This window comes from Thermobia domestica, chromosome 6 (genome assembly GCF_964235325.1).
Source record: "Thermobia domestica chromosome 6, izTheDome1.hap1.1, whole genome shotgun sequence".
Taxonomy (NCBI): Eukaryota; Metazoa; Arthropoda; class Insecta; order Zygentoma; family Lepismatidae; genus Thermobia; species Thermobia domestica.
Genome location: NC_137459.1, coordinates 298,637,396 through 298,781,574, shown reverse-complemented (window position 1 = coordinate 298,781,574; position 144,179 = coordinate 298,637,396). Strand labels below are relative to the sequence as shown.

General features: G+C 35.8%; 1 protein-coding gene across 2 annotated transcripts; it reads left to right on the top strand.

Moving 5' to 3' along the window:
* The first annotated feature begins 35,068 nt into the window (after positions 1–35,068).
* Positions 35,069–134,568, top strand: Rad17 (Rad17 checkpoint clamp loader component). 2 transcript variants are annotated; one of them, XM_081762900.1, is made up of 14 exons: positions 35,069–35,247; positions 48,099–48,186; positions 49,514–49,735; positions 72,028–72,178; positions 76,323–76,503; positions 79,849–79,974; positions 81,959–82,143; positions 83,996–84,244; positions 95,233–95,444; positions 103,036–103,172; positions 104,875–104,981; positions 114,451–114,550; positions 122,272–122,498; positions 134,030–134,568. In XM_081762900.1, the coding sequence occupies exons 2-13, from the start codon at positions 48,184–48,186 to the stop codon at positions 122,489–122,491; spliced, it is 1,893 nt and encodes a 630-aa protein (XP_081619026.1). In that variant the 5' UTR covers positions 35,069–35,247; positions 48,099–48,183; the 3' UTR covers positions 122,492–122,498; positions 134,030–134,568. The 2 variants fall into 2 exon arrangements, with proteins under 2 accessions (XP_081619026.1, XP_081619027.1); XM_081762901.1 differs by having other exon boundaries at positions 35,071–35,247; positions 104,875–104,921.
* Positions 134,569–144,179: the final 9,611 nt, after the last annotated feature.

Here is a 144,179-nt window from a genome sequence, read left to right as displayed (position 1 = left end):
ACCCATCTCGTCCCTATCTACAACTGATCCTCATTGCCCAAAATCTCGAATTTTTATTGATTTCCCGGGTTAAAATACGATTTTCGGGAAAATGACATAACAATTATTGATCTACTTGTTAATTCGAATCGAATGATACAGATCTCGTTCCTGTCGAGAACTGGTCCCCATTGCCCAAAATCCAGATTTTTTATTAATTGCCGGGTTAAAATTGGATTTTCGGGAAAATAGTATCTCAATTATTCATCTACTCGTTAATACGAACCGAATGATACCCATCTCGTTCCTGTCGACAATTGGTCGCCATTGCCCAAAAACCCGATTTTTTATTAATTTCTCGGGTTAAAAATTGATTTTCGGGAAAATGGAATACCAATTATAGATCTACTTTCTAATACTATTCGAATGATACCCATCTCGTCCCTGTCGAGAACTGGTCCCCATTGCTCAAAATCCCGAATTTTTATTAATTTCCCGGGTTAAAATTGGATTTTCCGGAAAATGGCATATCAATTATAGATCTACTTGTTAATTCGAATCGAATGATACAGATCTCGTTCCTGTCGACAACAGGTCACCATTGCTCAAAATCTCGATTTTTTTAATTTTCTGGGTTGAAATTTGATTTTCGGGAAAATGGGATATCAATTATTGATCTGCTTGCTAATACGAATCGGATGATACCCATCTTGTTCCTGTCGTCGACTGGTCCCCATTGCCCATAAACCCGATTTTTTATCAATTTACCGGGTTAAAATTGTGTTTTCGGGAAACTGGCATATCAATTTTTGATCTACTCGTTAATACGAATCGACTGTCTACAACTGGTCCGCATTGCCAAAAAACCCGAATTTTTATTAATTGTCCGGATTGAAATTGGAATTTCGGGAAAACGGCATATCAGTTATTGATCTACTCGTTAATACGAATCGAATGATACCCATTTCGTCGCTGTCGACAACTGTTCCCCATGCCCAGAATCCTGAATTTTTATAAATTTCGTGGGTTAAAAATGGATTTTCGGGAAAATGGAATACCAATTTTTGATCTACTTCCTAATACTACTCGGATTGTACCCACCTCTTTTCATTCGACAACAGGTCCCCATTGCTCAAAATCTCGTTTTTTTTAATTTCCTGGGTTGAAATTTGATTTTCGGGAAAATGGGATATCAATTATTGATCTGCTTGCTAATACGAATCGGGTGATACCCATCTTGTTCCTGTCGTCAACTGGTCCACATTGCCCATAAACCCGATTTTTTATTAATTTACCGGGTTAAAATTGTGTTTTCGGGAAAGTGGCATATCAATTATTGATCTACTCGTTAATACGAATCGACTGTCTACAACTGGTACGCATTGCCAAAAATCCCGAATTTTTATTAATTTTCCGGATTAAAATTGGATTTTCGGGAAAATGGCGTATAAATTTTATATCTACTCGGTAATAAGAATCGAATGATACCCATCTCCTCCCTTTCGACAACTGGTCCCCGTTCCCAAAATTCCGATTTTTTTTTAATTTGCCTGGTTAAAATTGAATTTTCTGGAAAATGACACATCAATTATTAATCTACTCGTTAATTCGAATCGAATGATACCCATCTCGTTCCTGTCGACAACAGGTCCCCATTGTTCAGAATCTCTATTTCTTTTTAATTTACCGGGTTAAAATTTGATTTTCATGAAAATGGCATATCAAATATTGATCTACTCGTTGATACGAATCGAATGATATCGATCTCGTCCCTGTCGACAACTGGTCTCCATTTCCCAAAATCCAAGATTTTTATTAATTTCCGGGTTAAAATTGGATTTTCGTGAAAATGGCAAATCAATTATTGACCTACTCGTTAATACGAATCGAATGATAACTATTTAGTTTCTTTCGACAACAGGTAACCATTGCTCAAAATCCTGAATTTTTATTAATTCCCAGGGTTAAAATTAGATTTTGGGGAAAATGTAATATCAATTATTGATCTAATTCTTAATACTATTCGAATGATACCCATCTCGTCTCTGTCGAGAACTGGTCCCCATTGCTCAAAATCCCGAATTTTTATTAATTCCCGGTTAAAATTGGATTTTCGAAAAAATGGCATACGAATTATTGATCTACCTTTTAATACGAAACGAATGATACCCATCTCGTCTTTTTCGAAAACTGGTCCCCATTGCCAAAATCCAAATTTTTATAAATTTACCGGATTAAGATTGGATTTTCAGGAAAATGGAATACCAATTGTTGATCTACTCGTTAATACGAATCGAATGGTACCCATCTAGCTCCTGTGGACAAGAGGTCCCCAATTCCAAAAATCACGAATTTTTATTAATTTCCCGTGTTAAAATTGGATTTCCGTTAAATGGCATATCAATTATTGATCTACTCGTTAATACGAATCGAATGATACCCATCTCGTCCCTTTCGACAACTGGTCAACATTGCCCAAAATCCCGAATTTTTATTAATTCACGTGTTAAAAATGGATTTTCGAAGATATGGCATATCAATTATTGATCTACTCGTTAATACGAATCGTATGATAATTATTTCGTTCCTTTCGACAACTGGTCCCCATTGCCCAAAATCCTGAATTTTTATTAATTCCCCAGGTTAAAATTGGATTTTGGGGAAAATGTAATATCAATTATTGTTCTAATTCTTAATACTATTAGAATGATACCCATCTCGTCTCTGTCAAGAACTGGTCCCCATTGCTCAAAATCCTGAATTTTTATTAATTCCCGGTTAAAATTGGATTTTCGAAAAAATGGCATACGAATTATTGATCTACCTTTTAATACGAATCGAATGGTTCCCATCCGCTTCTGTGGACAACAGGTCCCCATTGCCCAAAATCACGAATTTTTATTAATTTCCCGTGTTAAAATTGGTTTTCCGGTAAAATGGCATATCAATTATTGATCTACTTGTTAATACGAATCGAATGATACCCATCTCGTTCCTGTCGACAACAGATCCCCATTACTAAAAATCTCATTTTTTTAATTTCCCGGGTTAAAAATTGTCTTTCGGGAAAATGGCATATTAACTACTGATCTGCTCGTTAATACAAATCGAATGATACCGATCTCGTTCCTGTCGAGAACTGGTCCCCATTGCTCAAATTTCCGAATTTTTATTAATTCCCGGTTAAAATTGGATTTTCGAGAAAATGGCATACCAATTATTGATCTACTTGTTAATACGAATCGAATGATACCCATCTTGTCCCTTTCGACAACAGGTCCCCATTGCTCAAAATCTCGATTTTTTTAATTTCCTGGGTTGAAATTTGATTTTCGGGAAAATGGCATATCAATTATTTATCTAATCTTTAATACGAATCGAATGATACCCCTCTTTTTCCTGTGGACAACTGGTCCCCATTGCGCAAAATCCTGAATTTTTATTAATTTACCGGGTGAAAATTGGATTTTCGGAAAATGGCATATCAATTATTGATCTACTCGTTAATACGAATCCAATGATTCCGGTCTCGTCCCTGTCGACAACTGGTCCCCATTTTCCAAAATCCCGAATTTTTATTAATTTCCCGGGTTAAAATACGATTTTCGGGAAAATGGCATATCAATAATTAATATACTTGTTAATACGAACCGAGCGAAACCCATCTCGTCCCTGTCGACAACTGGTCCCCATTGATCAAAATCCCGAATTTTTATTAATTTCCCGAATTAAAATTGGATTTTCCGGAAAATGGCATATCAATTATTGATCTGCTCGTTAATACGAATCGAACGATACCCATCTCGTTCCTGTCGACAACTGCTCCCCATTGCCCAAAATCCCGATTTTTTATTAATTTGCCGGTTTAAAATTGTGTTTTCGGGAAACTGGCATATCAATTATTGATCTACTCGTTAATACGAATGGAATGATACCCATCTCGTCCCTATCTACAACTGATCCTCATTGCCCAAAATCTCGAATTTTTATTGATTTCCCGGGTTAAAATACGATTTTCGGGAAAATGACATAACAATTATTGATCTACTTGTTAATTCGAATCGAATGATACAGATCTCGTTCCTTTCGAGAACTGGTCCCCATTGCCCAAAATCCAGATTTTTTATTAATTGCCGGGTTAAAATTGGATTTTCGGGAAAATAGTATCTCAATTATTCATCTACTCGTTAATACGAACCGAATGATACCCATCTCGTTCCTGTCGACAATTGGTCGCCATTGCCCAAAAACCCGATTTTTTATTAATTTCTCGGGTTAAAAATTGATTTTCGGGAAAATGGAATACCAATTATAGATCTACTTTCTAATACAATTCGAATGATACCCATCTCGTCCCTGTCGAGAACTGGTCCCCATTGCTCAAAATCCCGAATTTTTATTAATTTCCCGGGTTAAAATTGGATTTTCCGGAAAATGGCATATCAATTATAGATCTACTTGTTAATTCGAATCGAATGATACAGATCTCGTTCCTGTCGACAACAGGTCACCATTGCTCAAAATCTCGATTTTTTTAATTTTCTGGGTTGAAATTTGATTTTCGGGAAAATGGGATATCAATTATTGATCTGCTTGCTAATACGAATCGGATGATACCCATCTTGTTCCTGTCGTCGACTGGTCCCCATTGCCCATAAACCCGATTTTTTATCAATTTACCGGGTTAAAATTGTGTTTTCGGGAAACTGGCATATCAATTTTTGATCTACTCGTTAATACGAATCGACTGTCTACAACTGGTCCGCATTGCCAAAAAACCCGAATTTTTATTAATTGTCCGGATTGAAATTGGAATTTCGGGAAAACGGCATATCAGTTATTGATCTACTCGTTAATACGAATCGAATGATACCCATTTCGTCGCTGTCGACAACTGTTCCCCATGCCCAGAATCCTGAATTTTTATAAATTTCGTGGGTTAAAAATGGATTTTCGGGAAAATGGAATACCAATTTTTGATCTACTTCCTAATACTACTCGGATTGTACCCACCTCTTTTCATTCGACAACAGGTCCCCATTGCTCAAAATCTCGTTTTTTTTAATTTCCTGGGTTGAAATTTGATTTTCGGGAAAATGGGATATCAATTATTGATCTGCTTGCTAATACGAATCGGGTGATACCCATCTTGTTCCTGTCGTCAACTGGTCCACATTGCCCATAAACCCGATTTTTTATTAATTTACCGGGTTAAAATTGTGTTTTCGGGAAAGTGGCATATCAATTATTGATCTACTCGTTAATACGAATCGACTGTCTACAACTGGTACGCATTGCCAAAAATCCCGAATTTTTATTAATTTTCCGGATTAAAATTGGATTTTCGGGAAAATGGCGTATAAATTTTATATCTACTCGGTAATAAGAATCGAATGATACCCATCTCCTCCCTTTCGACAACTGGTCCCCGTTCCCAAAATTCCGATTTTTTTTTAATTTGCCTGGTTAAAATTGAATTTTCTGGAAAATGACACATCAATTATTAATCTACTCGTTAATTCGAATCGAATGATACCCATCTCGTTCCTGTCGACAACAGGTCCCCATTGTTCAGAATCTCTATTTCTTTTTAATTTACCGGGTTAAAATTTGATTTTCATGAAAATGGCATATCAAATATTGATCTACTCGTTGATACGAATCGAATGATATCGATCTCGTCCCTGTCGACAACTGGTCTCCATTTCCCAAAATCCAAGATTTTTATTAATTTCCGGGTTAAAATTGGATTTTCGTGAAAATGGCAAATCAATTATTGACCTACTCGTTAATACGAATCGAATGATAACTATTTAGTTTCTTTCGACAACAGGTAACCATTGCTCAAAATCCTGAATTTTTATTAATTCCCAGGGTTAAAATTAGATTTTGGGGAAAATGTAATATCAATTATTGATCTAATTCTTAATACTATTCGAATGATACCCATCTCGTCTCTGTCGAGAACTGGTCCCCATTGCTCAAAATCCCGAATTTTTATTAATTCCCGGTTAAAATTGGATTTTCGAAAAAATGGCATACGAATTATTGATCTACCTTTTAATACGAAACGAATGATACCCATCTCGTCTTTTTCGAAAACTGGTCCCCATTGCCAAAATCCAAATTTTTATAAATTTACCGGATTAAGATTGGATTTTCAGGAAAATGGAATACCAATTGTTGATCTACTCGTTAATACGAATCGAATGGTACCCATCTAGCTCCTGTGGACAAGAGGTCCCCAATTCCAAAAATCACGAATTTTTATTAATTTCCCGTGTTAAAATTGGATTTCCGTTAAATGGCATATCAATTATTGATCTACTCGTTAATACGAATCGAATGATACCCATCTCGTTCCTGTCGACAACAGATCCCCATTGCTAAAAATCTCAATTTATTTTAGTTTCCCGGGTTAAAATATAACTTTCGGGATAATGGCATATCAATTACTGATCTGCTCGTTAATACAAATCGAATGATACCGATCTCGTTCCTGTCGAGAACTGGTCCCCATTGCCCAAAATCCCGATTATTTATTAATTTCCGGGTTAAAATTGGATTTTCGGGAAAATGGTATCTCAATTGTTGATCTACTCGTTAATACGAATCGAATGATACCCATCACGTTTCTGTCGACAATTGGTCGCCATTGCCCAAAAACCCGATTTTTTATTAATTTTTCGGGTTAAAAATTGATTTTCGGGAAAATGGAATACCAATTATAGATCTACTTTCTAATACTATTCGAAAGATACCCATCTCGTCCCTGTCGAGAACTGGTCCCCATTGCTCAAAATCCCGAATTTTTATTAATTTACCCGGTTAGAATTGGATTTTCGGGAAAATGGCATATCAATTATTGATCTAATCGTTAATACGAATCGAATGATACCCCTCTTTTTCCTGTGGACAACTGGTCCCCATTGCGCAAAATCCTGAATTTTTATTAATTTACCAGGTGAAAATTGGATTTTCTGGAAAATGCCATATCAATTATTGATCTACTCGTTAATACGAATCGAATGATTCCTGTCTCGCCCTGTCGAAAACTGGTCCCCATTTTCCAAAATCCCGAATTTTTATTAAGTTCCCAGGCTAAAATACGTTTTTGGGGAAAATGGCATATCAATTATTATTCTACTTGTTAATACGAATCGACCGATACCGATCTCGTCCCTGTCGACAACTGGTCCCCATTGATCAAAATCCCGAATTTTTATTAATATCCCGGGTTAAAATTGGATTTTCCGGAAAATGGCATATCAATTATTGATCTACTTGTTAATACGAATCGAATGATACACATCTCGTTCCTGTCGACAACAGGTCCCCATTGCTCAAAATCTCGATTTTTTTAATTTCCTGGGTTGAAATTTGATTTTCGGGAAAATGGGATATCAATTATTGATCTGCTTGCTAATACGAATCGGATGATACCCATCTTGTTCCTGTTGTCGACTGGTCCCCATTGCCCATAAACCCGATTTTTTATTAATTTACCGGGTGAAAATTGTGTTTTCGGGAAAGTGGCATATCAATTATTGATCTACTCGTTAATACGAATCGACTGTGTACAACTGGTCCGCATTGCCAAAAATTCCGAATTTTTATTAATTTTCCGGATTAAAATTGGATTTTCGGGAAAATGTTATCTCAATTATTGATCTACTCGTTAATAGGAATCGAATGATACCCATTTCGTCGCTGTCGACAACTGTTCCTCATGCCCAGAATCCTGAAATTTTATAAATTTCGCGGGTTAAAAATGGATTTTCGGGAATATGGAATACCAATTTTATCTACTTTCTAATACTATTCGAATGATACCGATCTCGTCCCTTTCGACAACAGGTCCCCATTGTTCAAAATCCCGAATATTTATTAATTGCCGGTTAAAATTGGATTTTCGAGAAAATGCTATATCAATTATTGATCTACTCGTTAATACGAATGGAATGATACCCATCTCGTCCCTATCTACAACTGATCCTCATTGCCCAAAATCTAGAATTTTTTCATTATTTCCCGGGTTAAAATTGGATTTTCGGGAAAATGGTATCAATTATTAATCTACTAGTTAATACGAATCGAATGATACCCATCTCGTTCCTGTCGACAACTGGACCCCATTGCCCAAAATCCAGATTTTTTATAAATTTTCCGGTTTAAAATTCGATTTTCGGGAAAATAACATACCAATTATTGATCTACTCGTTAATACGAATCGAATGATACCCATCTCGTTCCTGTCGATAACTGGTCCTCATTGCCCAAAATCCCGATTTTTTATTAATTTCTCGGGTTAAAACCGGACTTTTCGGGAAAATGGAATACCAATTATAGATCTACTTTCTAATACTATTCGAATGATACCCATCTCGTCCCTGTCGAGAACTGGTCCCCATTGCTCAAAATCCCGAATTTTTATTAATTCCCGGTTAAAATTGGATTTTCGAAAAAATGGCATACGAATTATTGATCTACCTTTTAATACGAATCGAATTGTTCCCATCTCGCTCCTGTGGACAACAGGTCCCCATTGCCCAAAATCACGAATTTATATTAATTTCCCGTGTTAAAATTGGATTTTCGGGAAAATGGAATATCAATTATTGATCTACTCGATAATACGAATCGAATGATACCCATCTCGTTCCTGTCGACAACAGATCCCCATTGCTAAAAATCTCATTTTTCTTAATTTCCCGGGTTAAAAATTGTCTTTCGGGAAAATGGCATTTTAATTACTGATCTGATCGTTAATACAAATCGAATGATACCGATCTCGTTCCTGTCGAGAACTGGTCCCCATTGCCAAAAATCCAGATTTTTTATTAATTTCCGGGTTAAAATTGGATTTTCGGGAAAATGGTATCTCAATTATTGATCTACTCGTTAATACGAATCGAATGATACCCATCTCGTTCCTGTCGACAATTGGTCGCCATTGCCCAAAAACCCGATTTTCTATTAATTTCTCGGGTTAAAAATTGATTTTCGGGAAAATGAAATACCAATTATAGATCTACTTTCTAATACTATTAGAATGAAACACATCTCGTCCCTGTCGAGAACTGGTCCCCATTGCTCAAAATCCCGAATTTTTATTAATTCCCGGTTAAAATTGGATTTTCGAGAAAATGTCATATCAATTATTGATCGAATCGTTAATACGAATCGAATGATACCCCTCTTTTTCCTGTGGACAACTGGTCCCCATTGCGCAAAATCCTGAATTTTTATTAATTTACCGGGTGAAAATTGGATTTTCGGGAAAATGGCATATCAATTATTGATCTACTCGTTAATACGAATCCAATGATTCCGGTCTCGTCCCTGTCGACAACTGGTCCCCATTTTCCAAAATGCCGAATTTTTATTAATTTCCCGGGTTAAAATACGATTTTCGGGAAAATGGCATATCAATTATTAATCTACTTGTTAATACGAATCGAACGAAACCCATCTCGTCCCTGTCGACAACTGGTCCCCATTGATCAAAATCCCGAATTTTTATTAATTTCCCGGGTTAAAATTGGATTTTCCGGAAAATGGCATATCAATTATTGATCTGCTCGTTAATACGAATCGAACGATACCCATCTCGTTCCTGTCGACAACTGCTCCCCATTGCCCAAAATCCCGATTTTTTATTAATTTGCCGGTTTAAAATTAGATTGTCGGGAAAATGCTATATCAATTATTGATCTACTCGTTAATACGAATGGAATGATACCCATCTCGTCCCTATCTACAACTGATCCTCATTGCCCAAGATCTCGAATTTTTATTAATTTCCCGGGTTAAAATTGGATTTTCGGGAAAATAGTATCAATTATTAATCTACTAGTTAATACGAATCGAATGATAATTATCTCGTTCCTGTCGACAAGTGGACCCCATTGCCCAAAATCTCGAATTTTTATAAATTTTCCGGGTTAAAATTCGATTTTCGGGAAAATATCATACCAATTATTGATCTACTCGTTAATACGATTCGAATGATACCCATCTCGTTCCTGTCGACAACTGGTCCTCATTGCCCTAAATCCCGATTTTTTATTAATTTCTCGGGTTAAAACCAGAGTTTTGGGGAATATGGAATACCATTTTTATCTACTTTCTAGTACTATTCGAATGATAACGATCTCGTCCCTTTCGACAACTGGTCCCCATTGTTCAAAATTTCGAATATTTATTAATTGCCGGTTAAAATTGGATCTTCGAGAAAATGGCATACCAATTATTGATCTACTTGTTAATACGAATCAAATGATACCCATCTCGTCCCTTTCGACAACAGGTCCCCATTGACCAAAATACCTAATTTTTATTAATTTACCGGCTTAAAATTGGATTTTCGGGAATATGGCATATCAATTATTGATCTAATCGTTAATACGAATCGAATGATACCCATTTCGTCCCTTTCGACAACTGGTCAACATTGCCCAAAATCCCGAATTTTTATTAATTCACGGGTTAAAAATGGATTTTCGAAGATATGGCATATCAATTATTGATCTACTCGTTAATACGAATCGAATGATAATTATTTCGTTCCTTTCGACAACTTGTCCCCATTGCCCAAAATCCTGAATTTTTATTAATTCCCCAGGTAAAAATTGGATTTTGGGGAAAATGTAATAACAATTATTGATCTAATTCTTAATACTATTAGAATGATACCCATCTCGACTCTGTCGAGAACTGGTCCCCATTGTTCAAAATCCCGAAATTTTATTAATTCCCGGTTAAAATTGGATTTTCGAAAAAATGGCATACGAATTATTGATCTACCTTTTAATACGAATCGAATGGTTCCCATCTCGCTCCTGTGGACAACAGGTCCCCATTGCCCAAAATCCCGAAATTTTTTTAGTTTCCCGGGTTAAAATACGATTTTCGGGAAAATGGCATATCAATTATTAATCTACTTGTTAATACGAATAGAATGGTACCCATCTCGCTCCTGTGGACAACTGGTCCCTATTGCCCAAAATTACGAATTTTTATTAATTTCTCGTGTTAAAATTGGATTTCCGGTAAAATTGCATATCAATTATTGATCTACTCGTTAATACGAATCGAATGATACCCATCTCGTTCCTGTTGACAACAGATCCCCATTGCTAAAAATGTTAATTTATTTTAATTTCCCCTGTTAAAATTTGTCTTTCGGGAAAATGGCATATCAATTACTGATCTGGTCGTTAATACAAATCGAATGATACCCATCTCGTTCCTGTCGACAACTGGTCCCCATTGCCCAAAATCCCGGTTTTTTATTAATTTACAGGGTTAAAATTAGATTGTGGGAAAATCCTATATCAATTATTGATCTACTCGTTAATACGAATCGAATGATACCCATCTAGTCCCTATCGACAACTTGTCCCCATTGCCAAAATTCCGAATTTTTATTCATTTTCCGGATTAAAATTGGATTTCCGGTAAAATGGCATATCAATTATTGATCTACTCGTTATCACGAATCGAATGATACCCATCTCGTTCCTGTCGACAACAGATCCCCATTGCTAAAAATGTTAATTTATTTTAATTTCCCGGGTTAAAATCTGTCTTTCGGGAATATGGCATATCAATTATTGATCTAATCGTTAATACGAATCGAATGATACCCATCTCGTCCCTTTCGACAACTGGTCAACATTTCCCAAAATCCCGAATTTTTATTAATTCACGGGTTAAAAATGGATTTTCGAAGATATGGCATATCAATTATTGATCTACTCGTTAATACGAATCGAATGATAATTATTTCGTTATTTTCGACAACTGGTCCCCATTGCCCAAAATCCTGAATTTATATTAATTCCCCAGGTTAAAATTGGATTTTGGGGAAAATGTAATATCAATTATTGATCTAATTCTTAATACTATTAGAATGATACCCATCTCGTCTCTGTCGAGAACTGGTCCCCATTGCTCAAAATCCCGAATTTTTATTAATTCCCGGTTAAAATTGGATTTTCGAAAAAATGACATACGAATTATTGATCTACCTTTTAATACGAATCGAATGGTTCCCATCTCGCTCCTGTGGACAACAGGTCCCCATTGCCCAAAATCACGAATTTTTATTAATTTCCCGTGTTAAAATTGGATTTCCGGTAAAATGGTATATCAATTATTGATCTACTCGTTAATACGAATCGAATGATACCCATCTCGTTCCTGTCGACAACAGATAACCATTGCTAAAAATCTAATTTTTTTAAATTTCCCTGGTTAAAAATTGTTTTTCGGGAAAATGGCATATTAATTACTGATCTGATCGTTAATACAAATCGAATGATACCGATCTCGTTCCTGTCGAGAACTGGTCCCCATTGCTCAAAATCCAGATTTTTTAAAATTTCCGGGTTAAAATTGGATTTTCGGGAAAATGGTATCTCAATTATTGATCTACTCGTTAATACGAATCGAATGATACCCATCTCGTTCCTGTCGACAATTGGTCGCCATTGCCCAAAAACCCGATTTTTTATTAATTTCTCGAGTTAAAAATTGATTTTCGGGAAAATGGAATTCCAATTATAGATCTACTTTCTAATACTATAAGAATGAAACCCATCTCGTCCCTGTCGAGAACTGGTCCCCATTGCTCAAAATCCCGAATTTTTATTAATTCCCGGTTAAAATTGGATTTTCGAGAAAATGGCATACCAATTATTGATCTACTTGTTAATACGAATCGAATGATACCCATCTTGTCCCTTTCGACAACAGGTCCCCATTGCTCAAAATCTCGATTTTTTTATTTCCTGGGTTGAAATTTGATTTTCGGGAAAATGGCATATCAATTATTGATCTAATCGTTAATACGAATCGAATGATACCACTCTTTTTCCTGTGGACAACTGGTCCCCATTGCGCAAAATCCTGAATTTTTATTAATTTACCGGGTGAAAATTGGATTTTCGGGAAAATGGCATATCAATTATTGATCTACTCGTTAATACGAATCCAATGATTCCGGTCTCGTCCCTGTCGACAACTGGTCCCCATTTTCCTAAATCCCGAATTTTTATTAATTTCCCGGGTTAAAATACGATTTTCGGGAAAATGGCATATCAATTATTAATCTACTAGTTAATACGAATCGAATGATAATTATCTCGTTCCTATCGACAACTGGACCCCATTGCCCAAAATCCCGAATTTTTATAAATTTACCGGGTTAAAATTCGATTTTCGGGAAAATATCATACCAATTATTGATCTACTCGTTAATACGAAACGAATGATACCCATCTCGTTCCTGTCGACAACATTGCCCAAAATCCCGATTTTTTATTAATTTCTCGGGTTAAAACCTGAGTTTTGGGGAATATGGAATACCATTTTTATCTACTTTCTAATACTATTCGAATGATACCGATCTCGTCCCTTTCGACAACTGGTCCCCATTGTTCAAAATCACGAATATTTATTAATTGCCGGTTAAAATTGGATTTTCGAGAAAATGGCATACCAATTATTGATCTACTTGTTAATACGAATCAAATGATACCCATCTCGTCCCTTTCGACAACAGGTTTCCATTGACCAAAATCCCTAATTTTTATTAATTTACCGGCTTAAAATTGGATTTTCGGGAATATGGCATATCAATTATTGATCTAATCGTTAATACGAATCGAATGATACCCATCTCGTCCCTTTCGACAACTGGTCAACATTGCCCAAAATCCCGAATTTTTACTAATTCACGTGTTAAAAATGGATTTTCGAAGATATGGCATATCAATTATTGATCTACTCGTTAATACGAATCGAATGATAGTTATTTCGTTCCTTTCGACAACTGGTCACCATTGACCAAAATCCTGAATTTTTATTAATTCCCCAGGTTAAAATTGGATTTTGGGGAAAATGTAATATCAATTATTGATCTAATTCTTAATACTATTAGAATGATACCCATTTCGTCTCTGTCAAGAACTGGTCCCCATTGCTCAAAATTCCGAATTTTTATTAATTCCCGGTTAAAATTGGATTTTCGAAAAAATGGCATACGAATTATTGATCTACCTTTTAATACGAATCGAATGGTTCCCATCTCGCTCCTGTGGACAACAGGTCCCCATTGCCAAAAATCACGAATTTTTATTAATTTCCCGTGTTAAAATTGGATTTCCGGTAAAATGGCATATCAATTATTGATCTACTCGTTAATACGAATCGAATGATACCCATCTCGTTCCTGTCGACAACAGATCCCCATTGCTAAAAATCTCATTTTTTTTAATTTCCCGGGTTAAAAATTGTCCTTCGGGAAAATGGCATATCAATTACTGATCTGCTCGTTAATACAAATCGAATGATACCGATCTCGTTCCTGTCGAGAACTGGTCCCCGTTGTCCAAAATCCAGATTTTTTATTAATTGCCGGGTTAAAATTGGATTTTCGGGAAAATGGTATCTCAATTATTGATCTACTCGTTAATACGAATCGAATGATACCCATCTCGTTCCTGTCGACAATTGGTCGCCATTGCCCAAAAACCAGATTTTTTATTAATTTCTCGGGTTAAAAATTGATTTTCGGGAAAATTGAATATCAATTATAGATCTACTTTCTAATACTATTCGAATGATACCCATGTCGTCCCTGTCGAGAACTGGTCCCCATTGCTCAAAATCCCGAATTTTTATTAATTCCCGGTTAAAATTGGATTTTCGAGAAAATGGCATGCTAATTATTGATCTTCTTGTTAATACGAATCGAATGATACCCATCTTGTCCCTTTCGACAACTGGTCCCCATTGCCCAAAATCCCGAATTTTTATCAATTTCCCGGGTTAAAATACGATTTTCGGGAAAATAGCATAGCAATTATTAATCTACTTGTTAATACGAATCGAACGATACCGATCTCGTCCCTGTCGACAACTGGTCCCCATTGATCAAAATCCCGAATTTTTATTAATTTCCCGGGTTAAAATTGGATTTTCCAGAAAATGGCATATCAATTATTGATCTACTTGTTAATTCAAATCGAATGATACAGATCTCGTTCCTATCGACAACAGGTCCTCATTGCTCAAAATCTCGATTTTTTTAATTTTCTGGGTTGAAATTTGATTTTCGGGAAAATGGGATATCAATTATTGATCTGCTTGCTAATACGAATCGGATGATACCCATTTTGTTCCTGTCGTCGACTGGTCCCCATTGCCCATAAACTCGATTTTTTATCAATTTACTGGGTTAAAATTGTGTTTTCGGGAAACTGGCATATCAATTATTGATCTACTCGTTAGTACGAATCGACTGTCTACAACTGGTCCGCATTGCCAAAAAACCCGAATTTTTATTAATTGTCCGGATTAAAATTGGAATTTCGGGAAAACGGCATATCAGTTATTGATCTACTCGTTAATACGAATCGAATGATAATTATTTCGTTCCTTTTGACAACTGGTCCCCATTGCCCAAAATCCTGAATTTATATTAATTCCCCAGGTTAAAATTGGATTTTCGAAAAAATGACATACGAATTATTGATCTACCTTTTAATACGAATCGAATGGTTCCCATCTCGCTCCTGTGGACAACAGGTCCCCATTGCCCAAAATCACGAATTTTTATTAATTTCCCGTGTTAAAATTGGATTTCCGGTAAAATGGTATATCAATTATTGATCTACTCGTTAATACGAATCGAATGATACCCATCTCGTTCCTGTCGACAACAGATAACCATTGCTAAAAATCTAATTTTTTTTTAATTTCCCTGGTTAAAAATTGTTTTTCGGGAAAATGGCATATTAATTACTGATCTGATCGTTAATACAAATCGAATGATACCGATCTCGTTCCTGTCGAGAACTGGTCCCCATTGCTCAAAATCCAGATTTTTTAAAATTTCCGGGTTAAAATTGGATTTTCGGGAAAATGGTATCTCAATTATTGATCTACTCGTTAATACGAATCGAATGATACCCATCTCGTTCCTGTCGACAATTGGTCGCCATTGCCCAAAAACCCGATTTTTTATTAATTTCTCGGGTTAAAAATTGATTTTCGGGAAAATGGAATTCCAATTATAGATCTACTTTCTAATACTATTAGAATGAAACCCATCTCGTCCCTGTCGAGAACTGGTCCCCATTGCTCAAAATCCCGAATTTTTATTAATTCCCGGTTAAAATTGGATTTTCGAGAAAATGGCATACCAATTATTGATCTACTTGTTAATACGAATCGAATGATACCCATCTTGTCCCTTTCGACAACAGGTCCCCATTGCTCAAAATCTCGATTTTTTTATTTCCTGGGTTGAAATTTGATTTTCGGGAAAATGGCATATCAATTATTGATCTAATCGTTAATACGAATCGAATGATACCACTCTTTTTCCTGTGGACAACTGGTCCCCATTGCGCAAAATCCTGAATTTTTATTAATTTACCGGGTGAAAATTGGATTTTCGGGAAAATGGCATATCAATTATTGATCTACTCGTTAATACGAATCCAATGATTCCGGTCTCGTCCCTGTCGACAACTGGTCCCCATTTTCCTAAATCCCGAATTTTTATTAATTTCCCGGGTTAAAATACGATTTTCGGGAAAATGGCATATCAATTATTAATCTACTAGTTAATACGAATCGAATGATAATTATCTCGTTCCTATCGACAACTGGACCCCATTGCCCAAAATCCCGAATTTTTATAAATTTACCGGGTTAAAATTCGATTTTCGGGAAAATATCATACCAATTATTGATCTACTCGTTAATACGAAACGAATGATACCCATCTCGTTCCTGTCGACAACATTGCCCAAAATCCCGATTTTTTATTAATTTCTCGGGTTAAAACCTGAGTTTTGGGGAATATGGAATACCATTTTTATCTACTTTCTAATACTATTCGAATGATACCGATCTCGTCCCTTTCGACAACTGGTCCCCATTGTTCAAAATCACGAATATTTATTAATTGCCGGTTAAAATTGGATTTTCGAGAAAATGGCATACCAATTATTGATCTACTTGTTAATACGAATCAAATGATACCCATCTCGTCCCTTTCGACAACAGGTTTCCATTGACCAAAATCCCTAATTTTTATTAATTTACCGGCTTAAAATTGGATTTTCGGGAATATGGCATATCAATTATTGATCTAATCGTTAATACGAATCGAATGATACCCATCTCGTCCCTTTCGACAACTGGTCAACATTGCCCAAAATCCCGAATTTTTACTAATTCACGTGTTAAAAATGGATTTTCGAAGATATGGCATATCAATTATTGATCTACTCGTTAATACGAATCGAATGATAGTTATTTCGTTCCTTTCGACAACTGGTCACCATTGACCAAAATCCTGAATTTTTATTAATTCCCCAGGTTAAAATTGGATTTTGGGGAAAATGTAATATCAATTATTGATCTAATTCTTAATACTATTAGAATGATACCCATTTCGTCTCTGTCAAGAACTGGTCCCCATTGCTCAAAATTCCGAATTTTTATTAATTCCCGGTTAAAATTGGATTTTCGAAAAAATGGCATACGAATTATTGATCTACCTTTTAATACGAATCGAATGGTTCCCATCTCGCTCCTGTGGACAACAGGTCCCCATTGCCAAAAATCACGAATTTTTATTAATTTCCCGTGTTAAAATTGGATTTCCGGTAAAATGGCATATCAATTATTGATCTACTCGTTAATACGAATCGAATGATACCCATCTCGTTCCTGTCGACAACAGATCCCCATTGCTAAAAATCTCATTTTTTTTTAATTTCCCGGGTTAAAAATTGTCTTTCGGGAAAATGGCATATCAATTACTGATCTGCTCGTTAATACAAATCGAATGATACCGATCTCGTTCCTGTCGAGAACTGGTCCCCGTTGTCCAAAATCCAGATTTTTTATTAATTGCCGGGTTAAAATTGGATTTTCGGGAAAATGGTATCTCAATTATTGATCTACTCGTTAATACGAATCGAATGATACCCATCTCGTTCCTGTCGACAATTGGTCGCCATTGCCCAAAAACCAGATTTTTTATTAATTTCTCGGGTTAAAAATTGATTTTCGGGAAAATTGAATACCAATTATAGATCTACTTTCTAATACTATTCGAATGATACCCATGTCGTCCCTGTCGAGAACTGGTCCCCATTGCTCAAAATCCCGAATTTTTATTAATTCCCGGTTAAAATTGGATTTTCGAGAAAATGGCATACTAATTATTGATCTTCTTGTTAATACGAATCGAATGATACCCATCTTGTCCCTTTCGACAACTGGTCCCCATTGCCCAAAATCCCGAATTTTTATCAATTTCCCGGGTTAAAATACGATTTTCGGGAAAATAGCATAGCAATTATTAATCTACTTGTTAATACGAATCGAACGATACCGATCTCGTCCCTGTCGACAACTGGTCACCATTGATCAAAATCCCGAATTTTTATTAATTTCCCGGGTTAAAATTGGATTTTCCAGAAAATGGCATATCAATTATTGATCTACTTGTTAATTCAAATCGAATTATACAGATCTCGTTCCTATCGACAACAGGTCCTCATTGCTCAAAATCTCGATTTTTTTAATTTTCTGGGTTGAAATTTGATTTTCGGGAAAATGGGATATCAATTATTGATCTGCTTGCTAATACGAATCGGATGATACCCATTTTGTTCCTGTCGTCGACTGGTCCCCATTGCCCATAAACTCGATTTTTTATCAATTTACTGGGTTAAAATTGTGTTTTCGGGAAACTGGCATATCAATTATTGATCTACTCGTTAGTACGAATCGACTGTCTACAACTGGTCCGCATTGCCAAAAAACCCGAATTTTTATTAATTTTCCGGATTAAAATTGGATTTTCGGGAAAATGGCATATCAGTTATTGGTCTACTCGTTAATACGAATCGAATGATACCCATTTCGTCGCTGTCGACAACTGTTCCCCATGCCCAGAATCCTGAATTTTTATAAATTTCGTGGGTTAAAAATGGATTTTCGGGAAAATGAAATACCAATTTTTGATCTACTTCCTAATACTACTCGGATTGTACCCATCCTTTTTTTTTCGACAACAGGTCCCTATTGCTCAAAATCTCGATTTTTTAATTTCCTGGGTTGAAAGTTGATTTTCGGGAAAATGGGATATCAATTATTGATCTGCTTGCTAATACGAATCGGGTGATACCCATCTTGTTCCTGTCGTCGACTGGTCCCCATTGCCCATAAACCCGATTTTTTATTAATTTACCGGGTTAAAATTGTGTTTTCGGGAAAGTGGCATATCAATTAATGATCTACTCGTTAATACGAATCGACTGTCTACAACTGGTTCGCATTGCCAAAAATCCCGAATTTTTATTAATTTTCCGGATTAAAATTGGATTTTCGGGAAAATCACATATCAATTATTGATCTACTCGTTAATACGAATCGAATGATACCCATTTCGTCGCTGTCGACAACTTTTCCCCATGCCCAGAATCCTGAATTTTTATAAATTTCATGGGTTAAAAATGGATTTTCGGGAAAATGGAATACCAATTATTGATCTACTTCCTAATAATATTCGGATGATAAACATCTCTTTCCTTTCGACAACTGGTCCCCATTGCTCAAAATCCTGAATTTTTATTAATTTCCCGGGTTAAAATTGGATTTTCGAAGAAATGGCGTATAAATTTTATATTTACTCGGTAATAAGAATCGAATGATACCCATCTCCTCCCTTTCGACAACTGGTCCCCGTTCCCAAAATTCCGATTTTTTTTTAAATTTGGCTGGTTAAAATTGAATTTTCTGGAAAATGACATATCAATTATTAATCTACTCGTTAATTCGAATCGAATGATACCCATCTCGTTCCTGTCGACAACTGGTCTCCATTTCCCAAAATCCCAGATTTTTATTAATTTCCGGGTTAAAATTGGATTTTCGTGAAAATAGCAAATCAATTATTGATCTACTCGTTAATACGAATCAAATGATAACTATTTCGTTCCTTTCGACAACTGGTAACCATTGCCCAAAATCCTGAATTTTTATTAATTCCCCGGGTTAAAATTGGATTTTGGGGAAAATGTAATATCAATTATTGATCTAATTCTTAATAGTATTCGAATGATACCCATCTCGTCTCTGTCGAGAACTGGTCCCCATTGCTCAAAATCCCGAATTTTTATGAATTCCCAGTTAAAATTGGATTTTCGAAAAAATGGCACACGAATTATTGATCTACCTTTTAATACGAATCGAATGATACCCATCTCGTCCCTTTCGAAAACTGGTCCCCATTGCCAAAATCCGAATTTTTATAAATTTACCGGATTAAGATTGGATTTTCAGGAAAATGGAATACCAATTGTTGATCTACTCGTTAATACGAATCGAATGGTACCCATCTAGCTCCTGTGGACAAGAGGTCCCCATTGCCAAAAATCACGAATTTTTATTAATTTCCCGTGTTAAAATTGGATTTCCGGTAAAATGGCATATCAATTATTGATCTACTCGGTAATACGAATCGAATGATACCCATCTCGTTCCTGTCGACAACTGGACCCCATTGCCCAAAATCCCGAATTTTTATAAATTTACCGGGTTAAAATTCGATTTTCGGGAAAATATCATACCAATTATTGATCTACTCGTTAATACGAATCGAATGATACCCATCTCGTTCCTGTCGACAACTGGTCCTCATTGCCCAAAATCCCGATTTTTTATTAATTTCTCGGGTTAAAACCAGAGTTTTGGGGAATATGGAATACCATTTTTATCTACTTTCTAATACTGTTCGAATTATACCGATCTCGTTCATTTCGACAACTGGTCCGCATTGTTCAAAATCACGAATATTTATTAATTGCCGGTTAAAATTTGATTTTCGAGAAAATGGCATACCAATTATTGATCTACTTGTTAATACGAATCAAATGATACCCATCTCGTCCCTTTCGACAACAGGTCCCCATTGACCAAAATCCCTAATTTTTATTAATTTACCGGCTTAAAATTGGATTTTCGGGAATATGGCATATCAATTATTGATCTAATCGTTAATACGAATCGAATGATACCCATCTCGTCCCTTTCGACAACTGGTCAACATTGCCCAAAATCCCGAATTTTTATTAATTCACGTGTTAAAAATGGATTTTCGAAGATATGGCATATCAATTATTGATCTACTCGTTAATACGAATCGAATGATAATTATTTCGTTCCTTTCGACAACTGGTCACCATTGACCAAAATCCTGAATTTTTATTAATTCCCCAGGTTAAAATTGGATTTTGGGGAAAATGTAATATCAATTATTGATCTAATTCTTAATACTATTAGAATGATACCCATCTCGTCTCTGTCGAGAACTGGTCCCCATTGCTCAAAATTCCGAATTTTTATTAATTCCCGGTTAAAATTGGATTTTCGAAAAAATGGCATACGAATTATTGATCTACCTTTTAATACGAATCGAATGGTTTTCATCTCGCTCCTGTGGACAACAGGTCCCCATTGCCCAAAATCACGAATTTTTATTAATTTCCCGTGTTAAAATTGGATTTCCGGTAAAATGGCATATCAATTATTGATCTACTCGTTAATACGAATCGAATGATACCCATCTCGTTCCTGTCGACAACAGATCCCCATTGCTAAAAATCTCATTTTTTTAATTTCCCGGGTTAAAAATTGTCTTTCGGGAAAATGGCATATCAATTACTCATCTGCTCGTTAATACAAATCGAATGATACCGATCTCGTTCCTGTCGAGAACTGGTCCCCGTTGTCCAAAATCCAGATTTTTTATTCATTGCCGGGTTTAAATTGGATTTTCGAGAAAATGGTATCTCCATTATTGATCTACTCGTTAATACGAATCGAATGATACCCATCTCGTTCCTGTCGACAATTGGTCGAGATTGCCCAAAAACCCGATTTTTTATTAATTTCTCGGGTTAAAAATTGATTTTCGGGAAAATTGAATACCAATTATAGATCTACTTTCTAATACTATTCGAATGATACCCATGTCGTCCCTGTCGAGAACTGGTCCCCATTGCTCAAAATCCCGAATTTTTATTAATTCCCGGTTAAAATTGGATTATCGAGAAAATGGCATACTAATTATTGATCTTGTTAATACGAATCGAATGATACCCATCTTGTCCCTTTCGACAACTGGTCCCCATTGCCCAAAATCCCGAATTTTTATCAATTTCCCGGGTTAAAATACGATTTTCGGGAAAATGGCATATCAATTATTAATCTACTTGTTAATACGAATCGAACGATACCGATCTCGTCCCTGTCGACAACTGGTCACCATTGATCAAAATCCCGAATTTTTATTAATTTCCCGGGTTAAAATTGGATTTTCCGGAAAATGGCATATCAATTATTGATCTACTTGTTAATTCAAATCGAATGATACAGATCTCGTTCCTATCGACAACAGGTCCCCATTGCTCAAAATCTCGATTTTTTTAATTTTCTGGGTTGAAATTTGATTTTCGGGAAAATGGGATATCAATTATTGATCTGCTTGCTAATACGAATCGGGTGATACCCATCTTGTTCCTGTCGTCGACTGGTCCCCATTGCCCATAAACCCGATTTTTTATTAATTTACCGGGTTAAAATTGTGTTTTCGGGAAAGTGGCATATCAATTAATGATCTACTCGGTAATACGAATCGACTGTCTACAACTGGTCCGCATTGCCAAAAATCCCGAATTTTTATTAATTTTCCGGATTAAAATTGGATTTTCGGGAAATTCACATATCAATTATTGATCTACTCGTTAATACGAATCGAATGATACCCATTTCGTCGCTGTCGACAACTTTTCCCCATGCCCAGAATCCTGAATTTTTATAAATTTCATGGGTTAAAAATGGATTTTCGGGAAAATTTAATACCAATTATTGATCTACTTTCTAATAATATTCGGATGATACCCATCTCTTTCCTTTCGACAACTGGTCCCCATTGCCCAAAATCCTGAATTTTTATTAATTTCCCGGGTTAAAATTGGATTTTCGGGGAAATGGCGTATAAATTTCATATTTACTCGGTAATAAGAATCGAATGATACCCATCTCCTCCCTTTCGACAACTGGTCCCCGTTCCCAAAATTCCGATTTTTTTTAATTTGGCTGGTTATAATTGAATTTTCTGGAAAATGACATATCAATTATTAATCTACTCGTTAATTCGAATCGAATGATACCCATCTCGTTCCTGTCGACAACAGGTCCCCATTGTTCAGAATCTATATTTTTTTTAATTTACCGGGTTAAAATTTGATTTTCGGGAAAATGTAATATCAATTATTGATCTAATTCTTAATAGTATTCGAATGATACCCATCTCTTCTCTGTCGAGAACTGGTCCCCATTGCTCAAAATCCCGAATTTTTATGAATTCCCGATTAAAATTGGATTTTCGAAAAAATGGCACACGAATTATTGATCTACCTTTTAATACGAATCGAATGATACCCATCTCGTTCCTTTCGAAAACTGGTCCCCATTGCCAAAATCCGAATTTTTATAAATTTACCGGATTAAGATTGGATTTTCAGGAAAATGGAATACCAATTGTTGATCTACTCGTTAATACGAATCGAATGGTACCCATCTAGCTCCTGTGGACAAGAGGTCCCCATTGCCAAAAATCACGAATTTTTATTAATTTCCCGTGTTAAAATTGGATTTCCGGTAAAATGGCATATCAATTATTGATCTACTCGTTAATACGAATCGAATGATACCCATCTCGTTCCTGTCGACAACAAATCCCCATTGCTAAAAATCTCAATTTATTTTAGTTACCCGGGTTAAAATATATCTTTCGGGATAATGGCATATCAATTACTGATCTGCTCGTTAATACAAATCGAATGATACCGATCTCGTTCCTGTCGAGAACTGGTCCCCATTGCCCAAAATCCCGATTTTTTATTAATTTCCGGGTTAAAATTGGATTTTCGGGAAAATGGTATCTCAATTATTGATCTAATCGTTAATACGAATCGAATGATACCCATCTCGTTTCTATCGACAATTGGTCGCCTTTGCCCAAAAACCCGATTTTTTATTAATTTCTCGGGTTAAAAATTGATTTTCGGGAAAATGGAATACCAATTATAGATCTACTTTCTAATACTATTCGAAAGATACCCATCTCGTCCCTGTCGAGAACTGGTCCCCATTGCTCAAAATCCCGAATTTTTATTAATTCCCGGATAAAATTGGATTTTCGAAAAAATGGCATACTAATTATTGATCTACTTGTTAATACGAATCGAATGATTCCCATCTTGTCCCTTTCGACAACTGGTCCCCATTGCCCAAATTCCCGAATTTTTATTAATTTACCCGGTTAGAATTGGATTTTCGGGAAAATGGCATATCTATAATTGATCTAATCGTTAATACGAATCGAATGATACCCCTCTTTTTCCTGTGGACAACTGGTCCCCATTGCGCAAAATCCTGAATTTTTATTAATTTACCAGGTGAAAATTGGATTTTCGGGAAAATGGCATATCAATTATTGATCTACTCGTTAATACGAATCGAATGATTCCGGTCTCGTCCCTGTCGAAAACTGGTCCCCATTTCCCAAAATCCCGAATTTTTATTAATTTCCCAGGCTAAAATACGTTTTTGGGGAAAAAGGCATATCAATTATTATTCTACTTGTTAATACGAATCGACCGACACCGATCTCGTCCCTGTCGACAACTGGTCCCCATTGATCAAAATCCCGAATTTTTATTAATATCCCGGGTTAAAATTGGATTTTCCGGAAATTGGCATATCAATTATTGATCTACTTGTTAATACGAATCGAATGATACACATCTCGTTCCTGTCGACAACAGGTCCCCATTGCTCAAAATCTCGATTTTTTTAATTTCCTGGGTTGAAATTTGTTTTTCGGGAAAATGGGATATCAATTATTGATCTGCTTGCTAATACGAATCGGATCATACTTATCTTGTTCCTGTTGTCGACTGGTTCCCTTTGCCCATAAACCCGATTTTTTATTAATTTACCAGGTGAAAATTGTGTTTTCGGGAAAGTGGCATATCAATTATTGATCTACTCGTTAATACGAATCGACTGTCTTCAACTGGTCCGCATTGCCAAAAATCCCGAATTTTTATTAATTTTCCGTATTAAAATTGGATTTTCGGGAAAATGGTATCTCAATTATTGATCTACTCGTTAATAGGAATCGAATGATACCCATTTCGTCGCTGTCGACAACTGTTCCCCATGCCCAGAATCCTGAATTTTTATAAACTTCGCGGGTTAGAAATGGATTTTCGGGAAAATGTAATATCAATTATTGATCTAATTCTTAATACTATTCGAAAGATACCCATGTCGTCCCTTTCGACAACTGGTCGCCATTGTTCAAAATCCCGAATTTTTATTAATTTCCCGCGTTAAAATTGGATTTTCGGGGAAATGGCGTATAAATTTTATATCTACTCGGTAATAAGAATCGAATGATACCCATCTCCTCCCTTTCGACAACTGGTCCCCATTTCCAAAATTCCGAATTTTTTTTTTAATTTGCCTGGTTAAAATTGAATTTTCTGGCAAATGGCATATCAATTATTAATCTACTCGTTAATTCGAATCGAATGATACCCATCTCGTTCCTGTCGACAACAGGTCCTTATTGTTCAGAATCTCGAATTTTTTTAATTTACCGGGTTAAAATTTGATTTTCGGGAAAATGGCATATCAATTATTGATCTGCTCGTTAATACGAATCGAATGATATCCATCTCGTTCCTGTCGACAACTGCTCCCCATTGCACAAAATCCCGATTTTTTATTAATTTGCCGGTTTAATATTAGATTGTCGGGAAAATGCTATATCAATTATTGATCTACTCGTTAATACGAATGGAATGATACCCATCTCGTCCCTATCTACAACTGATCCTCATTGCCCAAAATCTCGAATTTTTATTAATTTCCCGGGTTAAAATTGGTTTTTGGGTAAAATGGTATCAATTATTAATCTACTAGTTAATACGAATCGAATGATACCCATCTCGTTCCTGTCGACAACTGGACCCCATTGCCCAAAAACCCGAATTTTTATAAATTTACCGGGTTAAAATTCGATTTTCGGGAAAATAACATACCAATTATTGATCTACTCGTTAATACGAATCGAATGATACCCATCTCGTTCCTGTCGACAACTGGTCCTCATTGCCCAAAATCCCGATTTTTTATTAATTTCTCGGGTTAAAACCGGAGTTTTGGGGAATATGGAATACCAATTTTATCTACTTTCTAATACTATTCGAATGATACCGATCTCGTCCCTTTCGACAACAGGTCCCCATTGTTCAAAATCCCGAATATTTATTAATTGCCGGTTAAAATTGGATTTTCGAGAAAATGGCATACCAATTATTGATCAACTTGTTAATACGAATCAAATGATACTCATCTCGTCCCTTTCGACAAATGGTCCCCATTGACCAAAATCCCTAATTTTTATTAATTTACCGGCTTAAAATTGGATTTTCGGGAAAATGGCATATCAATTATTGATCTAAGCCGTTAATACGAATCGAATGATACCCATCTCGTCCCTGTCGACAACTGGTCAACATTGCCCAAAATCCCGAATTTTTATTAATTCACGGGTTAAAAATGGATTTTCGAAGATATGGCATATCAATTATTGATCTACTCGTTAATACGAATCGAATGATACCCATCTCGTTCCTGTCGACAACTGGTTCCCATTGTCCAAAATCACGATTTTTTATTAAGTTCCCTGGTTAAAATTGGATTTTCTGGAAAATGGCATATCAATTACTGATCTACTCATTAATACGAATCGAATATTACCCATCTCGTCCCTGTTGACAACTGGTCCCCATTTCCCAAAATTCCAATTTTTTATTAATTTCCCGGGATAAAACTGGATTTTCTGCAAAATGGCATATCAATTATTAATCTACTCGTTAATACTAATCGAATGATTCCCATCTCGTTCCTGTCGACAACTGGTCCCCATTGCCCAAAATCACGATTTTTTATTAAGTTCCCTGGTTAAAATTGGATTTTCTGCAAAATGGCATATCAATTATTAATCTACTCGTTAATACGAATCGAAAGATACCCATCTCGTTCCTGTCGACAACTGGTCCCCATTGCTAAAAATCCCGAATTTTTATTAATTTTCCGGGTTAAATAGGATTTTCGGGAAAATGGCCTATCAATTATTGATCTATTCGCTAATACGAATCGAATGATACCCATCTTGTTCCTGTCGACAACAGGTTTCCATTGCTCAAAATGTCGAATATTTTAATTTCCCGGGTTAAAATTGGATTTTCGGGAAAATGGTTTGTCAATTATTAATCTACTCGTTAATACGAATCGAATGATACCGATCTCGTCCCTGTCGACAGCTGGTCCCCATTGCCCAAAATCCCGAATTTTATTATTTTTACCGGGTTAAAATTGGATTTTCGGGAAAATGACATACCAATTGTTGATCTACTCGTTAATACGAATAGAATGGTACCCATCTCGATTGTGGACAACTGGTCCTTATTGCCCAAAATTACGAATTTTTATTAATTTCTCGTGTTAAGATTGGATTTACGGTAAAATGGCATATCAATTATTGATCTACTCGTTAATACGAATCGAATGATACCCATCTCGTTCCTGTCGACAACCGATCCCCATTGCTAAAAATGTTAATTTATTTTAATTTCCCGGGTTAAAATTTGTCTTTCGGGAAAATGGCATATCAATTACTGATCTGGTCGTTAATACAAATCGAATGATACCCATCTCGTTCCTGTCGACAACTGGTCCCCATTGCCCAAAATCCCGGTTTTTTATTAATTTACCGGGTTAAAATTAGATTGTAGGAAAATCCTATATCAATTATTGATCTACTCGTTAATACGAATCGAATGATACCCATCTAGTCCCTATCGACAACTTGTCCCCATTGCCAAAAATCCCGAATTTTTATTCATTTTCCGGATTAAAATTGGATTTCCGGTAAAATGGCATATCAATTATTGATCTACTCGTTAATACGAATCGAATGATACCCATCTCGTTCCTGTCGACAACAGATCCCCATTGCTAAAAATCTCAATTTATTTTAGTTTCCCGGGTTAAAATATGTCTTTCGGGATAATGGCATATCAATTACTGATCTGCTCGTTAATACAAATCGAATGATACCGATCTCGTTCCTGTCGAGAACTGGTCCCCATTGCCCAAAATCCCGATTTTTTATTAATTTCCCGGTTAAAATTGGATTTTCGGGAAAATGGTATCTCAATTATTGATCTACTCGTTAATACGAATCGATTTATACCCATCTCGTTTCTGTCGACAATTGGTCGAGATTGCCCAAAAACCCGATTTTTTAATAATTTCTCGGGTTAAATATTGATTTTTGGGAAAATGGAATACCAATTATAAATCTACTTTCTAATACTATTCGAAAGATACCCATCTCGTCCCTGTCGAGAACTGGTCTCCATTGCTCAAAATCACGAATTTTTATTAATTCCCGGTTAAAATTGGATTTTCGAAAAAATGGCATACCAATTATTGATCTACTTGTTAATACGAATCGAATGATACCCATCTTGTCCCTTTCGACAACTGGTCCTCATTGCCCAAATTCCCGAATTTTTATTAATTTACCCGGCTAGAATTTGATTTTCGGGAAAATGGCATATCAATTATTGATCTAATCGTTAATACGAATCGAATGATACCCTTCTTTTTCCTGTGGACAACTGGTCCCCATTCCGCAAAATCCTGAATTTTTATTAATTTACAAGGTGAAAATTGGATTTTCGGGAAAATGGCATATCAATTATTGATCTACTCGTTAATACGAATCGAATGATTCCGGTCTCGTCCCTGTCGAAAACTGGTCCCCATTTTCCAAAATCCCGAATTTTTATTAATTTCCCGGGCTAAAATACGTTTTTGGGGAAAATGGCAAATCAATTATTATTCTACTTGTTAATACGAATCGACCGATACCGATCTCGTCCCTGTCGACAACTGGTCCCCATTGATCAAAATCCCGAATTTTTATTAATATCCCGGGTTAAAATTGGATTTTCCGGAAAATGGCATATCAATTATTGATCTACTTGTTAATACGAATCGAATGATACACATCTCGTTCCTGTCGACAACAGGTCCCCATTGCTCAAAATCTCGATTTTTTTAATTTCCTGGGTTGAAATTTGATTTTCGGGAAAATGGGATATCAATTATTGATCTGCTTGCTAATACGAATCGGATGATACTCATCTTGTTCCTGTTGTAGACTGGTCCCCATTGCCCATAAACCCGATTTTTTATTAATTTACCGGGTGAAAATTGTGTTTTCGGGAAAGTGGCATATCATTTATTGATCTACTCGTTAAAACGAATCGACTGTCTACAACTGGTCCGCATTGCCAAAAATCCCGAATTTTTATTAATTTTCCGTATTAAAATTGGATTTTCGGGAAAATGGTATCTCAATTATTGATCTACTCGTTAATAGGAATCGAATGATACCCATTTCGTCTCTTTCGACAACTGTTCCCCATGCCCAGAATCCTGAATTTTTATAAATTTCGCGGGTTAAAAATGGATTTTCGGGAAAATGGAATACCAATTATTGATCTACTTCTTAATACTATTTGGATGATACCCATCTCTTTCCTTTCGACAACTGGTCCCCATTGCCCAAAATCCTGAATTTTTATTAATTTCCCGGGTTAAAATTGGATTTTGAGGAAAATGTAATATTAATTATTGATCTAATTCTTAATACTATTCGAAAGATACCCATGTCGTCCCTGTCGACAACTGGTCGCCATTGCTCAAAATCCCGAATTTTTATTAATTTCCCGCGTTAAAATTGGATTTTCGAGGAAATGGCGTATAAATTTTATATCTACTCGGTAATAAGAATCGAATGATACCCATCTCCTCCCTTTCGACAACTGGTCCCCATTCCCAAAATTCCGATTTTTTTTTTAATTTGCCTGGTTAAAATTGAATTTTCTGGAAAATGGCATATCAATTATTAATATACTCGTTAATTCGAATCGAATGATACCCATCTCATTCCTGTCGACAAGAGGTCCCTATTGTTCAGAATCTCGAATTTTTTTAATTTACCGGGTTAAAATTTGATTTTCGGGAAAATGGCATATCAATTATTGATCTGCTCGTTAATACGAATCGAATGATACCCATCTCGTTCCTGTCGACAACTGCTCCCCATTGCCCAAAATCCCGATTTTTTATTAATTTGCCGGTTTAAAATTAGATGGTCGTGAAAATGCTACATCAATTATTGATCTACTCGTTAATACGAATGGAATGATACCCATCTCGTCCATATCTACAACTGATCCTCATTGCCCAAAATCTCGAATTTTTATTAATTTCCCGGGTTAAAATTGGATTTTCGGGAAAATGGTAACAATTATTAATTTACTAGTTAATACGAATCGAATGATACGCATCTCGTTCCTGTCGACAACTGGACCCCATTGCCCAAAATCCCGAATTTTTATAAATTTTCCGGGTTAAAATTCGATTTTCGGGAAAATAACATACCAATTATTGATCTAATCGTTAATACGAATCGAATGATACCCATCTCGTTTCTGTCGACAACTGGTCCTCATTGCCCAAAATCCCGATTTTTTATTAATTTCTCGGGTTAAAACCGGAGTTTTGGGGAATATGGAATACCAATTTTATCTACTTTCTAATACTATTCGAATGATACCGATCTCGTCCCTTTCGACAACAGGTCCCCATTGTTCAAAATCCCGAATATTTATTAATTGCCGGTTAAAATTGGATTTTCGAGAAAATGGCATACCAATTATTGATCTACTTGTTAATACGAATCAAATGATACCCATCTCGTCCCTTTCAACAAATGGTCCCCATTGACCAAAATCCCTAATTTTTATTAATTTACCGGCTTAAAATTGGATTTTCGGGAAAATGGCATATCAATTATTGATCTAATCGTTAATACGAATCGAATGATACCCATCTCGTCCCCTTCGACAACTGGTCAACATTGCCCAAAATCCCGAATTTTTATTAATTCACGGGTTAAAAATGGATTTTCGAAGATATGGCATATCAATTATTGATCTACTCGTTGATACGAATCGAATGATACCCATCTCGTTCCTGTCGACAACTGGTCCCCATTGTCCAAAAACACGATTTTTTATTAAGTTCCCTGGTTAAAATTGGATTTTCTGGAAAATGGCATATCAATTACTGATCTACTCGTTAATACGAATCGAATATTACCCATCTCGTCCCTGTTGACAACTGGTCCCCATTTCCCAAAATTCCAATTTTTTATTAATTTCCCGGGATAAAACTGGATTTTCTGCAAAATGGCATATCAATTATTAATCTACTCGTTAATACGAATCGAATGATACCCATCTCGTTCCTGTCGACAACTGGTCCCCATTGCCCAAAATCACGATTTTTTATTAAATTCCCTGGTTAAAATTGGATTTTCTGCAAAATGGCATATCAATTATTAATCTACTCGTTAATACGAATCGAATGATACCCATCTCGTTCCTGTCGACAACTGGTCCCCATTGCTAAAAATCCCGAATTTTTATTAATTTCCCGGGTTAAATAGGATTTTCGGGAAAATGGCCTATCAATTATTGATCTATTCGCTAATACGAATCGAATGATACCCTTCTCGTTCCTGTCGACAACAGGTTTCCATTGCTCAAAATGTCGATTTTTTTAATTTCCCGGGTTAAAATTGGATTTTCGGGAAAATGGTATGTCAATTATTAATCTACTGGTTAATACGAATCGAATGATACCGATCCTGTTTTTGTCGAGAACTGGCCCCCATTGCCGAAAATCCCGAATATTTATAAATTTACCGGGTTAAAATTAGATTTTCGGGAAAATGGCATACGAATTGTTGATTTACTCGTTAATGCGAATCGAATGATATCCATCTCGTCCCTGTCGACAACTGATCCCCATTGATCAAAATCCAGAACTTTATTAATTTCAAGGGTTAAAATTGGATTTTCGGGAAAATGGCATACTAATTATTAATCTACTCATTAATGCGAATCGAATGGTACCCATCTCGTCCCAGTGGACAACTGGTCCCCACTGCTGAAAATCCCGAATTTTTATTAATTTTTTGTTTAAAATTGGATTTTCGGGAAAATGCATTATCAATTATTGATCTACTCTTTAATACGAATAGAATGATACCCATCTCGTCCAATTCGACAACTGGTCCCCATTGCCCAATATCCCGAATTTTTATAATTTTCCCGGTTAAAAATTGGATTTTTGGGAAAATGGTGTGTCAATTATTAATCTACTCGTTAATACGAATCGAATGATACCGATCTCCTCCCTGTCGACAGCTAGTCCCCATTGACCAAAATCCCGAATTTTTATTAATTCCCGGTTAAAATTGGATTTTCGAGAAAATGGCATATCAATTATTGATCTAAGCCGTTAATACGAATCGAATGATACCCATCTCGTCCCTGTGGACAACTGGTCCTTATTACCCAAAATTACGAATTTTTATTAATTTCTCGTGTTAAAATTGGATTTCCGGTAAAATGGCATATCAATTATTGATCTACTCGTTAATACGAATCGAATTATACCCATCTCGTTCCTGTCGACAACAGATCCCCATTGCTAAAAATGTTAATTTGTTTTAATTTCCCGGGTTAAAATTTGTCTTTCGGGAAAATGGCATATCAATTACTGATCTGGTCGTTAATACAAATCGAATGATACCCATCTCGTCCCAGTGGACAACTGGTCCCCACTGCTGAAAATCCCGAATTTTTATTAATTTTTTGTTTAAAATTGGATTTTCGGGAAAATGCATTATCAATTATTGATCTACTCGTTAATACGAATCGAATGATACCCATCTCGTTCCTGTCGACAACTGGTCGCCATTGCCCAAAAACCCGATTTTTTATTAATTTCTCGGGTTAAAAATTGATTTTCGGAAAAATGGAATACCAATTATAGATCTACTTTCTAATACTATTCGAATGATACCCATCTCGTCCCTGTCGAGAACTGGTCCCCATTGCTCAAAATCCCGAATTTTTATTAATTCCCGGTTAAAATTGGATTTTCGAGAAAATGGCATATCAATTATTGATCTAATCGTTAATACGAATCGAATGATACCCCTCTTTCTCCTGTGGACAACTGGTCCCCATTGCGCAAAATCCCGAATTTTTATTAATTTACCCTGTTCAGATTGGATTTTCGGGAAAATGGCATACCAATTGTTGATCAACTCGTTAATAGGAATCGAATGATTTCCATCTCGTTCCTTTTGACAACTGGTCCCCATTGCCCAAAATCCCGAATTTTTTTTAAATTTACCGGGTTAAGGTTGTATTTTCGGGAAAATGGCATACCAATTTTTGATCTACTTGTTAATACGAATCGAATGATACCCATCTCGCCCTCTCGACAACTGGTCCCCATTGCCCAAAATCCCGAATTTTTATTAATTTACCGGGTTAAAATTGGATTTTCGGGAAAATGGCATATCAATTATTGTTCTAATCGTTAATACTAATCGAATGAAACCCTTTTTTTTTCCTGTGGACAACTGGTCCCCATTTTCCAAAATCCCGAATTTTTATTAATTTACCGGGTTAAAATACGATTTTCGGGAAAATGGCATATCAATTATTAATCTACTCGTTAATACGAATCGAACGATACCGATCTCGTCCCTGTCGACAACTGGTCCCCATTGTACAAAATCCCGAATTTTTATTAATTTCCCGTGTTAAAATTGGATTTTCGGGAAAATGGCATATCAATTATTTATCAACTTGTTAATACGAATCGAATGATACACATCTCGTTCCTGTCGACAACAGGTCCCCATTGCTCAAAATCTCGATTTTTTTTTATTTCCTGGGTTGAAATTTGATTTTCGGGAAATTGGAATATCAATTATTGATCTGCTTGCTAATACTAATCGGATGATACCCATCTCGTGCCTGTCGACAACTGGTGCCCATTGCTCAAAATCTCGAATTTTTATTAATTTACCGGGTTAAAATTGTGTTTTCGGGAAAGTGGCATATCAATTATTGATCTACTCGTTAATACGAATCGATTGTCTACAACTGGTCCGCATTGCCAAAAATCTCGAAATTTTTTTAATTTTCCGGATTAAAATTGGATTTTCGATAAATTGGCATATCAATTATTGATCTACTCGTTAATACGAATCGAATGATACCCATCTCGTCGCTGTCGACAACTGTTCCCCATGCCCAGAATCCTGAATTTTTATTAATTTCCCGTGTTAAAAATGGATTTTCGGGAAAATGGAATTCCAATTATTTATCTACTTCCTAATACTATTCGGATGAAACCCATCTCTTCCCTTTCGACAACTTTTCCCGATTGCTCAAAATCCCGAATTTTTATTAATTTCCTGTGTTAAAAATTGGATCTTCGGGATAATGGCATATCAATTATTGATCTACTCGTTAATATGAATCGAATGATACCCATCTCGTGCCTGTCGACAACTGGTCCCCATTGCTCAAAATCCCGAATTTTTATTAATTTCCCGGGTTAAAATTGGATTTTCGGGAAAATGGCATATCAATTATTCATCTACTCGTTAATACGAATCTAATGATACCCATCTTGTCCCTGTCGACAACTGGTCCCGATTGCCCAAGTCGTCCCGTAATTTTTTCATAATATAGGAAAAAATAAAATTATAAGTTAGAATTGGTATTAGTTTTGTTTTATTTATTGGTAAAGTATAGTTTTTACTATAGATTGTTTTTCTAAATATTGTGAATGATAAGATTATTAATTTATAATACATTGTAGGCGTTAACATGAATGCGATATTTGCAAATTGAGTATTTAGTTTTGATTTCTGGCGCCCAGCTTTTGTTGATGAGAATATACTATATTTTCGGCGAGATGCATTCGTTTTGTTTGGAGTGATAGCAGTTCTTGAAAGTGTACCAAATATTCTGGTTATAAGTTTCTTATTTTGAAGAGTGTTTTGGTCCGAACCCCTAACTTGTGTAATTTTGACCTGGCAACGTTGATCTTGACTGAGCGGTAGAAACGAAAGGTTGCGAGGTAATTTGTGTGATTTTATCTTAAAAATTCATGATGTAATATAATATTTAATTACTTGAGTGATTCTAGTTTGTAATTTTAATAATTTAGTTTCTGTGTGTTGCTAATTTTGTTAGAGAGTACACTAAATAGTACATATAATTAGTTTATATCAATATTAAAACGTGTATTTTGCTGTAATGCAGAACTGTAGTACAATTTATGGCATTACTCGGGTAGACTGTTCTACCAAATTTTGACACATTTCGTACATTTTCAGGTTAGGTTAGAGTTTTGTGTTTCTTTTAGCAAAGCATGCACTAAATGAACAGCTCCATTACTACGTGCAGATTGACTTTAGGAGGGCTCATTATAGATACAGTGTGGGAGTATGGCATAAAAACTACTGTGCATAGAACACGAACCAACTTGGTAAAATTCATAGATCAGTGAAGTTCACAGAAGAAATTTCTTATAATATTTTAATATAGTAGTATGTAAATAATGTAAATATTTACACTTACCTCTGAGATAGGTATTTACTTGGAAATATACAAATGAAAGACGGGAGTATGCATGTATTCTCCCATAAGGTAATTGCAGATGAATGTGCAGTTTGTGAAACGTCTATGATGAATTACGACTAATATTGTATTCGAGTACTTTTTAATCGGGATAATTTTGGAACTGCGAGGCCAAAATCACAATGTTTACAGGAAAAATGAGTAGATGTTACGTAAGTATAATTACTAAGTACTAACATAACATAAACTAAAGTAACCTAGCCATTAGTGCCGTATCGCCGGACCACCTTGAAAGTTGAAAAAAACACCAAAACGTATTGCATTCGGTTATATTTTGGTGGATTACATTAAGTTACGTTAGATGATGTTACTTTACGTTAGCGGCATAAAACTACGGCTTAAGTTTAGAGTTGCCCCTCCAGTCTGAAGGTGCCCTTGGACTTTGCAACATACAAACAACAGTGCTCAAAGTATTAAAAAATTTTACATTTCACTTGACTTCAGTACTCCGTGGGCTTCACAAAAATTTAAAAGGTTTTCTTCATTATTCTTGCGTATCCGTTACACCTGTTCGCCATATTCGCCATATTTTATAAGCACCATGGTGCTGAAACCTTCCGCGAATGCTTCCGAATCCGGCAAATAGTACTAACTTCCACATATCTTTTCTTGCATTAAACATAACTATCCTGCCAAACTTACATTCCTAAACATCAAATAAAAACTTCAAATTATCATTTCTTACCTCATTTCTCTTGTAAATTTTCCTGATTTTTATAAAAAGCGGAGGGGTAACTCTAAACTTAACCTAAAACTACTGTGCAAAAACACAATCCAACCTGTGCTAGATGGCCACTGAAAGCACTAATGCTATCTAACCGAGTCAGGGCAGGAGCGCAGCAGGGGTGCCCGAGCGGAGCAGGGGGGTGCGTCCGAAGGGAACAGGCGTGTCACCGACGGTGGGTATGCGCGTAAGCGAGGGTGGTGACAACATGTGGGTTTTGGCAATCATGAAGATTTCAATAGCACTTGCATTGGTGTTTAAGCTGATTGAAGGTGAATCAGAGTATACGAAAGTCAAGAGTTAAGGAGCGAAACCATTGAAATCTTGGTGTTGTAGTACGTATACACTGGAAGATTATTAATTGATCGCATTTCTGAAATTGTGAGTGATGACGGTGATGAGTGATTCAGTTGATAAGTATCAGTGAAAATTGAGGAAAAATTGGAACTTCGTATATTGGGAAAAAGAAACTTCTAAGGATAGGAAACAACCGAGCCCATCGGGGCTTCTAACCCCTTTCTGACCGTAGGATAGTGACCGCCTTGTTTTTGTGTAAACTGCGATAAAGCTAGAAAACAACGAGCTCTGCGGGGCTTCTAACCGCATTGCTCGTTGTCACTCTCTCGGCTATGTTTTGTTAAGATGACATTCGTGCTTTTTAGTGGCTATCTAGCACAGGTTGGTTGGTATTTTTAGAGAAGTCCTCTTAAAGTGAATCTGCAGCGGAGAATGCAAGTGCATACCTCAAACGTGATTCATGAAGGTACAAGAAAAAAGAAACATGTCTTTCATGCATTTGTATATGGATCTGTATTGTAAATCTGCACGCCGATTTGTGCTATGTGGCAATTAAAAAGTACGAATGTTATCTAACCGAGTCAGTGCATGGGCGTAGCAGGGTGGCCCGAGGGAGTGCGTCCGTTGGGAGCAGAGGCGTCAGCGACGGGATGTATACACATAAACGAGGATAGTGGAAGAGCATACTTACGCGTGCAATACTTTCACTATTACTCAAAATTAATTTATTATGTGCACTAAAAGTAATTACTTATATTCACACTCTCATTCCTTCATTAAAGGAGTTTCACATCGCATTTTACCTATTTGGTAGTACCGTCTGCTCGAGTGAAGCCCAATTTATATGTAGGTATGTTTGGCTGAAATGTGTTCATTCATTGTTTTGTAAATAGATATTATTGGGATATAAATTGCTAATCTACCTTTGCATACAGCCTGACAAGGCGAGACTTATTACCTCTACTGTTCACCAGAGTGTAATAATGTAACGGCACATTCTTTCGTTGCCATGGTGATCGCCATTTTATTTCCTAAACATCTCGGGCTGAGCACGTGAAACGAAAATAGTGATGTATTGTTTCCCGAATGGCAAACATCAGAGCACTGGAATATTGGATGGCTAATGCTTAGATGTTGAATGCTAAGTTCATTCATTGGCCACATATATACAATGTCACAGCAAGTGAATACTGCAATTATATTTTTAAATTGGTTTTAATGAAGGTAGGCTATCACACTCCACAATATGTACTACTACTTTTTAACAATTGAAAACTTAGCAAAAAGTTATTAATATGTTATATTTCCCTGTATATTTCAACGTACTGTATACCAGCTTAAATATTCCGCCATACTTTAGAACTTCCCGCGAGATATATTTTCCGCTACATGCGCGCAATGTAAATACACTTCCTACAATGTAAACAGTCAACATGGCACCCATCCGTCAAATTTTATTAGACAAGATCTCAAGTGATATTTAAATAAAATCTATAATTACTTATTCGTAAGTTATAGTCTCCCTTACCGTTCACATAAAACAAATTGACCTTTACCTATTCGGGAAGTGCTACATTTGCGTCATAGCATATATTCAATATGTTAAGTGCTATTGCGTATATGACACACATTTTAACTTAAATCAGTGAGCTCACGTGGTCTGTGATCGTTCATCGTCGGATATTAAATCGTAATAATACTGGGAATTTCTGGTTCAGTATATTCAGTATTATCGACATGACAATTAATATTAAAAACGAGAACAGAATTCCTGTTTAACTGTTGCTTTAAAATCTATGCTGAACATGACTACAAGCCTACTGTTTCTTCAAATTTTAAAGCTATTATAGTTGTGCACACATACTGTAGAGCATGGATTTAGGCAAAAGTGAGAATAAGGAATGTAAATACCCCAATAGAACTAGCATTAATGTGATGATGATTGTTTCTTTTTAAAAATCGTACATTTTAACTATTTTCTTTGCGCGACAGCTTGTATCTTAGATCGCTTATATTGTGTATAATGGCTTTCTCTTACGGTGACATTTTTACCTCCCTCGTGACTAAACGGTTAGCATACGCACCTTTTTCGTGAGAGACCCAGATTCGGTTTCCGGTGGGAACTTACATGGTTCGGGTCCCACGTTAAGCTGTCAGTTCACGTTTCATATAACTTTGTTGCTAAAAGGGACGCTAAACGCAAAAAAGTCAGTCAAATCGTAAGGTGGATTTAATACATGATAATGACGTTTGTATTTCTACCTTATGACTTTAGGAGTGTGGCGCCTGTAGAAACTAGTTCTTTAGATGAATCCATATTCTTAATCTGTGTCTTTTCCCACCATTTTTTAACGTCTTTAAAACATTTAATAAATGATTAATTTTACAGACATTGTTCTTATTTATACTAGATTTCACAGTAGATTCCCGGTGGGAACACTTGGTCGGAAATGTGTAAAAGCCTTTCAGACGAGCCGTCCTGAGTGAGGTTTTTCCTCATTCACACCAGACAAATGCCGAGGTGGTACCTAGGAGAAAAAGAACCCAGGCCGGTTCCTTCCTTCGCTACTCCCCGAATAGTGTGATCGCCGAGGGACGTTATCCCTCATACGTGACGGGCTAAAATGGCTATAGATGTCGAAAGCCAGAAATATAATTCTTAAGAAATCGCATTTTTCGCTATGCGCATCTGTATGGGGGAAAAAAAAATGGTGATCATCATTGTATCGAAGAGGAATTGATAGCTTGTTAACCATAGTTGTCTTTTGCGTGATTCGTACTGAAGCCGTTAGGCCAAAAGACCATGAAATATAAAATTAAAAGAAATGTAGCATTAAATCTAGCACTGTTAGAACATAAGCAAACAGATGCTCTCAAATGCAGTCATATTTACGGTCTTGTAACTCCGAGTGTCTTTAAAAGCCTATTGTACGGTATAAGTGACCTTAGTCTTACCTGACTGTGTGCTGGTTAGGTACAGGGCGCGAGGGATAGCACGAGCTATGACCTTGAAATCCACAACCAACACACTTAAAAGGAACGGGCAATCTTAAAAGGAACGGGCAATCCTAATAGTGTTGCTAACTGCCACAACAGTGAACTAGATTTTACCGATTTGAAGCATTTCTGGGAAGGGATGACAGTGGTACTTTGAATCAATCTGCAGCCTTCCTTTTCTCATCTTCATTTAGAAAAATCTGAACAATAAATTAGCCTATTTATTTTTTAAGATGTAAAAGTGCACTCGGTGTAATAAAGGTTTCCTTGCTCGTTCATTGTTTCCTTTTATTTATTTTTTAAATGAGTAAGCTAAAGTAAGTAAAACCTACATCACATAACACAACCAATATTTGCAATTCATTCATTCTGAGGACCACGACTCATGTCCTTGCCTTAGGGAAAATCGTGGTTACAGACCTGTCAACTACTCCCCCCCCCCCCATACAAGGAAGTTAGTCATTTTTGCTGGTAAAACAAAGTGGTTCTATTAGTACCGTCCCTCCCTGGCAGGGACGTACGCAAGGGGTGGATCCTGGGGGTCCGGACCCCCCGAAATTTCGACTTTTGTGTAAATTTAGCCTAATTTTAATATAAAATACCCTCATATTGAGTTTGGACTCCTCCCGCAATAAATTCCTGCGTACGCTACTGCTCCCGGGGTAGTTATTTATGACACAGATGAGGGCGTCTTCAGAGACACATGAAGAAGCCAAACCGGACACAGTGTTCAGTGAAGTGTGGTTCTTTGTGTATAGTTCTGTGTTGTTTTCACTTGTGTTGGAGGTTAGTATCAGCATGGGTTAGAAACACTGCCAAAAAATCTTCCCTCGCTCTCCACTGTCACCCTCGCAGCGGATAGCGTTCTTCCTACCTCCCGCTTCTCATAGCTCATGCTATCTCTCGCGCTCTGTAAGTGTATTTACAATAGGGGTACGACTACAAATTCATTCCGCTTTTATTCCCTCAGCACAAAGAATCCTTCGAACACTTGCAGGCGAAATGTCTGCACCATACTCAGCTATTTTAATGCTTAACTGTCTAGAAGTTGTGTTTCTGTTTCCCACAGCCAATCTTTTTAGTTTTCTGATACCTCTTAGCAGTGGCGGCGATTGGACGTTAAAAGAGGGAGGGGGAAAGACATGATCTGAATATTTGTATATCAATGTTAGTTTTCCTGGTTGTTTCTAATACTGTTTGACGAAAAGTTGTATAATTAATAGAATACTATCTTTTTCAATTAAAATACCGTATATTGCATTTCATATTTTATTAAGTAAATTGACAAGAGCAACGCAAGTAGGTAGTAGCCCTTTGTTCTCTTAAACGACGAAAGTGTAAGAAGAGGCTTGATTCCTTGCTCATGAACATCTTAAAACTCTGTCTGGAAAATTGTGTGACCAGATTATTTAATAACAAATTCGCCAAACAAATAAACAGAAAGAATAATATCAATCATAGTAATGAGTAATGAGGCTTGTTTTGTATAAGTTATATTATAACTAGGGGATTAATGAACAACTTTTATATCTATGAAATTCCACACATGCCATTAAAGGTATGTTATTATTCTTAGAAAATGAAAGACAGTAAATACTACTAGCACATCCTATTACATTAAAAGAATTACGCAATTGCAATATTAATTGCTTTGAATTGCAATTAAAACGTAATTCATGTAGCTTTCTCCACGGGAAGACAAATAATCAATACGTACTCACGCAACTGCAAATATTATATGACACCATTTTTTTTTCTATGAACCAGTAATACATACAAAAACTTCACATTTCTAAATGAAACTATATACATTAAGGGGTCACTTCAAAAAAAGTGCGGGGGTAACTGCCCCCTCTTGACCCCCCTCCCTAATCGCCGCCACTGCCTCTTAGCGATAGCTTTGGTTTTCGCCCACACTTCCCAACCCTATTTTGCTGATATATTTGCTTCTTGCTCATTGCAACAGAGTTTCTACTCACAGATTTTTGCGCTACCCCAACTGTACTAGCAATTTGTCGTTGTGTACATCTTCCTTCCGTCAGAAGTGTTTTTATAACTTCCACTTTACGCGGAGGAAAGCCTCTGGCTTTTCCCATTATGCCGCGACTACAGGATTACACCGAATAAAAGGATAATACACAAATAAACATGTCACGATCACTTTAAACTGGCCCATTTGAATTGTCGAACGCTTTGAATGTCGTAACTGCTTACTACTGCAACCACAACACTTCAGACTGTAATTTGTTGATGGAAACCACTATAGCTATATACAACTGAAACTCCACTTTCAGAACTCCCTTTCCCCACTAATGCCATCTGCTGTTCAACGGTGATATCACCACTTCAACTGTACAATAAACAAACGAAGGATCCTCTATTGGTGGTTTAACCATTAAATTACATGTTCCAGAACTGCGAAATTAGGATTACAACATCAATTTTGCATTTTTCGAGCGTGAGTCGAATAATTTGAACACGTCTGTAGGTATAACGTTCCTGTATTTTTTCTGCACATAATTCTTTGGTAAATCAGTCCAATATGTAGTAATAGGTGATGATATTATAATTTAACAAACAAAAGTAGCTAAATTTATCATGACCTAAGTAAAAATTATTAGAATGAGATTATTATTATTATTTCCATGTTTAGCTTAGGAGCATTAAAGCGTTTAAATTACGAATCTAGTCCAATGAACTTCGGCTTGTTTTATAGTAGTTACATCTTTAATTCCATTATCTCATTAACATTCTTCGTTTGAATATGATATTGTAGAAATAATTCGAGTATGGGTTGTTGAGTGCAAGGATTTTTTTTTTTTATTTTTATTTATTTATTTATTTTATTTATTTTTTCAGTAAGCGATCACTGAATTTTCTATCTCAGAAGTTGCATGTAACTGCAATTATCATTTTCGAAACTGCAGTGATTTATTTCGATGGAACTAGCTTTATGCTGACTACACATCCTCCAATTTAAAATAGTCGGCGTAAACCCTTCGGGACTTCGTGGTTTCCAGTTTAGTGTTTAGTTTTTATCTAAGTCGATCTAGTTATTTTGCAAAGTGCATATTGTACCATCACTGAAACAATTTCGGACTGGTGTCCTCTGTACTCTATGGAGGAAAAAAGAAGTATTTGCAATGGAAACCAAGTGAATATCACAATTATTGCACTTCTAAAACAATGTACAGAGTTCTTACGACGAACGTATATATTCTAGTTCATGATTTCAAATTCTACGAATAATGAGGAAAGCGTGTATTATTTTTCAGACTTTACTTTCACTGTAAACTCACCACATTCTTTTTAACAGTAAAGTATGAGGACTTTAAAAATATCAGGTATCTTAGTACTGTCCAAGTAACATCTGTTTATTTGTTATTGTAGGCATCATTTAGTGACTACTGGAATATAGACCAATTCATGAAAGAAGTAAAGTTTTCCTGGAATTTCTCAATAGTTGGTCATTTTTTTTAAACCCGAGGATGACTTTCTTGAATTTCTATTACACTATATGTATGGAATTTTAATCTTGTGGTCCATACTTATCTTTTTTTGAAGTAAATGGTACTTTCGCAACTTAATTCTGGTGTGAAAGGTGTATTGGTATTGAAACCAGAAAAGTGTTATTGGGATTTTAAAATAAAAAGACCCATTTTAATACGTAAGGGTGGATATTATACATATATTCAGTGTAAAGTTTGTTGGATTGCATGTAAAAATACGAGATTGTGTATGTTTCTTTTATATTTAACCACACAGAAATACATCTTTTAGTATGGCAGGTGTACCAAGAGCCTGGAAGTGGGTAAGACTTATCTCGTTGTTTTTGGCTATATTCGAGAATCGCTAAGATTTACTAGTGTTTTCATGATTTATTTTATTTTATTTTTATTTATTTATTTATTTATTTGTTATGCACATAACATAGATGAATTTGGAACTCTTCTTAAAATCATTGTCTAATAGTGAGATTAATTAATATTTTAATGATTCTGAAGAGTACATTGATATCATTAATACTGCATTTCTGAATAGCACCGCTACCATGGGGAACCAATAACTGTAACGCTTTTGAAAATTGAAATCTTATGTACCAGTCTGTTCAACACGAATTGGAATATTTACGCACCAATATTAAATTCCATTGCAGATGATGGTACCTGTATTGTACTTTGAACATGATAACTCTCAAATGCATAAAAAGAGTACGTTTATGGCTAAATGAGCGAGGGATAAGATGAACTATCGATCTCATAGCCACTTACTAGTTATATCTAAAACAATCGGAAATATTCCGGAGTATGATACTTGAATATAATTTTGAACTTACTGTAGAAGGCACTGTGACTCAATGTTAGAGCTCTCACGTCTAGTGCGAATGATCGCTGGCTGTATCGAAACCATAGGATTTGTGTTGAGGAACTTGGGCTCTTTGGGGGGTTTCGTTTTCTTTAACTTTGCATTTTACTACTACTTCCGTCATTAACTTGCAACGATTCCCCCATCTCAGGTGGTCTACAAGGTATACAGTCGGACGTTAAACTAAAATAAAGGGGCTTTTCTTCTAGAAAAAAAGGTGCAGGAACTCTGTATTCGCCCTAAATTTATCGTTGTTTCAGGAAAATTTGCCGTTGTGTAGTCAGTGGGTACAGACATAGAACAAGTTCCTATAAGCATTGCAGCAAAAAGTGCATGCATAACATAATAAGAATATAGTAAGTGCTATTGAATTTTGTGTAATCCTAATCCTAATTATATATAAAACTACATGAGCTGAAATAAATTATTGAGCACTTCCTGTAGGAGATAGGGGAGTGAGAGATATATGTAAAAAGAATAAAAATAAAAGTGACCGTCTTTGTGACTTCACCACGCTTTAACCACAGGAACGATCTTAATCAAATTTTCAGTCCCACTTCATTTCTGTAACAAACTTTGCTGAAGTTGTCAACAGCTGAGAAGCGACCTTGCAGCAAGGATGAATTTAATATCTTTAGAAGGATCAGCCAGTCAAGATCATTCTACAAGAGGTTGGGGTCATACTCTGTCTCGTGACCTGCGACGTATTTGTGACGTTGAATAGTGACATGAAAGCCGGGCGGGAGGTCCGCACCGCAGTCTCTGATAAACAGTTTGCGGAAGAATTTTCCCGCTCCTACAGGAGTGCATAGATTTTATTTTCTAACCCTGTACATTCCTACGAAAAGAAAGACGATAGTACAAAGATTCCGAAAGAGAGAAATGTAGTAGGAAAAAGACATGTAGATTATCTGTTATTTTTAATTTTGCAGCTTGATAGTATTAATTTATTATTATTATTATTATTATTATTATTATTATTATTATTATTATGTGCGTGTGAGTTCTTTTACTTGTTGCCGTATGTGGAATAGTTTGACCATTGCTTCCGAGAAGAAAAAAGAGATGTGTCTGACCCTAGCCTTGTGTAGAATAGTCTCGATACAGAGTTAGAGGTGGCTCTACATTCCTGATTAAAAGTACACTTGTAATAGCGTTGATTTTCAATGATGGTCTATGTTCTCTCTGGTGTTGAAATTAAGTTCAACTGTAAGAAGCCTTGCTCACATTCACTGGAAGATATGAGTATAGTATTGATGGTATACTTCAGTTTAAGAAGCTTTTTAAGAACATCTTCTCTTGTTGGTCGAAGATACTCCATAAATGTTAGAACCATTTCTCTCAAAACTGAAACAGTCTTGAAAGATGAAAACTCTTCTTCCCCAGAAACTATATTTGTCTGATGGCCGTTTATTTTGATACAATATAGATCTTGACTACTACAAATTACCATCAGAAAGAAGTCTTTTTGAAAAGGGATTCATCAAGCTTCCATAAAAGATGCTTGGATAAATTTTTGGATCATTATCTTTTTTTCTGTATTGTTAGACTAGACCACAGAACTTCAGTTTCTGAGCAGTTTGGAGAGCATATTTGTATGGGTGATTTTGGGGCGTATGGCTTGGGTTGGGGTGATTTTCTTATGTTTAATACCTTGACTAATGCTTTGAATTTTATTGTGAACTATGTACAGATCAATATTCCTACCTTGCAACTTCAAACTGAACTCACGTAACTCCTGAAGTGCATTAACCATTAATGCTAAGTCTAGGAAGTATTTGATTGAAGCTATTTTATTAAGTAGATCTTCCTACATTGATTGATCTTTCTTCCCACCGGTAGTGTCTACTTTCATTTGCTGGAGATGAAATGCTAGTGTGATAAATAGGTTAGTCACAATGTTATAACAGTATTGTAGCTGTAGTCCATGTTATTGATAGAATCCTTGATATTTTTATTTTTATTCCAACAATGTTGCGCATACCTGTAGATCCCGGGCTTTCATGGATGATGGATGATAGACCACATATAATTTATCCGTGAAGCTCTTGAATCTATTCACACCTACTTCTTTTATATCATGATTAACTGATAATTCTAATCTATGGCACAGTGCCAAACAACAATAAATGGAAACTTGTCATTCAAAAGTTTGGAGATCCCATCTCTTGATCCATGCATGACTATTGCAAACACTACAAGTCACTGAGACTAAGTTATGCCTTAAATAACCTTCACAGAAACCTAGTACCTCCAAGTTTGCCAATAAACTTTAAAATATTCCATTCGTTGTTACAGTTTTTAATGCCATATTAGATCAATGAAAACGTTAACAAGTTCAGTTATATCACCATCTTGAAAAGGAGCACAGACATGCACAGTTAATACTGACTTCTAACTTGTTGCCTCGTCAATAATTAACAATATTTTGCATTTTGACCGGCATCAAAACGAGAAGGAAGTTCTTAATTCAACCCTATATCTACCTATGCTGTATATATATATATATATATATGCGTGCTGGACATGTCACTCACAGCTTCAAGATAAGTGCACCGGTTTTGATGTTTGATGTTTTTGTTTTGAAAGAAGATACTTTCCCAGTGGTCACATATAAATTTAATCGAAATTCAATTATAATCTTCGGTGCTAGACCATACAACACCTCATCGGGTGCAGCATAAATTACCATAATTTTGTGTAGAATCCTGCACAACTTTGACATAGGTACGCCAATTTTGTTAATATAAAATCGGTTATTTATTTATCTTTTATTAACTTCTGAGTATGAAACCTAATCCTTGTCGTTCGCATTAAGTTCTTAAAGACTGGTTTCGTCTTGAAAACTATAAAATGGTTGGTTTTTCTTAGGTACTTTGTACAATGTCCGAGAATTTTTACTTGTGATTTCAGTTTCACGATCCAAAGCCTTTAAACATACAGTTCCTAGCATTTCTTTGCTTGTTCTTGCTGACCATTTTTGACCCAGCTTTCTTTATGCTTGTAAACCATTTCTCGAAGATGATAGTTTCTGTTTCCTGTTCTCTCCATTATGTGAAACTTCTCCATTCACCCATTCCTTTGAAATCTTCATCCCCATAGTTCTGTTATCGCCGAAACCTCCAACTATGTGTATACACGGTTTGTGAAATATACTGCTAGTAATCATTGATAGGCCTGTAGCAGGCAGTGACTGTATAGATATTTAGGTTTCAAATGGCTGCTAAGTTAATCAGATTGAAATTTACTATTTTAGTTTTCGAAATTACTTTTAATGCGCTAAAACCATTACCAGGAAATTCAGACAAACAGTTGGAAAATCATATTACAAAAAACCTTTTTGTGAAGAATGTACATGTTTTGAAGAAAAAAAAAAAAAAACACCATTCTTGATAAAAGATGCCCCCGGTGTGTTCCGACTTTTATATATATATATATATATACTTGCAACTGAAATTCGACAAATCAGACAATTCAGATAATTCGGAAAGTTTATTTCATGTTTGTGTTCACATTCGAATAATTGTTGAAAACGTGAAGTACTACATTTAATTCTTTTCAGGGATGAAATCTTTAAGCAGTGATTTAGTAGGTGCACAGAGATTTTGAGAAGGTAGATAAATGTCTTTTGAAGGTGACACTACTTGCTATACGTTAACACGTACGATTGTAGTCCGTAAAACGAGAACAGTGAGGCAATGCCAATTCATTTTGTTGTGTTAATAAGAAGTGATTAAACTAACAATGTATAAACATATATATATATATTAATCCTATTTTGTGGTAACGAGCCATTCTTCTCAAATGAATGTATTAAGAATAAGCTGCATGTTAAAGCTACCTTTCAATTTTAGATACTTACTATGAATTTGTTCACTTAATTATCAAATTATTTTTCATTTCAGATTTTATTGGTGCTAAAATTTCTGTGCCTGTTTAAAAAAAAAAAAAACTTTGTATGTTAACCAGATAACCAAAAAGAAAAAAAAAATGGTACGTATTTAAGTGGTGATCTAAGTGAAAAGTCATGTCATTTAAGGTTATTTGAAGTGTTTCAAGGTACTGCGTGGTATTAAACCTAGATTTAGATTTTTTTTTTTTTTTTAAATTAATGCCTGGCGAATTAGTAGCCATAATCTAATGACATAGGGATTTTATATAAACATTTGCAATAATAATAATAATACAGCCTGTTGAATGTGACTGTACTATTGTGTTTTATAAGAGATAGATTAATGGTAGAAGGCTTATCCATCCGCTAAGCGCAGTAAGTTAACGAAGAACTTTGGTAATGATTTCATTCGACTTTTAGTAGATGTTAAAAGTGAATCGAATAATTAAACGCTGAGTGGAAAACCAGTACCATTCCAAAAAGAATGAAAATAAATAAAGAAGCTATTTTGTACTAACCCCACACCTTATAATGCTTGAGTATTCCTGCAATTTTTAAAGAAAGACTTTTTGTGTATGTGGGTATGTAATGCATAGGAGAACAAAGTTTTCATCATCTGCAAAACAAATTTAAAGCAATGTTACTGATTTTCCCTCACCTGTTCAATTATATTTTTCTTCGAAATTTTGCAATAATTCGACTTCAATTCTCGAACCGTATTATGCTCAACATGTTTTACTAGTTTACTGAATTGCATCAAGGTACCGCCATTTTGTTACTCATGTGAAAATATCCTTCAGTATAGGCTGTTTATAAGGAAACTTCTTTCAACTAGAAAGCTACTGATATGAAAGGTCCAGACATGTCTATAAATAGAAACAGGAAATAAATTGATTAAAAAAATAAGTAAGAATCACCTGACCAGCCTTAAAGTACATTTTTATGTACTTATTTAGACGTAGGTCCACGTTTCAGGTAACCAGTTAGTTAAGTAGGTAGTCAGTTAATTTTGTAATGCTAAAGTTTCGACCAGGAATGTTTCACTTGTCTTTTTAGCTAGTTAGTTTTATGTTTCAGTAACTAAATAAAATTCTCTTCTTAGTGTTTTTATTCCTAGACCAGAACTTTATGATAGATTACCCAGGAAATTGAATTCATGAGACTGATCGAATACAGTCATGTGCAAGTGATGTTGTTACCAGTTTTCTTTGATAACCTTAGAGCCATAGGTAATAGCCGTATTTCAATATGCACTCTTCTAATGGATTACAGAAACGCTTTTATTTACTATTAAAACTTTCAGATTAGGATACTATGTTCTTTGGGAGTTTTTTTTTTTTTTTTCCTTTTCTTTTTTTTATGATTGCTAGTTTGGATCTACTTTTAAATATGATGAAATATAAACTAAATTACTAATTATTTTCGCAGTCTAAGTGGATAGTGTCGTCGTTTGGCGTAGCTCAGTCTACGTCATCTTCTAATGAGACAGCTACAAGGTCTTCTGAACCCGGATTAGAAGAGTCTCGTGTAACAGAGATGTCCTGCTCTTGGCCTCAGAAATATGCACCGAAAAAGAAACTTGATTTGGCTGTGCATTTTGCTAAAGTTGATCAGATTGAGCAATGGTTGTTAAAATCCGTAGAGAAAAAGGTTAGTAATTTACATAGTCATAGCTAAGTTACCCATTTCTCAAATGTACTTACTTGGGTTCTTGAAGCTATCGGCAGTACGATAGGTTGTTGGGAATAGGTGGAGAGTGTAATGTTAGAAAAGTGTTTGTGTAGTGGAGTATATTAACTTATCCTCTTATATAGTCGCGTTGTAAATCTTTGCGGAAGTATACATTAGGGAGACTTGCAGTTTATAGTGCTTCCATTTTCAAATATAATTGCTAGAAAAAAATGCATATTTATTCTTTCGCAGGTAACATGAATTTGTGTAGTGTTTCCGGTAACTACTTTGTCAAATAATTAACTAAAATTGATCCATTCGTTTGTAGGATATTAACAAAAATATATGCATTGGTTGGGAAAAAGGGTTGACTGGACAAGTAGTTCCAAGGAGGATATATATATGATACATGCATAGCCCCATGTTTAATTCCCGGTTGGAGTGCATCGAACGGAGAGGTTAGGAGTCCTCACTAAACTGGTACCATTCTCATCTTATTTGCAGAATATGATGTGGAGAAAATAGTAAAGGCGAACAATAGTATTTCTATAGAAATTTCTGTTAATTTTATTCTGCCATAATGGTCAACTGATGACAATCAGTAATGTGATTTTGTTAGATTTTTTTAAGAAGAAAAATGCAGTATGATAGCTGATAAGTAGATATAGTCTATCGATACTTTTATATATGAAGCAATAGTAGTGTTAGAAGTTAGCTAAAATGTACGCATAACTTCCAGAATATGTAAATACAAAGTTACATATACTGCTTTCACGCACACTGTCCAGAAATTTTGACGTTTACTCTGCATAGTCAGACATGACTTAAATAATACGTGAAGTGTAGTCAACTTCCGAAAACTGCCGAGCTAATTGCTTGGTATCGGGCGCTTACTGTAGTTGAAAGGAAAATCCGTTATTAGTGCAGTCAAAATAAGGTTTGAGGTAGACATTTAGAATAAAAAGGTGGGACCTTCTGGAATTTGTTCGTGATCTCTTCCTCATTAGCCTCCAGAAAATAAAAAAAAAAAAAAAAATCCAGTTGCGGGTTTTCCGCCATTTTGAATAAATAGTCTGCCATTTTGGATTTCTCACATGCACTTAGTTTATGCAACGTAACTTTTAAACTAATTAACGTAGAAGGATCATTCTTTCTTTATTATACTTCTAATATTATAAGCAATGTAACAAGTTATTATCACTTTTCTCCGAGTAACCATTTTTGCATAACTTCAGGATAAAGTGAAAAATTGGGATCTGCATTAGGGAACATATTTATTTCATTGCCTCATACAACTTAACAGAGTAGAAATATGAAAAAAAATGTGCTCGAATAAAAGTTGTTGGAAATTTCATAAGCTTTAAAACGATGTATATATTGTCACTATATATAATGTCAGAGATGCTCAATGAAGCTTCAAACGTCATCGAACTGCGCACAATTTCTGTTGAAACATATGAATGAATCATTTAACGTGAAAAAAAAGAGAGACTATTTAGTGATTTGAGACGGCTTTTCATTGCAATTTCCGGTAAGTATCAACAGGTTTGGAAGTCCGGCTACTTTAATAAATAGTTCGTAAACAGTGGCGTCGGCAGGGGGTGCGCAAGAACTCTGAAAGTAGACTTTTACACTATCTTTCGGTATATGTATCCATTGAAATTAGTGTTTGAGATAAACGTTCCAAAAAGAAGATACAATTTATTGAAATATGTTTTGCTGATATTGTTATCCTGAAAAAAAAATCCAGTAGCTGGTTTCCCGCTATTTTAAATAAGCAGTACGCCATCTTGAAATTTTTGCCCTATGGCTCCTAAGCCAATAAACGTAAATGTATCACTCTTTCTTTATTATACTTCTAATATTATAGGTTATATAATACGTGATCACTTTCTCCGCGTTGGCGTTACCAAAAGTTCAGCGTACCTTGAAGTTTTATCTGTTAGTGCTTGAAAATATAAATTTAGGAAAAAAAATGGTGATTGAAACAATGGATGAATTATTAAAAATGAAGGAAAATATACTTACGGGAATTATTTGATGTGCGTTTTGTATCCTATTTACAGCAAATACCATCATATCCTGTTTCATGATTTTCACTATTTCACTATACGTACTAGCTTTTATAATTGTGCTTAGATTCTTCTGCGCATCTATTAACCTGCTGGACTTAAAAGTATTGTAGTTATAAATAGGAAGACAATATACACTGATCACCAGTTGAATTATAGACACCTACTTAATAGGGTATAACACTACCTTTCGTTTTGATAGCGGAGGCTACCCGCCGCGACATGGACTCCACGAGGCGCCTGAAATGTGGTTGTGGAATCTCAATCCATATCTGCTGCAAAATCTCCCACAGAGCTTGCACGTTAGTTGGAAGAGGGTCTACAGCCGAAGTCCTCTTTCTATGGCGTCCCAGATGTGTTAGATCGGATTGAGGTCCAATGACCGTGTTGCCGGATCAGAGGAGTGCTCATTAAACCAGTTTGATGCAATCCTAGAGCGGTGAGCCGTTGCATTGTCCTGCTGCAAGATGAGGTCACCACCTGGATGTAGCACCCGAGCAAATGACATGACATGGTCGTCCAAAATATCGCGGTAGCGTTTACCTGTGAGAGAATGTGTTACACATGTTAGGGGACCCATTTCACTCCACGTAAACATGCCCCAGATGAGAATACCACCACCGCCGGCCTGCACAGTTCCCTGCTGTCACGATGGATCCATTTCCTCTTGAGGTTGGCGATGCACCCTTACCGGTCCCCTAACATGTACCAATGTGAAACTGTCCAGGAAACCTTTTCCCACATTTCCACGGTCCAGAGGCAGTGTTCCTTTGCCCATGCTGAACGTTGTTTCCTGTGTTGTGCTGTTAGAAGGTATACTTTCGTGGGTCGATGGCTTCTGTACCCCATGGCGAGCAGGTGGTTGTTAATTGTGTGGCTGCTGACACGGCATTGTCTTGCATCTACCCCTGTCGTCGACACGTCAATGACCGCAGCAGTTTGCCCGTGTGGGTGCGGTTTTACCGGAAGCCAAGTACTCACCACAAATTCTCCAGCCGCATTCAATTGGAGTAGTTTCTTGATTTTTCCACTGCTGAACTTGATAGAACACATGGGACTATGGTGATTTGCAGCAGCTGTTGTTGGAGATAGTTCTGCTAAGTTGAAAGTGTCACTAATGCGTTGTTTGGATACAATGTTTTCTGTACGTGCTGAATCTTGTACAATCAAGATTTTCTTTCTCTGCACATCTATATAACGCTAAGAACATTTTTTCCCCAACAGCTGCTACATCAGCAGATGATGATGGGTTATTGAAAACATCCATTTCTTGACGCAGTTCTTCATTTTTTTCCCAGTAATTTGTACGTAACTTTCTTCCCTTTACTGTATGGAGCAGAAGTTTTATCACAACCAATGAAGGCATGCAGAAATAAAATGCAGTTCACCATATCGCCCAGTGCTCTCTTAAGATTGGTACTGCTGTATATCTTACGTGGTGGGTTCGAGTCAGGAATAAACATGTAAGTCTCAGCTGTTGCGAATGCTACCATCAGAACCAAGCTATCTGAATCTTCTCCCACTATTACTGACGAGCCAGATTTTGCAAAATTTGTTGTGATTAACACAACTAATGTGTGTGTGCATCTCCAGGTGATTGATGTACGGTACAACTCGAGATATTTCGTCAGAAGTGATATCAATTCGGATTTGTTCTCTGTGTTGAGATAAAAAAAATTCCTGTTGAGATAAACGAACAATTTGGATGTTATCCTCAACGATTACGCGTATTCATGATTTCTTTGTTCGTGTCCACTGTGTTATATCCTTTACTCTAGGTCGACCATCATAACCATCAAATACAATAATTTATTTGCCATAGTGTTTTGTGATAAACCTCACATATTGCTCATATAATTGGCCACAAAAAATATGTAAAACCAACAACTAGAGTTTTGGGACTTTTTCAGTATAATATCAATACATATAACATATTCTAACAGGTTTAATCTTTTTTTTTTTTTTTTTTTTTTTTAATCTATTTTTGTCGTAATTGCACTGGATTAGGGCTATTTATTCAAATAGGCGGAAAACCCGCAACTGGATTTTTTTGCAGGATAACAACATCAGTAAAACATATTTCAATAGATTGTATCTTCTTTTTGGAACGTTTATCTCAAACACTAATTTCAATGGACACATATACAGAAAGATAGTGCGAAAGTCTACTTTCAGAGTTCTTGCGCACACCCCTGCCGACGCCACTGTTTACGAACTATTTATTAAAGTAGCCGGACTTCCAAACCTGTTGGTACTTGCCAGAAATTGCAATGAAAAGCCGTCTCAAATCACTAAATAGTCTCTCTTTTTTTCACGTTAAATGATTCATTCATATGTTTCAACAGAAATTGTGCGCAGGGAAGTACCTAATCAATTTGATGAGTGAGTGAGTGAAACGATTTCTTGCTTGGCTAAGGAAATTTTTTCGCCTAGAAAAAAAGATCCCATAGCACATTCCTCACATTTCGGACTTTTTCCGTAATCAAGTCATTATAGGGTTCCTTTATGTAAAGTTTCATGTCTCTATTCCATTGGAAAATACCTATTCAATTTGATGAGTGAGTGAGTGAAACGATTTCTTGCTTGGCTAAGGACAGTTTTTGCCTATAAAATTTTCCCATAACATATTCCTCACATTTCAGACTTTTTCCATACTCAAGTCATTATAGGATACCTTTGTGCAGAGTTTCACGTCTCTGTTTCATCGGGAAGTACCTAATGAATGTGATGAGTGAGTGAAACTTTTTTTTTTTTCCCTGGCTGAGGACAGTTTTTTTGCCCATAAAAAATTCCCATAGTACACTCCTCAGATTTCGGACTTTTTCCATACTCAAGTCATTATGAGGTACACCTTGTCTCAAAAAGGTTGAGCGCATTCTTTATTGGTGTTTTGAGGCAAAAATTTTCTAAGTCCAGCTTCGGGTATCTTCGGGAAAAAGTAAGCCAGGTTCGAACCTCCAAGCCAGCCTTTGCAATCGGGAAAAAGTTTGCAGATGTGTTTTTCTTCTTTTAAATATAATAAGACTTGTTACCAAGTGTTTAAAAAAGCAACATTGATTGAAATACTTAATGATACAATATTTCGAAACCTTGCACATGCTTGTTTGTCATTTAGCTCTCTGTACGTAATGGAGCATTTAAATACGTTAAAGAATCTTTCCATATGTAAAAGAATGCTCAAAGTTAAGAAATAGAACATAATTATCGCCTGAGTACTAAAATAAAAGTCAAAGTAGAACAGAAACAGCGTTTGTCATGGATATGAATGTCATAATTATCTTGAGATCCGTTATACATCGCTAGAAGCTTAGTTCTAGAAGTCCTTGTGTTAGCTCATTGGTAAGCTGTCGGATTTCAAATCATAAGGTTGTGGGTTCGAATCCCATCTGGGTCAATACTTTTTTTAAAATTATATTTTCCGCAATGCATGAAAAATTATATAAAATAATTACATTAAAATACATAAGTTGTTTATATATAACATAATAATTGCAGAACATAGTAATTATTATGTTTAAAATATAACATCTGAGATAATTTTCACAGTAGGTCGGTATTATATATGAGGATGTAAATACAAGTTAAGAAACTCTTTCAATAGCAATAAATAAATCATGTAGTGTATTTATTTGCAGCTATTTGTCATGTAGAGAGTAATTCTCAACATTCATAATATAGAATGTCATTTATGTTCTTGAAAAGTTATTCGATGCATAAACAGAGGGTATAAACAGATAATCCAAAGTCGGAACGCTCGCAAAAAAATTCATGAACCCCAAAGGTCACGTGAGCAGACTGGAATTGTCCTTATGAAGCATGCCACAGCAGAAAGTCTTTACATAGATTTTCAATTCAATTCCTGATATATGCTTTTGCAATGTGGAAGTGGTGATGCCTTGAGTCGCCCTCTCTCGCTCGCTCGCTCGCTCACTCTCTCTCTATTTATACAGAATATAAAAGTGGATTTATGTGTGTGTTTCAACATAATTCTGATATATCTAGAGCAATTTTAACTATATTTCTTACAGTCTGGAAAAAGAGTACTGTCGGGATACATATCAAAAATGCTAGAAACGGGTCGATATTATTATTGAATCCATAGTTTCGTGGTCGCTTAGGTGAATAGCTCGACTTTCAATTCAAGTCCAATTAAGCTCCCATTAGCACCCAGGGTGGTTACGTAGCGACATAAATATATCGAAATCAACCGATATTAGAATCGAATCATAAGTTTTCAGCGCCGCTAACAGTGCAGCATTTCCCATTAGTCCACATTAGTCCCATTGCCTAGAGGACAACATATTTGCAGAGTGCAAATTTTAAAACTTCAATAATATTTTAATTTTTTCCGTATGAAAAAGTTAAAAATCATGAGCAAATATACTATTTCACGAACAATCCTCTTTTACTATTCTAATATGTTTAATAATAGCGTAAGAAATGTAATAGTAATTCAGAACATGTTTCACAGTTGTTATTTTTTCTTACATAGTTGTAGCTGTAGCATGTAGTGAGTGGAATTTAACTGTAATAAATTCACTAATTAACCATATTCGAATTAAGTTTTATTTTTAATTTCGGAATGAAGGGGCGGAGAAATATGGAGTTATTGGGGGCACCGAGCTTTTCTACATTTTACTTTCAAGATCTCCATTTTTCTTTTGTCATTTGTTCCTAATAAAAAAAGTTCAGTCACTTTTGGATTGTCATAGGATAGTAGGAGTTGGATTTTGGGATGCAGCCTGTGAGATTCTAGAGGAGCTAACTGCTTGAAAAAATATTTTTGAATCATCTGTAACATATGAAATAAGGATATGTATCATAAAAAATTGAAAGTAATTATGTCTGCGTAATCATCACGGTCAAATTGCAAAGTTAAATGAATTGACGTTTGGTATATAATCAGGCTCCAATCCCAACTGGGAAGTTATCATACGCGTGTCACTTTCATTATAATACATATCCTTAGGGGGAGTAGAAGTCCGAATTTTTGCGAAAAATTTAGTATCTCACAAGCCGTTCAACTGAGAGCTGAAATTCAGCATATAACTCTTTATTAAAAATAAAGAGAATATGCCCTGGCATTTTTTAAAATTGTCTTTTATGAGCGGGGGGACGGGGGTGCATTTTCTATATATTGGAAATTGGTAGTGGGTTGATTTGTAAAAATAATCGAAAACGATTGATATTAGTTGAGAAAAAAATTGAGTAATGCAAACTAAAGTTCTTTTTGAATTTTATACCCACTGCTTTCTATTTATAATTGCTGAAGCTGGTGTTTAATATATGGAGCGTTCCGAGCATAAGGCAATCAAGCCATAAAGTTAGAGAAAAATGGCCATAAAATTTGTATTCTAAACTTAATTACATGGGCATTTCCAATTAGTACGGCATGCTTAATTATATAGAAAATTAGTTTCTCTCTCTCTCTCTCTTTTTTTTTTTTTTTTTTTTTTTTTTTTTTTTTTTTTTACGTTGGTCTACTTTTCCTTGATTCGAAACTTTTAAATTTCACCCTATTTTCTACTGAAATGTGTCTGTAAGGCAACAAAGAAATAATTACATATGATAAATTTAAATTCATTTTAATTCGGAAGATGAGAAACACTTTGCCATTATATATCGTAAAGGTCAGACCCACCAGTATTGTAACAAAGAGGTGCTTGAGCCAATGACGGTAGAAATTCAAACTCCGATAAGTGATAATTTCACAGTCTTGTTTTATTACAAGTGTAATCTCTTTAGTCAATGGAGAGGAGGACGTGGGTCATCGGTCAGAGTTGATGTCGATGGGTTTTGGTGGGTCGGAGTTGGTCGCAATGGTTCAGAGTGGTTCATAGTTGGTGATGGGTCAGAGTGGATCACGATGGTTGATGGGTCAGAGTGGGCCAATGGGTCATTTGGGTGGTGGGTCATAGTGGGTCATGGTGGGTCGTGGATCAAATTTTCATTGACCCACACCATCTCTGGTTAAAATTGTACTAAAGATAAGAGGCACCGAAGATGCATGTCGGCTATTATGCTCAAATTTTGCGCATGGATAGTACTCCACCAGAAAGCAATAAATCTGAAACGGTTCACGGTATGACCTCCTAGAACTCGAGATGTAGGGGTTTGTCTGATTGGCTAAATTAAGACGTCAATGATTTATCCTTCAACAACCAAGCTTTTTATGATCGTTTCCGTGGGGAAGTCAGAAGAACACGTGCCTAGTAATCGTAATATTGATAGTTCGCGTCCACCCCGGGGTATTTGTTTTGTGTTTTTTTGTTTCACCTAAATATAAACAAATCACACATATAGGCATTTTAACATATTTTGGGAGAGTAATTTTGTGGTTCGTTGGCGTTTCATCGCGTCTCTGCCGCTGTAGTAAAGTTTTCAATATGGAACTTGGGCCATCACGGATCGTCGCTGCGGGGCCACCAATTTCTGGCAAGAGGTTAATAGTTGACCATCTGTAGTCCACCGACGCTTACAGCTTAGGGTAATGAACGATGTCCTTGCCTTGTAGACTTCATGACTACCGACGTCGGCAGTCAACTAGCTTTTAGTATTTCTTTACTAACCATCTATCGTTCATGTTTGTACACGGTGTTGTCATAATAATAATAATAATAATAATAATAATAATAATAATAATAATAATAATAATAATTATTATTATTATTATTATTATTATTATTATTATTATTATTTGTAGTAACAGTAGTATAATTGATGATAGAATAATTATTGTCTATGTATTGTCTAGGTAGGACTACACACATGATTTGGCTCGTTTTGGTTCGACTTGACTCTAATCCGAGTCGAGTTGGAAGATATTTTTCGCGCTGAGTCCAAGAGTAGACCTCAAAGATGTCTGTTTCGAGTCGAGTCGAGTTTCAAAGAAAAGTCGTTCGTGCCCATCCCTACTAATGAGAGCTTAATCGGAGTTAAGCGAAATTGAAAGTCTCACTATTTATCTAAGCGACCCCGAAAACTATGAATCTAATATCGATCATTTTCTAGCAATCTTTTATATGTATTCCCCTCCCATTCACCATAGGTAACCCGACAGCACTCTTTTTGAAACTATAAGAAATGTGGTTAAAATTACTCTAGGCCAGTGGTTCTCAATCTAATTCCTATCGCGATCCCCTTTTATCACACGCTCTTGCCAGCGACCCTTTTATAATTTGTTTTATAATAAGCTTGTGTGGGATTTTTAACATACCTATTTCTATAATAGTAGAATCCATTTTTTTTGTTTATAGTGAACAGTGCCATGGAAAATCATTGCCCGGGGCGAGAGTATAGTACGATGTCACCGTATATATGAGTGACGTCGAGAGACTAGCTACGAAGCGCCACCATGGTTGGCACGAAGCTCAATAACATTTTCAAAATAAACCCTACCTTTCCTTAATTTTGAGCACATTTTATTACGTTTTTCCTTCTATTTTACACATGTGCACATGCACTTTCCTAACTTGAGTAACACACTTCCTCCGAAATGTGTGGCCCCTCTTTTCGGCGCCCGGCACTGACAGTGGATACAGTAACTGTAATATCTATATTCCCAACGACGAAGGTGCTGGTTCAAGATGGATGTTAAACTCCTTCATTGAAGAGGCCATTAACGTATCCGATCTAAGCCCACAACTTCTTGACCAAATAATAGAATGATCATGCGACAAGTCTTTGCAACTGGTTTTCTGTAACGAAGACTTGGACAAGTTCTGCCTGATGAGGAGAGAAGAATATCCTGGTCTGGTGATTGCTGCTTTAAAAGTAATAATTCCATTTGCTATATCGTACTTGTGCGAAAGTGTTTTTTTTAATGGTAAACATTAAAACAAAGATAAGAAATCGCTTATCAGTTGAAAACGGCTTGATAATATTCGTCATGAAGATTGAACCGGGCATTGCTGCACTAGTGAAATTACACCATGCTTAGGTATCTCATTAGGTTTTAATTTTAATTGTATTTCAATGTGCAGGTTTTGTTTCATGTGTATTTTTCTAGTATTTCTATATACAGTTCTCATTAGTTTTATATCATACCTCTTTGATTTAAATTCATTTTTAAACAACTCTACTAACTAACTAACTCTATGGCCTATGGAACCCGGAGGTTCAATGCCGCGTTCACAAAAGCTCTACACGGACTTCTATCCTTAGCCAATTGGATCCAGTTTCTACTTTGTATTCTTATCTCAGCGAGATCCATCTTAATATTGTCCTCCCATCTGCCTCTAGGTCTTCCTAATGGTCGTTTTCCGTTTGGTCTTCCAGTCAAGACTTTCAAAGCGTTTCTACTTTCTTCCATTCTAGCTACCTGACCTGCCCACCTAAGCCTCCTAGACTTGACGACCCTAACAATGTTGGTTAACCGTATAAATTATGTAGTTCCTCGTTATGAAGTTTCCCCATTCCCGTTCCTCTTGGGTCCGAATATTCGTCTAAGGATCTTGTTCTCAAATACTTTCAGTCTATGTTCTTCCCTCAGAGTAAGCGACCATGTTTCGCAACCATAAAGAACAACAGGCATGATTATCGTTTTGTATATTTTAAGCTTCAAATTTCTCGACAGAATTCGCGACAACAACAGACTTTGAACCGAATAGTAACACGAATTCTACACCCTTTGAAAATGTTCAGTAGACTTATTTTTTATTGTTCTTTACGGTGTGTATAAAAAATAAAAGTATGCCTATCAGAACAAAATTAAAAATAATATTTAAAAATAATTTCTGGTATTAGATTCTAACTATATTTATCTCTTCCGCCTATCTTCGCGATCTCCTAGGGGCCGCGACTCCCAGGTTGAGAAACCCTGCTCTAGGCATACATGAGTTATGATGGAACATACATACATACACTTTTATATGTATAAATGCAGATAAGAGAGAGTTGAGAGAGAGCGATTAAGGAATTACCGCTCTCAATCTCTTCACTTTACTTTTGCGATTCGTGAATTTCTTACGTGACAGTTTGGGGCTAGCTAGTTTTTTGTCTTGAACCACGATCCGATTTTCGATATGCTCTACCTAAATGCTAATATTGAGAAGTTATCTGCGATGAAAGTAGCTGCAAATAAATATATTACATAACTTATTTATTGCTATTACACGATTTTTTAAATTTGTATTCAATATTCACACATAACACACCGACGTTCTGTGAATATCTCAGATGTTATATTTTAAAGATAAGAATTACTTATGTCGTGAAATGATATGAATATATATATTCAACTGATATATACAACTGATGATATGAATATATATATTCAACTCATATATACAACTGATGATATGAAAATATATATACAACTGATGAATTGTAATGTAACTATTTTACATAATTTTCATGCATTGAGGAAAGTAGAATATCATAAAGGAATCTCACCTGAACGGGTATCGAACTCACGATTTAAACGCTCGGTGGTGTACCACTGAGCTAACATGACCGCTTTTCGGAAGCTGCTTCTGAAATATAACTGAGCTCATACGTAAATGCTCTTTTCCGTATGGAAATCACAATGACGAAACGAGAGTGTGAATACATAGTCTCGAAATATTGTATCATTAAGTATTTCTATCAATGTTACTTTTTTCTACACTTAATACCATTTCAACATGTCTTATTATATTTAACAGAAGGAAAAACATATCTGTACATCTTTTCCCGATTACTAAGGTTGGCTTTGGAGGTTCGAACCAGCAGCTTTAGTTTACTGTTTTCCGAAGACACCCGAAGTTGGACTTCGAAAGTGTTCGTCTCAAAACAGCTATAATCATATCACTCAATCTGTTTGGTATATGGTATATGTTTTTATACGTGTAAAGTCAGTATAACAATTCATTCTTTAAACAGCTTTTCGTATGTATTAATATTCCTTTATAAAAACTGTTTTTTTTTTAATTATTATTACGGCGCACCATTTTCAGATTTCTTTCGCGAGTCGTTGACCAAGTCGTTCGCCACCAGCGTTGCCAGACTCACAGCTCGGAATTATTCCAAAACCTGATCGAACTTATGCTAGATTCGGTCAAATTATGCTAGATCCTCATAATTACTAATTCAGGAGTTGAAAAAAAAAAAACTAAGTTGAGATACGATAACGTAACTTAAAATACACAGAGAGCAAGAATGCATGGATAGAACTCAATACTTCACGCACCAAAATTTTAACTCAACTAAATTACTGCAGTCGTTGCCAAACTCAATGGCGTATATATCGTATAAATGAATGCAAAGTTTTTGTTTACATATTTTGAAAGAAAATTACTTCGCAGCATAAGCGGAGTTGGGAATCGTCTGCTGGGGGAGGGGGCAGATTTTTGGTCGGTCTCGGAGCTGTCATTTCAGGAATAAATATGATCATGAAGTCAGAAGTAAAGATGGTGAAGTTGTCAAAAAGTTGGGGGGAGAATGGCCCCCATAGCTCCGCCCATGCCTCGGAGTTAAAGGATTAGAAAACCCTGGGTGGAGCCAAAAAAAAAAAAAAAAAAAGCCCAAAGCCGTTCCGAACTTACTTAGGAAAATAAGACTGCCTGTATGGTTTACCGAGTGTATGAATCAATGGAAGAGGATACATTTCTGCCTTTCTTTTTCTTCCCACGACCAACTTCTCCAGGTTTTACGGCTTTTTGATAACTTGCTGAAATTGTGCTAGATTTGGGCAGGATGCTAAAAGCAAGATGCTAGGTGCTAGAGACATGCAAATTATGCTAGATCTAGCATCATTATGCTAGATCTGGCAACGCTGTTCCCCACAATAGGCTTGTCGTGCAAGTAACCAATCACACGTCAGGTACTAGCTTTTACCTATTGCTTTCTTCTCACAGCTCAGAACATTGGTAACTATGGATAGACGTACAGCAGTAATTACTTTATGGGAGTTGGAAGGTTATTCTGCAACTGCAGCTAGCAGGCGAATAGGTGTCCCGGCCTCTACAGGAAGGCAATGGATTCGGAAATATGGTGCTACAGGTCAGACTGGTAATTTACGATCTCCTTGTCGTCCGCATGTGTCAACCGAAGCCCAAGATGCGAGATTAGTAAACGAAGCCCGGTTAGACCCACTAAGGACGTCTAGACAGATAAGGGAAGCTTCTCTCTTTCCTGGTAGTAAGCATACAGCTCTGCGAAGGCTTCGTCATGCTGGGTTACGTGGCCGTGTTGCTGCCGTGAAGGAAAAACTCTCAGACGACCACAAAATTTACCGTCTCGCGTTTGCACAGGCGAATATGGGTCTCAATTGGGAAAACGTAGTTTTCTCAGATGAATCCATATTCACAACATCAAAGGAGGGACGCCGTTTTGTGTATCGTCCGAGAGGCACCCGATATGACCATGGATATGTGGCTGCTTGCAATCGCAGTGGCCATGTATCTATTTTATGTTGGGGTTGGATTTCCAGTCGCGGAGCAGGACAGCTTCATAGAATTGAAGGACATCTGGACAATGCTCAGTACTTAGACATTATCAGTAATATCATGGTGCCATCTGTTTCAGCCTGATGGTGTAATTCAGTTCCAGCAATACCAGTCGCCAATACATAATTCCCGTGTGATTCAGGAATGGTTCGCAGGGCACCCTGAGATTGATTTAATCGACTGGCCGCCTCGTGGAGCAGACCTCAATCTCATGGAAAATATGTGAGCAGAAGTGAAGCGTACTCTAAGGGAAAGTTGGCCTGAGGCAGATCCACCAAGAAGTCAGGATGACCTGTGGCATCTTGTTTCCGAAGCATGGCTGGAGGTAGGGGAAGGAGATAGATTTGTCACCCATGTAATAGATTCCATGCCCAGAAGAATGGAGCGTGTAATAAATTCAGAAGGGTCTTGGACACAATATTAAGGACCCCGCCTTAACTCCCGAAAACAGCCCTTTTCAGGGCTACCTAAACGCTTCTGAAAATATTTCTAGAAGTAAACCACTCCTTGTATCCGATTTCTGTGCAATCCTACTAACAAAAGAATGATAATTAGCTGTAGGCTTTGAACTCAAGACCTCTTCAGTGGCAAGTCCGTACTCTACCAGTGAGCTAACATGAACACGCAAACCTAACCTGAAGAAACACGACTTTCAATTTCTGGTATTCGATGACAATGATGCTCATATACTTTGCAAATGTTGTATTCAACTTGGGATATTCTGCAACACACACACACACACATAAACAAAGCGAAAGAGAGAGAGAGAGAGAGAGATGAATACACAAAAGCATATTCAACGTATTCGAATGAGACTCTAAGTAACGACATTCCGTTCTAAAGAGAATTTGTGTTTCTTCCCGTGACGTTAAGGGGATCGGGAAAAGCTATGTGTCTTGAAGCAGGATACGACTTTGGATACTCTGTTTATACACTTTCTATATCCGTAGGAATATACTGTATTTCACGAATATAAATAACATACTGTAATGAGAATATTGAGAAGTTAAATCTGTATGACAAATAGCTGCAAATAAATACACTACATAACTTATTTATTGCTATTAAACGATTTTCCTAACTTGTATTTAACATTCTCATATATAATAACGACCTACTGTGAAAATTATCTCAGATGTTATATTTTAAACATAATAATTACTATGTTCTGCAATTATTATGTTATATATAAACAACTTATGTATTTTAATGTAATTATTTTATATAATTTTTCATGCATTGCGGAAAATATAATTTTAAAAAAAGTATTGACCCAGATGGGATTCGAACCCACAACCTTATGATTTGAAATCCGACAGCTTACCAATGAGCTAACACAAGGACTTCTAGAACTAAGCTTCTAGCGATGTATAACGGATCTCAAGATAATTATGACATTCATATCCATGACAAACGCTGTTTCTGTTCTACTTTGACTTTTATTTTAGTACTCAGGCGATAATTATGTTCTATTTCTTAACTTTGAGCATTCTTTTACATATGGAAAGATTCTTTAACGTATTTAAATGCTCCATTAAGTATAGAGAGCTAAATGACAAACAAGCATGTGCAAGGTTTCGAAATATTGTATCATTAAGTATTTCAATCAATGTTGCTTTTTTAAACACTTGGTAACAAGTCTTATTATATTTAAAAGAAGAAAAACACATCTGCAAACTTTTTCCCGATTGCAAAGGCTGGCTTGGAGGTTCGAACCTGGCTTACTTTTTCCCGAAGATACCCGAAGCTGGACTTAGAAAATTTTTGCCTCAAAACACCAATAAAGAATGCGCTCAACCTTTTTGAGACAAGGTGTACCTTTATGCACGTCTGTGTCTCATTTGGAAGTACCTAATCAATTTGATCAGAGTCAGAGAGCCTGAAAACTGCATATTTTAGGGGTCCAATACTCGAATATGGTTGAAGGTAGGAATATGAGATTTGGGATATGAGTACATCTCTCGGATATCTCCTTAAATTCTGAATTTCATGTTTCTACTCTCAATAGAATCGTTTTTACAGAGCCTCGAAATCGGCGGTTTTACCCAAAACTCTTGTTCGTGTATAATATGCCAACGGCAGTGCAGGCCAGTTTTCATTTTCTTCGCGTAACTTGGCTGCCATGCACTACTGTGCATTTGATGAAAGAATAAAAATAATAATGATAATAATAATAATAATAATAATAATAATAATAATAATAATAATAATAATGTCAATATTATCGTGTATGTTAATCGATTTCCGGTAGTTGTGTCTAAATTCGAGTACTTTTTCGGATTACACTTTAAAGTAAGTCTCTCCTTACATGAACCTGGTGCTGGAAAGAGACGTCAAACTCCAATAAATTAATTAATGATTAATTTAACGCAATGAACACTGTACGTTGTGGAACAGTAATAGTATATCGAGTGTGCATAACTTAGTTAAATTACCATTCAGTCTACATAAATGCTAGATCGGTTCTACTAAGATTTCTTCATAGTTAACAAAAATACATTAATTGATATTCATATTTTTACCCGTTCTGAAATGCTGATGGGACATTTCGTATGTGCAGAAGCGAAAGGAAGTTTTATTTATCATGTCACATGAAAAAGAAAGAAAGAAAAAAAAACACACTTCCAACCCTGTCCGTATTGTATATGAGACACCTGTGGAAAGCTGCTGTTTACTATGTGATGTTTTGATTTCAGACGATATAGTAGTCCTGGGGATTTTGTTTATCTCCACCGTGAAGAAGGAAAAACGGAAAGAAAAAGGCATTTCATACTTAGGACTTTTAGATTTCTGGGCTTTCGGCATCTATGGCCATTTAGCCCGTCACATATAAGGGATGACGTCCCCCGGCGAGCACACTATCTGGAGAAAGGGAAAGAAGCGGTCTGGGATCTATAAATTAGGTATCATCCCGACATTTGCCTGGTGCGAATGAGGAAAATCTCATTCAGGGTGACTGTCCTAAAAAAGCTTTTTTACATTTTTTCGACCGAATGCCCCCACCAGGAATTCAACCCGGGACCGCTCGCACCGAAGGCAAGAGTGTTAGCGACTACGCTTCGCGGGGCCACACATATCATACTTATATTAGTGAAATGAGCAAACAACCGATTTACGAAACTTATTTTTACCTACCAAATCCTCTGTAGGTGCGAACTCAATAACATACAAAAAGTAAAAATGTGATTGACTGCACAGGGACTCGAACCTGGAATCTCCGGCATACCGTGCAAATGCGTTAACCACTACGCCACCCAATCGCTTCCCAGAACAGTCAAATACCCTCTCATTTCTCCCGGGTTCGAGTCCTTTAGCAAATAGTGCCCATTGCAGCCCCTCACATTTTTATTTTGAAAATCCGAACAAAATTTTCTGGAAGAGAAACCTGGTTTCAGTATCACTTTTTACTGTTCACTCCTTGAGCACTGACAGAACTTGTGGGCAAAACATGATGTAAACTCATAATAATAACCAAAAAGACATTTATAAACTTGTTTATATATATATATATATATATATATATATATATATAGATAGATAGATAGATAGATAGATAGATAGATAGATAAAAACAATATATATATATATATATATATATATATATATATATATATATATATATATATTTGTTTCCCTTTTTTCCTTAAAAAAAGTTAAACTAGTCTTTCCCTTTCAATATGAAAACACTAAACTTAGTCTCGAAAACAATATTCAATTTCAGGATGCACTGAATTGCTCCTAACAGCTGTCTGCCTGCAGGCCACACGTGCTAGCTTCAGTTTTTTCGATAGAGTTAAATCAGGTGAACGGGTTTTGGCTTAATTTTTGACGCTCGTAAATTGTAAGGAAATTAAACTTCTAGTGTTACGTCCCAAGTTTATGCTCTTTTAAGCCAAAGGAGACTGTCCATCAATGAAAGTCATGATTATGAAATAATCGGTGGAATGAGAGTATGGGAGGAAACAGGAGAACCTCGAGAAAATCCACAGTCTTGTTCACTACAAACTCGGAGAACGAAGCAAGGATCCTCATAATAGAGTTGAGCGCTCTACCACAGACATCGTGTCCTCTTTTTACTCTCCCATGTGACTTTGGCTATATATATATATATGCTGCTGTACTCCATAAAATAAGTTAAACAAAAGCTCTTGCAACTTGATTGTAAATCTTTGTTTGTTGAAGGAATCTGGTAAGAAAAGTAAGGAATAGTAAAATAGGAATTCATAATGTGACGCTTTTTACAGATTCAGTAGTGTTCATACATCACCATGTACATGTGGTTAGTCAACATGCTTTTGAACAATTTTTACACTTTACAGATGTTCTAACATGACATTGTTCTTCACATAGTCAGTCAAATTTGCTAATAAAAGGAGTTAGATTATGTTTGGGATTTAGCGTCACGTTCATCAGCAGGCTGTATGACACGTGAACCTACAGCCTAACATGTGATCCGAATCACATGACCTTCCGCCGGGAATCGAACCCGGGTCTCCCGCGCTGAAGACGCATGCGCTCAGCAAAATCATTATTTCTTCTAGCTGTGAATATAGTTGGGACGAAATAGTCGGCCAATTTAAAAAGGAAGTTTATCACATGTTCCCGTGCTCAAATTACTTTCAGTAAACTGTTATTTTGTTTCAAGTGTTCATAGTTGTAAATAGCAAGTTCGAATTGAGAAATAAAATCTACCTACTCTCCAAAAAACATTCTTGGGTTCGTACTCCTTTTTCGGAAATAAAATAAACACAATTACAATGACAAGTATAAAGCATTATATTCTCAATCTCTGCTCTTTTAGCTTCTTTCTTTTGAAAGAAGAGTGAAAAGATCAGGCATAGAAAGTTAAAGAATCGAAATATTACGTGTATTTTTGGCACATGTATTGTCTTATTTGTATTTCATGTTCTATACGCAATCATAGGTCTTCAGAAATTCATAGCTGCTTTATTTTTATAACCAGTAAAGAACGAATGACTCATTCTTGTGAAGGGTCATGAATAGTTAAAGTGTGTTATGTATGCTTGTCATTGAGCAAAGAATCACCGAGTTAATGCTCGGTTCAAGTGCCTACTAATTGACAGTTCTCATGAGAAGTAAAACTAAATGATGTTACATTATTACTTATCTAAATTCGTATATGTAATAAAAGATACGGGTCACCACACTAAACTTTCTCGCTCCATTTCCTTAAACTAGGAGGCGCGGTGGCTCAGTGGTAGAGCGGTCACCTCCGGTGCTTGGGGTCCCTGGTTCGATCCAAGTTCGCACCGTGTGGACTTTGTGGTGGACAAATACTGTGCTCGTGGGTTTTCTCGGGGTTCTCCCGTTTCCTCCCACTTTCTTCATTCCACCATTTCACTCATCTCTCTTCATCACCGTCTCCTTTAGCCTTACCGGCATAAGCGTGAGACGTAAAACTTAAAGATTTCATTTCATTTTTTCCATTTCCTTAAACTAAATCATGTTGTGCTGCAGTTATTGAAACTTTTTTTTTTTTTTTTTTGGTGAAATACAAATAAAATTATAAGGCATTTTCGGAAAACTTCAGCGAAATGAGAAGAAATCTTATCCCTAAAAGTAAACTACCCCTTGTAGATTTTTCCATAAGAAGTAACTTATGTCATTTATTAGGGTTATTAATGAAAAATGTGTTTATAAAATAATAATAAAATCGCATTAGTGGTATTTTAAAAAAATGTTTAAAAAGAAAAAAGAGAAACTGTCCCTTATGAATATAATCATGGAAGTGATCAATGCAACGTTATAAGAATTAGCCAGCGATTCGATTCTGTGACGAAAAAAGTCTGGAGTCTACGAAGAATGCACGTTACACCACCTGATTGTCAGGGAAGGTCTTCTCTTCCAAGAAGTACTCGAAATGCCGGAAGAGGTGGTAGTCAGTGAGAGAGACGTTAGGAGAATACGGCGGATGAGGAAGGATTTCGTTCTGCAATTCATGGTGAGTCTGCAGCGTCCTTTTACCGACATTTATTTGTGCATTATCATGCAACATGATAACATTTCTTTTGACAATTTCTGGATGCTTGCAGGCAATGCTGTGCATGTCATGACGTTCAGCATTGTAACGATTCCAGTGATGTTTTCGCTTTGACGGAGAAAGTAATGATGAATCATCCCATGATTATCACCATGTAGAGGTTTTAGAAACTGTTCTGAAATTTGATCAGCCATTGTCCTGACCGTTTACGATAGTCGTAAAAGATCCATTTTTCATCTGAAGTGGCAGTTCAATGTAGGAAACTTTACCGGTTATTCCTTACACTCAGAGAACTCCACATGGCTGTTCCTGTTGACCGGTATCAACTGATGTAACACCTATAAGTCCAACATTTTCACCTTACCGATTGAACGGAACTACCAATCGATAGTGGCGTGGTGTATGTCTCATCTGCAGTGGCACGAACACTTTCCTGAGGGTCTGCTTTCACGATGCTTTCCACGAGAAGCTCATTCAAATATGGCATTGGTTAGTGCCCATTGATCTCGTTTTGCAACGCTATGTCACCGGAACAAAATTTGACAAACGACAAATGATAAGTTCTTTCGCCATTCCTGGCCCAAGTACACCGTTAATGATTTGTTGTCCGAAATGTTCATCCCCACCCAGAATCGACCAGTTTCAGGTTGTTAAAAAATAATGTGTTCTCCGTGATGCACTTTCATAGACCTTGTACAAGAACTCACTGTTCCGTGATTGGGTACCTCAGCCTGTTTTGCTGGACGTGTACGCAGTTTGTGACGATAGAAGCGCGACTTTATTATATCTCTGGGTTGTATTGCTGAAGTAAGTTTCCCTCTATACATAAAAGCGAACATTTACAAGGCTAAATTCATATATTTTGCACGTGTGACTCCTCTGTACATTCGATTACCGAGACGTATAGAAGTCTCTTTGAAATTTGAAACAAGGTCGAACCTCGACACGACTACTTGTCTTACTGCCTTGCCGACTTTGAAATGAAAGAATCACTGAAATTACCTTCGTGACAATTGAATGTTTATTTCTAATAATTCCATTCAAAAATAGAACTAAAACGATATCTTTAGTGCAAAAATAATATGAATACTTCTTCTAAAGATTAGAAGTATAATACCACCTGATATATGAGTTATTGTTGCTAGCTATAGTTATTGATAGTGGCTGAAAAATGCATTGACGGGATAGAAATTGACTCGATTAAGAAAGATTCCGTCCTTGACACGGTCAGCAAGTTGTTTTCCTCTTTTGCAATAGCAAATAGAAGGAGAGGAATTGTTTTGATTCCCTATTGACTTGTGGCAATGAATAATATAAAAAATGAAATCTTTGAGTTTTACGTCCCACGGAATGAATAATATAATTTTTAAGCCTAATATAAATGAAAATCATACATTTTAGTTACGTTTTCATTGTAATGTGTCATCATAACACAACTTATCCATCTTTTAGAAAGCGCATGAATTCAGACACTTGGTCATGAAATTGAGCTTTAGCTTTAGGCATGTTTCAATCTTCTTACATCTTAAATCTAAAATCAGCAATCGGCACACGCCACACTATGCACACTAAACCACTACTCGTGCAATCCGGTCAACTGAGTTTATAGAACAATGATTTTAAGAATAGAGTGGAAGTGCAGGTGGCAGATTAGACTTTAGTCAAAACAATTTTCGCTGAAAACTGCGCCTTAGGCCAAATTTCACCATCAATCTGTTCTGATAAGAAAATACCATCGTTTCTATATGGGGAGGCGAAGGGGATGAAACCCAAAAAACTAGTAAGTCGAAAAATAGGCACCACCCTAATATATATGTATATATAAGTAATCAGTTTGTAGGTATATAAATTTTAAAGTTAAAAAAAAGTATAACATTAAATTGTCCCTTTTCACTCCGTGCTTTCATATTAATGATTCCAATATTTGCTAAGTAGTAGGAAAAATAAAATAAACACTTCCCGAAACATAAGCAGAGAGTACTTTACTCTTTGTGAATCCAATGAGTGTTGCATGAACTTTATTGGCGTTTCTGTGTCAGTATGTACCCAAGACTTCTAAATCTTTTCCTCCTTGTCAATTCTGAAGTGTTCTCAGCGAAAATTTGGAATTTACATATTATATTATTCTACTGAATATTGGAGAGCGTATTAAGCAAGCAATAATTCTTTGTTGCTAATTTACCGTACTAGAGAGGAGCAATTACGTATTTATTATTATTATTATTATTATTATTATTATTATTATTATTATTATTATTATTATTATTAAAATAACGAGAAAAATATATCATATAATTATGAGTTTATACCAATATAACGCAAACTACTATCAAATAATTATTTATTATTCGTGATACACTTGATATTTTCCTTTGTGATATTATAATTGACCTCCGTACAAATAAAAATTGAGCTATAATCACCTTTGATATTGAAGACAAGTTCGAAGCGTGGGCCAAATGTTCCTTTGTTGAAGATGATATTCGTGATTAGTAACTATCTTTAGACATTCCATCACAATTTCTTTAAAGGAAAATCTAATCCTTCGCTTTTCTGTACCTAACGATTAGGTGACGTACTTTCATACATATTTGAGTGTTATTATTTTTTTTTTATATTATTATTCATTGTTTGTCTACCACAATTAATCTGGTGCTTTACTTGGACAATAAAATAGGGCAAGTACTAGTTATATATTTTTTCTAATAATGCCTAAATATGTATTTCATAACAAATTTGATTTATACTTACTATCATTTTCCTTTTTCGTAGTGCCCGCCAATTATGCTGCTCACTGGTCCAGCAGGCTGTGGGAAAACAGCGACTATTAAGGTCCTTGCAAAATCTTTGGGCTTTAATCTATTGGAATGGGATTCACCCCGTTATAGTTCTGTGCCTGTGGAACTATCTCTTGAGAAGACAGGTATATTGTAATCTTAATAATTATATTAGTAAGGTATGGAGCATTGTGATTATACACAGTTTTGTATTAACATGTATGTGTCATCATTCCATTGAAGTTTCCAGTCAGTGTCTTTTTGAGGCCGGGAGGCAAACGCGCATGCCTTCTACGAGCGTGGTCCCGGATTCCATTTTCGTGTTATTTTCACAATATTCATAGTTTCTGCTGACTTCCAAGACTCACGAGAAATCGAGTTGAGTTGAGTTGATTTTAGTTTAGCGTCCCTTTCAGCAGCGAGGCTATATGAGACGTGGACCTACTGATTAACGTGGAATCCGAACCACATGAGCTCCCGCCGGGAATCGAACCCGGGTCTCCCACGCCATCACGAGAAATCGAGTTATTTCCATTACTATTTCAATGGTTAGTTGGTTGGATTGGAGTTTATCGTCCCTTTCAGCACTGAGGCTATATAAGACTTGGACCTACAGCTTAACGTGGGATCTGAACCACATACACTCCATATTATTTCATTCAAACGTAAAGCTTGGAGATATAAACTAGATAAGAAATAATGTACCAAAAGCCTGTATAGATAAATGTACCTCTGATGTTGAAAGTTCCAAGTATATATTCCCGAATCTCTTCTCATCACTATATATGAATAAATTCTTGACTTAGCATTAATTAATGGTTGCAACATAAATTGTTTCCAAAACGATTTCGAACTAACTTGACATTAAAGACGAAGACACCTTCCACTATATTTTTCGAGTGATGTCTTTGCAAGCTCATAAACTATATTCCATGTCTCCAGGATAGAAGAAAATTGGTAGAATAGAAGTCACTGTATTGTAAAAGAATGTGATCATCATTTAAGCTTAGATGAAAGGCCTGTTTGAGAGGAAACAAATATGTGTTTTCTGATATGTTGCACGTTTAGGGTAGGAAGAATTCAAAATGACTAAAATGACGTAATTTTAAAACTAATTAGGCGTTAAGAAGAATCACTGAGATTCGTATAATACTTAAAGTATTTCCGCACCAGTGCTGCTTCGAAAAGTATAGGTGCTAACATGAAGTTTTTGTGAAAACTGAAACTCTACAGAAAACAATGCCACAGAGGAAAACTGTATAATACTGTAGGATATGACAACAAAATCTGAAATATTTAAGTTTTACGTCCTACGGTTATGTCAGCTAGGCTCAAGGAAATGGTGATGATGAGAAATGAAGGATATGGTGGAATGAAGAAAGTGAGAGGAAACGTGAGAATCCTGAGAAAACCCATACACACGGTGTTTGTCCACAACAAAGTTTACTTGGCGCGATCTGGGATCGAACAGAGGACCTCATGAACCACCGCGGTCCAATATGACTACAGAAAAATTTTGTGAAAACTGAAACTACAAAAAATAACGCCACAGAGGAAAGCTATGTAAGAGAACATGACAAAAAATCTTTGTCTATAATACGAGTTTGATTCTTACGGCATAATTCTAATTATTGTGTTCTCCCTCACACACACACACACACACACACATTCATTGCACAGAATTTTTCGTAATCATTTACTTCCATTATTATCCGCCTTCTTGAAGTTACAGCCATCCCTCTGCCTTCGCCATGTTCGGTACTATAAGTGAGTTGTGCCACTATAAATTGTACTAGTGTAATTTGCACTGCATTTCACACCTTTCAATATGAAACAGGTATTAGCAACTTTTGTGCGATATGTAATAAATTATTTTACCTTCTTTCATGCTATAAAACCCTTGTGACAAAGTGTCACCTATTTCACTCGAAGAATTTTATCAACCATCGTAACAATTCGACATTTTTAGTTCACGCATTTCACTCTGCAGCTCAAGGTAAAATTAAGCACACAAAAATTGACAACTGTCATTCACGAATACATTTTTAGTAGACAAAATAAAATTTCCATAAGAATCATCACTTCCTGTTGTGTTAAATATTTGTAGTCCGTGCACAGCATAACGGGCTACGCGTAACATCAAAGTGGAAAAAAAAAAGAAGGCTTGCTGACTAGCAGCAGTGAGGCATGCTGAAACATCATCATTAGTTGAGGACCTAACTTAAGTGTGTACAACTCAATGTTATTACCTATAAAATATTAATTAACCTGCAACTGAAAAATAAACATAATATATATATATATACAGAGGGTTGATTAATTCGTGTGTCAATTTCACTTGTTCACTGTGCAAAAGTGGTATGAGGTAAAGCCGTGCAATTTGGTGTAACTTTAGACGAAGGACATAAGTTTTGCTTTGATATAGAAGCATGTCACTTGTACTAAAGATTTTAGAGATATAGGGTCAAAGGTCAAATTTCGATTTTTTCCTTATGGGACTGCAATGGTAAATTCTGAAAGAGGCTGGAAAAACGTAAATCGAAGTGATAACAAAGAAAAAGATGTATGGTATGATTCTATGTCATCAATCAAGTGTCATGGTCAGAGGTCACTGTCAGATCAAGGTCAAAGGTCATCTTGAGAACCCATTTGAACACTCTGAAAACAACACAATGTCCGTACATCATCATGTCAAATGGGTTCTCAAGGTGACCTGTGACCTTGATCTAACAGTGACCTCTGACCATGACACTTGATTGACGCATATTTGGTCGGCTTGCGACATAGAATCATACCATACAGCTTTTTCTTTGTTATCACTTCGATTTACGTTTTTCCAGGCTCTTTCATAATTTACCATTGCAATCCCATAAGGAAAAAATCGAAATTTGACCTTTGACCCTATATCTCTTCAATCTTTAGTACAAGTGACATGATTCTATGACGAAACAAAACTTCTGTCCTTCGTCTAAAGTTACACCAATTTGCACGGCTTTACCTCATACCACAGTGAACGAATCTGTATATATATAAATATAATATTGTATAAAGTATACAGAATAAATAGAATTTCCTATGCAGCTATCCTTGTGTCACACGTTTCCTCCTTCCTGTTTTACATTAATGGAATATATAGGTCCAACAACTAAATATTTCCTTTGACTGGACGTTGATCGGACAATTCGTTTTCTAGTTATGGTGATTTCTTTATTATTCCGACAAATTCTCGACGAGTTATAGCTCTGAACCAACGCATTTCCAGACTTCGGTTTCGTATCTTAAACTGTTTCTTCTGTTACTGTTCATCATTCTCGAAAGTCGTGCCCAAAGTAATGATGTCTCAAACGTGTGGATTCTTTTCGAGTCTCTCATTTTTATTATTTTTTGACTATATTATTTTGCATGTTTCTGCTTAATATAATTGAATTGGTGAGTAGAAGAAAAGTACGAGTCCAAAATAAGTTTTTACACTTAACGTGAAAATAAATTGTTGAATGCATAGAACAACGCATCCCTATTGATTTGAAAAAGAGTTTTCAAGTTATTATGCAATTCAAATAGTGTGATTTTGGACTAGTACTGTTCTTTCTTTATCAATTCAGTTACAGTGATTACAATGTATATGTTCTCGTCGTATTTCGTATAAGACACGTGGAATATTGTACTTCCCTTTCGGGCTAGTCTTGAGCCTCCCTGTTCTTCATCCATGTTTACATTAATGGAACCTAGATATCCTACAATAAAATATTTCCTTTCACTGCACCTCGATTCTTCAATTTTTTTCTCAAGTTATGGTCTTCTTTTGTTCATTCTGATAAATTTTCTGCGGGGTATAGCTCGGAACTGATGGGGATTTCCGGACAGTAGTTCCGTATGTCAAATTGCTTTTGTTGTATCATTCGTCCAAGTCTTACCCCAGGTCATGGAAATATCCAATATATACTTAGATGTGCAATTAACATAAAGTCGTATTTTTTTCAAGTCCCTAGAACTACCATTGTATATGTAATAAAACTACGTTAGATAGCTTAAAATTAAGTAAACTTTGTTTTGTTACTTCAGATTTAGTAAACGTTTTAATAATTGATTTAATAATTTTAATTAGATTATAGAAACAACTTTGCCTTAATCTAGTTAATTGTTAATCACCATCATAACGGTGTATATATAAATTACAAAATTTAAAGACTTACAAATTATAATAATTTTGTTGGTTATAGTTTTGTTATATTGTAAAATTTTTCTTTAACATATGAAATGTGGTAATGTCAGTGTAATTTTTGTGTTTAGACTACCGTCAGATGCCTGACAAAGCTATCTTCCCTAGTTCGTTGGAAAGTTTCCAAAACTTCTTGTTCAGAGCGGGACGATATTCAAGTGTTTTGTCTAGTCGTCGGCGAAACTTGATACTGGTGGAGGACTATCCAAATGTATTCTATATGAAGCCAGTGCTGTTTCATAATATTATAAGGTAAGTTTATATTATTTATATTATCTATCACTCGTGATTTAATTACGTTGCCGAATTAAAAAAACTTGATGAGAAACTATCCTATATGCTCTCCACTTTTCTTTGTGCTCAAATGATCAGAATATTTGGAGCATTTAATGTCCCTTTGTGAAGGAAAGAAGAAAAAAGTACATGAAAATATTTCAGGTTTGATGAAGCACGTAGTTACATAGAATAAAATATGAACGAAACATCCCTGTTTTGTTGTTCTCTCCACGAAATGAGCTAAAAGTTGATTGAGTTGATTTTGAGTTTTACGTCCCGTTCAGCGGCGAGCATATATGAGACGTGGACCTACTGATTAACGCGGAATCCAAACCACATGAGCTTCCGCTGGAAATCGAACCCTGGTCTCCCACGCCAAATGCTTATACACTAACCGCTTAGCCACAAATGAGCTAAAAGAGTAGTGCATGGTAACATGACTTAATGTGTGTGTATCATTTATTTCTTGTTTTTCTTTCCGAACCTTTAAGTTTCAAGATGTGGAAACTATATTTTGGTTCAATCGGCCGAAATCCTTACTTAATTTTGAATTCATTGTTGTTCCGTTAAACTTATAATATCATATGAAACAAGCTGTGAATACAAAGAATCATATGTTGGCATGGCCAAGAAATAAATATGCGCCAAAATCAAAGAACATACGTGATTCTGAACGAATCCACTGACTAACTTATCTAAACACTAAAAGTCAACATGAAATAGAAACAGTAAGTTATTAGAGAAGCCCATTTCACAAAATGAAAGGTGTGTGTTCGAATCAGTCCTTTATTTAACATAAGAATACAGTAGTAAATCAGAATTTGGGTAAATTGAACAAAAGTTAGCTTTTGCTTCCCCTTAATTTCGAGATTTGGAGCGGAAGAAAGAAGTTACATGCTTGATATGTAACACTACACCAATACTGCAGTTTATTTAGTGGAGATGAGGACTAAGCTAAAGTAGGCTTCATTTAATATTTTACTATGTATAATTTCGTATTTCAGTAAATTCTTAGTATCTCTTTCCGTCTTTTCGCTTTTACTATTTAGCTTTAGCTACGTCTTCTACTTCGAGGATGCGAATCTTTTGAGCATGATGAAAATTTGATCGTTTCGTTCAGTTATTTATAATCACATTGTTTATATATATATGAATTGATTGATCATATGTGCTTATTGTCATAAAGAAACTAATTTGTATGTGCAACACTTGAAAGTATTTCTTTACCTGTGTTAAGAATGTTACAATTTTATATGCGTTGGTGATAATGAGGATTGTTTCACTGGTGATCATTCTAAATAATGAAAATTCCATTCAGGTCTTGGAAGGTCGGAAAAGGCGGGAAGGCATCCATAACGAGAAACTATTTTCTAGAATCACGGAAAAATAGCGAAAAAGGGTTTTTTTTCTGCACAACACTGTAGACCAGTGTAATTAGCGAAAGTGATTCAAACTCAGAATTGTACAACAACAAGATGACAATTGGTGGAGATATTCTTTTTTAAAAAAAAGAAGAAGAAGAAAAAAGAAAATCCTCTTGGGGAAACGGAGATGTGATGTCATCAAAGTGGTCACCAACGTAGTTTATTCCTTCAATTTTAAATTGTCGTATCTTCTCGAGATTTCAACGTACAAACTTCGTTATTACTTCATTTAACAGAGAATACATAAAAATTGTTATTTGTAGCTACAAATTGTACGCTATCGACTGATACTCTTATATTGAAAGTTTGGATTATCACGAAAACAAGCGTAAGTTATACGTATCTACAAGACAAGAAAACTAACAATGAAATTTGATATCTAACAGTGAAATTTGATAATAATAATGTAATAATATACAACTTGGATATCTAAACTTTCAATATAAGAGTATCAGTCTTCTACATCTTCATAAATAACTATACAGATGATCCTAAATCTTCCAAATAAGTGCAGATAATGATCATTAAAGTTCATAATTGACTTTTTAAGAACATGTTGTCTCTTATTGATATGCGACATGACTACGTTTCCATTTAAAAAAAAATCACATATTTCAAAATGGCGGATTTCAGTATGGCGGCGGAGGTTTATGATCTACTCTGCTCATTCTTCTTTTGCCAATATGTGAAACTACCACCGTTTACGTTGTCTATCTTTCACTATTTTCACAATTCAACAGTTTATTTGATGTATTTCAATAACATAGTATAGCCCTTCTCCCACCAAATTTGACCCCTCTCCCCCTCCGTTTCTTATGGCGCTCAGCCGCTATAACTATGCACATATACATATTTTCACATCCTCAATCATGCGCACTATTTCTAATCCCGCAACTCGATTCATCCATTTGGACCCTTTACTTGTTTGTCTTTATGTACCATGTTAATTATATAGGTAAATATACAAAGAAAAAATCTTTTCTTAGAATACTGTTTTTAATCACAGTCCTCAAAGAATTAAGATTCTCTAGAGGATCTGCTGATATGGAAGAAAAATATTAATGTCAGGTGATATTTGCGCAAAGAATAATCAAGATTTTTTGCCGAAGTTTGTAAGGGATATAATAGTTAGAAAATGTAGGATTAATACTTTTGAAATAAAAGTAGGTAAGAAAATGCACACACGACATCAATGACATTTTAACATAGTAACGGGTAAATCTAAAGAACAACGAGAAAAAGGAAGTAAACAAGAAAGGAGATTGCAATTGGGATGAGAAAGTTGACAGTAATTTGGATTTTAGACTTAGAAGATGTCAGAAAGTGTTCGGTTGGAATAGACCAAAAGAGCTAAGAATGAATTGAGAAGTAAGTTTTGAATTACAATCCTCTGAAAGAGGAAATAGTGCAGATAGTGAAAGAAGAAAGTTGATGGTAGCTCTGATAAGATGTAGAAGTAGTATATAACTTCCTGTAAGTTTCTCGAAAAAGAGGGAGAATGTTCGTTAAGGATTTATAGTAGGATTGGTGTAAGATGAATAATAAAATGTAAATAGATTGAAAGAAGAAGAAATGACAGAGATTTAAAAGAATTTTATGTTATATCCTATATTTTTTAGTTTGTATACATATTATGTTTTATTGTGAGAGCAAATATATAATTGTTTAATATTACACTTCCTGTGGATAATTGTTAATCATTAGACATCATTAACTAAATTATTTTCTATTAAAAAACTTTAGCTCTGGCCCGTAATATGTATATAGTGATTATACTGAGTCTAATGCTATGCGAATTGGATCCAACAAATTTCTTATGTACATCTAGTGATGTGCTAACAAGGATGGTTCATCGAGTGCACCTACTTATTTCTTTCTCGTAAATCTTCTTTTCCAGGTCTTATAGTGCTTTGGGAAAGTTCCCGTTGGTTTGTCTGTTTACCGAATCAGATTCCAATTGGCACACCCGTCGCTTATTTTTTCCAGAATCGTTGATGAGAACGTCTAAAATTAACCTTGTGACGTAAGTTACTCGTAAATATTTTTTCTATGAATAATGTAGTAGTTATGATAATAGAATTCAGTATTACAGATAGGAAGGCTGTCTTAAAATATCAATATGGCGGTCCCGGGTTCGATTCCCGGTGGGGGCACCCGGTCGAAAAAGTGTAAAAAGCTTTTGCCGGCGAGCCATCCTGCATAAGGTTTCCCTGGGTTTTCCTCATTCATACCAGGTAAATACCGGGGTGGTACCTAACTTATAGGTCCCAGGCCGCTTCCTTCCTTCCCTTTCCTCGGATAGTGTGCTCGCCGAGAGACATCATCCCTCATACTTGACGGGCTAACATGGCCATAGATGCCAACAGCCCAGAGATCTAAATCCTAAATCCGTAAAATGTGGATGATGTACATCATTATATTTCGGAAAGAGGGTTGGAAATAAAAGTAAGTAAATTAATTTTCTGAAATTGGTCTATAACTTATAAAGAATACAAAATTGGTTGCATAATTTGTAATATTCTGCAAAGATGTGGAATTGTTCTATATTGACATTTAAATAACTTCTATGTCAAAATATGCAGCTGTTTAACCAACGTGGCTTTGCTTTAAAAGTAAAATTACATCCTTTTGGAGTACTGTTCTATTTATACTACTGCTAATAGCTAACTTCAAATACTGTTCTTTCTAATATCAAATAACCTTCTCTTCTTGATATGCAGGGTGGACACAAATTCTTTCCCTGATTAAATAATGATGATAACATACAAACTACAAAAGATAGAAACATACTGTCTTCGGCATCACTTTGTCAAATGTTTCTATTTTCTGCCTTGCACGTCACCTGATCGCAGTACTGCGGTCACTTGATTGAAAGATAATATTCGTACAGAGGGAAGCGAAATGCGTGTTCTGGCATCAAGAAACAAAGTCTCCTAATACAGTGCAACGAACGTTAAGGAGTGCATACGGACGTTAGCCACCGAATGTCAAGAGCATAAAGGAGTGGTATAGAAAATTCACTAAAACGGGAAGTTGTGCACCACGCTTTCACTTGAAGCTCACAGAAATTCTCACTTCGAGTACCACGTAAATGCCAAAGTCCACTGAGTTGAAAATTTTACACGAACACATGCAATTATGCGCGTATAATGTGCATATTGTTCAAACCCTAACAGAAGACGACCGTCCCCCACACGCATCCTTCGTTTGTAACGTCCTGGCAGAAATGACAACAGCGGAAATGAGTGTTTTTCGGATACCTTGTTTAGGTGAACAGACATCATATCTGTATTTGTTGTGCTGGAAACCGACGTGTTACTTTAGGAAATGAAAGGAGGTAGCTCAAATGTGGTTTGAAATGACAAATTAAGCCTTTCTTTTTCTACTAAGCTACTTTCAACTCAGGCATATTCTTAGACATGTTGGTTAATTATTGTACATAGCATCTCAGTTACAAGAACATCAACCAAGTGTTACTCTGCAGTTAGATGGAACACTACACTGGAGTACAGATATTCGGACACATCTCAATAAAACATTCCCAGGACGATCGATTGAGAGAGGTGGACCAATGCATTGGCCGCGCGACCCTCAGACACTCATTGACTTCTTTCTTTGAAGATATGTTTAGGACAGGATTTATTCGACGATTGTGGCAGACATTTGCACACGAAAAGTAAGAATAAGAAGTGCAGTAGTGACAGTGACACAAGACATGGATAGAAATTGATGATCTGAGGGAACTAATGAAGCACATATGGAAAATCTCTAATCAGATTAAAAAAAAAAAAACTTTCTGACTTTCTCTACATTTTGCAGCAAACTGCATGTTAACCTTTCGTTGTTTGCATGTTAATGCTTTAAAGAAAAAATAAAGACTTTGTTTCCACTCTGTATTAGCCTACTGCTGTAATTCGTTTCTTTTCAGTAAGTAGGGAAAATAAGCGTGAATAACCAAATAATGTTACTATGTGAAGACATATTGTCATGATATACGTTCTTTTCAGTTTTAATAAAGTATCAAATACTTTGATGAAGAAGGCGATCGCTCGAGTAATAAAGTCTGAAGTTGCTTCGGGAAGATTGTCATGTGAACCAGAGAAAGCAACGATAGAATCTGTAGTCCAGACGTGTAACGGAGATATTCGAACAGCATTGAATTCGTTACAAGTAGCCTTAACTAAAGGAGCACGTGAGTAATTACAAAATTCATTTGTATGTGTATCCTATTTGTAAAAGGCAAACATATCATTGCGCCATTCTAATTTCTAATAGTAAACACTGACGTTAGTAGATATCGTCTGCAGGCACTTCGTAGATTTAAAACTATTGTGATTATTTAATTCCATTTTTTTTTTAAACGCTGTGTTTCAATCTAATTATTTCAAAATAGGATAAGAGCTGTAACCATATTTAGATATGAGCATTTTTCTTTTTGTATTTCTGCAGTAACATATTGTGACGATTTAATGACAACTTAACTGTGTTGTTTTAATTTAGTTATTTCAAAATGGATAGTGATGATTGCGCAGACATGAACATGCTTTGCTGTTTATTATTAAGAAAAGTATGATGTGAAAATCTGTACATGTACAAAATTTTTGTATCTCACGCCCAATGGTTTCGGAAATCTGACTAAGAGTGAGGATTCATTGACACAATTTTTACAAAATTTCAGTTTTCTGCGCCTAACAATTTCGCAGAAGTGGCGAACGTTGAAAAGAAAGGTTCAGGTTTTCTTTATTCCAGTAGTGATCGCATTTCGGAAAACTCAGTCTCATCCTCCACCCAGGGTTTAAGGACAACGTTTCTTCAAAATTTCATGTTTCTACGCATGGCAGTTAAGGGATCTGGTAAACTACGAAAAAATGGCAAGCCCCTCTCTTCCCCTTTAGTGTTCACGTTTCGCGAAACTTCCTCTCATTCACTGTCTGGAGTGTTGGGGTGAACCTTCATACAAAATTTCGTGTTCCTACGTTTAACAGTTTTGGAGATTTCATGAATGACAGGAATACTTCCAGGGCTGTATATTTCACCCTTTAGTGTTCCCATTTCGCAAATCTAGTAGGATCGAAGGAAAACATTTGTACGAAGTTTAAAGTTCCTAGACCCAACTTTTTCGCAGATCTGATGATGAGTGAATCAGTGAGCGAGTTAATGGATTAACTCTATACTTTTGCCACACTTGTTCGTAGTGACTTAAGGAAATGTTTCGACATAGTGAAATTCAAGAAACTTTAAAATTCTATCTTTACTGCTTCAAACTATTCTTGTTAATAAGGAGTAACATTGAGTTGTTAGACATAATAGTTCTTTCTTTCGTTTTCTTGTCATCATCAGTTACAACTCCATAGTTACACGTTATCACATTCGTAAAAAATTCGCCGTACATTCAACCACACTCCATGTATGTATGTCTAATATTTTTGAACGTATACGTTGCAACTTTAATAAACTCTCCATAAACCAACAGAATACGGGAAAATATTTTGCTGCAATTCATTTTCGAAAAATTTCTAATTAGAGCTTAATCTGAAAGGCTACTTATTTCCGAATTTTCAAGCACAATTTGATTTTCGAAATGTCTGTAAGTACTAATATATATTTACAATTGGGAAGAAAGTGAAATATTGATGCTAACAAAGTTAGCAATCATAAGTGGACACATTTTGAGAGACGACTTGTTCTTTTATCCTGGTCTGGAATAGTATTTCAATATGCTGAGACTGTTTTATGTCTATTTACTGAAAGCAACAAAATAGTTTTGCTTTTGGGGGCCGCGGTGGCTGTGGTAGAGCGTTCACCTCTGGTGCTTGAGGTCCCGGGTTCGATCCCAGTCCACGCCAAGTGAATTTGTGGTGGACAAACACCGTGTGCGTGGGTTTTCTCGGGGCTCTCCCGTTTCCTCCCACTTTCTTCATTCCACCATTTCATTCATTACTCATCATCACCATCTCCTTTAGCCTAACCGGCATAACAGTGGGACGTAAAACTCAAAGATTTTAATTTCATTTTTATTTTTGCTTTTGCTTTTCTTTGCACAGGGTCAGATGATTTAGAAAGGGCCGTTGGGTCGGCACCACCTGAACGCCGCACGACCAGAGGTCGAAAGAAAGGCGATCCTAATTGCAGTCGTCAGAAGCAAGTGGCTACTTCTCGAGGTGGGCGAAAAAGAAGGGCAAAAGCATCAGACGGCTGGGAAATGCATATGCCAATAACTATTGGTGCCAGAGATCATCCCTTGTCTCTATTTCGAGGAGTGGCACGTTCATTACGTGCGTATTATGAGAAAAGTAAGTATCTGTTGTATTGATTTACTGAAAGAAATTGAATCTGTTAAGTGATTTGTCAAAACTTACCATTAACTTGGCTGTGCTAAAATTATAACGCGACTCAATTAATGGCAAATTTTGATTAATGGGATGTTAATGGGATGGATTAATGGGATGTTGAATTGCTTGTATTCTTAGTCAAAATAAGTAGGGTGACTGAAATTTTACTGGTAGAAATACAATTTGATGTTTCTTACAATTAGATTTTATATTTTCACAATAATTAACATTTTTCTGTGTAAAAGAAATTATTTCCTAAGGAAACGTGAAGCCTCGACTATCGACAATAGATGGCAGCACCTATCCCCTATTTTTCTAATGTATTTTCTAAGAGCCAATAATACTCTCAATAACTAAATCAACTTAAGTAATGAATATTCAAAGACAAGTTTAATAGATAACCATAGAATAATTCGTGCACTTATTGATTATTATTTTCTTTTACTCATTGTACACTTTCCAGAAGCATGCTTCCAACAGTAAAGCTTTCTCATCAATGAAAGAAGCAGAATGTCATAAAACTGCACGGATTGTTATCTGATCATTGTTTTTTTTTTTTTTTTTTTTTTTAAGACAAAGTTTGCATATTTGTTGTCTTGAATTTAATTTAATTATTGTGAATGTTGTCGCTCCGTATAAAATACATTGAAACAATAGGAGGATACGTGCTGCCATCCATTAGGGGTTATCGCACCTTTAAACTCACCTTAAGCTGGGAGAGGATATATATATATATATATATATATATATATATATATATATATATATATATATATATATCGGATTAGTTTCCTACTAATGTTTCTCAGTCAATTTTTCTTCCTATACGTACTTCGAGAGTTGCACTTGGACATTCTTTCTCAGGGACACAAAATGGCGTAAGCCCTTTTTCAAAATAAGATCTTCACATATTTTTTGAATCAACAGTGTTAATTTAAGAACTATTACGAAAACATTTTATCAGTACTGATGGTGATGAGATTTCTTGTGAATGTGAAGCTACATATATAGAAATAACTAAAAGAAATGTTTGCACTAGGCTAAAAGAACATATAAGGTGTTCCCTAGAGGACAAAGAAGTTGTCTCAGAGTTAATAAAGCATCTTCAAGTGACAAAACACTCAGTGCTGGTGGATATAAATATTTTTCTCCATGTTACCTCACATATTGAAAGAAATATGTTCGAAGCATGTTACATTATGACCAATATTCTAAAATTAAATATCGATAAATAAAATCTGGAGAGACATTGGAACGGTGTCCTTACCAATACATCAACAGAAACAAATATATTAGATATAAAACTTAATTACATATCTATATTTTTGATATACATAATATGCAATTTCATTGAAAATGAATGGAGGACGCTTTGACCACTTGATTTAAGCAACCTAACTTAATATTATGATAAAAATTGTAATAATTTCATAGTTCATAAATAATTAATTTCAAATACATTTTTGTCAAGTGATTTGTTTCCTGTCCTGTATATAAAACAAAGACGTAAAATTGGATTGACACCTTGTTACAATTTGATGTACACCATACTTAGTTTCTCGTTGTTTGGAAGAATAAAACTTTGAAGGGTAAGATATATATATTGTGTTTTTCGAAACGGCCTCCAAAACCTTTATTTATCCAATTCTACAGCTAAAAGAGTACAATTTCTTGTTGTTTGTGTAGGGGAAAAGGGAGTAACGACGCGTTTTTTTTAATTGCTCCGAACAGCATGAAATCTAATGAATAGTGCTGCACATACCTACGTATGTTTACTATGAAATAACTCGGAACTATTGCGTAATTACTCTCCGTTATAAGATAGCAGACGGAAATTTGAAACCTTACACTGCGTGTGGTTACCCTGCAGTTGAGTTCTTAGTTACAGGTTACGCAACAGTTGAGTTCTTAGTTAAATTCTTTTTTAAACTTCCATATGATGATATTCCCTAAACGTATTTGCTTCCTTCGCTCTTTTTATTGTAGAAGAGCCTTACGACACATTGCTGTTAGAATTTCTGAGCTTTGGTGCTTTCCCTTCTGCTTCGCTGACGATGGTTTCTATCTAGGAATTGGAGAAATTGCTGTTAATGGGACTATTGCGGAAAATTTTTCGGAATTGGTGACTTCCCTTGATGGTCCAGGGACTACAGTTCAGAAACGTCACTAAAATTATGTTTCGTCGAGTCCATTGCGAGCTCCCTCGTGACTAAGCGGTTAGCGTACACGCCTTTGGCGTGGGAGACCCGGGTTCGATTCCCTGCGGAGCTCATGTGGTTCGGATATCACGTTAATCAGTAGGTCCATGTCTCATATAGTCTCGCTGCAGAAAGGGACGCTAAACTAAAATCAAGTCAACTCGTCGAGTCCATTGCATCATAAGAAAGGTCTGCTTCCATATTCTCCTCAGTCTGACTACAGCACTGATTACTTGCAGCAAAATCTGCGTCTATAAAAACTTCCGGATTCATGGGGAACGTACCACACTTTTCAAATCCTGATGAGGCATTTTTAATCACACGAACTGTTGTGTTCATGCGTACTATTACCCCAAATCAGGCCATCTTGATTTTTCTGTTCTTGACTGGCATGCGTAAATATTATAACAAAATACTAATCCTATATTTATTCTAAATTTACTATTCATACATATTGATTACAAAAATACCGTACTCCAGAAGTAAATTTGAACTTAACCACTAAAGAAAACTGGTGAATTTTTGAAGAAAAACAAAGATTTTCAATACATGGCCATACTTCGCAATACGTTCTCTGCAGCACTCTCCCACTCATGTGAGGTTCGTTGGGCACGTTGTTGGTAGGGTTGAGCACCATGCAGGCCTTCTCCTTTCCTCATTATACATAAATTGCGTGCATAAATTTATACTAATTTTAAGTTCACACGGTATCTGCTGTTTAGCAGCGTAGATTTCGCTGATTTCATTCTTATACTCATACATGTAAAATCCCATAGTACAATTACCAAACACGTAACTATTTCTTACTCTTTTACACTAGATTTCATACTGTCCATCGTAAATTAGCATTGTTTTGCATTTAAATTGCGTCATTATTTCCCGCATAGAGACTCAGGGAGATTTTTCTTACTTTTTAGTTTCGATAAATTTATCATTAAAAGACGAGACATCATACGACTGTAATGATGTTCACTGTTTAAAACGTGGGACCAAACTGGTTTGCTAAGATATAAAAATGTTAGTGGATTGTGTTGTAGGTTCATTAGGGCTAATAAGAATATTTTCCATCAATAGTGTTGTAGAAAAACGTTTTCTTTTTTTCCTGTGAAGTTTTTTTCAATAAAAAACATCGTTCTTTTTCATTTCTTCAAATGTCTGTTTTTCTTCTGGTAATTATTATTTATTGATTTATGTTGCAGATAAGTGAAATAATCAGCAGAACTTGAATCGAAGCCCTCGTAACTTACAAATCCTTTGTTTCTTTGTACCTATACGAGCAAAATTGTGTGATTATTGAGTGTACATTTGATTACTTTTTTTTTCATTAGTAACTCGGGTTGTTGAAGTAGTTATAGTCTCGACTAGTAATAGTTTCGTTGTTGTAAACAATAATTTCATTTTTAAAAATCTCTACTTTTTACATCTTAATTTCAATTATATTGTTGAGAAATACTTTTTTTTTTTCTTTAAGGCTTTTTGTAGTACTTATTACATTTTACGTACAATTATAAACAATACATCAAGTGAAAGAGCAACTCAAACAGTTTTTGCCACAACTGTTCAATGTGACCATTATTCGTCACACGGCACACATCGATTCGATAGGCGAGAAAGGCACATAAACTTTCCGACATATGGCACAAAACACATTCAACTGTACCATCTCGTGAGGGTTTGCTAAACCCAAATGTGAACATTGGGTGATATCAATAAAACGGAGAAGTTACTCATTATTCTCAATTTTGAAGTAGTTACTCGCATTGGTATCAATAGAAAGAGAACCGAGCACTACTCGTCTCGGCTGAACTCGGAGAAGCCGCGCTCCTTTGGAGAAACCACACCTCTATTCTCGAGCCGAGTAACTACTACGCATTTGATATCAATAAAAATCAGAAACTTCTCTGTGAAGCGAGTAACTTCTCCAAATTTCAGTAGGTGACTCCGTGCGAAATATGGCAGATTATATGAGTGTTTTGCAGCGTAGAAAAACTTATAAGCTGCATGAAAATGTTGCGAATGGCGATTACAAAAGACAGTATAGGTTCATGAAAGAAAATGTATAGTGGGTAACACAACATTTTTTAGGAGAATCAACCGAAAGTCGGGGTCGCGCACTACGTAATGACGAAAAGATGCATGTTTTCTTGCTTTATGTGAGTAATCCGGGATTCCAGGTCGGAGTGTCAGAAGATTCTGGTGTGGTTCAAAGTACTGTGTCTGTGACTGCTACAAGTGTAATAGATGCGATTATTGCGAAATCTGAAAACTGGATTGTTTCCGGCAAGTGTGCGTAATATACAAGCAGCAAAGGCAGAGTGGTAAGAACAATATACATTTCCGGATGCTATCGGAACACTTGACTATACACGCATGGCAATGAAGAAACCTAGTATTTTGGAGACGAATACGTTAATAGGAAGAGCTCCGTCGTGGCTAAGCTATTAGTGTACATGCCTTTGGCGTGGGAGACCCGCGTTCGATTCCCGGCGGGAGCTCATGTGGTTCAGATTCCACATTAATCAGTAGGTCCCGTCTCATATAGCCTCGCTACTGAAAGAGACGTTAAACTCAAAATCAACTGAACTCAACGTTGATAGGAAAGGGGGTATACATGTAAATGTATTTTGTTTATGTCAAGTCAAAAGGGGGCACGTATGGTGTGGAAAACACAATCAGATGGACGTGCTTTATGACGTGACTAGCTGGACTTTTTTAAAAAAGAAACAAAGTGGCCAAGTGTCTGGTTTCGTTCTTAAAGCCAATCAATCTACAAAGACCTTGGACAACACGTGATATGCGCTTGTGTTAATCTTGATATTGCTGGATTCAAGTCAACATCCATCAGCTCCAGTAGGTTCTTTCTTTTCAGATTAGTTTTTTTGTTTTATTCTCGCTCAGATATTAAAGATTCTCTTTTGGATTTGTGTCTTAGTCGTAGATGTATTTGATATTTCGTTGCATTTCACTGTAATTGCTTTCAAAGCTTCGGCTTTCCTTCGTTTGCTTTCTGGTAACTGTCACTTTGAAAGTACCACTGGAAATTCTTTTATGATATCCACAAGTGCACTTTAATTTAAACTGTCGTTGCTACTTTTCCTTTCCATGGCGTTTAGGATACTACGCCATAGGTTAATCACAACGAAAAGACCGCCCGACAGATGGGAGAAAAGAGTAACCACTCCTTTCATTGATACGACTCTGCTACGCGCAGAGAAAGCACGAGTGAACGTTCATAAATCTGAAGCAGTCTAGACCTGAGTAGTGGCTTGTTTTATTGATACAAAATTGAGGGAGGAGATTACTTCGATTCTCGAGCAGGACTTCTCAGGAGTAGTTACTTATTTTTATTGATATCACCCATTATGAGTGTTCTCGTCGGCACTTGGTTGAAGTGTCGATTTATCACTGAAGACGAAACAATCCAGAAAATCTTCGTCGTCTTGCAGTAATAATTCATTTTCAAAATTGGCACGTAAACCATAGTCTGTAGGCTTTCGGCCTTGAAGCACTGCAAACGATAAGGAGGTAGTTGTAAGTGTCTCCTTAAAATTCTCTACACAGACAGTTGCACTGTAATTACAGATTCAGTCTTCGCAAAATTAAAACACAGAAATCTTTCTGCTCTCTAGTCGCCATTTTTGATACTAGCTCTTCCTAATGACAGACAGAGTAAACAGTGCATGTGCATGAGTACGTACAAAACTGTTTGAGTTGCACTTGTACGTTAATTATAATAAATACTACAAAGTTTCAAATCCCCAATATTCATTTTGAGACACCCAGCATTGCTTCAAATTATGTCATCCTATAGTCATATCTTGTATGTACATATCATCAGGGCCCACAAAGTTACGATTTTAAGTTTGCTACTCCAGAATGAACAACGAAGGGGGAGTGCACTTGCACTCAGAAAGGCTTAAATACCAAAATACAGTCTCGTTGTGTTTGTATTTTTCCTTTAAATAATAATTATTATGTTAGTGAAAAATAGAGCAAACACACCTAAAAGATGGTCATCTTTTTTTATAGAATTCAATATCGAATTATATATATATATATATATATCAGTTTGCAATTTCAGTGCAACTAGCTCTTTTATCTTTATTTCTTGATTTTCCTTCTACATATATTATTTAAAAGAAAAAATCTTGTTTCCACTTTCAATGATAAATAACTTGTTTCTGGCAAAGACAAGACTAGCTTTCATATCAGAATTGAGATAATTAACTAAATGGAACAGGTGTTCGAGAATTGAGTTCTTGTATTTGACAAAAATCAAGCAATTTAAGCTGGGATTTGTTTGATCATTTGGTTTAGCACTGTCGTGGTGACCTTAAACTAATGCGACCTAAACATGATTTATGAATGTAATATTCAAATAGAAGGTGAGCTTAGTAGATTTAATTACCATCATCATGAAGTCTGTTTCCAACAAGAAATATTTATTTTAATAATATAGTTATGACAGAATTTGCTGCCCCTCGAAACTTGCCTCTTCGTACAAATGTACGCGTTGCACATATGGTAGTACCGGCCCTGTATATCATATATCTAGTCGACAAATTATTTATGTGTGATATTTAGAAAAATACTAGTAGGAAAATTAGTATTAGTTTTTACCTTTACACAAGTAATTTGCATTTTATACTGTACGTGATATTTTCGTACATATTAAAAGCCTGCTTTCACGAAAAAAAATTCATTTATACTTTTATTTCTTGGTTGATATTGATGAAACACTGCTGAAACCTGTAGTATTAGTAGGTATGCTACTCATGTGTATTGTAAAAATATTTGTACCGTATCAATATCTAGTGTTTATGTTGCATTTTATGGTAATTATCTACATAAAAATACTTCTTGCTTAAATAAACGTTAAATATATTGCAAATGACTATTTGAAAAAAAGAGAAAAGAAAAGAAATTGAGAAAAAAGCGAGAGACAAAGTTTTTTTTTCTTAAAAACGTACATTTGTGAAAAAATAGAAACGTTATTTTTTTCTGTTTACAACACTACCCAAGAATTTAGATGTTTCCATTCTTCCCCACCCTTTAGTTTGTTTCGAGTATTATGAACGAAGGCAATCAACATTGACAAAGCGAAAAGTAATGCTGTTTGGTGATTCTCGCATCTTTTCCTATCTGTCTAACACCGTTACTCGTCAAACGATGTGTTCTAAATTACTCGTAAACAGTGCAGACTAGACGAACAAAACAAAAACTGTGAAACTAGTCTAATATACTGAAAATAAATTTCTCTATCGTATATTATGCTGAAAATATTTCCGTAATATACACGTATTTTCTACTGAATTCTTCAGTTGTGGCTTGAGTTGGAGAGATTCCGTATTATGCAAAAATTTAACATTGCATAACCTATTTTCTTGGCTGGGGTCGTGGAATTTGTTCATAACGAGTAAGTTTCTACGATATTCACGTTCCACTTTGAACACGTTTTACTATATATATATATTCATTGAATTCACACCAAAAGAGGATATTACGCAAGGAAAATCTGTTAATTCTTCCTATTTTCTCGTTTAATACCGACTCTACTTCACCGATTAAGCCATTAAGTCACCTTCCTATCTGTTCTCTTTCATGCGGAGATGCACGATCTGCTTAGCAATAATATTTCACTTTGCCTTTAACAAAAGTATTATTTTCAATCATAAATTCCAGTTTATGAATAAAAGTTACGTTGTAGTTGCGTGTCTCGCATGCAGACAGGGCCGGCTCTCCTTTATATGCAACACGTGCATTTGCACGAGGAGGCAAGTTTCGAGGGGCGGCAAATCTGTCGTAACTATATTATTTGAAGTAAATATTCAACGAACTTAAAAAGTTCGTAACTGAATTCTCTATGTCTGTGTGTCTGTTTGTCTGTCCGTCTGTGTCATTTGCGATTTTTTTTTTTTTTTCAATTTTGAACCTGCATTCGATAGAGCATCAAAAACTACCAGAGAAAGTGATTAAATTTTTCACGTCACTCTTACCGTTCCCGAGATATTGGCCAGAAAATGGCCGATTTCCTCAGATTTAAAGAGCCATATATCGGGAACCGTAAGTCATAGAGAGATCATATTAGTGTTGATCAATATCTAAAAGAATGGTAAATATTTTGGTACAAAATAGTAAGTGATGGCCACTGGTTTGGCCACTACTACTATTAATATTGATACCAAAACGTTTACCACATTGTTAGATATTGATTAACATAATCTCTCTATGACTTACCGTTCCCGTGATATTGGCCAAAAAATGGCCAATTTCTAGATTTTTAAGAAGACATAGATCGGAAACGATAAGTTGTCGAGTGATGATATTGATGTTGATCCATACCTAAGAAAATGGTACCAAATAGTAACCGGTGGCCACTGGCCAACTGGCCACCATTCCCCAAATATTGGCCAAGAAGTTCGAATTTCTAGATATTTAAGCAGCCATATCTCGAGAACTGTAAGTCATAGAGATATGATATTTTGCTAACTTTTGCTATAAAGAGAAGAAGGTACGGATAAAAAGATTTACTTTTACATCTAGGAACAATGGCAGTTATCCTTCCCGCTCCATATCTCCATTCTTTTTAAGTTCGTTATGGCAATGGTCTTGGAGCATTCTCAACTGTTTTTTGTTGGAAACAAACTTAATGATTATGGTAGTTAAATTTACTAAGCTGACCTTCTATTTGAATACTACATTCATAAATCATGTTTAGGTCCTATTAGTTTAAAGTCACCAGGACAGTGCTACAGCAAATTGTCAAAGAAATTCCAGCATGTATTGCTTGATTGTTGTCAAATACAAGAATTCAATTCACTCGTAGAACAACAGCGAACACCTGTTCCATTTAGTTACTTATTACAGTTTTCATATGAAAACTAGTATTGTCTTTATCACAAACAAGTTCGTGATCATTGAAGGTGGAAACAAGTTTATTATTATTATTATTATTATTATTATTATTATTATTATTATTATTATTTTAACAAATGTAGAAGGAAAATCAATAAATGAAGATAAAAGACCTAGTTCCACTGGTATTGCAAACTGATACATTGAGATTAAAGCTCGATATTGAACTCTATAAAAAAGACTAGCGTTCAGCTAGCTGGGGGCTCCGTCCCCAGACCCCCGACTTTGCTCGGCCTACTGCCTCGCATTTCTTATCTATCGCCCTTTGGATCAATAGTGAATTTCGTGAACTTGCTCTTCATATTTCCTGAATCTGCCCATCCGGGGGCTTCGCCCCCACGCACTATCTTTGCTCGGCCTACGGCCTCACATCTCTTGAACCCACAATTCTATCGTTTCTTTTCCTATTTCAACTATCTAAAAGATAAGATTTTGTATCCCAAGAAAACTCCCATTTAAATAACATGAGCATTTCTTCATCCCCCTTTAGACCCCTAAAAAATTAAAAATATTCACTTTTGGCAATTTTCCTTTCAGTTAGTCCTGAAATGCTATAATCATACCAAATTTCATCATTTTAATCATGCCGGAAGTGTCTAAACATTTTGGGGTGTAGAAGACGTCCCTTATAAATAACATGGGAAAGATTTTTCAGTTCCCCATAAAACCATTATACGGTTGGAAATTTTTATATCTGATGATTTACTTAGGTAGTGCTAACGAAAACGTACAAGCATACCGAATTTCAAGTTTTTATTCCAATTCTAAGTACCTGAAACATGAGATTATAGGTCCAAAAAGAACGTCCATTTAAATAATATGGGGAAATTCTTTATCCCCTCTTTAGACCCCCTAAAAATTAAAAATATTGACTTTTGGCAATTTTCCTGTCGGTTAGTTCCGGAAAGCTACAATCATGCCAAATTTAATCATTGTAGCCCTACAGCAAGTGCTCAATAATTTATGTCAGCTCATATAGTTTTATATATATATCTATAAAAAAGATTACCATCTTTCCTTTGCAGGTATATTTGCTTTATATTTCACTAACATAATAGATTATTATTTAAAGAAAAAAAAGACACAACGAGATTGTGTTTGTAGTGTTTAGGCCTTTCTGAGTGAAATGCTCTTTCCCTCCTCTTCGTTGTTCATGATGGGTAGCATACTTAAAATCCTGGTTTAAAATATGTTCTTTCTGGAGGATGGAGTAGGAACGGCAAATGATACCATTGCTCGGGGCGTCAAATTGCTTAGAGCTGGCCCTGCATGCAGACGCAATGTAGCCGCGATTCGTAGTTAAATTAGTCTGCATAGAGCAAAGTTGTGTGAAAGGATTGATAAATTTTAGTGTTGTAAGACCAAACAATTTCCGCTTTGGATTCTCAGTACTTTTAAGGGCCTTAAAATTGAGTTGCACGTCATTTTGGAGTGAAACTGCACTGCTGCTCTATAATTTTGATCCCAGTGTTTTTTGATGCCAACTTGGTTTGAACTTACTAACATGCGCACTGGAAGTAAGTACTCGAGGCATGAAGCTACGAGGAACGTCAAACTATGTCCAAAAATGTGTACTGTAATCTCAGGTGTGGCTTTACGCTAGTACAGCACCAAGTAATCATAATTTTTTGGTTTTGCCTATTGTGAGAAAGTTGTAGACACATGATTTTTTCACATATTTCTTTGCAAGTCACGGGACTAATACATTTCTAATAGGAGTAGAGAGTACCTTTATTCAAGGATAGTATTCGTTGTATTCTAATAGCATGAATGATTCATTTGTAGTGCTTTTATTATTATTTTCTTTATTTTTATTTGTTTATTTTTGATCTGTAGAGGAGGATCTTGCTTCAAGTGAAGAAGAACCACGTGTTTCTAAATCTTCAAGATATGATCCTCACGGAATTGTTAACCAATTTCTATCATCAGCAGATACTTTTACGGGCATGCTGCAGGAAAATTATTCACGTGTGTTTGGTGACTTGGGTAGCGTTCAAAACGCTTCAGAACATTTGAGTAATTCAGATGTAATCATGGGCAGTTTAAAGGTATGTAGTAACTATAATTTTACATACTGTAAATTACTCTTTTACTGAATCTTTTGTGAACACGATAGTCCATATCACAAGGTTATATTTATGGGTCCAGCGTATTTCTTCTCAATGATTGTTCCGTCGTGTGATAGAATTCGTTCATTTAAATGGTCTACTCGGGTGACTAAATAGTTCAAATGCTGCCATATTTTACCATATCATACTCTAGGATCTGAAGGAAATACTGTAGTTGTAAAAACATTTTAAATTCTTAGACTTAACTGTCTCAGATCTGGCAAAGGACGAAAAAGTATTTAACTTCTACACTTTCGCAATAGAATTCACAGAATCCCATCTTATGCAAAATTTAATGTCTAAAAAGAACGCTTATACAAAATTCGAAGTGCTAGACCCAACAGATTCTGAGATTTGGTGATGCGTAAGTCGCTGAATGAATGAATAGACGTACTTCTCATTTTAGATTAATATACAATATTCTTTTTTATGGACCGGAAAGTTAACAGGGGAAAAATCTCCGGTTTTGGATCGCTTGCGTATAGGTCAAACCATTTGATCCGTAGTTCGTATATCAAGATTGCATATGCAGGGGCTGTCCATAAATAACATGGGTCTCAAGACTTTTTTAACCTATGGGAATACTTTAATTATCAGAAATATTGATTCTACAACTTATGTACTCGTTATTAAATTTTACGTCCGAGTAGTAAATAAATGCTGCAGCAACGAATAAATTAATTGAATGTATTTAAATAAGTAAATAAAAATATTAAACACAAAAATGTAATAGTAATAGCTACATATACTGAAACAAACAACTGTAACACTTAGAGAGAAACCTTTTTAACAACCTTGTCATCATCATTTAACAAGATTGGTCGAAACTATCAGCTGAACGGATGGTATGTTCTATTTTTGCAGCTGATGAAGTTATTAACTATCTCACGAAAGCTGATTTTAGTGACAAGTCTATGCTCTATTGATGACAGTGCTAGCTCAAATGGTTCGTGATCAACGTAATATACTAAACTTTCTTTCATCTGAAGCTATTGGTAGGGTAATAAAAACTCTTAGTGCAATGCAAAGTCCAGGAAACAAATTATAACTTCAATTTATAGATTTCATTGAGAGAGAATAAATGTATGCCTTTTATTTTCTGGGTTTCGTCAGATTCGGAAAAGTAGCTTTACACATTGACTTAACCCTTTACCACTGAGGTAGACCAAGTTACCTCAAATTACCTTCTAAGTACAAGTTTGTGAGTACGTTTTGGAGAAGGTTCACACATCTAAAGGATCTCAGTAATAAAATACGTAAGAAATAGGAATATATTTAAAAAAAAAAAAAAAAAAGCAACCCTTTCTGTCGGAAGAAGAAAAATGAGTATTCAAATATTTACGCACATTGCCTCTCTTCAGGGAACATGAAAGTGAGTATGAAAAATATATATTCAATGTTACCTTATATATTTGTAACTATGAGCAGTAATAATTTTCTTCTTTACCGAATAATATAGTGTTGGAAAGCAAAATGGCGACATTTTTAAAATTATCTCACGTTACGTTAAATTTATAAGAAAATCTTCAAATTAAGAATCTTGTAACTGAAAATATTCTTATAAGAATTGCTACCCTACATATACATATGAATATGAAATGGATTACTTGTGAAGATCCATAATTAATTAGTAACCTCTGTGCGTCATGAGCACGAATAATTGAGAATTTACTGTATTTCGCATTTATTTCAAGCAAGAGATGATTTATATTTGTGGTCCAATCCTTAAATTTTACAAGCAATCTCCTGTATTGGTTTATTCCAAGGATATCTGATATAACGTAATATCTATACGTAAAAAAGGAAGTTCTGACAGACTGATCAACGCCTAACCAAACTTCTTGAGCCAGAAACGTGAGTTTTGGATAGTACATAGGGTTTGTGACGCAAGGTGCCACTTAGAAGGGATTTTGGAAGGGATGGGACTGACACTATTATAATATGTCTATATCACGGAATTCCGTACGGTTAGAGACGTGAAATTTAGTAGTTGGACTATTCATTTAAAATATTTAAATATGTGTTCCTCATATCATATCTTTCTTAGTAATGTTAGTAATTTCAGTGTATCCTCATATCTTACTTAGAAGGGAAGAAAAGAGGAGTGAGGATCGCAATTATTACGGTATATTAAGGTGTGCATATCTTGGAATTCCTTAATGTTAGAGAGATGAAATTAGGTATTTAGACTTTACATTTAAAATGCCTAACAACGTTTGTCAACATTTTTTAATACTTAACCCAGAAGTGCAGAAGAAAGGGTGGGGGTTGCAATTGTTATTATAATAAGATGTTCATGTCGGAGTTCTAAGGCTAGAGGCATTAAACTTGGTATTTAAATTGTAGATTTAAAATAATTGAACATGTATTTCAATATTTTTTGATATTTGACATAGAAGAGAAGAAAACAAAGGGGGATGGAAATTCAATGTGGAAGGGGTGAAATATCAAAATGTGGAAGGGGGAAGGGGAAATACTGAAATTTACGATTACAGTAGAGTTCCGATCATCCGAGCTAATGTAGACCGGATCTAAATCGGATAAGCAAAATCTCGGTTAACAAGGATGGATACATATCAAATTTTGTACAGCATTTATTATTGTTTATTTATTATTACTGTATTTATTATCACTATTGGACATACAGTACAGTACTTACATACATACATAAGGAATTAACCAGAATAGAGTAAATAAAATGCTCTTTGATATTGATACATACATAAGTAAAACAATACAAAACACGGTTCGATCCCACCCCCCGCCAAGCGAACTTTGTGGTGGACAAACACCGTGTGCGTTGGTTTCCTCGTAGTTCTCCCGTTTCCTCCCGCTTTCTTGTTTCCACCATTTCATTCATTACTCATCAAAACTCAAAGATTTCATTTTCATTTCAATACAAAACACAACAGAAATAAGGTATTGTTTAGCATACACATATTTTTTAAAAATCTTCCATAGTCTTCTGCTTCGTTAAGCTGTCTCGCTTTTGGCCGCCATATTTTGCAGATGTCACATCATAATGTCAGCTCGTGCTGTGTCGTCTTGCTGCTCGACATAAAGCAGTGCCTTCAGAAACTAAACTCAAGACGTGCAACGACTAAAGCTCGCTCGCTTACTGTGGCAACGTCGGGCGGGGTCGTTACGCGAGCTTTACTTTTGCTTTGTTGCTGAAACAAAACCCTCCAGATTGCTTATCGTTGCAATCGGACTAGTTTTTAAATTTTTGTTTGTTTGAATTAAGCTCGGATAACACGGAACCTCGAATAATCGGGAGTCTGTTGTATTATGGTAAGATGTCGATATTTCGGAATTACGAATTTTAGTATTTGGACTACATTTGAAATAATTTAGCACGTGTTTCAGCGTATGTCGATGTTTAACCTAAAAGGGAAAAAAAAAAATGGTTTACTAAGATTCCCATAAGAGCTGTGCGAATTTCATGTGAAACTGTCCCGACTCCAGAGGGATTGTAAAGGATCACCCAATCAAACCTCCCACATTTTAAAGGCTAATAAAACAAAGAGTATTACAGATAAATATAAAATGGTATTGAAAACAGTTCGTAATTGGGTTACAATCATATCAATAGCGGAAATTTTGTTCGTTTACACAACCACTAAGTAAAAATGTGGTTTTTCACTGCGCGCGCGCACACACACATACACACCAAAAAAAGGGAACATATGGGACATTTTGCATGATGTCCTCATATGCCTGTTGATGTCTTAAAAAATCTATTGGTTTAAGTTCCTCTTACACTCTCCCAAGGAAGCTCAGAGGCGGACGAGCACTATTAGGGCGGCCATAAGATTTTTCTTTTGAACGCTGAACCTATTGTTTGGAAATTCTCGACCCACTGCAAGATGGTCTTCCGATAAGGAACATTTTCGATACGCGTAATAGCAAATTTTAAACGAAAACCTTTTTGCATTGTAATCACAGAACTGCTGCATTTGAAAAACATTTCAACTGCGTACACAGGATGAACTCCTAACGAAACCTTAATGCAGTTGAAAACAGCAGGGGAGTAGTGAGCGGAAACGACGTCCCCAACACGATCACCCTTCCACTGACAGCGCAACAGCTGATCAAATTGTTGTGGTTTTATTGGATCATCCTGCATGTAAAAAAATGCAGGAGGATGAACGCAAAATATTGTCCACAGTAAAACGTGGGGGCATTTCCCAGTTGAGAAATAGACTACTTAGGCAAATCAACACTGGAGATCGGTCTGAAACTTTGAGGTGATGAGTACAAAGCGGCTATCCTATCACCAAATTCGCCTTATTCAATGTCAAAAGAAATATTATAACGTTAATTATCCAATTTGTTACTAACGAAATTTAGAACTTACTATTATAAAGGTAACCAAGAAAGTTCTGTAGTTTTCTGTGGAGGTCTGTGTTCAATTGACTCTCACACCATGAGTTGAATGCGAATGGAGATAAAGCGAAGGTCAGTTGTTGGTGTGGGTATATCCAACATTCTGCCTGGTTGTGGGAGTTCAGTTACGCTGTGAACTTGCGTAAGGACAGAGTGAACATGGGACATCCAAAGAGCGTCATAAGGGCGTGAATGCTATACGAGTTCAAACGGGTCAAACGCCGGACCGGGGCAAAGATATCCCAGGCCTTTTGTGAGGGTATCGTGACTACGCTGATAGTGCAGCGGTGGTCTAACAAGTTTAAGGACGGTGACAAAACACTCAAAAACGCACCACGTGCCGGAAGACCAACACATGTACAAAATGAAGATCTTCAGGCAGCAATTAAGGTAAACAGTGGCCAGACATGTGAGGAAATGGGACTACAATTCAGCGTGAGTGGATAAACCATTCGGCAGCACTTCCATCACCTTGGGAGGCACTACAAGTTGGGTCGATGGGTCCTACATGATTTGACTCCAAGCCAGAAGGCAACGCGAGCAGAGACCTGTGTTTCTTTGCTGTCTCGTCTGAGGAAGAAGCCATTTCTGGACAGGGTGTTGACATGTGATGAGAAGTGGATTCTGTACGAAGCTTCACGGTGCCTTCATCATTGGTTAGCATCCCATAAACCGGTTCCGAAACCAGCACTGCACTAGAAGAATGTCCTCCTGTGTGTTTGGTGGACTGCTCACGGCATCGTGCATCGGGAACTGCTACCAGCTGGTCAGAGCATCAATGCAACTGTGTACTGTCAGCAGTTGAGCCGTGTTTAAGAAAAACGCAAAACTCTGAAGCCAGTACTTCTGAATCGCAAAGGGGTCCTCGTGTTACAGGACAACGCTAATCCCCACGCTGCAGGATGACCCGATACACTATTCTACGCCTTGACTGGGAAACACTATTGCATCGGCCATACTTCCAGGACATTGCACTGTCCGATTATCACCTGTTCCATTCCTTGGATAATCACCTTAGAGGACGCCAGTTCAAATCTCTAGTAGAGGTGCAAAATGCACTTGATATCTTCTTCGCTTCACGGCCCACCAAGTTCTATCGCGATGAAATTCGTGGCCCTCCAGAACATTGGCAGAAGGCCATTAATGCTGAAGGGGACTATTTTTGATCTTCTAGGTACGTCTTCGGTGACATATCGATGTTCGAAGGTGATAGGTGAAAAAGCGACAGAACTTTCTTGGTTACCTTTATAACTTCTATTGCTCGCAGAAAAGTTCAGTGATTTCATGCTACTGTACAGCTTCCGTATGTAAATATTGCTGTCTACGTAAGTAAATTCCCTTAAATGCCTTGGAGTTAGAATTGCTGTCTGTCAGTCATAACCTTCCATTTCACCACCGATCGTTCGATGTGCAGTAATCCCTTAAAGAGGTGGCTGACTGAAACGAAAAATAGTTTTCCATGGTCACAGATGAAATTGGAATCTGCATTAGTTACATATTTTCGAGCTTTTTATTTTTCTCGCATAATACGTAGTTTTTATATATTCTTTTCTTTATTATTTCTTTGAATATATATATGTAAATACAATATCAGGTTTCTTGTATTCGCATGTGTACTTTTATGCTCAAACCCTAGATCCACATTAGCAAATTTATTAATTGTCTCTTTATTTATTTATGTAACGGGAAACACATTAACTTCCCTAGCTTTTAAAAGTTACTTTATTACTGAAGGTGTTCGATTTATATCGTACCTAGTTTCAAACTGTATTTTCCCTATGTAAAGTCATGCCACCATCACCTGTTGTGTTTTTTTCGTACCTCAAAATTATGGGCTATCGCGTGATATTGCAATTTCCACTGTAACAAACTTCGTTGAAGAACAAGCGTAGGAATTCATCCCTTTCCTTTTTGCAGGTTTTCCATAGGCAGTAAGGGTAATGTAAACATGGTTTTAACATTTCAAATGCACAACAATCAGTTGAGCTGGCATCAGGGCTTTTGACACGAATGCCATGAAAAGAAATAACATATCCTGCTTCTATCTTTATGTTAAGATAGAACCTGGAGGAATGGGGCACACTTTGCCATGTGGATCCACATCTGGTTTTCGTTGGTTCCGTATAAATGAGGGATGTCTTTTCAGTAGATTAGAATCATGATGGATTGCTGGAATTAGGCAACATGTTTGCCTTCACATTTTTGCTTATATTACATACCCTCAACTCCTTTCGTAAACTTGTTCAGTGATAATCACAATTACCTGCAAGAAACTTTCTCTGCACTGCGGTAAAACCCGGAATGTACAATGCAAGAAGTGTCACGATGCGTAATTGTCCGAATGTTGCCATTACGCATAAGATAAATATAGGTATCCTTTAATATGGACTACGGTACTCTATTTTGACATCTCACCCCTGGGAAGTGTTTTCCTATAGTGTGCAGCACTTTGTCTTATGTTCAGCAGTGTGATACCTGAGGAGGTTGTGAATCTGCCAGGGGTGACAATGGACTGCAGCAGATTTAAACTCTGAGCCATTTCACTTTGAGGTGGTGGATTCTGCTGGTCTACCAGTCGACAAATTCCACGAAATACTTCAGTCGACACTTTCGCTGAGAACCACAAATTGGCCCTTTTTCTTGTCAAATGTTTCTGGAAGGGGCTTATTTGTATTTTAGCTGTGGTCACTTTGTTGGTTAAACGTTTTCACGACATGGTTTCACTATTTGGTTTTATTACAAATGTGCATGAGAAGGAGCTATAATGTACGGTTCACTTTCAGCGGCATTTCACCGGCACCAACACAACTCTCCGACAACACAAGCTGAGACAGCACACTGATAATAATGCGGGTTTTGTGTTTTTGGTACAAGTGACAGCAGCGTTGCCAAATCTGCCGGTTATAAACCGAACACCCTTCTGTAATTGTATTAATTACCTTGTACAATTATTTAAATAATAAACACAGCTCTAATTTTAGAAGCTATATCAGCGTACGTCTTGAAGTGTTTTGAAGTCCACTCATCAAAATAGAATGTCAGGGCGTATGACTTTTTTTTTTTTTAACATGACTGTTTCAAATAATATTGATAGAATATTACATTTGTAGAGATGCAATTCATCAGCTAATGATTCTTTTCGCAGGATCGGGAAGAGTTAAGTGAAAAGGCTATGTTTTTGAGTGTTCTGGGCTTGATGAGAAATAGTGCGTGCTCAACTCCAGGGTGGACTCCATTAAGAAGATCGTCGTGGCCGTCTAGTGTTCGTGAGGCAGAAGAATGGTATATAAATATTTCTTCCTTAACACTTTTCCATGCCTTTTAGAAAGAGATCGGAGATGGGAAGGAAATTTTACAATATTTCCTCTTTTTCTTTTCTCTTTACCAATAATACTGGAATATACTGTGTACGATTTGGAAGTATACTCCATTGCCGTTCATCAGCGTTTTTGTGCCTTTCTTTCTTTCTTTCTATCTATTAGGGGCGTTTCTACGTAAATTGTCCTCCCTATATATATATATATATATATATATATATATATATATAGATAGATAGATAGATAGATAGATAGATAGATAGATAGATAGATAATACAGAGTGGCCCATACGTATGTATATGATGTTTCAAAGACTGTGGTAAAGAAATTAGCAACATAACTTGAACATAAACACATTACTCTGACACCTTTTCTTACAAGAATTTTAATCTGCTCTCCATGGCATGGACCGCCAATTCAGCATGTAAATCGATACATACCTACAGAGACGAAGAGCAAAGTTGTCACAAGCAGTTTGACAGACCCGTACTAGTATCCTGTGGAACTCTTCCATGGTAGCTTCCCGTAGTTCGGTCAAATTGCATATTGTGATGTTGATACACTTTGTCCTTTAAAACACCTTATAAGAAAAAGTTAGGTGGTTCAAGTCGGGAGATCGAGCTGGCCACTCCGCAGATCCACGTCGACCGATCCAGCTGTTCAGGAATGTTTCGTTCAGCCCCACCATCTTGTCTTGTATACACTAACAGTTCTAAGTCCAGAGAACGTCATCATCCCCACTCTCAGGCTACACAGTGTTGCCATATGGAAACTTTTTGTCCAGAATTACAAATGCTACAGTTATTGAAACATCATATACATAATTATGGGCCACCCTGTGTTGCGTATTGTTTTCAAAACACTTTCCTTAGGTAGTGTAGTGGAGAGCGCCATATATTGAAGTAGGTTGGTCTTCGATGATGATCTGTGCACCGGATTCAAGCCCCTTCATAATCTCAGTGTTGCGAAGGATGTAAAACACAAAGAAAGTTTAAAAAAATCCTGAGAAATGCTTAGTTTCGATGTTATAGCTGTAGTAAAGGCATGTCAGAAGGGCAATTTGAATTTGAATCTTTGTTGTTTAGAAGGAGAGTTAACGTCATTACGTGTAGGTTTTTGTGCTGACTTTATATTAACAATGAATGATATTACTGAAAATAACTTTGTAAATGGTGAAGGTAGTTTTAAAAACCTTTGAAAAAATTAATTGATTTTAAGTGCGTAAGAAATGGAAAATCGTCTCACGATTCTGAGAACTTATGCCCTAACAACTTTCTCACTACTGAGGATCCGAAACTAAGCTTCATTCATGAAAGGTCAAGAGAAACTTTTGACTTATGATGCTTAGAATTTGACTGAAATCACTTGTATGTTAAAATAACTCATAATAAAGCTAGCATTGGTTTGTTTTAACGTTAGAAATTTACCTTGTTTTCTTCGTGAGGAACTACCAAGCAGTAAATGTGTAACTCCCTCGCTATTGATATTCGTTCTTCCTGCTAACTACAACTGCTTGGTGGATTATAATCTGCTAACTACAACTTAGAATATAAAGCATTAAATTATATTAAAGATTTAATTTCTAAAATAATTAATTCTGTTTTAATTACGATTGCAATGAGTATACATTAAATTCTAACTATATCTTGTTTTTCATTGATTACAGGATTCAAGAAGGAAGGCAGTTGTTTCCAAAATTTGGTTTCGGGACAAGTGAGTTGCAAATGGATATAATTCATTTCATGAAAATTATCCCAATTTCCTTGAATGCAAGTAAGTGAGACTAGCACATATCTGAGGGGGAAAATCCCTAAAAATCCTCAGTAAAAAAAAATCACTCATTTTATCAGTTAACTGGAGCTGCCATCTGGAGGGAAAAAAAGACAAGAAAAATAGGTTTTTAAAAATATGAGTTACGGTTATACGTAGAAATGAGGAAAAGGATTTAAAAAAAAAAAGTATGTAAACTACGAGAAGATTGCGTCGAGAAGAGAAAATAATTATCAACTATTGTTAAGAAATCTGAGAGAAATAGCAAGCAAAGAGTAACTGAAGAACAGAAAAGTAGCTGTAAAGCGTCCAGGTGGTCCTAGCAAGTTATTATGCGAAATTTTCGACGACATTAGAATATTGATTTCTGAGATTATCCCTGATATTATTGTTCCGCTTTTATCAAAGCAAATATTTGGAAAAAGAGTATCTTAATAGCATTTACGTTGTACTCTCTTCAAAATTATATTCAGTCTGAAAATTCACATGTATTTTAAATCAGACTTAGTAATGTTTATCTTTCGACACCTTTTACAAATATTAATAGTATCTTAAAGTCAACGACAAGTATATCATATGTAAAGATGGTGAAGATCCCTCCCACATCAAATTTATTAAGAACCAGTGGGTGGGTATTCTTTCTTCTACTTATCTTTCCCGAGATTTAAAATCAGCTCTTTCCATTGTTTTTAAGAAAAAAGAAAAGAAAAGAAAGATAGATCTTTATCCTCATTATTACCTCAATAAATTTTCAGGTATTTATAAGTTAGACTGTAGTTGTAACGTACATACTGGGATGTATAATAAAGTAAAATCTTCTTTTAGATCTTTCTATTTAAAAAAAAATCAAGAAAATTAAGTACTTAAATGATCAAAATTTCATAGAAAAAGGTTTATTATTATTATTTATAAAAATTTCCTTATCAGAATAACATAACTTACATTGAATTCTGATCTTGGAGTATTCTTGTTGACAATTTTCTAAATTATCTCAACATCTTTTATATATATATATATATTCTGCCAATTTTTAACATTAGTTGGTAACACTCATCCCCATATACAATGTTTTTTTTTCAGTTATTTCTTACTGTTATTATTATTTTTGTTTTAGGTTGTTTCTATATATGATTCTAACTTGTCTTTTTCGCACTTGTTTTCTTTGTCTTTTTATCCCTGAAGGTAAGAGCTGCTGTTAACTATTTGAAATATTGGATGAAATTAATTTTTCTTTGGTTAGGAAGAAGCTCTTGAATCCGAACCTGTTCATACTGGTCACCGCAGGTTTCTATTTACACAGGTCGGGCAACTTTACAAGTTCCATGATTCTATATACGAGGGCTGCTGGAGAAATTTCTGCAAACTACTACTAACAATGGCATTAGTGTTCCACTGTTATACAATTTGAAAGAAGAGACCTTTTTATATTTAAAGTATCTTTGATTGTTTAACCCTATTCGTTTATTTTTCACAGCAGTTTGAATGAATAGTTTTGTGTGAGAAATGGAAATTTCTCCTGAACACTTTCGGGTATTGATTTTTATGATTTCAAATGTAGTTTAACACCGAAACAATGGATCGAATGACTTAATTTGGCTTTTGAGAATGAAGCATTATCCAATAGAACTTATACAATTGATTTTCCGAATTCCAGCATGGTCACACATTTCCAAGTGATGAATTTCATGAAAGTCATCATCCACGTTTGTTGTTGCTAGTTTTGCTGATATTGTGCGTGAAATGATTAAGAGAGATTGGTATGTGACACCGTGAGATTCAGGCAGTCTTAATATTGACATGAAAGCAATACACACGATTTTGCGTAGTTACCTGAACGTACGGAAACTTCCAAACCATTGAATCCCGAAGTTGATTGAAGCTCAAGAACTGGCTTACGTCAATTAGTGTTCTAAAAAATGCTCAAAAAATCCACCCAACAAAGATGCAAACTGGTCAGTAAATGTCAGTATTTTTGAAGAAGTCGGTATTTTAGGCTCTTTGAAAGGTTAAACAAAAATGTTCAAATTTCAAAAGCAAACTCAGTTGAAGTTGAAAGAGGGTTTTCAAGCTCCCTATGCATTATGACCCCTGATAGGGCTAACATGTCAGAGAGGGTTCTCAATGCTCATTTGCATATTAAGGAAGTTCTACATGGGATATATGATGGGAAGGCACATCTTGTGTATATATTTAAAGAGCTTTTAGATCTGTTGCATACTACTTGCAAGTTATAGAGAGTTCTGTGAGCAGGAGAGAAAATTGAAGGAACAACAACAACAAGAAAGAGAAGCAAAAGAAAAACAACTGGCAGCTGAAGAAGAATTGAAAAAAAACTTGGGAAAGGAACAATTGAAGAAAAATAATGTACTTTAAAACGTCTAAGAGAACAAACAAACATCTGATGAGTTAATGAAGGAAGGAAATGAATGGTTGAGAGAGGCCATTAAGAACAAGGATCTTGTTGGAGCTAATATAGCACAAGTAATGCTTGACAGTGCCACAAAGATGAAGAAAGAAGCCGATGAAAAGAAACAAAAGGCTGATAAAATTCAGAAAAGTGTAGAAAAACTAGTCTTCATTAATTACTGCCTTTCTCAGGGAAAGAAAAAGGAATGAACATTACAATAAGGTTCTTAAGTTTGTATTAGTAAAAGAAGGCCAGGGAAATTGTCCTGAGCAGCTGTAATCATTTTTTCATCCTATGAAAATTAGTTTACTGCAATCCAGTTTTCTGTGAATTTGGTTTTGCTTAGACAGTTTTACAAAGGCAATCTTGGTTTTTTATCTCTTGAATGTAATATACGTATATTATATTGCAAGATTTGTTAATAACTGAGTTAACATAAGCTTACAGCTGTTCAATGGGGAGTAGGATGGCCAATTTAATATATATATATGGTTAGTATTTTCAGTATTTGATCAGTATTTTTAGATTTAAAGTCAGTAAGTTTGACCTCATAAGTAGTTTGCATCCCTGCACCAAAGTAGGCCAAAGTTGGTGTACTGTCTCACTACACAGGCTGAAACTTGGATCTATCCATACGAACCTGAAATTAAATAGTAATTCACTGTTTTGGGTTTTTCAAACTGAGCCGAAAACAACAAAAGTTGTTCGTTCTAAGAGTATTGCCAAGCAAATGATTGTGTTTCTTTGGTTATACCAGACATGTGGCAACCATGGCTTTAGAAGATCGAAGAACTGTAAATGCTGAGTGGTATAGGGAAATTTGTTTCCCAGAGGTCATCAATGAATTGCATAAAACAAACCCAAATCGTCTCATCATTCTTCTTCACAGCAACGCCAGTTTCCACTCAGTCAACCAAACTGTTGAATTTTTGTCCATTAAACATGTTGAATTAATGACTCATTGTCCGTACTCAACTGATTAAACACCTAGTGACTTTTTGTTCTCACAAATGAAAAATAAGATGCATGGTGAGTGACTTGTGTCGCATGAAGCAGCTGCTGATGCATCCGAACAGCGATTTATAACATTACTGTGAAAAATAAGTCTGTACGCAGTCCGTAAGTGGAGTGGGATAGGTAGCCACATAATGAACTTGAATGTTCTAGTGTTCGCTTTGTTGAAATTATAGAATACTGTTTTTAGAGGAATTGGGTATTGTTTCAATTATGAATTTTTGCCCCTTTAAAGGAACGTCATTTGGTGTTGTTTTGGAGATCTGATACTCGGTGTATATAGACTTTAAATTAAAATAAGGAAACACGTATTTTAGCATTTTTCAAAATTCCGCTCCTAATGGGAAAAGGGAGACAATTTCAATAATATTAAAGTTTCCCTTTATTTATTCACAAAGAGCCGAGTGTAAAGATTCGCGTAAGTTGAAGACGAGAAATTCAGTATATGACCTCTTAGATAAAAATAAGAGAATTTGTGTTTTATCGTTTTCAAAAATTCCACTCTTAAAATGTGGGGAAAGGGGGCAGTTTCTATAATATTGAAATTTACTTTTGTTTATTCACAAAATACCAAATGTGGAGATTCGCTTAATTTTGGAGCTGAGAAATTCGGTATAAAAACTCCTAAGTAAAAGTAATGGAACCTGTGCTTCAGCCTTTTCGAATATTTCACTCCTAAGGAAACAAATGGGGTCATTTCTATAATATCCAAATTTCTCTTTCTTTATGGAGGAAGTGCCCAATGTGAGGATTCACTTAACTTGGGAATGTTAAATCGGTATATAAAGTCTTAATTAGAACAAGAATTTTAGGAATGATCCAAATAATAGATCAAAAGATTGCGATCTTGGCCAATAATTAGACGTTGGGTCAGGGCCCACAAAAATTTTTATTGGCCCCTAAATCGAGTTTTCGTATTTTTTACGGAATAAGCACATCATACTGAGTTAAGTGGCAGTTTTGGTTTGGCTACACTGTAAGAAGTTCTCCAGATATAAGGCCTACAAGAAAATTTCTGTCTGAAATATATTGGATATTTTAATCCAAAAATAAGAGAATACGTGTTTCAGAATTTTGAAAACTCCACTTCTAAGGAGGGCAATTTCGATGATACTGAAATTTCCCTTTATTTATTGTTGGGGTTTGGTTTGAGTTTTTTTTTTTTTCTTTCTGCGAGGCTACATGAGATGTGGACCTACAGCGTAACGTAGGATCCGAACCATATGTGCTCCCACTGGTTTCTCGCACCCAAGATACGTGTGCTTACCATATAGCCACGAGGGAGCTCTTGGGAGATGTTAAATTCGTTATTATATTCTTAAATAAAAATAAGGGAATACCTGTTTCAGCCTTTTCGAAAATTCCACTTCCCGTGAAAAAGAGTGGTCATTTCTATAATATCCAAATTTCTCTTTCTTTATTGAAAAAGTGCCTAACGTGAAGATTCGTTTAAGTTGGAAGCGTGAAAATTGGTTTATAAACGCTTAAATAATGATGATAAAGAAATACATATTGCAACGTTTATGAAGATTCCGCTTCTAAAGGGTGAAAGGGGAACAGTTTTTATAGTATTTAAGATCTCTATTTTATTCAGAAAATGCTTAATGTAAGGAATCTCTTAAGTTGAAGGTGTGAAATTCGTTATACAAACTCTTAATTTAAAACAAAGGAAACACGTATATTAGCGTTTGCGAAAATTACGCTGTTGAAAGGGGAAAACGGAGTAATCTCGTAGCATTTTATAAAAGAATGAAAGTAACTCACTCATAGATGCTTAAGTCATACTAATATACATATATAGAAACATGAAATTTGGACCAAAAAAAAAAAAAAAAAAATCCTTCTCTTACGAGAGCAATAAATAAGAAAGGATGTTTTAGAAATGTGTGCGCTAAGGTAGGTCAAAGCGATTCAAGTGTTTTACCCAAAATAGAGTATCTCACAAATCCCTGAAGTTAGGGAGTTGGGACTCAGCATATTCTTAGGGCCATAGATAAACGACCATTTTTCCTGGAACACGAAAGACTTTCTTCAACTCCCTGTGGCTTAGCAACCACAAATTTCACTGGAGGTTGCAAAGGAGTCAATGCTGCCAGATTTCTAGACTGAATGATTTTTTTCTCTCTGTTTGAAAGTTTTCGTTCCAGATCGTCATATGATGACAGCAAAAGTAAAAATTGATTTTTTAGTTCAACCTAGACACCAACTTGCTATTTTTTTTTTTTTAATTAAAGAAATGAAGAGAAGGAAATGAAAATCTTAGCTTAGAATACTTTCTCAATAAACTTCGTTCCTTATAGAACGCTTCAATTTATTGTTTATGACCTCTAATGTTGTCAATAGTTCTCATTTGGTAAATTTGAGTTCTCTACTTTCCCTCGATATTTTGTTCGAAGTGATTGTAGTGTGCTGGTGTCTTCGTATTTTTTCGCTGATTGAAAATATCTAATTCATTTCGGCGGTATCAGATGATTCTCAACCTGGTCCTTCTGGCCAGAGTAGTCCAAGTAACAAAAAGAAGGATTGCGTAATTGGAAGTGAAGCAAAGCTGATGAAACAAAGCATGAAAGTTTCAGGGGGCGTAAAAGTCATTGAAGGGGGTCAATCCCTGCCTACCCCTAGCTACGGGTCTAGTTTCGATATGAACATTGGTTAAGAAATTCGGGCGATATGTATCTTTTTTAATTAATGCTAATTATTGAACGCTTATCCCCATTTAATGCATTTAAATTTCTCACTACTAAGTGCAAAAATTTATCTAGATTACTTTCAAAAGTCAATAATATAAAAATTGCTTAACAAAACGAGAAATGTTTCCAGATGAGACGTTAAAGAATTCTTTGAGAATCGAGACGAGACGATACTTTTTCAAACTTGACGAGATGTCTTGTCTCGTGGGCAGCTCTAGTCAAGACTGAGTTAAATCGTTTTTGCATGTCCCAAACCAGTGGCCTTACTTTAGTGAAAGGAGACCACGTATCGGAATAATATAAAATAATTCTAAACTATATTTATTTAATATCACCAGTTTATTGGCTTCAATAATAAGAACCAATGACCCAATCCACGTCACTAACCGTAAGATACATTTTGATTTAAGACATTTGCACTCAATTGAATTACATTCATTTCAATACAAAAGTAGAATATTTACATATATCATGCTCATAGTAGCCTTTTTTGAATTTTATTTTAAGTTTCGGTACTGAGAGCTTTATCAACCAACTGCTAATCAAATTTCCAGTTTTGCTGACATTCTGCACTAGTGTTTGTTTTTAATTACCTAAGGATATTTCTTTAATAAAACCAAAATTATAATATAGAAATTGACTCCATTTCCCTTCCTCAGAAACAGAATTAAAAAAAAAAATCCGTGGTAGAGCGTTCACCTCCGGTGTTTGGGGTTCCTGGTTCGGTCCCAGCTCACGCCGTGTGGACTTTGTGGTGAACGAACATCGTGCTCGTGGGTTTTCTCGGGATTCTCCCGTTTCCTCCCACTTTCTTCATTCCACCACTTCACTCATCTCTCATCATCACCGTCTCCTTTAGCCTAACCGGCATAACCGTGGGACGTAAAACTTAAAGATTTCATTTTCATTTTTTACCTTACATTGATATATCACACACCCCGCTTCTCATTTCAATACCTTACGCTATATGCAAGATCGCGGCTTTCAAGATGGCCGCCAAGTCAGTGTTATAGCTTATCAAATATCTTGATATCATCCTGGTGCTGCCCATCCTTTCCGTTTTCGACATAAATGGATATCTTGCGACGTTTACCTTATATTATAGTGTCGCGTGGTGCGTTATGTTGCGGAGCATATCTCTGATGTTTCTGGATGAGGGCAGCTCCAATTTGGCATTTTTTCTTCTTTTCTATTATGTGTCCTCTGGCGAAGTTTGATTCGGATCTGATCCGCCTTGTTCTGTACGTTGCTTGTTAGTGCATACCTTGAACTGGCTTTCAGTCATCATTTCAATTAAAAGGGGTAAAAGATTCAGAATTATTGTGAAATATAGAGTATCTCACGAGCCCCTCAAGTTAGGAAGATAAAACTCTATATATGGACTCCTCATTACAAATAAACTCGGACACGTGACCGATCATTTTCAAAATTTCTGCTTAAAGGAGGGAGGGGCAACTTTTTTCGCCATATTGGAATTGACGTTGTCTGTTGTTTGCGATCTCATCACAGAAACCTGCTTACCCGTTTGAAATGAATTTTAATACATAGTCCTATCTCAAGGTGTTTTTTAATCATGTCACGTTGATTAACGGGAGTATCCGAAGAGGGTAGAGAGTTCAAATATTTTCCATAAATCTATTCTCCCCATGCGAAGAATGGTTATTTCATCTAATATCATTATAATATAGTAGGGCAATTTAAAATTGTAACTGGTGCTGTAGAAAAATAAACAGGTGTTCATAGAAAGTTACTTCAACTTAGATCATTCAAAGCAGGAAACTCCCCACCTCTGCATCCACATATTGTTGCGTCTTGCCTATCACTACATGAAAGGATTGCTGGAATCGTTTTGAGTAACGCTATTTAAAGTCTTATAGTCTTATTTCTTGATTGTTGGTACAGCCTCAAAGAAGTAGGATCATTTCAGTGCAGCTTTGAGCTTAGAAAATAAAATATAATCACACGGAGACAGATTCGGTGAATAGAGAGGTTGTGTCAACATATAGATTCCCAAAAAGTTCTTCGTAATCAAAGCCTTGTGACTTGGTACTTGTTATGCAGCAGAACCAGCTGCCATTACCCTAATACTCAGACCTCACATGTTATTCTTTGCATCAAACTTTTCAGTATCTCAAGATAAAATGCAGCACTGTCTGTCTCCATATACATATTGCCCTTACTGTCATAAAAAAGCATTTTTTTAATGATTATTTTGACTAGTACAATTTTTTGGCTTTTGGAAAGTTAGGAAACTTCCACTCAGCACTTCGACGTTTTGTCTTTGAGTCATATTGTAAAACCTGTGTCTTGTCCTATTATATTAAATAGAAAGTGTCCCTATTGGCGTTAGAAAGCTCCTCATTAAGTCTGTCCTGCTTTTGCTCAATTTGTTAACGAATGTGGAATGAAACGAGTTCACTTTCCTCTTCATTAAACATTAGATTTACCTTGTTCACTTTTAGCTATTCAACAAGCATTCGAAACGTAGCTAAACAACATCGTGTCCATGTCTTTTCCTCGGATTTCCCGTGTCCTCCTACATTTTCATTCTACCAATTCCTTCAGTTTCTTTAATCATCCGTCTCCTTTAGCCTAAAGGACATAATCACGACGTAAAACTTTATTTTTTTAAGCTTTCGTTTTCGAAGCTTAGCATTTTGATCTTCTGTAGTGATTTCCCTCACTTCGCCAATCAATCGTGCTCTTGCCACCGTCCTTGCTGCATGTCGTGTTCGTTTCAATTTATTTTATTTCTTCACTGAAACACCTGTGGTCTTCAAATATATGGTTACAGGATAAACAAATATCCCTATACACTTAGTGCATGCAACACGTGAAATGTTTCCGCAGCAGTTTTACCAAGGTGTGCATAAAACTTCTTCTGGACATCCATAAGTTATAATTCAGTTTCAGATTTTTTCTTGCTTTCTTATTTATTTTATTAATTTGAACACATTTCAGTTTATTCCAGTTTCAAATATATATATAGCCTTGCACAAAGGCATAATTACGTACGTACTGCATCCAAAATACGAAATAATAATGATAATAATAATAGGAAAATTTGAACCTTATATCCTCACAATTCAAAAAGCTAAACAGTGAAGTTATTTCTAGATCTCTTAAAGTGAGCAAGTCATATTAGTGTTGTTAAAACTATTCGAATAATTTCTATACTGTTCGAATATCCGAATATTAGTTTCTAACAGTAGTAACAGTACCAGAATTTTGACAATAGTAAGTTATATAATGTGATGATCATTATGGTAGTCAATATGTGAATTCATGTTTTACTTCGAAATGATGTCATGAAAATTTAAAACCAACTCTTAGCACGAGAAATATCTTTCCTTTTTCGTAGAGCAAGCACAATACGTGGAGAAACTTGGAACGCTAGGGGCACCAAGTAAGGAAACAGAAACGCAAACAGATTTGATACTTCAAGAAGAGGGATTCTTTCCGTAAGTTATTATTATATTATAATTTGATATGTGTAACCTTTTGTACCTCAGTTGTGGTAAATTCATTGGAGTTAATATTAAGGATGTCAGTCTATTTTTATATCGTAGTTATCCAACTTGCAGCTTTCAGTCAGGATTACAAAACAACAATTCATCGTATTTGCAATCAGCTGTCACATGAACTTCGTGTAATTTGTAAATTATCAATCAAATACATAAAGTTTTCATATTTATTTCCTTCAATCTTTTTTGTATATCACGTTGTTTATTGAAATCTTGAGGGAATATGTTCTACTGTAGATATTTTTTTGTTATTTTAGGCATACGGAAGTTTCCGATCATTCTATTGCTATTCTGTGAAGATCGTTAAATATTAGGGTGTCAGCTGAGAATCGATCTTCAGATTGTTGATTCTTGATCTACGAATAATTTCCACTTGGTGACTACAGGCATTTTTCATAGTATTTAATTCCGAATTTAAATGACCATCGTGTTGTTGAATAAAGTTTAAAGAATTCTTGATGTTTTGCTTTTCGAGAAGTCAAAACAAGATTTTCTTAAAAGCCTTGAAACAATTCACCGTATAGAGCGGTGTTAGTGTCAACAATGGAGAAAGTTGTTGGAGTATTTGAATACACAAGAAATAATGGTTTGTAACTGTGCAAACCTAACTCATCGATAGATTTTGTTTCATTAATACAGGATTTGTAACCAAATTCATGTGATTAGTATCTAGATGGACTCTTAAGGTGGTATAAACTGTGTCAGTATTGTGAGTTTTATATCCTGATTGTGAAAGAGCAATTCCCAATTTGCCAAAGTAGATTGCTTATTCAATTCAGGAATTCCTTCCGAAGAGACGTGAGAAGTTAGACATAGAAGCATCATCAGATCCCAAAATATCTGAAAGGAAAAATTGAAACATTTCAATACATATTGTATTACATTGAGAACAATGAAAATGAAAATCTACTACAGTGATTCATAGTGAGAATAATGAAAATATATGAATTCCCTTTAATATAAATCCAAAAATAATAAAATCACTTAAAGTTTAACTGTACTCTAAGTTTTGGGATTTCCCTAATTTGATGGAAAAAGATAAACAATTTCTTTGTATCTATAGGATAGAAAAAAAGATAAACAATACAAAAAGGCACTGAATCCTATATTGCTATTGAAAGGAAATGACAAATCATATTTCCATGATTGTTAATGATCGTTTGCTTGAGTACCAGCGCACAGACTCACTGATTAATATCAACATAGGAAACAATGGATAGTCCAATCACCTCGTTAATCATCTGTTCTAATTCTAAAATGGGTTACACTAATGTGCTATATTTTTTTCCCCTTACTTCATGTTTACCTTACGTTTCATGATACATATTTTCATTTGTCTTTGTTTTCTTTACCTGAAATAGTGTATCGTTAGTAAATAGAAGCTTATTTTTAATATGCAATAACATCTTTAAATATATTCAGTTCTAATGCTATCATTTGTTTAAATTGTTTGCAGTCTTTTTTTCAGGTGAAATTGCTTGAAGCTGATGTACAAGAAACTCCATCAGAAAGCTCTGAAGAGCCTGATGGTTGTACACTGTATGTTAATTTGATTTGTGTATTACTACGTTCGATGATTATAATATTAACTTAAATTGGATCTGTAGTTTAACGTACTGTATGTATGCTATACAGGCTAAACGTGCCTGATAAATACATACTACAATCATTAATGAATGTTTTGTGGATTAAATTAAATCTGAGAGAAGCGAAACTATTCTAAACACAATGTTGATTACTACAAGTACACATTGTCTTGAGATCATAGTACACCAGAGGCGAGTGCGTTAGAATGGAGACACCGTGCTCCCTTGGTTATTGTAAGTGTATTCAAGTACAATAGAATTCACGGTGGCTAAGATGGGAAGAGCTCACCTCTGTTGCAAGGAGTTGTAGTTCATGGGAGCTTACGATGGACAACAAAGTGCGATGTGAATGTGTATATGTACAGAGCACAGTGTCGCTTTCCCCAATATGTGAAGAATACTTGTTTGGGAAAAAAATACTTTGTGCCCACTCTGTATATATGCTTCAAAATGTGTATTTCAGTTCTTGTTACTATAGTTCTGTTTTCTGTTAAAAATTCGCTCAGTTTCTTTGATTCTTCGTAGATACTTCACCGATTAAAAATAGTACGTACATGTTATGTCCTAAAGAAAGCAAATCATTGTGTCGGTTCAACAAAACAGAAGAGAGTGGAGAAAGGTATGACCATTAATTTGTTTATCTAGTGCAGTTGTAAATGTCGCAAATTGTATTTAGAGCCTCACACACAAAACTTCTAGCAAAATGTATACATGGCAATGCCCAAAATCCAAATGCAAGCTTCATCGAAGCTCAATATACAAACTTTGATTTGAGAACACTACCCTCAAACATGCTTTATTGGTTCTGAAGTACTTCATATCGTAGTATATGATGCTGTATTATGTTTTGACAGTAGTTTTGTATCAAGAATCGATGTGATTATCGAAATGAGAATCTTGCCTGGGAAATACAATGGAAACAGCAAAGAATGAAGAAATGAAATGAATGGCTAAATATGAAATTCTTGCAGCAAGTTGTAAAGAAGTCGAGAATGAAAAAAATAAAATTCAGAAAAGTACAAGAGAATGCAGATAAAAACGGAAGTTACAGTTATAGTACAGGTTTAAGGGAATCAAGAGTCTTTTGAAGTGTGTTAACTGTGAGAATGTTTGGAGTCAAATTTCTCAAAACTTCATTTTTGAATACGTAACCTTAGAACCTTTTGTAAAGAACAGTTATTTCAACGAAATTTTACAAAAAATTTTCGAACATTTTTTTCTGTTTTATGAACCAGAATTGTACTCCAGCATTAATTATACAAAGTATAGACTAAAGTTTGCATTTCAAAATGAAATAATAATAATAATAATAATAATAATAATAATAATAATAATAATAATAATAATAATAATAATAATAATAATAATAATAATTTTATGTTCAGCTACCTACTTGGAAAGTGAAATTTTTAAGTTTTATGTAACACGGTTATGCCGACCAAGCTAAAGGATACTGTGATTATGAGAAATGAATGAAATGGTGGAATGAAGAAAGTGGGAGGAAACGGGACAACCCCGAGAAAACCCACGCACACGGTGTTTGTCCGCCACGAAGCTCACTTGGCGCGAGTTGGAATCGAGCCAAAGACCCCATGCACCAGAGGTGAACGCTCTACCACTGAGACACCGCAGCCCCAACTATCTACTTGGAGCTGTACGGTTATGTTAATTTACAGTATCACTAAGTTAAGCAGAAGTTGTGAATATACTAACACAAATCTCCGAGAACTTTACAAGAAATATGTACAATCATGTTGAGAACCCTTCATAAAATAATAATAATTATTATACGGAAAGTATAAAAGCAAAACCATCTGAAGCCTTTACAGATATGGCCCACCATGTTCACTATGACAAAGAATTAAGTGCATAAAGTGAAATAAAAACCCAGCTCGACCCAACGTACCTTTAAAAATTAATTTGAACAGCTCAGCCATTAATGAAACAGGGCCAGCTTTAGGTATTTTGACATCCTAGGGGAGAAAAATTTCGGCGCCTCCTGCCCCCTCACATTTTTACCCCATCATATATATATATATATATATATATAGCTCCATTTTGATCTTCCTCTCTCCTTAGGATACACACAAAAATATTCTAAGTAGCATTCACTCCCTTTTCTACAGTTGTTTCGAAGTACGTCAAGCTAACGGTGCGGATTTGTATAGGGGACAAACAATATATTATGGTTGGTGTGATTGAAATGTCCATATGACGTGTCACTTTCAAAGGCAAAAATAAATAAATAAAATAAAATGAAAACTAAATACTTGGATAATCAAAGCAGTCTGGTCTGCAGCTACACACTTTTACCCTTCCAAGAAGTGGTGGGAAATGGGTGGTAGTCAGTGGATGAGACGTTAGGAGAATACGATAGGTGAGGAAGAGTTCCATACGAAGGATTAGGTTGCTGCACCAGTAGTTTTTGCAACATGTAGGCGTGTATTGTCGTCCAACGTTAAGACACCACATCTATTAGGCGTTGGTGGATGCTTGCGGACAAATTTACAATGCATTTCCTGGAAATCAATATTATAACGGGGTGCAGTGATGGTCTCGCGTCGATGGAGGAAGACATGATTGATCTTCTCCACCAGCGGATGAAGGGGTGGTTGGTTTTGGAAATCGTCCTGGACATTGAGAATTCAACCAGTCCTGACTGTTTGTTATTGATGTGACAAACTCAGGTAACATCAGAAGTGACAGTCCGTTGCAGGAAACATTCCAGTTGTTCCGTACACTCAGATAACTGCACATGTCTAGACGACTATCCTTGTTGGCCAGTATCAATTCATGTGGCAGGCATGAGTCCAACTTTTTCAACCTACGGATTGCCCGGAACCATCGAGTGACAGTAGTATTGTGTATGTGCCTAACTCGTCTGCAATTGCACTAATACTTTTCCGAGCGAATATGAATGTTTCCACGGTGTTCCTGAGGAGCTCATCAGATCATTCTGTTGATTGATAGCCGCTGGACACATTTTGTAATATTGTGTTACCGGCATGAAATTTTACAGTGCATTCATTCACAACTCCTGGTCCCAATGCGATGCTGTTATTTTTGGCGGTTAAATATACAGAATATCCCCATTTAAACTGTAAAGGAAAACCACTCATTCTCAATTGTGTTTTCTCCGTGCGAGTTCACACAGCCCGTACCGCTTACTGACCGACTGACTGTCCGATCCCAGCCTGTTTTCTGAACATGTACGAAGTTTGTGATGTACATGTGACCTCAGTCCTTCCATTGATTGCGTTACAAGGAATGGTTTCCCAGCAGACGTAAAGTTAACACATTTCATTCTCATCAACCCACTGCATAATATGATCAGCTTTTTTTAATTTTAAAAAAATACTATTTACATAGCCAGCTACTAAATAAACTCAAATTTATATAGCAGGTTATAAGATTTGTATCTCATTTTCGTCACCGACGGAAGTTATTGTTATTTTATGTATTTTTCTGTTTAACGTGAATATGAAATAATAAGAATAAACGATTTTTGACATAATAAACATATGTATGGTAATCAGTAGCGTATTTAGGGAGGCTTCCGGGCTTAAGCTTCCCGAATTTTGTTTACTATATTAAAGTAAATCAAATATCTTGCAGAATTTTCACATTTCCAGGGCTAAAGTTAGCGAAGCCCACCCCGAAAAAAAATCGTAAATACGCCACTGATGATGATAAAAAAAGCAAAGTAGAGCAATGGCAATTATACTTAAAACGAGAGAAAATGCACATAGTACCAACTATGTTATTTTACAGATTGTTAATGTTGGTAGCTGGTTTCCAGTCTGTCCATATGAAGAAGGGTGAATCCGCTATGCCGTCAAGAATGAGGAACTGGAATTACACAGTCCACGAAGTGAACTTCCGTTTTTGTGACAAAAATACAATAACTTTATTTCACGCAAACATTCAGTTGAAAACGCATATTGTAGCCAAATGCTACTAAGATCCAGTTTGTTTTTAATATTTTAAACATTTTAAATCAAATACTACTTATCTTTCGGCATTTCAATGAAGACGAAGAGGACGTAGCAAAACTAATGTTTTTGGGCCAATGCTATGAAATAACTAGATATACCTTGATTTGTATTAACCTGTTACGAGAGCTTGAACAAAAATAGAAAACTAGAAAGGCAAAAGAGGAGGTACTGCTAAAGTCCTGTGTTCTTAATAGTGATCTAGCTTGCGAAAAGTAAGCTTTGGGTCTTGCATCTCCAAAACACATTGAAGTTCTTTATTTCCAGATGCAATTAAATATCAAACTGCACATGATCTCTTTGTTGTCAATTCTGCGGCCACTCTCCAGCAGTATGTTGTGTGTGGTCAATAAGGAACTGGTTTCTGTTATTGAGAGAAAAAGCACTAATAAGAAACATTATGCTTTCGAGATAATATTTATTTATTTGATACATAAGTTCGTCCCGTTTTTAGCGTTAGATGACATAGTAGCGCAAAACTAAAGTGTTTCTTACTGCATGTGTAAAGTTGCTGTTGTGTGACGCAGGAAAAAATAGGCGATTTGGTTGTGTTGTTTACATTTTGTGCAAAATGAACAATGACAGAAAATAGGTAGCATTTCGAGATATTATGTTTTTATTTCCGAAAAGCTAAGAATGCATCGCAGACGCAAAATAAGATATGTGCTATGTACGGTGAAGGGACTGTTTACGATTCCACGTGCCTAAACTGTTCAGAAAGTTTCGTGAAAACAATTTTAATGTTAGTGATGGACCACGTTCGGGACGACCGGCCGAGGCTGATAGTAACGAAATATTGTCTTTGATTCAAAGTAATCGGTATAGAAGAACTCGGGAGATGTGAGAAATTCTTGGATTCAACCAGTCAGCAGTATAAAGCGGACACTCTGGCTTAGTGGTAGAGCGCTTATCTCTGGTGCGTGGGGTCTCCGGTTCGATCCCAGCCCAAGTAAGTTTGTGGTGGACACCATTGTGTCCGTACGTTTTCTCGGTACTCCGGTTTTCTCCCATATTCGTATATTCTCTTGCCTTGATCATCATCTCCCTTAGCCTAAAAGTGCATAAGAGTGATACATTAAACTGAAAGATTTCGAAGATGGATTATGTCTAACAATGTTAGGCATAAGATATCATGATATAAGCGGGGCTAGTGCAAAAGCCAGTTTACATCCGAAAAAGATTGTGCTATTCATTTGGTGGGATGGCCCGCGGTGTCTCAGTGGTAGAGCGTTCACCTCTGATGCAGGGGATCCTTGATTCGATCCCAGCTCACTCCAAGTGAACTTTGTGGTGGACAAACACTATGTGCGTGGGTTTCCTTGGAATTCTCCCGTTTCTTCCCACTTTCTTCATTTCATCCATTTCTCATCATCACTGTCTCCTTTAGCCTAGCCAGCATAATCGTAGGACGTAAAACTTAAAGATTTCATTTCATTTCATTTGGTGGAAATAGAAGGGAATCGCTTATTGTAACATATAACCTGAAAATCAGCAATTCAGAGTAATAGTGTTCAGAACTCAGTGAATTAAAGCAAGCAACCGACCAGAAGCGTTCTGATTGAGCCAACAGAAACGATGTTATGTTCCATTAAGATAATGCTAGACCGCACGTGCCTTTGGCCACCCGACATAAACTGTTACAACTTGACTGAAATGTTTTGGTCCACCACTATACTACCCCGACCGTGTATTCCGATTATCATGTATTTGATGGTAGAAACTTTATTCTCTTGGAGGACCTGAAGAATCATCTTGATCAGTTCTTTCGCCAGAAACCTTAGAACTTATATACGCACAGGATTATGTAGCTACCGGAGAGATGGAGAAAGGTCATTGAATAGAATGTCACTTATTTATTAAATCTTATCTTTAAGAAAACAACTGTTTCTTTAAATTTTGTCACAAAAACGGGACGTACTTTTGCATCAATCTGATATCAGTGAACTTGAATCTCATTTTGCTATCCAGTTTTCCGTTTACATTGCATTTCTATGATTTTGTGAAAACGCTTATATATATATATATATATATATATATAATGTAGGTTCGGAAAAATTGTATTTTGACTTTTTTTCCTCAGTGTTGAAAGTAATGAGTTTGGCTCTAACATTGTGAGCGCTGACAGTGAAGTTGCGATCCCTGAAATCTTCCCTTATGGATCTTCGGTTCTAAGCTCATGGAATGCAGAAGCAGTTGAACAAGAAAGTTCTAGGTACAGAAATGTTGATCTGTGTAACTATGAAAGTGATGCCTCAGTTTCAATTGAAGAAGTGGATAGTGAGGAAGACAACCTTGGTTAGGTAATTGGTAAGTAGTTTTTTTCTTTGTTAACACACTAATATATGATTTGATTTGTTTCCATCCTTTTACACATTCATATACGAAACAATATGAACACATATATTCCTGTTGAAAGCCGTAGAGATGACTTTTTCTTTAAATAAATTTTTACTTTAATAAGACAACCATCTTCGAGTGAAGGTATTTTGAAGCTTTGAGGTCATTAGGACTAAATGTATAGTACGTTGAGAAATGGCGCTACAATCAATTAATACTCCAGTACTGAATAGTACCGCTGTCCATTTGTCCCTCGTTTGTGCATGGTAGCTCAATGGTAGAGTGCTTACCTCGTGCGTGGGGTCACTGGTTCGATCCCGACCGAGTAAATTTGAGGTAGACATCATCATGTCCATGGGCTTTCTCGGGTACTCCCTTTTCCTTCGACTTTGTCATACCACCAATTATTCCATCATCATTTGGTTACCTTAATCATCCGTCTCCCTTAGCCTAAAGGGCATAATTGTGGAACGTTAAATTGAAAGACTTCCATTTATCTCGCCATTGAAGTCCCTCCTGACACACCAAAGATATTCTCGGCGATAGTCAGGTATAATTGTATGAGAGGAGCACAGGAACGCAGCCCTGCCTCAAGCAACGATTATTTAGTATTTGTGTTTTCACATGAAAGACCACTATTTCTCTGATTGCACTAGTCCTGTGTTTTAGCGCTGCCTTAGCGATTCTTCAGTGCATCTGCTGTAAGAATCCTTTGCCTCCCATCGTGTATACGACCGATGGACTACTGAAACGTAACAGCCACGCGAGTGGGATAGCCCGGCCTCTCATAGCCCAACGCTCGAAATCATTTAATTGCACAGTAGGAGTTCGCTGACGTCATCTTGGCATTGCAGACAGACTGTGATCCACACACAACTAAACTCGTTTCGTCTGACGATCTTCAAATTACTGGCCTTCTACGGACATACGAGGGTCGTTCGGAAAGTAAACTCCGATTGGTTAAAAAAAAAAAAAAAAAAAAACACCAAAGTAAATAGAAGAATTTATTATATGCATCTGAAAACTGCCTCTTTGCTCTATTTTTCTATATAGTTTCTATAAACATTCAAGCAGTTATTATATCTCTGCACTAACTTAGAAATTCCATCAGCATAAAAATCTCTGGCCTAGAGACCTGAACGAGCCGAATTTTTCGGTCCGAGCCCAATCCAGCCCGAATGAACCTAGGCCCGACCCAGCCCGGGCCCGAAAAGTTTTGGAGATTTTAGGTACGAGCCAGGCCCGGCCCGATAAGTTTTTTTAAAATTTTTGTCCCAAGCCCGGCTCGGGTCCGAGAAATTTTAAGTTTTTGGCCCGACCCCGGCCCGATAAATTTTAAAAAGATTTAGCTCGAGCCCCAATCTTTCTCAAAATTTAGTATTAAACTTGATCTAACCCTCAGAAACATTTTCTAAACTCTGGTTCACAACCTGACGCTTGCCTCCCGAATGGTACCATTGCCTCCTAGAACTTTGCCTGTCATCGAGAGAACAAAAACTCCATTCCCTGTAACAAAAATCTAATTTAATTGATTTTTGCATAAAGTGAAGATGGCAATATTGTTTAGCGACAGGCAAAACTTTTCCACCCCTTCTTGTCATATTTTGGGTTCAGTGAGGGTCAAAGTCAGAGCTCAATTTACCGAGCAATGCCTGCAATCCTGTATAGTGAAAGTGGAGCCGCTAAGCACCACAAACTGTGAATAGCTATTGCATTCTTTGTAACATTTTTCACGGGCACACTTCTTCAACGTTTGGCTTTATTCCAATTATCGTTTAACAAAAGTCAATAATTATTAAAGAATTGCAATTAATCGGCCCCAGCCCGGCCCGACCTGAAGAGAAATCAGTGTCGGCCCGGCCCAAAGAAATAACAGAGTTGGCCCGCCCAAGCCCGGCCTGTGCAGGTCTCTACCTTGAGCTACAGTATTTCCTGTAGCCTAACCTCTGTGTCACTACGCCATATAACACATTTTCACAAACGTTTCGATCAATTTTCTGAATGACTTCATCAGTGACCACTGATGACTTTACACTCCTGTCTTCGTCATGAATGTTTGTTCTTCCAGTTTTAAGTGAACGGACCCATTCACGAACAACTCCTTCACTCATCACATTTGGTCTATACACGGCACAAAGTTCCCGATGAATAACTGCTGCCGAATATTGTTTTGCCGTAAGAAAACGTATATCAGCTCGCATCTCGCACTTGACGGGATTTTCTATTGCAGCACACATTTTGAGAACTTACAAAAGTGAAAGAAGTGATCAGAGAATCTTAACTCTACCACGGCTGGATGCAGACTGATCTACCGCGCACGTCTGTGCAAAGATGGTAGTGCTGCCCTCACTACTTCACGCACAGTGACCAATCGGTGCTTACTTTCCGAACACGCCTCCCACATTCTGTTGTGGGATTTTCTTTCAAAGGCGAACGATATATACAGCATTTTCTTAAGTGCGTTTCTACCAGTGTGCATTTTATAAGTAGTGCGTACGTCACTGTTAGGAAAAATCAAACAACTATAGATACGATCTGCTACTTAACGGTTCGTGTTTTTCTTATACAGTTCATAAATTAATAACAAACACTATTCCAGCAGAATAAAAACTATCAATTGCATTAGATTGGCAATGAACGACATACATTTTAATGCCATAAAAATTCGTTTCTCTCGATTTTCTTGAAAACTACGCATTGTAATTCACCTTCAAGCACGCCATTTTGTTCATCTCCATGTGATTTATCAATTGATATATGTCTTGTCTTTAGATAACATCATAACTAACTCACTCTATGGCTTATGGAACCCGGAGGTTCTATGCCACGTTCACAAATGCTCTCCACTGACTTCTGCCCTCAGCCAACTGGATCCAGTTTCTATTTTGTATTCCTATTTCTGCGAGATCCATCTTAATATTATCCTCCCATCTGCGCCTAATGGTCGTTTTCCGACTGGTCTTCCAGTTAAAACTTTGAAAGCGTTCCTACTTTCTTCCGTCCTGGCTACATGACTTGCCCACCTGAACCTCCTAGACTTGATGACCGTAACGATGTGTTGTAAACGATATATATTATGTAGTTCCGCGTTTGAACTTTCCGCCATTCCCCATTCCCGTTCGTCTTGAGTTCGAATAATCGTCTTAGGATTTTATTCTCAAACACTTTCAGTCTGCGTTCTTCCCTGAGAGTTTCGCAACTATACAGGATGATAACAATCATAAGTTAAAAAAGAAATTAAACGTTGAGTTGATCATAATTTTGGCCTATATCTCATTAACCGTACCGTATATTGTTGTCTTATTGATGTCGTAATGAAAAATTTGATTAGTGAATATTTTAGGACTATTTTCATCTTAACAGGTGGCGTGATTATCATGTACTATACATTTTTAGGTCTACAAAAAATCTTTTTTTTTTTTTTATTTTCTCGAAAACTACACATGAGGATTTACACTCACCCATATGATTTTCCTCAATGAGATCTGTTGATTGTTATGTTTCAACTTTGTTTTTTAATATTTTTTTTTATTTTACTTATTTATTTTTTCGTTAAGAGCTGACAATATAGTAAAATATGCAGTATTTAATGTGTAATAGTTTCATAAACACCGGATTTTCCTTTGCTTTTAAACGTATTAACTACGTAGTTAGGAGTTTTAAGCTTCATTTTGTGATTATCGAGAATTTGTGTGGGTGTACGCTTGTTTCTTGGAAGCCTGCATTATCATTAACTTATGTCGTAAATGGGAATCTAAAAATAAAATATTTCTCCAGTACAGCTCAGAATAATTATAGAAAAATACACCAGAAAACATCTAATTTATTGCTTTTGCATACAACGTTAGTGAATATTGTGATTGGTTATCACAAGAAAGATAATCTGAATATTCTATGTGTAACGGCCTGTTTCGTTACAGAAGCTTTCTTTCTGATATGCCACCACCCAGGTGATACGCTACTCTTTGTTGTTAAGCTTATAGTTCATATATTCCATGTTATGTATTTATTTCTGTCAATTGTGTTATTCTATAGATGGATGCTTTGAGTACACTGTTTATGTATTTATGTTGTTGTATTTTCAATATATGTGTATTGCATTTTAAAATATGGAGTTTTGAACTAATAAAAGTTTTAGATATTATATTCGAAATTCTGATTACTCTGTAACATTTATCTTGCTTTTAAGGTTTTAAAAAGATACACGAACATTGGTGAAAATCGAATTAATATAGGGTATTAGACAAATGTTGCAGGATATTAAGCTAGTATGTATGTAACTGTTAAGAATATGTGTGTCACTGTTAGGAGATGCCAATATCTAATATCTCAAAAGTGTACTTTTTTGAAGTATACAGTACGTAAATATAGCTATAAACAATCTGTTCCAGCAGAACTATTAGTTATTATTGGCAACGAATTACATATTTTTGGCGCCATAAAAGTTTGTTTTTGTTGATTTGCTCGGAAACTGCGCATCGAAATTTATCTTCGAGCATGTCATTTTGTTAAACTTGATGTGATCTATCAACTGTCTTATCTTTGGGCAATAGTTTATTTAAATAAGAAATTAAATTTTAACAGTTAATCATAATTTTGGACTGTAACTCATTAACCATACTATGTACAGGGTTCCCACTAGTCAGAAAAGTCAGGGGAAAAGACAGGAAAGTCAGGGAATTTTTTAATATTTATTTTAACATTAATTGTACACCAATTTCAGCTTAGCTAACCATTATATAGGACGTTGCCCAGATTTTTATGGAAGGTAAGTGGATTGTAGGTATGAGCAATTGATTACTATTTGTCTCTATAGAATAAATGTTCTCATATATAAATATTCACCGTTATTTATTCTTTATTTATGTGTCAACGTCATCCGACACCTGTCATAAAAGTCAGGGAATTTCCTGCCAAAGGTCAGGGAGAAGTCTGGGAAAATGATTTCTCCAGATCAGTAGGAACCCTGATGTACTGTCATCTTGTTAGTGTTATAAAGAAGAGCGTCATGAGTGCAGACTTCAGTATTAGTCTCGCCTTAGTAGATGAAGTTCACCATCAATTCTTGAATTTACAAAATAATTTGTTCTCAATTTTCTCAAAAACAACGCATGAGATTTTATACTGATGCATATCATTTTGTTCTGGTGTATGTCTGATCTTCGAACATTTTTTTCGTTAAATGCTATAATAATATTGAAGAAGTTTTATGAAAAAGTATTTATTTTCCTCTGTCCAGTGTTTACAAATTGAAATAAAATTAACGATTCTCAAAAATAAGAATAGGACTTATTATGTAGGCCACTGTTTGCCTTGCAAGTATGCTTCAAATAAATAAATAATGTAATGTATAGTCACGAACAAAAATGTCTTTATATCCTACATGTCCTTTTTTCGATAACGAGGGGACGAGTCAATCCATTTTATTCAGTTTGCTATAACACGGAGAGAAGATTCTCTATCGAATACTCGAAACCTTACTTCAGTTAGTTAGTTCATTGGAAAATTATACAAATAAACATGTAGTATGTGTATTCCCATTTTCGCTGGTGATTGTATATATGATTATTGAGCTTATACTTATTGAAATAGCATCAATTAGGGCAAAAACGCGCTAAAGATGTTATACTTGAAAATTTTGGTTTATTCTCAACCATTCTCTAAAGCTTTATTCAGAACCAGTCATTTGCTATCACACATAATCAGCTATTTATGTACATACAAATAGAAATCCCAACAAAATTGTATTAGAAGTCTGAAACAGTAGTACTTCCTTCTAATCGAACTATGTAATTAAAATTGTACGATGCAGTTTGTTTAATCGTATTGTTTAGTCAACTAAAGTGTACTTGTATATGAAACTTCTCTAATTGTTGGTTCTTTTTGGAAGTCTACACATATCCATCACCATCTTAGTACTGAAAAGAAGACATATCCTTCAATTGACAGAGGAAAAAAAGAGAGAGAGAGAGAGAATTTTAGGAATGATCCAAAAATGGATCAAAATATTCCGATCTCGGCCAAGAATTTTAGGAATGATCCAAAAATGCATCAAAAGATTGCGATCTTGGCCAACAACTAGTGTTTGGACCAGGAGCCACAAAATTTTTGAACGGCCCCTAAATCGAGTTTTCGGTTTTTTTTTTTTTTTATTATTATTATTATTATTTTTTATATAACGGAATAAGCACATCATACTGAGTTAAGTGATGCCTGAAATATATTAGATCTTTTGATTTTTTTTAATGAATGCCTTGTTTTCTGCAGAAATCATTTATGCCTTTATTATGCACTTTTTCTTCTTCCACATAATGCGCAATGGACGATCTGGCAACATCTACCAACCCTCTCGTAACAATACCCGAATTACTGTTTTGCCAGTAATGTGAGACAAGAATTTTGTACTTGGACAAGGTCTATACATAGAATCATAAGGGGGAACAGTCTGAGTAATACTTTTCTGAATAAGTAGGGGAAGGGACGCCATAAGAACTTGAAGCACAACGAATCAGATATGTCCAAGTACGAACCCTATAGAAGAATAGCGAGCCACAGTCCAAGCGAGCATGAGTCTCAGTGGGGTTAGTGAACGCGAATGCAAGCCCCCATTGATTGTAGCATGTCCGAGCCCGAATGAATCCCACTTGCAAAACGCATATTTCTGCAACAAATGGAAAATAAGGACAGAGCGAAGAAATGAAATGCAGTAGAACTATGCACTAACGCTTCAAGGGTGAAACCATCGAAAAAGTATACGAACTAATCGAAGAAGTGACTCGAAATACCCAATAAGGATATCATAAGAAATTAAGATGCACTCGTAGTTCTCGTTAAAATTTATTGAGATCTTTGTGATAAATGTCGCTCCGTATAAATCAGAAAAACAAACGCCTCGAAAAAACAGGAAGTTGGGAGACATTCAACTAGTGGAAAAGAATGTTGCTGTTATGATGAACAGAAACGCACCAAGGGAAGCAAACGAAAATTATACATTTTAACCGTAAGAGAGAACAGAATAGACATGATTGTCAATTTAATTCTCCATTCAGGAAACTAATATACTGCTGGAAGGAAGAAAAAAATGAAGAAAGTACCGGATGCAGGAAAGCAAATCTGGTTGATATTAAGAAAGGATGGATTGATTTGGTATTTAGCGTCCGAGGCTATATGAGACGTGGGCCTACAGCTTAACGTGGAATTCAAATCACATGACCTTCCATCGGAAATCGAACTGGCATCTCTCGCGCCGACCAAGGTAGAAAGAATATATCAACAGATAAAACAAGTAGCAGAGAATTTAGTAGAGATGCAAGGGCTCGGGAAAAACTCGGTTTTTTCTGCTTCGCTTTTTTGCTTGGGAAATTTTGGGCATTTTTTCAAAATTTTGCTTTAAATTGGTAAAGCATACTTTGTTTCGCTTCTCTACAGCACAAGAACTCATTTGATTAGTGGTTGATGTAGATAATAATATAGAACCTCTAAAATGAACCATGAATTTCGAAAATATTTTTTTTTTTTTTTAAATTCTTAACATATTCACATTATGAAATCCAAAGGATTAACTAATATATATATATAATATTTTTTTAACTTCCTATACACAAAAATAAGTACTTTCTTTTTTAAAAAAAAGATACACAAATAACTAGCAAAAATGTATGTAGTATTTTTACTTCAAAATATCACACACTCTCTTTTTGAAACAAAAAATAAAATATGGGAGAAATACATTTATATGATAATCTTAAAAGCTACACATCAAGAGTTTGGTTTCGGGTGGTTCTGTACAGTCTTGAAATTTTTAAGTTTTAACTTTCATATACATTGTATGAATATTTCGAACAAATTTTTCATTCATTGATCACATACGTAATAATTTTACCACCTATCAGGTGCTTGGAATCTGCAAAATCGGTAAAATTCCGAATTCTATAATGCACTAACTGTTTCTTAAGCTTGTTCAGAATCGGAAAATTTTCTGTTAATGGATCATATGCTTAATAGACTGTTCATCTGATCGTGCGGTTTCCTAGACTTACAACCACCATCACGGTTTACCCATTCCTGAAGGTTTATGAACTTTTAACGACAGGAATTCAACATATCATTACGAAACTTTTTTTTTTTTTTTAAGAGAAAAACTAAGGAATGCATTTAAGAAGAGTGGAAAGAATCAATCACTGTTTCAATTCACAAGAAAAGCGACAAAACTGAATGTAATAATTATCGAGGCATTTCTCAACATTCTATTAACAAGATTGATCCATACGCAGAGACAATTATTGGAGATTATCAGTGTGGATTTAGGGAAATCGATCAACTATCGACCAGATATTTACTATTCGATAAATACTCGAAAAGAAATGGGAATATATTACCCAGTACATCAGCCGTTTATTGGTTTTAAAAAGGCTTACGACTTGGATAGGAGGGAAACATTGTACAACATTCTTACAGAATTCGGAATATCGAAAAGGCTAGTTAGATTAATTAAAATGTGTTTAAATGAATCCCAGAGTAAAGTTCGAGCAGAAAAATTGTTGTCTATGAGCTTCCACGTCGAGAATGGCCTGAAACAAGGAGGTGCGTTATCGCCATTATTGTTCAGCTTTGTTCCGGAGTACGCTATAAGGAAAATTAAAGATAGCAACCAGGCCCTACAGCTGAACTGTATTCACCAGGTTACGGCGTATGCTGATGATGTAAATTTAATAGGGCATGATAGGAGAACAATAAAAAGAAATGCAGAGTCCTTATTAAACGCTTGCAGCGACATTGTTTTAGAAGTAAATGCAGAGAAAACTAAATACACGAAGTTCACCGGGATCGTAATATGGCAAATTATGGATGCTTTAAAATATTAAATAATACTTTCGACAAAGTGGATACTTTCAAATATCTGGGATCAATATCACCAGACCAAAATCATATCCACAAAGAAATTAAATGTCGGCTGAAATCAGGAAATTCGTGTTATTATTCAGTTCAAAGTATTTTGTCGTCGCGAATTCTGTCGAGGATTTAAAGCTTAAAATATATAAAACGATAATCATGCCTGTTGTGTTTTATGGTTGTGAAACATGGTCACTTGAGGGAAGAACGTAGACTGAAAGTATTTGAAAATAAAATCCTAAGACGAATATTCGGACCTAAGAGGAACGGGAATGAGGAAAACTTCATAACGAAGAAGTGCATAATTTATACGGTTTACCAAACATCGTTACGGTCATCAAGTCTAGGAGGCTCAGGTGGGCAGGTCATGCAGCCAAAATGGAAGAAGGTAGGAACGCTTTCAAAGTTTTAACTGGAAATCCAATCGGAAAACGTCCATTAGGAAGACTTAGGCGCAGATGGCAGGACAATATTAAAATGGATCTTGCAGAAATAGGAATACAAAGTAAAAACTGGATCCAGTTGGCTAAGGATTGAAGTCAGTAGAGAGCTTTTGTGAACGCGGCATTGAACCTTCGGATTCCATAAGCCACAGAGAGAGAGAGAGAATATATTTAAGTTAAGCACAACTGCACAACAACCATGAGTGAGTGGTTAGTTTTTGCACTTCTATCGGGAAGTCCGGGATTCAACCCCGAATTCGATTACTTTGACAAAAGTTTTTCTTAATTCCATCTGTGAATGTAGAAATAGTGCGTGTACTGTGAATCCTGGCCGACTTCCTTTATCGTTTTTAAATCGTCGTTATTACTAATTACCAGCAGTGATGGATTTGCGAAGGGGGTTAGGGTGGGGATGTCTTACAGATTGAAGCCTGTACCCCGAAATTACGGAATTTCTAAAACAATCAAAATATTTGTTATGCCTATACTCATAAACTTCAAGCTCCTCCCAAATAAAAATTAGGAAATTTTAGAAAAATCAAACATTAAACAGAGAAACACCTCCCAAAATACTTTTCTGAAACCGCTACTGATTATTTCTATAAAACTGTATTCAAGGTTGTATCTGGAAGATTATTGCTAAATCATTGCACAACTACAGTATAACAAAAATGTGGAAGTACGCTCTGACGGGTATATTGAAAGACATAAGTTTAACTTATGTGCTAGAAGCTAGAGTAGGCCTACTAATCTCTAGGAAATGAAACACGGATGACTAAAAAGAAATAATGTAGAAAAGAAAAAAGTGTCGATAACTCAGAAGTTAAAATAAAGTTAAATATCTTCTACAGTTGCCCTCAAATACTACGTACTTTATGTTTACTTTAATTCATAAAACATGTGTTCCATCCATCATGATGGCGAATTCCAGAGCGAAATATAGCATTTAGGTCATGAAATCTTATTTAACTTTAGAGTATACTATAAGAAAACTATTTAAATAGAAAAATCATGAAAATGAAAAAAGCCAAAATTCTCGTTTTTTTCCCAAAAGATCCGGCTTTTTATGTGCAAAAAACCATCGATCCAAAAAAAGCCGGCTTTTTTGCATCTCTAGAATTTAGTCATTCCGTGTTGCCCACCAAGATTCAGATTAGGAGAAATTACGGTTGTTCCATTCACCGATGCTTCATTGTTCTCTGCAGGGTTAGCTCCAATAAACACAACTGGAAATGTACAATTATGGTTTATGTTTTATGGTTATGAGAACGAAGTTACATATCTTCCCTGATGTACAGAACGACCATACTTTTTAAACATTGCTTCTTCCATAATCTGTTTTAGAAAACAGTGTATTCCCGTTACCGTACTCTCAACACCTCTGTGGAGTAGTTTCCGCATAAAAAATGATCTGTCATCCATTTTCCCCAGGATACATATATATATATATATATATGTGTGTGTGTGTGTGTGTGTGTGGATTTGTTTATACCAAGATTCTAATGAAAAACTATTCTTTTAGTGGTATCCGTATTTTTTACCTAATTTCTGGAAAATTAACACTTGGAATTGCGACGTAAACTGCACGTCAACTAAGCTAAGGTGTTAATTTTTCGTCGAATCAGGTTGCCAATGTAACCCATTTATTGTAAAGGTCACATTCAGTAAGTATTCATGATCAGAGTTGAGAGAATTTTTATAGGTGATTCCTCGGCATTTCCAATGTTTCTAGTCGAAAAACTGGATCAGTAACAACTCAGAGAAACTATAAATACAGCGTTTAAAAAGCGGTAGATTACACTTAATAAAAATTAGTGTTACTGCTTGAATGATTTACAAGTAATTCTTTGAAAAACTTATATAGTACTAAGTGCATCTGCGTTAACATCAGAATGACTAGCATGCTCACCTTCGCTGTGCTTGGTTCTGGGTTTGGAGTTAGTTCTAGGTGTTGGCTTAGAATCGTGAGTCAATTTCTTTGTTTATATAATTTTAACGCTCTATGTTATTGTCTCGTAGATTAATGAAGCCAAATGTAAATATGCCAGCCATTCGGTTACTAGGGTAAGTTATGAAACAATTACAGAACTACTTGTATTCGAAAACTTATTGTATTTACAATCTGTTTCTGTTTCATTTACAATCTGTTTCTGTTTCTGTTTCCAGTGGTAAGAAATGATATCAGACCTTACAAGACGGAGGGAACCATTAGTGATGCAGAGACTCAAGTTTGTGAACTCCGTTAGTCTTATAATTTTATAAAAATTAGATGAAGTTTCCCAGTAAGTCAGTGAACTTTGTTGTTTTCTTGGGTTATGAAATTCAGAAGTTAGTTATGTAGAAAGTGTGGACTTTGTTGATATTTTTCGAGTTTCTCGTCCGAGTGACTGTCAATTACTTAGTAAATTTCAACAGTACTTATCAGTATTATAATTATTTTACAAGTGTGCCTGTGATGTATCCAAATGTTGTTGATACATTTTAATCTGTGATAGTTTTAATAATCAAATGAAATGAAAGAAAAAGTGTATATGGTTGAACATACCACAATTATGGAAGGTTCCAACCATTAAGAACAATCTTACGCTGATAACATAATCTGTGATAAACAATGTGATATTTAAAGAATACAGTTAGGTTATAGTTGAAATGTAATGTTTTAAAATATTTGTTTATAATTTTTTAAATAAAAGTTGATACATATATAGCTTTACTTTACTGGCAAAAATATCGACACACAAATACTGAGATAGGTTTGAATGGGTGAAAACCATTATAATATAAGTAACATTCTGTTCAAAATTTGGAAGTTCGTAAATGACAACTACATATCACAAAGCAAGTGTCGCAAAGAGAACTAAGCAGAGTAATGTTATTTTCCACAGATATAATTGTTTATAATCAAATTTTTCTTAAGAAATTTATGAATCAGCAAACTTAAACTCGTTTCTCTCAGAAACAAAATGTATGCTTTTAAGCCGCTATGGTTTTCACCCATTCAACCGATACTTTATATAAAATTTATATAATATATATATATATATATATATATATATATATATATATATATATATATACTCACACTTATGTATGCATTTTAAGTAAGTAATCATATTTCAGATAGATTGCTTGCAAATCTAACAGTCAATGTTAATTGAATTCTGAATCAAAAATAACGGCTTTAAATTTTGATATACAGTGTATATTGTAGTTTTGAATTCCATGTTTGCTCGTTTATATATATTGTAAGGATCCCCACGTTGCCGTACCAGGCAATAACCACGTGTGAACTACATGTGTTAGTAATAAATAAAAAGAAACAGACGACGGTCCCGAAGAGGAGTCGATCACCATCGCCAACAGTCGGAAGGACGAGAATCAACGAAGGAAGCCGACAATACAGGATAAAAAGGACCTGCACGCCTCGACCAACATCAATCTTCCCGGATTGATCGAAACACCTAAAACCCCTCTCACGACGCTTGGTCACCGGGTTCCTTTCCTCTTTCTTACGACGCACGGTCACCGAGAGAGATACCTAATCTACACCCCTCTCACGACGCTTGGTCACCGAGAGTTCCTCACCTCAAAGCCCACGACGCATGGTCACCGGGCTCCTATCTAATCTTACCTAAATATTAGAGGAATACTTATTATAATTTGTGTACATAAAGACTTTTTGTAATAAAAAGGTGAAGGGAAAGTCCAAATCCCGAGTACATGTTATTGCTCTACCCAAGAAATTTTACATGGTAGATGCGTCGGCGTCTATTCACAGACACTAAAAGGACTTTCCTACGGGACGCTCTTTTTATTAACGAAAAAAAAACGGACTTAAAAACTTTTTAACAATACAGTGTAAGTGTTACCAAAAGCAGGATCATATAAAAGATAGTATCCGTATTGTTATAAATACTCTCATTACTCTTAACGGTAGATTGATTCGTTACAGGTGGGCAGGTATTTATGCCGACAACTAGATCTGGGAAAAATACATATAAAGAAAGTGATAACAATATGGCAGAATCAGGCTCCCGTATACCTCTTAATATTCCTCACTTAACTAGATATTCTGATCACAGTACAGACGATCCCGATCGATTTTTCATGCTGTTTGGTCATTTGGCTTTACTTCAGGCTTGGACCCCCGAAAAGAAGAAAGAAATTCTTCCTATGTATCTGCAGGACGTAGCTCTCGACTTTGTCTTACAATTGCAAAATCTGAATCAATTCGACACACTAAATTACGAACAACTGAAAACCAAATTAATTTCTCTGTCCCGCTCAAATTTACCAGCGTATAAGGTGGAATTAGAAATTTTCCAAATTCAACAAAATGAAAATGAATCGGTCGATTCATATTTCTTAAGGAAATTGAGGGCTATCAGACAGCTAATGCCAGAAGCTTCAGAGGAACAGAAAATTCATTTTCTTTCGTTAGAACTACAAAGAAATTTGCTGCAAAAGATAGCGTTAGAATCCTTTCCAACAATCCAGCGGCTGCAGGGTCGACTTCATGAATTCGAAAAAGCTCAAGATCTCATGCAAAAGAGGAATTATGTAGAATTGTCACAGGCAATTCATTCTTTAATCGGCCAACCTAACAGCCCCTCATCACTCCCTTTGTACGACCATTATAGCCAAACGAATCCTAATTCATACTTACCAACCTATATGCAACAGCCAACTTCCAAATCGTTGCCTTCCGCACCTCTATTACAGAATATTTCCCCTCCACAATCAACTTCCTCTCTAGCTGAAGTTTCAAATCCGCACCCCCACCAAAGTCAAAACCCGCCCTCACAACCTCCTCACACGGACCTCACCAAATTAGCTAATCAAATGGCCGAGTTATCATTAATGGTGGCACAGAATGTCATGAAGACCAATTATAAGCGCAACAACGGAGGAAAAAATTGTAAAGGAAACGGACAAAAAGCGGATGCGAAGAATACCAATAAAGGAAGTAACGGTGGTAGAAAAAAAGAACAATTTTGTAAAAGGCGACAAAATATCAGTCTGCTCAATTTGTTACAAGAAGAACCACGGAGCATCCACGTGTTGGAATAATCCAAAAAAATTCCAACCAGGGAAACGCATAGATGGGCTCGCAGGCCAAAGTCAAGCCTCGCGGGCCATTTCAGAAAAGTCGGCGCGGGCCACACAGACACCACCACAATTAAAATGTGATGGCATTCAAGAAGAGCAGGCAACAGCGGAAACTTTTAAGGACACGGACGCCAATTTTTTCACCCAGACGAGCAATAATAAACATCGAGAACATGTTAAGCTGGGAATAGAAAATAATAAACTGTTACTCAATATTAATGTAAATACGAACAGTCTACCAGCTATAATAGATACAGGTTCTAGTCTTAGTCTATGGTCAAGACGAGACGTACCCCCAAAATGTACGCTAATACCATTTCAAACTCGTATCAAGGGCATTGCCAACGAAGTTCTAACTTTAAAAGAAATAGCTTTAATTAAATTTAAAATTGTCACTACCATCTTCTTACATTATTTCCGCATCATAGATGTTGACTTTAATCCGATTTTTGGGAATGACATTCTCACAAGACTTTTCTCTCAAATAGACTTGGAGAATAAATCCATATCATTATATAGAAAACCTAGGAAACCTACGTTTCCAATGGAAAAACAAGAATCGGAAGAAATGTCACGAAACACTACTCACTCTTTGCACTTGCAAAGGAATGCAAACGTCATCACAGCAAGTAAAGTTACGATTCCGGCGAAATCACATTTCTACTTCCCTGTATCGATTCAAAGAGAAACAATTCATGACGCTGCATTTTATATTACTCCACTACAATCATTATTAGACCGATACGGCTTACAGGCAATGACCATGAGAGTACCGAGTAACGACCTTACGTTACTAATTTCCAATCCCACGGCACGAATAATAACGCTAAATAAAGGTACACCAGTGGCGTATACAGAGGAGGGCGTGGAAGAATTTTCATTTAGAGTAGAAGACGAAAAGAAAGCGCACCAATTTCGTACTCAAGAAGAGATAAAGGAAATATTAAAACAAACCGCTAAAACTTTTAACATTAACCTTTTTGATATAAATCCGGATTTACCGGAATACCAGCGAATAGCTGTAACCAACTTATTGTACAAATACAGGGATGTGTTTTCATACAGCCCAGAGGATATAGGCTATTTTAGAGGATATGAACACAAAATTCGTATAGATAAAAGTGCGTCATTTCATCACCGTTCCCCACCGATTCCATTAGGGATAAGAGATCAAATTGATAAGCAGATACAACAGCTGTTAGATGCCAAAATTATAACGGAGACACAGACTAGTAATTTCTCCTCGCCTTTCATTGCGATCAAAAAGCCAAACAGTTCAGATTTCAGGCTTGTGTTAAATCTACAGGCATGTAATAGTTATACAAAATACTTAAGCATACCATTTCAAAATACAGAGGACGTTTTACAGGTTAAAAGAAAAAAAACTAATTTCAACCTTGGACATTTCGCAGTCGTATTTTCAGATAAAATTGCATCCAAAAAGCACTAAATACATGACTTTCGAGGTAAATCATACACGCAAAAGTTATAAATTCCTTAGATGCGTAATGGGTCATTGTTCCTCTTCACAACTATAGTAACTAAATTCTACTAGACGGCTTACCAAAGCGCATAACCAATTTTGCAGATGACATCGTGATCGGTTCTTATACGTGGGAACAACAACTCTCAGATTTGGAGCTTTTATTCCAAAAATTAAGGAAACACGACTTCCGAGCCAACCCCAAGAAGACGCACCTGTTATATAGAGAACTCCCAGTACTAGGATTCCTTGTATCCGGAGAGAAGATAAGCATCTCACCAAAAATTGCAAAGATGATTGTAACGTACCGTTACACTTTTCAAAAAAAAAAGTAATATTCTTTGTTGCTGTTTGAATTATGTATTTAAAACACTAAGGAAATTAACTACTGTTAATTTACATTATCAAGACTTACAAAAAAAAAGAAAAAATATAAAATGTAAAAAGATTTCCTTTCTCCCGTGCGACCTTACGGTCGAGAGTTTTTTTCTCCCATGCGACCTTACGGTCGAGTTAGGATTACTAGTGGTGACCTTTGTTTCTTTGCGCATGACCGCAGCTGACTTCTCCAAGCTCCCACCTTTGTGTGGTAACTTGGAAGGAAGCTGCCCTGTGGATCGGATCATGACTAGGGATTGCTGTGTTCGTTACGAATTTGTACTTGTTGGATTGCTTGTGACCTCGCTTTGTGTGCTTGCATGTTTCTATGTGGTCTCGCTTTCCATGCTTGTCAAAATGGAGTGGCAGTGAAATAGGAATCCAGTCAGTTGATAAAGATTATTGGATTTTTCGACGAAATATTATTATTATTTGAAGAACAGTGCAAAACAAGAATAATTTGTGCTATGAGGAGTGAAGTGTTGTTCGAGTTAATATATTACGTATTGGAATTCTGAGAAGTATGCAATTTTTCGTGTGCTTCTGTTAATTGCTGTTGGTTTGTTTTAGCAGCTGTTGCCTTAGAGTGGTTTGACGAAATATTTTTTTTTTTTTTGTTTTTTGCGAGGGATGTGTAAAAATATATTTTTTTTAAATTAGTAATGGAATTGTATGCATGAGAGGTATCAATTTCTTTTCCCTCTTGGGATATTAAGTGGATCTGATTTCGGACTCCGGAGGTCCCCAGGCCCGGTGATTTCTCTTTATGCTATTTTCTCCTCATAAAATGAAAATTATTCTTGTTTGCATGGAGTGGTCCAAAGTCAATTGAAGCTAGGAATTATTCCAGAGAGGTAATATATTACTAAGGAAAAAATGAGGTGAGTGTTAAAACTTTGTACTAAGTTAGTTCCTGTTTAAGTCCAATGTTTGTGACGTCTTGTGTGGGTTGTGTAATTGCCTCCAAAATAGAGAGTAATTGGCTTGCTTAATTCTCAAAGAATAAGGATTCATTACGGTTGTCCCTGTTCCAACTGAAAATCCAGGGGAAGCGAGGTGGAGGGTTTGGACCCAAAACCTCAGTTATATGAATTTTGTCTTTTTCAGGTTTGGTCACCAGAATCTGCGATTTCAAAAATTATTTTCTTGGAATTATTACGCGTGAAGTTAAATAATATTTTTTGATTAAAAATAATTAGAGAGGAAATAACTTGCTTGGAAATTAATATCCGAGTCTCAGGCATCGGAATAATAAGTAATATAATTATTGAAAAGGATATTTTTTCTGGATTTAAGGAAGTTATTAATTTATTTGTTGGATTAATAGCTGCTTTAATAATTTCTTGACTAGATCAGAGAGTACAAACACAGGAAGGAAATCTTTACTAAAAAATGGTAGAAATAAATTAAACTTGATAGTTCGGAAGCTTTAATAGGTAAAAATTAGGTCTGAAGAAGGTGAGGTCTTGGACTGGCCTCAAACGTTAGTGGATAATCTGAATTTGTTGCATTTAATGGAAGAGGTCCTGGACTGGCCTCCGACGACTGTAAACTGAATCTGGAATTTTGTACCTTTAATGAGAGAGGTCCTGGATTGGCCTTTGTGTGCATTGTATCCAATGATAATTGAAATTTCATCCAAGAAGGAATTGACATAATTATTTCAATACAATTATTTTTTTTTAAATTAAATATTTTTTTTTTGACTACCAGGAAGAAGAAGAATTTTTTTGAAATCTGTATTATTAATTGTAAATAAAATTATAAATCTGATTTGTTGTGTTTCTTATTGAATTTATACTGCTTTTTTGTGATTTTGCCATATTGCCAAACCTCTGGATTTTCATTCCACCAGTAATTCTTGAGCATGTATCTGGTCCGCGCAAAGCCCTTTCTGTTGGCTAGATCGTTCGACGTATTTCCCGCGTTGCAGTGATTGGGCCTGGATAGGGGCGTTACATCTGTGGCTTCCTTCCAAGTTCCACACAAAGGTGGGAGCTTGGAGAAGTCAGCTGCGGTCATGCGCAAAGAAACAAAGGTCACCACTAGTAATCCTAACTCGACCGTAAGGTCGCATGGGAGAAAAAAACTCTCGACCGTAAGGTCGCACGGGAGAAAGGAAATCTTTTTACATTTTATATTTTTTCTTTTTTTTTGTAAGTCTTGATAATGTAAATTAACAGTAGTTAATTTCCTTAGTGTTTTAAATACATAATTCAAACAGCAACAAAGAATATTACTTTTTTTTTTGAAAAGTGTAACGGTACGTTACAAATTCTTGCACTTATTTCAAGCATCTTTAATTCAATGTCCAGATAGTCCAATTCACATTGAACCGCTGCATGACTATACCTAGAAACAAACCCATCCTCGCATATAAATAATGACGCCATGAATCCAGATAAAACTCCTAAATCCGCCTTTTCAGCAGGTGAATCCCCAAAAGATTTTTGGTCCTCAACGTTTTTTATATCTTTTAACTTACCGTTTGGTTGAACCAATCTCTTGTAGTTTAACTTCAATCTTTTTAGTCCACCACGCAAATTCAAGCAATTCCTAAAGTAGTCAATAACCGAATTCGTCGATCTCAAAAACGGTGTACCCAGTAAACACGAACAGGGTAACTCTTTAACCACCTTAAACCATACCCTCTCAAAATGACCTGAGAGATTTACGTTCACTAGAATTTCCATGTTCGTATAAAAATTAAGTCCTGATGGTGCATTAACCAACTTCTCTGGAGTAGATTTAATAAATCTCTCCAACCCACAAGCTTGAACCAAGTCTAAACGAATTATATTAAAGCTTGAGCCACCATCAATACAAATATCGGACAAGCGTCCATGAATCCTCCCAACTACAAAAGAAGCCACAGTGTCAAACATCTCACATGGAATGGTTACTGCTGAATTTTTAATTTTCTTTGAATAATCAGACTTTTCAAAACGATCCTTGTATATTCCTCGAGCCTGAGACTTAACTTTCATCTGACTCTGAACATCAAATGAATTAGGTTGATCAAAATGTACATTAGTATTATGTTTTCCAGATTTTTCAAAATTTTTGGAATAACTAACATCAGGATTTTGGTTAAACATTACTAAATTCGATTTCCTTCTAGAAATGCCCATCTCCTTATTATATTCCGTCTGATTTCTAAATTCTAAATCATGCCTTTCAGCAATTTCCAATAACTCTAACCTAGACACTGGAACATAATTATTTAACATTTTAAATTTATGATTTGGGTTCATCCCACTAATCATTACATTAACCATGTCGTACTCATTTACCCCGAATTGCAAAATATTCATAGCAATAAATACTGATTTGACATACTGATAAACCGATTCTGACAATCGCTGACGCCTATATATTTTCTCAGAAATAAATTGATGTAAACAAACTGGGGTAATAAACAGACCCACAAGCCTGCCTCTTAATTCACTCCAACTCATTTGATTATTTAAGGCAAATAATATTTCTTTCAAAAAAGCTCCTTGACACTTTCCAATTAACAATGACAGAATCATATTAAGAGAGTAACTAGTGTCTAGTAAAGTCTCTTCAATTTTGGACAAAATGTCAAATACAAGTACGCTATCGCTACCATCGGTTAACTTGACATCCTTAAATTTACATTCAAGAAAGTCGTTCGTTCTCTTAAAGGTATATTTCAACAAAAGATTATGTTCGAAATGCGAGTCTTCATTAATATTACCAAGATTTGGCAACCCTGCATTTACATCACCCCGTAACGGAGGTTCTCTAGTGTAATATAAATGCCTATTATTATGACTTAACCTAGGTGTTAAATTTCTCATCAAAGAAACTCGCTTATAATAATCTCTTAAATTTAGATAACCAGATGGCGATGATAATCTATTAGCCTCTGACGATCTAAATTCAGATGGAACACAACGACCTAATTGTCCTGAATTATCAAAGGGCTCACTAAAATTTACCTGTCTGTGATCACGAGCAGTTTCATTTACACTGCCGACATTAGCTAATCTACTAAAATTATTAGCAAAATTCTGAGGGCTCACTCCAGATTCTAAATCAACATTCAAGGTTGATGAGCGTCTTCTAGCAAAGCTATCAAAAATGGGTGGAGTCAAAGACATATTCACCTGACCACAGTCAGACCTAGTCTCAAGGTCCATAAAACCGGTACGGTCGAGGGTTACAAATTCTGAATTCTGTTCAGGAATGTCAATAGATACATAATCCCTTGGGCTACACATGATATTCAATAATAAATAAATAAATATCACTTCAAACATTTAACAACCAATTATCATCACAAATGTACCCACTAACTACTGACACTACAGTCGAACCAAACATAAGATCAAATGGAATCAACCTAACAAACACCTTCCTTGCTTACCTTTGCTAATAATGAAAATTTATTACAAGCTTCTTTTTTTTTTCAACTGATGACGAAAGATACTCAATAACACATTAAAAAATTTTCATATATCGAAAAAAGTTAATATTAAATTCAAAATTTATTATGACAACGCTAATAACTATATTAACCACAAATTAGACGCGATCAAGAATTTTAAAAAGCCGACTACGAAACGCATACGTAAGAGCTTTATTGGCCTATGCTTTTATTTACGAAGTCATATCAAGGACTTCACGACCAAGATAGAACCTTTCCAGCAGCAGCTTACTAAAAATGCCAAATTTAAATGGACAGAAAAACACGACGAATTATTCGAGAAACTGAAAGAAGACATTTTGAATGCCCAATATGCAGATTCCACATGCTAGCACAAACATACACACACACAAAAAATAATCCAGTGGCTTATTTTTTTCTACGCCCCGGGGGTGTAAGGATCTCCACCTTGCCGTACCAGGCAATAACCACGTGTGAACTACATGTGTTAGTAATAAATAAAAAGAAACAGACGACGGTCCCGAAGAGGAGTCGATCACCATCGCCAACAGTCGGAAGGACGAGAATCAACGAAGGAAGCCGACAATACAGGATAAAAAGGACCTGCACGCCTCGACCAACATCAATCTTCCCGGATTGATCGAAACACCTAAAACCCCTCTCACGACGCTTGGTCACCGAGAGGTACCCATCCTTATACCCACGACGCTTGGTCACCGGGTTCCTTTCCTCTTTCTCACGACGCACGGTCACCGAGAGTTCCTCACCTCAAAGCCCACGACGCATGGTCACCGGGCTCCTATCTAATCTTACATAAATATTAGAGGAATACTTATTATAATTTGTGTACATAATGACTTTTTGTAATAAAAAGGTGAAGGGAAAGTCCAAATCCCGAGTACATTTTATTGCTCTACCCAAGAAATTTTACA

Coding starts and splice junctions, on each gene's coding strand:
- Rad17 (XM_081762900.1), top strand. Junction 76,504..79,848: donor CTGTTTCATAATATTATAAG/GTAAGTTTATAT, acceptor CTTCTTTTCCAG/GTCTTATAGTGCTTTGGGAA. Junction 104,982..114,450: donor CCCAATTTCCTTGAATGCAA/GTAAGTGAGACT, acceptor CCTTTTTCGTAG/AGCAAGCACAATACGTGGAG.